The following is a 125090-nucleotide window of genomic DNA, read 5'->3' on the forward strand; positions in this document are numbered from 1 at the left end:
AGATGACTTCTTTAGACATCTTAGAAAAATCATTCATCAATTACAATTACTGAACAGTAATTGATCACTGCTTCTGCAAATTGAAATGACCATTCAGGTAGGCACAGGAACAAATGTTAAAACACAGCTGTGAGTGGTGACCTGATGCTGCCAAGGCTCTGTTGATCAGATTTTGCCCTCTTCTGCTATCTGTGGGCTGGCTTCACTTGCTTGAATCTGCAAATTTTGTAAAATGCTTTTAAATGCTTTAAAGCAAAGCTTCTTGGATTAGTTTTTAGATTACTTACTAAGTTAGTGACCACATTGAAAGAAGGACTTTATAAATAATAGAAAAAAAAATTGTCGATTTTAAAGAGTTTTGGGTACAAAAAGGTATATAGTTGATTACTTCATTATTTAAAACAAGAGAATAGGAATACTTATTTTATACAGGTGTTTTAAAAATCCTTTTCTGTTAAATGGCTGCAGAGACAAGCAGTGCTATTCAGAAATGTGTATCTGAAATTGTCAGTGGAAAAGTTGGTGTCTTAGGAGAAAAAAGAGAGAGTCCAAAATCTTCAGATACAGAGAAGATCTGGCAACACTGCCTTGGTACTGCTGTTATGGCAGACTTATCATGTCCATGATGAATCACTGGCTTCCTATATTTTCTTTCTAGAAAAGTTTCACAGTGTGTTTTTGAATCACATATACTGGAGTTTTTGGTGCTTTTTTAAACATACGTAATTTGGAGTTTGTTAAAAAATGTATTGAGCAGGTATGTATCAAAACTGTTTTGGTATGATTGTATACAATTCTAATGCTAAAAATAAAAGTAATTCAAGCTGATCAAATTGTAGAATTATTGTTACCATACTGTAAATGTCACTGTGACAGAGCAACAAATTTCAAAATTCTGAGCCATAGACATCTGTTAGTTTCTCAACTGCTACCATTATTTTGCTGCAGTGAATATGATTCTCCTTTTTCTGTACCATTTTTAGGTTGTTTTTGTGCCATATGGGCATCTTATGATATTTGGAAAAAACTTAAAATAGAGTTACTTTGATGCAAAGAACTTGATATTGAATGTATTCTTTGTTCTCTCTTTATTTCTAATTTGCATGGAGTGTGATCGATGCATGCAGAAGGAAGAGAGCAAATGGGCACTGCTTTGTCTATTCTATATAAAGCACTGGCTTCTGTTGTACCTTGTACTCTTATGAAATCATTTAGGATCTCCCTCCAATTGTTTGAAAACAGCAATTCCAAAAAATAAGAATCTCTGCCACTCTGGCAGTAGTGTGAGCAGGACTTTAGCCAAGCTGTACTGCCCTGAGGAGTGTTCCTCCTGCTCTTGGCATCTCCAGTGCCCAGCAGCACACCAGCACTGGTTTAAATATTACTTCTCTCATGCTGGGAAGTGACGAGTACAAAAAGCTCCTCTTCCCTGACTGATAGAAAACATCAGGGCAAGATGCTGTGAGCCAGATCCTGGGCTGGTGTTAGTAGGCACATATGCACCAGCTCAGTTCTTCCTTCTCGTCCTCATCAATTAGCTCTTCTTGCAGAAATATCCCACCATAAAGACAAATGGCTGCTTGACTCTCTGCTGAGAGAATGGGCTGAAGGACAGAAGGGTTTTGACCCCCAAGGTGTTCTCTGTGCACCTACTCAGTTCAGTGTCAGCCCATGTGAATGAAGAACATCAAATTTTGGGCACCCACTGGTCCCCCAGCTCTTTTACATGGATGCTGGGCATTTGTCCTGCCAGGGCTGGAGGGGAGGGGTAGATTCTTGCACACAGAGGTGCCTGGAATCTGCTCTGGCCTCACATTCTCTGGTCACAGCTTTCCTGCCTGCTCTGTTCCTGTCCCATGTCACACAGGTCAGCCTCGTGGCTGGGTTCTTGTGATTGGTGGGCCATGAGCCAAACCTTCTGATAACTGTTAAATTACAGAGTTTACTGTGTAAAAGAATGGTAACATTCAGAAGTGACTGAAATTTTTCCTCTCTTCTAAGGAGGTTTTGTTTTTCTTCTCCAGAAACACATTTTCTCCTATATTCTAAACCTAACTAGAGAGCGTTGGCTTATTTTTTCACACAGACTTGTGCTTATTAGAATACACTCAGTTCATCAATGTTTTCCAGTTCTCTGATTCATACGACGGAATCAAATTCCACTGGAGCAAGTGAACTGCAAAGCATAGTCCTTCTTCCTACAATGTGTATCTCCAGGCACTAGAAATGTCTTCATACTGAAACAAAAATATATGCAAGACCCTACTATGAACAGGGGAGAAGCCAAGCATGTTTTTGCTCAACTGACAAGCCTGGGAAGTCAAGAGACAACTTAATTGATTCATCGACTGGATGAAGTCTTAAGTTACATGGATGACAAAACCATCAATTATTTTTTTTAAAACACATGGTATTTCTTGTGGCAGAGGCAGCATGTAGTAATTAGGGGTTGGGTTTTCTTGCTTTCACAGCTCAAGAGCTCCAATTCCAACTGACACAGCATAAATGAAGTGTACTTTCTCATAATGTAACTTTAGAAATCCTTTGCATCTTACATGTCACTTTATATTTTTCATGGGTTATAAAAAATGGTTGATGAAGAATAGCTGTCTTACTTCAGACAAAAAAAAAAAAAAATCTTAGTCCTCTCCATCTCAGCTTTTTTTTCCTTAGAGTTGTTTTACTTTGCTTGGTTTTCTCTGTGGTTAACAGGCAGGATGCTGGTGAACAGACCAGGTAAGCTCCCAGCAGAGGAATCAGGCAGCAGCTGAAGCTTGGGAATGGGTTATTGCAGGAGTGATGCCTCCTGAGTTCCTGCATGCTGGGTTCCTAGGTGCTGCCTTGAAAAACAAGACTCCCAGGCTGCAGGAAAACCCGTGAAATGAGGGACTGGAAAAGAAGTGAGAGGGAAGATTGGAAGAGTGATGTCTCCTCTCAGTTCTGTAGCTGATCTTCTGAGCTCCTGGCAGTTGCGGCAGAGCTTTATCCCTCATGTAGGTTCACTTTTCTCTAGTGCTGCTTCTGACAGCTTGAGCAGTTCAACACCAGAGCTGAGTCTTCAGCAGAATGAAGTCCACAGGTTTCTCCCTATCTACCTCAAACCAATCTGCTCAGTGCTACCTCTAACTGTTCTAGGGGAGAATAGAAACCCTAGGCCTTTATTCTGCCTGTCTTCTGATTTATTCTGTAGAAGGGCCTGTAAGTAGGTCTATAGTATTTAGGTTTGTATCCCCTTGAAATTTCCCAATGTTGACTTCAGGCTCCATAGAGTAAACACTGCTGAAAATGAGCCTTTCAGACTGGCACCAGTCTTTGAGCTCTCTGTGGACAGCAAGTTAAAAAACCCACATATGCTCAGTGAGATCTTGGGCTTGGAAATGTTATGAGCCCTGTGGTAAAGGAAATTCCAACATTTTTCTCTTTAAATCTTGTCATAAATATGGGGAGAGCTGTCTCACCTCTCTGCAAACTCTGTATACTGGTGATAATATCTAAACAGAAGTATTTGCTAATTAATTTGCTAATGCATATAAGTGAGACAGATTAGGAAAGTATTTTTTTTGTGAACAGGAAAAGTCCTGAAATTTTGAGCAACACCTCCATCTACTTTCTGGCTGTATGCTCTTCTTAGTTTCAAATTTCACCAGTTGTAGTGGGTTGACTGTGGCTAGAGAGCGTGTGCCCACCACAGCCACCCTCACACTCCCCTCCTCAGCTGGGCAGAGGAGAGAAAACGCAAATGTCAAGATCAGGACAGGGAGACATCACTCACCAACAACTGAAATGGACAAAACACTCAACTAGTGGAAACGAATTTAATTTATTGCCAGTAAAATCAGAGTAGGAAACTGAGAATTAAACCCAATTCTTAAAACACCCTGACCCTGTCTTCACATGATTAACTTGTCTTACAAAACCTCTATACTCTCACCCCCAGTGTTGGAGGGGGACAGAGAATGGAGGTTACAGACACAATTCATCCCACCTTAAGGAGGACTCCTCATACTCTCCCTCTGCTACAATATGTTGTTCCTCCCAAAGGAGACAGTCCTCCACAAATTTCTGCAGCATGAGTCCTTCCCGTGTGGTGACAAGCCCCACTTGCAAAACTATTTCTGAGTCGACTGCTCTCTTCATGGGGCCACAGGTCCTTCCAGGAGCCTGCACCACAGTGGGCTTTCCACAGGGTAACAGCCTGCTCTCAGGCATCCACCTGCTCCAGGGTGGAATCTTTCATGGGCTGAAGGAGGATCTCTGCTCTACTGTGGTCCTCCATGGGCTGCAGGGGCACAGCTGCTTCACCATGGCCATCCCCACAGGCTGCAGGGTGCCTGGAGCACCCCCTGTCCCTCCTGCACTGCCCCTGGCGTCTGCAGAGCTGCAGCTCCTCTCATGTTCTCACTCCTCTCTTCTCCTGCTGCAAATGCCTCTGTGCAATAGCTTCTTCCTCACCTCCAGTTAGTAGCCCAGTGGTGCTCACACAGCTGCTGGTGGGCTCAGCCTTGGCTGGCAGCAGATCTGTCCTGGAGCCAGCTGGCCTTGGCTCTGTCAGATACCAGGAAAGCTTCTGGCAGCTTTTCACAGCAGCCATCCCTGTGGCTCCCCCCCTATCAAAACCTTGCCATGGAAACCCAACATACCAGTTACCATGGATTTGGGAAATTGATATGCAGACCAAAGAGAGCACCACAACTTTAGCAGTTTATTTTTAAGGAATTTGTGAGAATTGGGACGCAGAGATTATGTACACAAACAGTTTAAACAGTGAAGGCTAATGTTTCCTACTGGAACATCACGAGGATCTTAGTATACTCTTATATTTACAAGAAAATGGGGAGAATAACAGTGAAATTTTTTGCAAAAGATACAAAACCATCCAGAATATTCTAAAAGAATTGATTGTGAAGAGCCACAGTGAGATCTCCAGACCTCACAGCAACGTGTCAAGAAAGGCAAATGATATTCAGTGCTGACAAGGGCAAAACACGCACATGGGGAAAGGAAGTTCAATTATATCCATGCATCAAACTTGCGTACTCTACTAGAAAGAGATTTTTGGGAAGCTGCTGTGATCTTGCAGAATGTCAGCTTAAGACTCAGTGGTGATGCAAAAGATACAGAGATTATCAAGGCTCTTGGAAGCACTATCAAGAGACAGGTTTGTTTTCATTACTGTTATTGCTAAGCTGCAGAACTCTGTTTTATAGTGCTGGGGATGCAAGTAAAGTGCAGGACATTTGTGCATTCTGAAGTTTATGAGCTTTGAAGCGAGAAAACCAAAATAAAGTCCTTTGAAATGTTATTAGAAATCTGATTTTGTAAGCATATTGACTCTGAAATCTCCAGATTAAATACAAATTTAGTTCAATGCTTGGGGAAATTGTGTTACAGGAAATACTGTCTCTTTTTGGGATAAAGGGGTAGTGTCTGAACAGGATGATAATCATTCTCAAGACAGATTGCAGCCCTCTTTAAAAGAAAAAAAAAAAAAAAGGAAAATGGGGGATTTAAACACTTGAGCCCAGTTGTAAAAAAATTTTCATTTTTGCTGGTCTTACTGACATCTATGGGAGTTCTACTTCAGCCTCAAAGAATCAATAAACCAGTGAGATTAAGAAATAAATATAGTATTTGGCATTTTTAATTATTGGTAAGAAGTTATGAGAAATGAGTATAATGCATAAAGAAGCAAAAGCTGAACTCAGGTTATCCTCCTTGTTGTTTATGTCAGAGTTGGTCTGCCAGGAAAATATAAACTGAGACACTGTTTCCACATTTTTTAAAGAAACCTATTTAGTGTTCCTTAAGCTGATTAAACTGGTTTCCTTTTAGATGTAAAGCTTGTGAGCTGAAAGTCTGTCTTTACATTATAGAGTTGCCAGCCTTAGACATTAAAAATGCATAGATCAGAACATTGACATGATGGTATTTTGAAATAGACTGCAGTCCTGGTTCTCTTTTTCTTTCTGGATTTTGAGCTGAAAAATACCATACTTTCTGTCTTTTCTTTGTAACCGCAGGAGAGCAATGCCTTGTTTTTGTATTATTATTATTATTATATACATATATTTTAAGTAATGAGCAATTAAGAGGCTTCAGGAGTTAAGTCTCACTGCCTGGTCCTAGCAGATATGAACAAAATAGCTGTGAATATGAAGTATCCCAAGACTTGCAGTAGGAAAATGAGATCTGACAGCTGGATGGTTGACATATAGGTAGTGTAAAAAGAAAGCAGGAGTCCAAAGCCTGAGAACCTGATGTGGGGTTTGACAGCTGGACTTCTCCAGCCATCTCCAGGCAAGGCTCAGATCACTCCCAATGACAAGGTGTTCTTCCACAACCTTCTAAAAGTTCACATTTAACTCCAGAAAAATGTGCCTACAAGAGTAATTAAAGATGAGGCTTTGTATCCTCAAGTACCAATCCCTTCACTATCGTTACCAGTGACAGGGTTTAAGGAAAGGGCATGAAGCTGAGCTGGAGGAGGATTGGATATCAGGAAAAGGTTTTTCACCAGGGGATGTTTGAGCACTGGAACAGGCTCCTCAGGAAAGAGGTCAAGCACCAAGCCTGACAGGGTTCAATAAGTGTTTGGACAATGCTGTCAGGCACATAGTCTGACTCTTGAAGTGTCCTCCTGTGTGGGGCCTGGAGCTGGACTCCACGATCCTGATGGCTCTTTTCCAACTCAGTGATTTTGTGATTCTGTGATTCTAAATGCTGTAGTTTATTCAATTTTTGCAGTGAGTAGAAAACCATGGTTTACATTTCACTGTGGATGGACATTTTTAGAGATTAGGTGCATATAAATCAAACATGCATCCAGAGAATATTTCACTGCACCCAGAAAAACACGATTTGAATTCTTAGAATGAGATGCCTGATGGAGGATCTTCTCTCTTCTCCTTTGTGTCTGTGGAAGCACAACTGACACCTCACTTGGCATCAGCTGCATGGGGTGTGGTGTTGCAGGCAGTGACCAAACCTTAAGAAGCTAGGTACTGCTTTCCCCCCCTAATTCCTCATACTTTCCCCCAAGCCTAAAATCAAGCTGGTCCCTTCTCTTCTCCAGTTTTTGGGATTCAAAGATGAGCACATTGTACTATGTCTGGGAGACTGTGCCTTACGGAATTAGTTTGAAGAAAAGTTCCCATTCCAGTTAGGATCCAGAAAGCCAGTAATGTAGACCTCTGTAGGAAGCTGGCAGTGTGCACTGGGAAATCAATCTGACATTGATTTACTTTCCCAAAAAACATTCATTCTCTATTCTTTTTTGTTTGGTGGGTATTACCCTTGGGTTATTTGATGAGAGCTATGAAAATCCCGTTGTATGATCCTACAAGCCTCCACAGGAGCCAATGTCACTGAGCACTGAAGTGACCTGCAGCTCTGGTCACAGTGCTCTAAAGCAAGAGCATGTTCATATGCTGCCCAGCTCCAACTCAGAATGTTAATTTGGCTCAGCAACACAACTTCCAAAGCCTGGCAATACCAGGATTTTGATTCCTTGTGGATGTTTGGTGATTAACTTCTTGTCTCCCCAAGTGTGTTGTTGAACAAGGACTGCACCTTTTATTCCAGGACAGTTATAAAGAGATACATTCTTGGTCTTAGCTGAGGTAAAGTTAATTCTCTTCACAGTAGTTGGTATGGGGCTGTTCTAGATTTGTGCTGGAAACAGTGTTGATAACACAAGGATGTTTTTGTTATTGCTGAGCAGGGCTTACACAGAGCCAAGGCTTTTTCTGCTCCTCGCCCCATCCCACCAGCAAGGAGACTGGGGGTGCACAAGGAGCTGGGAGTGGGCACAGCCAGAACAGCTGACCCTAAAGGACCAAAGGGATATAGCATCATGCTCAGCATGTAGAGATGGGGGAAAAGGAAGGGAAGAGACATATTGGGAGCGATGGCATTTGTCTTCCCAAGTCACCATTATAAGTGGTGGAGCTCTGCTTTCCTGGAGGTGGCTGAACACCTGCCTGCCCGTGGGAAGACATAAATTAATTCCTTGTTTTTCTTTGCTTGTGCGAGGCTTTTGCTTTACCTATTAAACTGTCTTCATCTCAACCCACAAGATGTTTTCTACTTTTAATCTACTGATCCTCTCCCTGATCCCACTGGTGGGGGTGTGAACAAGTGGCAGTGCTAGGCTTAGTTGCTGGCTGGGGTTAAACAACAATGCCACATTTTAACAACATTTAAACACATTTAAACAATGTGCCATATTTTGTGGGAAGAGCATGCCTATGATTCAGGGGTACAAAAAGTCTCCCCACTGGGCATGAAGCAGTACCCAATTATGAGATGGATTTATTCAGATTTCTGCTTCTGTTTGTCTATCCCTTACACTTACCACTAAAATACACCCACTTCCAGAAAGTAATGCATCAACAGATTGAAAGCTCACAACATCCTACGTAACAATATTTGTCAGAAAGTACCAAATATCACATTAAGTGAAAACTTCTGCAAGAATAACACCACTGTTACGTACAGAAAAATTTTGGCTAACGTGTATTCTCCATTTTTGGGAGCAGCGTCATGAGATCTATATTGATGACAACTGCCAGACTTCAGCTTAGAGTGATTGAGATTTTTTATCTTCAGCATCTGTTCCCCTTTCTTCCTAAGAAAGTACTTCCTAAGCAGTACTTTCATTCAAAGTAAGACAGGCAGATCTGAAATATTTTATTAAGTAGCTTGATGTTTGCATTCTATAGGAGGAACATAGAAAGAAAATGTTCAGAAGTTGAACACCTTGGAGGAAAGTGAAATTGTCAGATCCCAAGCCCGGAATAAATCTAGATCAATGGTTTGCAAGATTTCTTTATCAGAGGCTCTGTCACAAGGTACAGAAGAGGTAGGACAAGTGACATTTTAATAAGAACCTCCTGCTCACTGGACCTGCTGAAAAGCATCATCGTATGACAGTTTTTCAACCCATCTTTAGCATGGACCTGCTTAAGAGTATGTATTTAAACAATTTTTCATCTCGGACAGGTCATGAGTATTCTGAAACTTATTCTGCTTTAGTGCTCATTCCGGTGAATTTAAAGCAATCTCATCTGAAATGTGTGAACATTAATGAGTTTAGACATTACAAACATTTTTTTTTTTTTCTCATGTGGACTTTCTGCACAGCTTGCCAAATGAAGTAGGGGAATTTGCATCCCTGGGGAGGTTTGGGATCAGGCTGAGCAGACTCCCTGGGAGCAGTGTAGGTGCTGCTGGTGCAGTGCGGTTGTAGCTGTGAGAAATGGGCATGAACCTCCTGAGCTTACTCCAAGAGATCCCTCACAAACTGATTTTCTGTGAGGCACCTGATGGCAGCACTTTGATGATCTTAGAGATAGTAGCTTTCAGCTGAACCTGTCCTGGGTTCCCAGCACTAATCTCCATGTTTGTAGGTGGGAGCTGAGGGTAAAGGCACCTGTGCTGGCTGGAAGTCTAATTATGTTCCATCCTAGAGTGATTTGCAGGAGAGCTCAAAGTACAAAACTCATAATTCTTTGTGACAATACCATCTGCCATGGGTGAACCACGTAATCAGGGAGAGTTCACTCAGGACCCAGTCATTTCTATGGCTAGAATTAAAAGTTTCTATTTTATTCATATAGCAGTTCTTTCATTTACTTCAGGCCAATACACATGGCTTCTAAAATAGTTAAATGTGTAGAGAGATTGTAGCTTCTGAGATGATACTGAAGAGCTTTCTAAATGATGTTCAGATTAATTAGCTGACAGTCATTTAGGAGATCAAATAGATGGTAACTTAAATGTAAATATATGCTTGATGAAATGGTCAAAATGATAAGAGTTTTTTCATTTCTCTGGTCTTAGGATGTCAATTACTGTCCCTACAATCAAGAGGAATGATTTTGTAAATCTTGCAGGGACTGAAAATGTATGCAGCTGTTGGAAAGTGGTTCTTTGCAATTCTGTTGGAAAGTGGTTCTTTGCAATTTTTGCTTTCATTACAAACAATTTGCTAAATATTATATTTAAAATGGGCTGATATCCTTTCTCTCTTCTACTAGCAGCATGAGTTATGTGCTTCCTTCCTACTGAATACATATGTGACACGGTTTTTGCATATCTCATTTTAAATTGTGTCAGAACCATTTAAGTCAGAGACACCAGAAAAGAGTCTGTACTTTAACACTTGTATAGTTGTTGGCAGGACTACTCAAACCTATTCAGGTATACTTAAAAATCCAAAATGTAGAACACATATTTGGTCTTAAAATGATAAACCTGGCCTTTTTTTTTTTTTTTTTTTTTTTTGAATGATAAACTTAGTCCAACTACTTACAGTGCTGTTATAGACTCTAAAGCTTTTATTGTTAATTTGAAGATCTCTTAGGATTCGCTTTTTATAGCTATATGCAGACTTGCTATGAGAAGAAGAGACCATGTCCAATCACATCATCCAGATCAGCTGATGATCCAATTTCTCATCTCAGTAATGGGGATGCCGCTTCTCTGAAGTCTTTAATAGCCTTGGGATGAAAAATTGGCTTAACAGAGATGCCTGTGGTTTGCTCATTTTCCTGAACAGTGCTACACTGTGGCTGACCCTCAGGATGCCTTGAAGTTAACAACCGAGTATCAATGAAGTTATGATAACTGAAATAGTTATTTAAATTCACTAGACAGCTAGTTTGCTGAATATATGCAAGCCAGAATGCAACCAGACAATGCTAATTTTTTTTTCCTTCCTACTGTAGCTGTCTTGATGCTGATGTAACTCTGTGAAGTGATGACTCTGAACAAGCAGAACCAATGAGCAGTGAAGTTACAGCTCCGGTATGGAAATTGTAAGGCCTGTAAAATTAATCCTGTAAGGCCTCAGCTGGAAGATAATCTTCATGTTCCTTCTACGTCCACAGAAGAGCTGAATTCAAATCTAACAAGTCCTCAAATGGAAGCAGAGTGTTTCTGAGCTGGATGTTTGTGGTACAGCACCCTCACGGGGAACACGGGAAGCTGCAGGCACGGCATCCACCAGGGATCTGGCCTGGGGTCTGGGATCCCTGGGATCCAGGGATGTGGGGCCGTCTGGCTCCAGCCAGGAGCTCCTGTAGGGTGTTGTGTGTATGCTAAGAATATTTTTTTCAGACAGATAAATCTAATGGCAAAAATACCATCCTGACTCCATTATTTCTAACAAGGGAAGCTGCGCTTCCAGATCCCTCAATGGGACCCCTGAGTGTAGTGATTTCAGGACACCAAAGGACTGGGATGCTAATTTCAATCTCTAATCTTTCCGGTAGAAGAACTTCTTGGGTTTGGGAACAATGGTGCCCATTTGCTTAGCTCACCAGATTTACACCCTGCCCTCTCCCTGTCTCAAAGCTCCATCTGTTTCCCTGATTTCCTGCTTGTGTGCTCTTCTGGGCTGGGCTTTAGGCCTGCCCCTGCCATCCCCACTGGGGACAGCTCCTTCAGATGTGTTTTCTCCAGTTCAGCCTTGCTTTGCAGTCTGGGGCTCTTTCCTGACAGCTGCCTTTCCTTCTTGATCTTGAGGCGTTTTTACAAGTAGGGTGGACTGGCAGTCCGGTAACAAAACCACAGATCCTTTGTTTTTCAACTGGAAAGCTGGTAGTAAAATTATTAAAGTAAATTTTCTAAGTTTAAAGTAAATTTAAATCTAAAGTAAAATTACACTGGAAAGAAAAAAAAATAATCTGCATCTCCTAATAGATGTTAAGTAAGTGATGACAACAAAGAAACATGCATTATTTACTTGTCAGCTCTATAAGTGAAGTATATACTGTACAAAATAAAAGCATTGAGTTGGTTCCCTCTTGCCCCATCCTAGAGAACTTGCCTCTACTACTGCTCTGCACATATGGCTGCTTAGCAGTGACAAACTTAGCCTCCAACAGTGACAAAATTGTCATTGAGGTCTCTCCCTTGTCAAATATAAAACCCCCTCAAGACTCTGTACCTGAAAATCCACTGTGTGTGTGCCGACTTAGCAAGCACCCAGGATTTGTTGCTAGTGTTTAATATTTTTTTTAAATTTTGGTGCTGGTTGTGAGAATGTAGCCTGTCATATTTCAAGGGAACTGCACCCTTTTATAAGTTACGCATTTTCCAGCAATCATTAGTTTGCATATGTATTTGTCCTGTTCAAATAAATATAAGTAACAATACTCCAAAAACATCAAAGGGAGTTAAAGTACAAAACATTGTGGATTTCTATATTTCAGTATTCATCCTTCTTTTTTTAAAATTTATTTTAAGGCACAAGGCAAAAAAATTACTGTTGTTTGGCTGGTTGGTAACAGCTGGTGATACTTTATCTCAGTCTTATCATTATTAACATAGCAGATAGTCACCATAATAACATTCATCAATAAATTCATTAAATGTTCCCATCTTATATGCTTCAACTGGAATTTCATTGTAATTTAGCACAACTGAAATGTTCATTTGAGACAAAGTACTGTTAATACCTGAGTTAAACAAAATAATTCTCTTTATGCCTGGGCTCTGGGATATTATTTGCACTATTGCTTTAAAGTGGCATGTCCTAAAGATTCAAAAATGCTGAAGAACTTCAAAGGGTTCATAATACTCAAGTAATCCAACAAGTATTAACAGTCTCTCCTCCCTAAAAAGAGAATAATTGCATAACTAATTAATTTGCCATAGTACATAATCTGCTGACATTTACAATAACCACCCCTATTGGAGGTTGAAGTAAATATTAAGTTGCACGTAAAACTATAAATAGCAAAAATTCTGATGCCAGGCAGTTTCAAAATACTGTGGAAAAGAGATGAGCTCTGGCTGGATGAAATAAACTCGATAATCTCAGCGCCAGACCATGGAAGCACACAGTCTGTGAATGGAACCATGGAGCAGACACCCCCAGTGCCCTCTGGCCATGCTGGCAGGGAGCTCTGCTCAGGATGTCCTATGAGTGACCAAAGTGAAGGGTCTGAAGTTTGGTTCTGATAGCTTTAGCTTGCCTCAGCTGGAGGATGTCTCAGCATGAAGTCTCCATTTAAAGGCTGAAGCACAGCTGTGTGTGAATGGGTCTCCCCTTTGAGTGCCATGGAGGGCAGGAACAACCTCTTGTAGGATGGAGGCAGAGGAGTTGTGGTGTGAAACCTTTTGGGCAGGGATTTCATGCAGTTTTGGTTTCTGTCCCAGCTGCTGACCTTAGCTGGCCTCTGACATTTAGCTGGAGCTGGCTAAAGCTGCGCATTGTGCCCCCTTCCCTCCATGGAGGTTATGGAACCCTTTGGTGCCATTACTTGGATGGGCCTGTTCAGTCACTGTGCTCTGAGTGCTGCAAGCAGAGGCCTCTTGGCTCAGCTTCAGGGCAGGTAACAGGGCTTACAAAGAGATTTAAAGTGCCAAGGACGGAAGCTGCAAGCAGAGACTGCTCCTGAGTGTGGGATATGCTGCACGAATTCCAGCGCTTTGAGGCTCAGTATTGCACCTTGAGTACCAATTACTGCAGGTCTGGCACAGGGCATGTAAAAGCTCACATCTCCCTCCTTTCAGTGAAGTGCAGGTCCCTTTGCAAATGCTTCTCAAATTTGTTAGCAGAAAGGCTTCAGTTTCTATGTCAAGGATGAACATTTCAAAATTTACCACAGTGTATGGGCTCCTCAGCACAAGAAAGACAAGGAGCTACTGGGGGGGTGGTTCAGCAGAGGCCAAAAGGAGGCTGGAGCATCTCTCTTATGACAAGAGACTGCAGGAGCTGGGCCTGCTTAGTCTGGAGAAGAGGAGCCTGAGAGGGGATCTCACCAATACATACCTCAGAAGCGGGTGAGAAGAGGATGCTGTCAGACTCTTTTCAGCGCTTCCCAGTAACAAGATGAGGAGCAATGGCCATAAACTACAACACAACAAATTCCACCTCAAGATGAGGGAGAACTTCTTTACATTGAGGGCAGCAGAGCACTGGAACAGGCTGCTCAGGGAGGTCATGGAGTTTCGCTGTCTGAAGACATTCAAAATGCACCTGGACATATTTCTGTGTCACCTGTTTTAGGTAACCCTGCCTTGGCAGAGGGGTTGGACTAGATGACCCCTAGAGATCCCTTCCAACCTTAAAAATTCTGTAATATACCCAGTCTTGGGTTCTGCAAAGATTCACTTAAATTTGGTGAATGTTTAGAAGCAGATTTATTAAGGATTTATTTTACAAAGGTGGTAAAAAGTTATATAAAAGATAGATTAACTCTATTTCATTGTTTATTCTTGATTGAGAAGAAGCTGAAGATTGTCCTGCAAATGTCCCTTCCTCCTGAAAAGATGTATTCTGATGTTCCTGTATTTGGATGAATGTTTAGTTATTCATTTGTAACAGTAACTCTATAATTAAGCAGATGTTAATTACATCCTTAATGCAATTAAATTAATGTAATAAACGATCATCTGTCTTTTTATTAGATTCCAAATAATTATTTATGTGCTTGTGATATTCTGATGTTGTTTACACGGTATAAATGCTTCTTAAATTTCCTATTCTTCCCAATGAAAACAGTAAATTGTCAGTGGGAGAAGGTAAATGACCCGATGTTTTGGTCTGCCTGAACTTTTCCAGTGGGTGGAAAAGTCATACAATTTGAAGTCATACAATCCTGACAAGATTCATGTACGTGAAGCCAAAGAGAAACAATGTGCAGCATCTCTCTGTCCTTAAACAAACAGTAAACAAACAGACATTTCAGTAAATATCAGAGATTTACTGCTGAGGCAGAGGGAGAAGAAGGAAAGCCTAAGGTTAAGACTACCAGCTGTAAATTTTAAATCACAATTTAGACCTCTGAATGGGCTGAATGGTGTGAATGTTCACTATCAAACCCTTCTGCTGCCTTTCTTCCGAGCTGTGACAGCACAGCACATTTTGCACCCATGTCCTGACTGAAATTTGCTTCTCAGTATTAAAAAAGGAAAATCAGTGTAAACTCTTACATAATCATTATTAAAATGTTATAAATTGGATTGCTGATTGCCCTTTGTTCTAAAGACCAAAGGACCAAATTTTGGGAATTGCTGAGGAACATGGAAAAACTCAGGTGAGACAGGCAGACCTTAGCACGTCAGGAGGAAATAGGTAGCTCATGCTTCTGGCCTGGCTTTCCTACTTGCATCACTCATCTAAAGTAGCCAGTCAAAATTCTTTCAAGACCAAGTCATTTTCCTTGTAAGAAAGCAAATCAGCTTATAAGAGCTCCTCTCCAGCTATACAGGAACTTTGTTAATTGCCACTAAATTTTCTACAGTTTATGAAAGATACAGATTAGTCACCACTACCACTGCATTAGTATATTAACTTTCTACCCTATGTGACTTGAGTAATGCAACAAAGGCAGGTTAAAATGGTCTCTCTACTGTAGATGTGCCAAGAGAAGCACCTGTGGCTTCCAGGAACAGTGTCTTCTTTAAGCCACACAGATTACTAAGGATTCAGATGTTGTTCTGGAGCAACATGTGACAGACTGCTCTATCAGATTTGATCTATGCTTGACTTCGATTACCTCTGCAGTGATAAGTATTAAAGTTAGTTGGAGTGGCATTTAAAAAAACCCCACCAAAACACAAAAGGGAAAATTAAGGGTGGCAGAGAGGAGGGCTTACCCTGTTCCTAGTTAAAGGAGGTCTATAAACAACAGTGGTAGCTCAGGTCTCCAAAATTCATTCACCTCTTTAATAAATTCTGGAAGAATTCTGGAAACAACAGAGTTATTTTCACATTTTCTTACCTTGATTTTTCCCAGATTTTTCTAGTGTCTCCACAGCGAGCATTCCAGATCCATTTCAGGTCTCCACTGCCGTTATTATTTTTGGAATAATATCTCATATGTAATCCTACTTTAGTTAAATATCTTAATAAGCTTAATATATATCTGTATATATATCCTAAAATATATCTGTAACCATCCTCTTGGAATATTTAATGCCCTCTGAAACAGGTTCCTGTTTAGTCCCTTGATACAACAGGGAGGTCTAGAAGAATAGGAAATAAAACACTGCCTGCAAACGCATGTCATGCCAGCTATTTAATGCCAAATGTTGTTCTCAAGCACCTGGCAAGTACAATTCATTCATTTTCCAAATGTCAGTGGCCAGCCAGCTCCTCAGGACATTCCCTCCCAACACAGGGACACTTGATAGGCACAATCTTGGCTGTCAGCCTTATTCCTGACTCACGTGCACCAACTGTAAGGACGGAAGCGCCTCTTGTTTCTGTTTTTGTCTTGCCAGTGGCAACTTTTTATGCTCTGCTTCCAATTTATTTTACTCTACCACCTGTATTTTCACAGTACTTCAACAGGGCTTTGACAGAGGTATATCTGGAATACTGAAAATACCCCATAGGTGCCTAGATGCAACAACTGTGGTTCCTGCTGGGACATTCAAACCATTAATGGCATGCTGCAAGCACTCAGCGCTGGGGGGCTGTAGGTGCCAGACCCGTGGGCAGGTCTCCTGTGGCACCATCATTCACCACTGCCCTCTCCAGGACACAGGGAGTGCTCCAGACCCACTGCTGGTGGGGCAAGTTGGGGTGTCAGAAGGCCTCTCCCTCAGCCCAGGGTGCTCCAGCTTTCCAGCCCTAGGTCACATCACCAGTCCTCTGCCCTAAAGCTCGTACCTACAGCTGGCTGGCAGCTGGAATGCCTTCCAAAGAGGGAACTGAAAGAAGCCTTGTGCCCTCACAGAGGGTGTCCTCAGTAGGGTGTTTGTGTGCAGCCCGTCTCGCCGGCCTTTGAGACACAGGCTTGGCCCCTGTGTACATAATACCACTGTGCACAAATGGGCTTTGAGCTTCTCTGACTCATAAATATGACCAAAAAGCACTTTTCATTTCCATCCAAAGTAAATTCAAGTGATGCTTCTTCCTATGCCTGAAAATACATTTTCTTCAGTGTTTTCAGTCTCTCTCATTTAGTGTGAAGAATGTGAGATGTGTGAACACAGGGTTTTGAAATGTCAGCCAATTAGCTACTAGTCATAAGGTGAATTGAAAATATTTTTCTTTCTGCTTTTTTTCTTCACAAGATGACATCTCACCTATCTGAACACTTAGCAGCCCCTATTTCTGGCAGCCAAAGCCTGTGACTGATGTTTTTTATGCCAATCACTAACCTGCATTTATGCAACGAAAGAAACTGCCTTGATGCTTAAAATAATTTAAAAAGAAGTTTGTACAAGTGGCCAGAAGCATTAATGATAGACTTTACAGCTGTCCACACGCTCTGTGCATCCTGTATTTTTACCTCTCTGGCAGCAATGGACTACAGAAGTGCTCAGTCTCCAGGGTAAAGGATGAAGTTCATATATCCACACTGAGTTTCTGAAACGTCTCTGCTGCCTTCAGGTTGCTTGATGGGGAGAAATGACTAATTACTGGCAGAAAACAGAAGAATTGCTGTTTCTTGTTGCCTGAGAAGGATGGACACCAGAAAACAAGTGCAGGCACGTCTGTGTATGCAAAAACCCAACAAACTCCAACCCTCTCCCACCTGACCCCACCTTCCACGAAAGAAGTGGGACTTGGATGAAGCCCTAAATCCTCAAAGGTATGGAGGTGCCCACACAGCCTTCTGAGGACCTGGCATAAACTGATTAGCCCTCAGGTAAATCAGAGAAGATGGAGTGAACTCTGGTCTACTAGAACAGCTCTGTGGCTAAAAGTTGTCCTTGATCCTACATTTGGTCACCTTTAGGGATTAGCCCATCTTTCCTCTCAGAGTGGCCAGACAGCAAACAGGCCAAAAGGTGTGTGGCCAGGAGGTAATGCTGATGTTATTTGTTTGGAAGGAGGGCTGCATCACTGATTGGGCCTTTCACTGGTTATGTTCACTGTTCCTGGTGACATTTGCATGTAGTAGGGAATAGCACTCTGGACACAACCAAACCCCAATGCAACTGCTAGGTGTGTCAAGGAGGATGGGATGGCAGCACCTGATTACCAGCACATATGGCCATTGGTGTCAATGGAGCATTACAGTTTACTCTCTCACTGAGTCATCTCCCCTTGAGGAAGTTGCATGAAAATAACATTTAACAAGGGTGATAAAGACTGTAGAGATAAAAGAGAATGAAGAATCTGTTAGCAATATTTCTGTAGCAAGCAGATGACTGAACTTATTTCCAAATGTTATGTAATTTGTGTGACTCACAATGCCACAGTCTACAGAGCATATGCAACATTTGGTACAGCAGCGAATCACTGTAAATACCAACAACATTTCTGTAATCTGAGATGTTCAGAGACACTAACCTCCAAATTTGCATTAAGGTTTTTTTAAAATATGGAGCTAGTATGATTATGTAGTGGTTAAATTTTTTTGTTTGGTTGGTTTATCACATCTTTATGAACAGCAGAAAACTCCCATTATACAAAGTATTCTTGGAGAAATTTTACACAAGGAGTTAATAAAATGCACTGTTACCATGTCTGCATAACTGACTCTTTTCAGTGGAACTCAAGGCAGCCTGCTGTAACAGCAAGCTGTTGTTTTTTGCAGATTTTGGACACAGATGTTCCCCTGAACATTTAATTATTAAAAGGAGACCTCCTGATAACTTCAATTATTCCCACAATTTAAAAATTGTATCAAAGCCCATTGAGTATCTTTCGCTGAGAAAATGACCAAGATGGACACCTGTGGTGTTGTTGAACACCTGATGCTTCATCTTGCTGTTGCTTTGTATTTTTGTCCCCTAAGCTGTCTCTGCTGTGCTTCAGTGCGCTGTTCTCACAGGACTGCATAAGGCTTCCCAGCCCACTTCTTACCCATATTCCTTCCTGCATTGCAACACTGCATTTGTGGGCTTTGCCCATTTATTCCCTTTCCTCTTGTCTGCCTTCTGTCAACCCCGACACTCTTCTTCCCTCTCTATGGCTCACGTTTTCTTCTTCCTCTCATCTGCCTTGTCCAAACATCCTCCTACTTCATTCCTGCAGTATACTCTCATCTCTCATTTAAGTTTCTTCTGTAAGTACAGAACTCATTCTCTTGTCCCCCAGCTCCTTCCAACCACAGCTCTGTCTAATTTTCACATTCCATAATAATTATCATAGAATCGCAGAAAATAGGCCATTAATGGACATTCAGCAATCTTTCAATCCGTAATCTTGTTCCGAGTAAACACTGAATATTCTCATTCCTGTGGTAATCTAATTCAAAAATATTCTTACAATTAGAGAATTTTTCTTTATGCCTAACTTGGATTGCAATTTTCATGCAATTTAAGTCCATCTGTTTTTTTCTTAATCCCCGTGGGCTTGGAAAGCAGCTTTCTGGAGCAGCTGTTTGAGTGCTGAGGGTGGTGACTTTTCAGTCTTCTATCCCATTCATATTCCTATCTAACAAATGCCACTTCCTTCTGGGTCCAGTATTATCCATTTCCTTAGTATTTTTCCCCTATATGCAATCTCTCCCCCTCCCTTTTAACACATATAGGTTCCTCATAGCTTCTCCTTTCCCCTTTCTTCCTTTCCCCCATGCTTTCCTCTTTCTTCTGCTTCAGATTTCAACATGTCTGTACCTCCTTGTCCCTAAAGATTCATTTCCAGTCTTTCTAACAATGCCTGCTCTGCTGTGTGTCATTGGTGCATGTGGAGGCTTGTTGCAGCCTATGCCAGGAATGTGTTGCCTTGGAATGGCAGGAATGCATGGAAGCCATCCACTGTGATGTAAATGTCTTTCAAATAACTTCTCTATGCAGAATGTCTTTTTTAGTCCTAGCCCTGTGAAATGCTGCTGGTGCTCTTCTGTCTTCACCGTTTCCATGGCAGCCGATCCCATCCTTTAGTGACTTTCTCATCAGTGGCCTAAACAAAATCTAGAACTGAGCTGTCATAATTAAATGGAAGACAGTTTACAGTATTTTTGAAGACTCGGTGGTATTACATGATAAAAGTACTTTGCAGCTAAAACTGGATAAGTAATTAAGCACCATTACCTTGAATGACGATACTTTCTGAGGTATTCTGTGGAACATGTCCTGAATATAGTAAAATTGCTATGTTAAATAAAGTTAATGACACTGTTCCAAAAGTACAGAGTGTAATGGCTTAATTAACCCAGAGTTACAGCAGCCTGATTTTAAGTAACTGCCTCTCCCTCCAGCCCCTTCCTTAACAGCACTCCTGGTTCAAGTATTTCACTTGTATGCCTTTGGAATCAGATACAAATTTGGATTCTGACTGAAATCCCAAAATCAGAGCCTGTAGCTCCAATGACTGATTCAAAACAGATCTAAATGCATTCAACTAAATGCATATTTTCTAGGCCAGATTTGACATTTTCATAGACTGCAGTTTTCAGTGTGGTATCTGACTTCCCCCTTGTCACCTTCCCAAAATATTAACCATGAATATTAACCATGGGATGCTCAGAAGTTGGGAAATTTAACTTAGATCACTAGGTGTAGATGAAGAAATATTAATATAGGCAGCCATTCTCAAAGCTCTTGGTCAGTAGCCCTGTTTCGTGGTCTAATACAGTGTCTCTGTCAAGCTGTGATCCAGTGAATCAGAATGTAAAGTTGAGAAAGACATCTCTTTCTCAAATTAATGTATGATCTCAAAGGAATTCAGGTACCATCATGGATTAACACACCTATTATTGTGAAAGACAACATCTGAAATTCTACTCCTTGACTGTATTCTGTATTTTCTTCCAGTTTGGAAAAATCAACATTAAAAAAGCAGAAGTCAAAGCCCATGGCTTAAAGCCTATGATTCACTTACCATTTGTTGCTCTTTACTTAATTAGTATTGAAGGCAATTATGAATGTAAAATTTAGTCCTTGTCTTAATGTATGTAACCCAACTTCTACAGAGCTGCCTGATTAATCAGCATAAGACATGGAGGAAGACATATGTAAGCTCAGGCAGGAGAACAGCACCAGATTTCCAACACAGGGTGCATTTTATTCTGGCTAACAATCCTAACAATCCACATGTATCTGTATCAGGTCCAGAAATATCTTACTGCACCATCCTAGTAAATCACAACCCTCAGACTCGTTGCCCTTCTGATTTGAGACTCAACTTCAGCTGCATGGCCAATCTTTTTCCCAATCTTAGTGCTGGAATTTGTAGAGGAGTTCCTAACCCAGCTGATACCAGATTTTTTCCTTAATAATGTTAGCAGTACCTTGGTTTCTATGAATTCCGAAGAGCCATCAGAAATCTCTGTGTATGGAATCACTTTCAGTATTTTTCTTTTCAGTTCCCACACACTGTATTTAAATCACTGTCCTGACACTGGAGACAATGAGTAGATTTGAAATTATAATACAGCTGCATAAATCAGCATTGTCAGTATGCAGAGAACGGACCCAATGAAACCTGTGATATGACATGTGCACTTTGCTGCGGGGCAAACTGCTGGGGAGACAGGTTCCACAGCCACAGAGAGCTGAAGACACTGAACAAGTGGCCCACAGAAAACACAAGCTTCTGGAGTGAGCTGCTGAAGTCTTGGGGCAATGTCCACACGCAGGGCAAAACTGATTAAGTTGAATTTGTCAGAACTGGGAGTTGGGTGGACAATGAAGGACAGAAGATAATTAGAAAAACAGTGATGGCACAGCAAAAGTACCATCAAACCCACTTTTGCTGGTGGTAAGGGAAATCTTGGGTTTTTTTCATTATTGAGAAAAATTCAAAACCCTCTTGAAGAAATGACATTCAATATGCTGTCAGTCTGCACCTAAAATCCCCTAGATAACCAGTCCCAAGGGATTGTGAAAAGCATTAGCTGAATCAAGCACATACTGACATGATGAAATTTAGATTATTTGGTTAAAAAAAGCCATTCCCTGTTCTCCCCACCATCCCCTCTTTGTAGCAAATAAAAGGAAGAAACATGAGAGATTGTTACCAAATTCTCCTACCAGCATTATTTTTGCTATTGGTTTTAGGTGGGTAAGGGATTTGTTCTGCTGTTACAGTTATGGTCAAAACAAACTGTTCAGACAGAGAAAGTGGCTTTCGTCCTTCTAGTTTATAGCCATAGATATTGTGGACTATTTTCTCAAAGATGTTGAGTATGGAAATTATATTTACCTCCTACAAGGGTGGGAAGTGTAATGCCTCTTAGTTTGCAGTTTCTCTGTGGAGTAAAAAAACGGAGACGGATAATGTAGATGGCTCAGCTATAGGATGCTGGCATACACAGCTTCTTGCTCAGACTAAATTTCTATTTTTGGCTGTTTCTGTGAATATTAAATGAGAGACTGAGAAGACTACTTCATTTGAAAGGCTTATTTAATCTCTCTCCTATTAATTTGCTTTGTTTACTGAATTACATTTCCATAGGAGAATGGCCTGTAGAACCATCTCCCCTGACTAAACAGTTCAAATGAGCTATGAGTAAAACCATTCAGATACAATTCACAACCATGTTTTATTAATAGCAACTAAGAATGTTCATGAGGCTCAGCATGTGCTGAATTCTCCAGGCTTTTATCCTTGCATCTATGTTATTGTCAGAATCTTTTCATACTGTGTGTCTTTACAGAGAATTTAATAAATACGTAATCACAGAACATCATTAAAAGTAATGTAAATATTTATTTCAATGTTTTTAATTTAACTCTCATAGAAAGGTGTTTACTTCTCTTAAAGTTAGCACTAGGCCATATTTATGATTTTTTTAACGTATGTCTGTACCTTATAGGCAAGTTGTAGCCATATGTCTCGAAATTTCTCCTTTCAAAGTGAACCTCTCCTTTCAGAAAGCAAATGACAACAGTTCCTCACTCTTTATGTTCCTTATTGCTTTTCTGGTGGAAAGGCAAATTAATATTTTTATATATATATATATATATATATATACATATATATATATATATATATATACATATATACATATACACACTAAGCAAAGAAAGGCCTTAAAAGCTATGACAAATTATTATCTTTTTTTTTTCCAGCTCATGGCACCTCACCCTTGTTCCCGTGCTGTCTGTGCACACTGTACATATGGTTTAACCGGATAAATGGAGCTGTCCAAGAAACCAGGCCTGAGATTCAAGGCCGAGAGAGCTCACTGCTTACTGGCACCTGTGGGCAAACACTCAACTGTGCCAGGAGAAACTACTGTGCCTGAGAAATAGCTTTCCTTGTGGGAAGTAGGATGAAATTTTTCATGCTGGAGAAGATCTTGAAGCGTCAGGTTGTACTGTGTGTCCGTGGGTTTTCCCTTTAGGCACAGCAGATGCATGGCCACGTAACACCATTTGTAATATAAACCACTGGTAAAGACATCTCAGATGGGAGACGACTTGAAAACGACGAGAACTTTTTTATTTTACTTCTGTGCACAGCTTGTTGCTGTTCCCATTTTTATATGTCTGAGTATATCATCCCATTCATACACCCTAAGAAATATTCCACGGACACTTTACTTTCATTTCTGAACATATACACTGTGGAACACAAATGCCAGAGAAGAATCATCTTGCTGAAATTGACCTTAAAATTTTTTCGCATTGAAGTTATTTCTGTTGATTTTTCTTGAGAATGCATTTTTCTCTCCTTAAAGAGCCAAAGATTTTCTGTAGGGAGCAGGTATTGTGCAAAAAATAAAAATTCTTAAAAGTAAGCTTCATGCTCATAGAATTATTTTAAAGAACAAGCCAGTAATGACTACTTCCTAAAAATATATTTCCATTAAATAGGAACTACTAATAAAAATTGCTCTCCTCTTCAACTTAACATTAGGATTTCAGTACAGCTGGCTACTAGTATGAACTGGAATAATGGAAAATGAATTTTCAGCTGATTGAGTAGTTCAGCAAATATGGTGGTTTTAAGACAGCCGTAATGGCAAATTTTCTCTGTTTAAATTTTCTCTGGGCTCACAAACGTAACATTAATTTTGAACTTTTGAAGACCCCAAGGAGCAGTGAAGCCCAAAAATTAATGCCCCTACAAGAGCAGCTGTAAATGGACCAGTCACTCACTAATAAAATCAAAATTGATCAAACCCTCTTGTACTGGGAGTGTAATTGAAGATACTAAATTTATAAAGACACAAAATCCTGTATCGGAAGATAAAAGAAGACACAAAGGGAAGCTTGACTTTTTTTTTTTTTTTTAATTTATTTTTAATTGTTTCCCAGAATCACTTTTGTTGAAAACAGTAACTCACAATTATTTCAAAGGGACTAGAATTCCACCCATTTTCCTGCTTCACTCCTGTTTATTTGATTGGTTAGAAAAAAAACTGCTTCCAAAGAGTGAACAAAGTAATTCATAAACAGGAAAAAGTAGTCTGAAACTCTATTAATAACCAACTTATTTTTATTAGAGCAAATACAGTTGTGAAAACTGTACATTGTACATTTTGGGTCAAGAATTATAAATAGAGAAACTCATAGATAAAGAGTTAATTCTTTGACAGCAAGAAACTTTAAATAGACAAATGACATTTTAAAGTACATTGGCAGGCTTAATTGTGCTGTCCAAAATGTAGTGTACAGTATAACAACCAATTATAAATAGCCTTTCATGTAAAATACAACTGTGCACATTTTAGAAAAATACCAACAATTTGTTTCAGCTTTGTTTTAAAAAAGCTTATAAATCATACATATTTATAAATGGTACTAACATGCTTACTTAAATTTATAAACATTTTTCATAAGCTTTGTTACCCATTATTTCCAGAGCATAAAGTATTTTAAATAAACATTTAATAGGAATTAAATATGTCAGTTACAAAATAATCTCTCCATGTAAGGAGACGGGGTGATTTAACAGTGGGATGGAACATTTCATCCATTAATTCAAGGCTTACACAGTAACTTTTAAAATTTTGTTCTTATTTAAAAATTATTTTCCTAAATTTAAAACACAACTTTTTTTTTTTTTTTTCCTTTTTAAAAATAAATATACAAGTTTTATTTTCATTTGCTCTCTTTCTGCTTTCTTCTTTATCCACACTGGTCAAAACACAGGATTCTCAACATACTTCTGTAAAAAACACCATGGTGTTACTGCCCTGCTCGGAGCTGCTTCGCTGCACAATATTCAGTCCATACCTACGGTACTTTACTATGCTGCACCAAAAAATAGCTAATGCATTTTGTAAGAATGTTGCCCATTAAACCATGCAAAAACTTAGGAAGTTTACAAACAGGTTCAAAAACTATACTGTATGAAAGGTTTTCTAATAGAGGTAAAACAAACCGTAATACAAGCCCTTTGCTTTTTGCAGCTTTAAATTAAAATGTTTGCTTACCAAATGATCACACCACATATCTTCAATAAATAAGCATGCATTTGATTAATAGAGGGTACAATAATTACAGTATAATGGCACATAGAAAGAAATGTGATCACATCGTTTGAACAAAGGGCTATGAAACTACTTAAGACAAACTTTCCAAATGAAAAATTCTGAGGCTTTTTTAATGCTGAGGTAAAATTATAAATGGACTTTAAAGACACTGAAGGCATTAAATCGATAAACAATCACTCAACATTTTTAAATGCTCTACCTGAATGTATTCAACACAAATCTAGCATTTTAAAGTTATGATTTATTATTAGCAATAGCTAGCTTTACTGTCATTGGCATTAATGTGCACCCAGACAAAACTTTATTTTTAACTGCTGTCAAAATACCTCAGTGTTAAACATAATAATTCAAATCACCAATTACCACAGCACCAGAATTAAGAGAAAAAGAAAAAAAAAGTCAACATGCAAACCCTGTATCTTATCTTTCTTGGCTTATTTTGATATTCTATCTCCTGTTTAAAATGTGCTTTTACTAATGTAAGATTCTTTTTATTTTTATTATGAAAAATTTTGCTTGGTATTGGCATAAGTATTTGAGCATTTTAAGGAAGATAGCAGTATCTTTAAGTTTTGCAGTAACGGTGCATTATTTACTGAACCTTAATGCAAAATGACTCCCCAGGTTTAAGAAAGTGAATTTAAGAATTTTATCCCTGGACTAGAAAATATATTTGCTTTTCTGCTTCTGCTGCTAGGCAGAACTGGTAGCTTTCTCCAGGTTGGACTAAACACTACTTATGGCTATACATCAAATTTCATAAACAACAAATGAACAGAATCATGCACAGGCAAATGAAATTCAATCTCCCAGAACACTGCAGGAGATGTTAAAAGCAGCAGGTAATGGAATAAGACTGGTGACTGATGTTGCTAACTATTTCTTCTAATGAGATAGGAGTGAACGCTGGAATCACTTCCACAGCAACAGAATCCTCTGACCACATTCCTCTGGCAGTCGTTTTCCCATCTCCCCACTAAAAACATCAGACGGTAAAATAGTAAGGCAGCTGTTAACTTCCATCAACAAAAAGTGCAGCTCCGTGCATTTCCAGTTTAGTTACACTCTGCTGGAACAGATGGAGAAGCCAACGCACTTCACTGGCGGGGCTGCTTCAGCAGATTATTTTGTTTGTTTTCCAACATGGCTGCTTGCTTCAGCTTTCAGAGGACCCCAAAGCCACGAGCCACCAGCAGAGAAACTGATCTGGGCCCCTGGCTGAATTTTCCAAGTTTCATCTCTCTTGCGTCCCATCCTAATTCCAAGCCTCCTTCCCTGTGTCTGAGTATGACAGGTGCCATTTAAAAGGCTGATGACACAACTGCAGAGAACTGTGGGCTAACACCACTAGTTGTCATGACTTCACTGAAGGGTCAAAACAGTTACAATATTAAATAACTATGTTGAATCACATTCAGGCATAGCTAAAATTAAAGTGGGGAACATTACAGGTATATGAATGAATTAAATCATTATCATTTAAGGTGGGGTGGATATGGTGATTTTATATGAAAGCTTTCTTACCTTTCCTAATTCCAATCAAGTTAGAAAATGGACAAAAAGAATGGCTAAACCAATATTCAACAGCATTACCAGCGCAATCATGACTGAGTTAGGGCCCTGAAAATAAAACAAAGATATCAGAATTAATACAACCCCCCCAACATATGCACAGCAATGAGTGAGACCTAATGAGACACAGTTTCTATAGGTTTTGACCTTGCTCTGAAGGAAACAGACCCTGCTGCTGAGACACAGCCACTACCCTTGACATTCAGGTGAGATCATCTGGGTGAAAACGAGCTGAATAAATACAGGTGAGAGTATATTACTCCACTGTTCTTAATCACACTGAGATTAAGCCACCTGACAAATACAACTGCATCAAAAAATGACAACAAACCCATCAACACAAAAACCATGTCAGCTTAAAATAAAGCAAAACAAAGAACGCAACCTAAACTACTTTAGGGAAGTCAGGGTGCTGCTCTTCATTCTTACAGAGGGTTCCTCTTCCAGCTCCAACTCATTTTAAAACAGACATAACAAAGATGCTTTACCGATAACTTTTTGATAATTTGATAACAAATAGAAAAGAAAATTTACTTGCCATTGCACTAACAAACCTGTTTTCATTACAGATTAAAATGCATTTTACAGCTGCAAAATTAAACTTGTTTTGATTTACTCACTTATTTTAAAGACCTATGCACTGAAGAAATGAAAAGCCAAAAATCTCCTTCCACTCCTAGCTAGAGCTAAAGTTGGTTAGAAAATTCAGCTCATTACACAATCTCAGTATTTCTGCATAGCCAGAGAAAATATTTTAATTCTTTTTAGCAATTTCAGGGTTTTTTTTAAATGGGTGCTTCCTAATGATCAACTTGAAAAAATGTCCAAAGAGATGAAAATTCTCAGTTCTCTTCTACTCTTAACATATTTGGTTTATGACAACATAATTTTACAAAGATTTTTATACTCTTTACAGTTGCACTGTAAGCAGAAACAGAGAAACTTTTCATTTAGACAACACTTTCCTAAAAGACAAATCACAAAGCCCACCAGAAAATCTGTGCAGAAAACTATCTTCTGAAGTACACAAGAACCACTGGCTTGCATAAGAAGTTATATATTGAGTGAGAAATGATACAGTGTTTTCACTTTGCACATGAGGCATGCCTTGGAGAAGTTCATTATGCTTCATGACAACACGGTGCTAACATCAGCTATATAATTTCTGGAATGCTAAGGTGTAAGAACTTGTCATTAGTAATTTGCTGGAACACTGTAACTGAGGAGCTGTGGAATAGTACTTGTATCATTATTATATTACATGCTCTCCTGAAACAGTCTCATTAAACACCTTCATCAGAACACACCTTTACCCAGTAGTTCAGATGGCAGGCAGATGTGGGCTGCTTAAGTTTTTGACTAAGTCACAAAATACGTTATGTTAGGTATTGCTTAAATCTCTGGTGAGTCTAAACCTCATCAGCACCTCTACCCGTAAGAGCCATCATGTTCCCTTTGCACTAACTCAGAGGTGTTCAGGTTCAAACAATGACTGAGGTTATCAGAATGACAATTAAATGATGCCACGGAGGTATTGGCAGTAGCACCCAGATTTTGCTTAATGGTGAAATGTCTAAAATATTCACTAAGAAATTGAAGACCATGTATAATGACATCTTAGTCAAAGTGATTTTGAATAACAAGCTCCCACTTACCAGTGGTATGTTTCAACCATCAGGTCACAGAACAGAAGTGGAACCATGCTCCTTCCTCCTTAGTGGAAGTGACTCACCATGTGCCAAAGCATACGAGACACTCAGGGACAGAGAACAGGCATAAAGGGAAAGCACAGCTCCAGATATGGTTACCACAGCACTGTGAGCAGCCTTGCTCTCTGCAGAAGTGTGATTTGATTACACTATTAACTTCCACTCAAATGTGGGTTCAACATCTTTCTTTCTGGTGTCAGGCACAGGAACAGGTTGCCTAGAGAAGCTGTGGATGCCCCGTGACTGAACAGTGTTGGATGGGGTTTTGAGCAACTTGGTCTAGTGGGAGGTGTCTCTAGCCATGGCACATGGGGTTGGAACCAGATGGTCTCTAAACATCCCTTCCAACCCAAACACTCCATAATCCTATGATTCTAACAGGGACTGCCCATTTGATTCAAATCAGGTCAATGGCTCCTTTATAGACTGGAATCCCACCTGAAAATTTTACAGTTATACTGCACTGTATATTTATACTGCACCAGGAATTTCAAGGAACAGTGAAGACCATTGCCAAGTACCAATAAAATTTTTTTGGGATTTGGCCACCTAGTACTTTGCATATTTGAAAAGAATATCTATGAAAATCACATTGATTTATTGCAACTGAAAAAAAAATTGGAACCTATGGTGTCTTCAGAGGAGCCAAGAACTTATTCATTACCTGAAATACATCACTGAACAGCATCCTGGTAGCTGCAAGACAGATTTTTGCTGATTGCCAGATTGGGACTGCATGTCTAATGGCAGCTTAGTACCACTGACACAGTGTCTCAGGTAATTAAGCTTGTTGGAGGGGAAGGGGACGTCTCTTTGGATGCATCTCTCAGTCAGGTTAGGTATAACAACCTCACCACAGTAACATTAGATAAAGTAGGCTAAAAAGCCCAGGGGATATGCTCTGAATCAAGAAGTCTCATCTACAAAGACAGAATCAAGTGACACCTTAAGAACTGGGCTGTTGAGTTTGCATGAAGATCACAGAACAATATGTTATCTCCTTATCATAATGAAATATCATATAGAAATCTCTTTATACAAAGAAGTAAAGCTCATATTCTTGTATTTGCTTATATAAGCTCATCTTTGGCCTGCTATGTGCATTGTGTTTTACCTTCTGATAACTATACCTTTCAGCCCAAAGCAGGAATTCCTGATACACTAAAAGATGATGAAACAACACTTACGGAGCACAGTTATTATGCAATGAACTACCACCTGTTTTGTAGACACCTCTGAAATAAGCATTTAATGCTTTAAGACAAACACCACAAGTAAGGCTTTAGTGTCCCGCAAAGGCTTAAAATAGCCAAAGCCAAAATTAGTTTGAACAGTCCTGGAGTGACTAGAACAGGTGCACTGAAGATGCTGTAGTAGAAAACCTTCAGTCCTGCTTAAATTTACCCTTTCGGCTTCTTGTAAATTAGACATTTATGTAATTCAAAATACAGCCATATAATTAGTTTCCATTTGGAGAGGAAAGAAAGTTATTTTCCTAAAATATTGTGCCAGGAAATAAAAGACAAGGCTTGTAATTCCATTGCATTAGGAATGTCCATTAAATTTATCCTAAAGTTCGTGCTCAGAGGTTTTTTGTTTTAGGACCCAGAAAATACTGATCTATTTTTCAAACATCATGGTATTTACAGCCCTTACTAAATGGATGTTAGGTGAACAAAGATGAGAATTGAACAAAAAGATGGGAGTAGAATCACTGTGTAACATTCAGGTAAAAACCAGGCTAAACCCTGTGTGTTTGGAAACTTTTACCTGCCAAGTGAAAAAAAATTACAATTTAGTAAAAACCACTCATGCCTGGGCTTGTTATCTTCTTAGGGCATCACATGGACACATATCAGGAATAAAAAAAATGTATATTCATGAATGTATATTACAATAGTGTTTTGTGAAAATCAATCCTATTTTTCACTCAAACCCAAAAGAATTTCCAATCAGCTCATATTCAAGGTGGGACAGAAGTGTGCAAGCTGAAACTGGGGCTAGAGACTTCTAACAACCAGTTAGAAACAACAGTACTGGTTTGTGTTCAAGTGGCTCTGTGAACACTTCACACAGTGGTAAATGTAAGGTAATGTGAAGGAGCCTCATTCTTAGTGAAAGAGGTGTGAATAATCTCTCGTAAATGACAGGTGACTTTGTCATTGTGCTTTATGCAGTATTTCACCTTGATAAAACTGACTCTTATGAGTACCGGAATGATTTCAAACTTTGATTTTTGAACATCAGGGAGTAAGTACACAGAGAAACACACTTGTATGTGTGGCATAAGAAGTATGTGCTGATATTTTTAAAGTATAATGCCAGAAATGAGGATATTTAGTGAATCAAGACTGTTCCTATAACTAACTTATTGCACAGATGATACTCAAAGATGTTCTTAAGAATGTAACAGTCACAGAAAATATGAAACATGAATATGATAACTGAAACAGCTGCTGGAAATTTTGCTGCAAATAAAGTAGTTTAAAATACTTAATCCAAATTAAAGCTGATTTTCATTCAGGTATGAGAAATGGCTTTGATTAAAACACATAGAAGGAAGAATTGAAAATCTTCCCTTCTGTGTCTATGTTCTTAATGCATTATCACTGGAAACCTGGAAAAAGCACTACAGTTTTATACAGCACTTTCAGACAATCTAACAAAAGTGCTCAATAAATGTTCATAGATTCCTTTTTCTGCACTGCAAAACCATGTTTTATCATTCTCTTTTCATGAGTGAGAGTTTTGTTCTCTTTATATTCCTTAACAAATATATTTTAGAACTTTTATGGAGGATCTAAGGCAGACTTACTTACAAAGCATTACAAAATCATTTGTCAGAATGACTAAAAAGCAATTGCAGTTTCTTACTGAAATAAAGTAATTCCCCAATGCAACTCCAGAATGATGAAGTCTCTTAACATTCAGAAGCATGTGGGATAAGGAGAAGCACATTAATTAGGAAAAGGGAGAATGGATTTAAAGTAGAAGAGATTAAGTTCAGATTAAATATTATATGAAGAAATTGTTTACTGTGATGGTGCTGAGGCACTGGCACAGGTTGCCCAGAGAAACCGTGGATGCCTCATCTCTGAAAATGTTCAGGACCAGGCTGGATGGGGCTCTGGGCAACCTGGTCTAGTGGATAGTGTCCCGGCCCATGGCAGGAGTGTAGAAACTAGACAATCTTTTAAGGTCCTTTCCAACCCAAACTATCCCACTATGATACTATGAATCTGGCTTCTCCTCAGTAACTGTGCTCTCTTTAGCTTAGTCACTGCTTAATTCCAATACACTGCTGAGCTCAGTCCAGGGGCACTGCAGAACAGGCTACTGTTTTTCTGAAGCTGAAAGGTGATCCTGAAAATTAAAAGTCTCCAGCAAAGTTAATAATCATTCTGTACTGTTTCTCCCTCAGACTGCTAGGCCAGTAGGCTACTCTTTTTTGCTTTAATTAGTTTAGCATTTTTTTCTCTCAGCACTTTGAAGAAATAAGCATGTAGGAAATTTAGTCTATAATGGCAAATTTACAGACACAAATAGAAGACTAGAATCTTTGAAAAACGCCCACATCCATCTACATACATCTTAAGATAATGTTACAGCAAAAATGAATTCCTAAAATCTACCTTCCTTCCTTCCATATTGGAATGCTGCTAATAAGACTGGAATGCTCCAAATGAAGTAGAGGGACCTAGAGTAGAGTTCCCAGGTATCACTGCATTATTAGTGAACAAACAGTAACTAATGCACGATAACTCAGCATTTATACACCCTTTGTGATAACAGACTGTAGGTTCATGGTCGTTATCCTGATTATTCTAGGTGGTCAATAAACTGCTGCTCGAGTACCCTACTTGTTAAGATGAAGCCTTCCTCAGATCCAAAATATTATTTGGAATGAAGGAAAAATAAGGACTATTTCTAAAGACTTATTTTCACTAGAGCTAAAAACCAATTCCAATTCAGCCTAAAATTTGTACATGCTCACTCAACATTTACAAGCCTGTCAGCTTTGTGTTACCCTACATAGGAGTAATATCTGTGAGATTTGAAAGGTTAAAGGGCTGATATCAGCTGTAATACAGATTTGCAGATTACAAAACCTCTGTGAACATCTACTTTGATCTGCACAAAACAGAATAAAAGCTTCCTGCAGTACCAAAGAACATCACTTTGGCAAAATGCTCATTATCAAACTACTCAGTGATGGCTCCAACACCCTGGCATTTGAAAACTGATAGCACATTTAATTAAGATCATTATAATCAACTTAAAACAAGGCTTTTATCTGAATCCTTCTAGCTGTTGGATCTTCTTACACATTTGCTTGTTAGCCTGGGAAACTGTTCTATAAAGCACACTTACAGAAAGTGATTTAGTACGTCAAGGGCTTAATACCTTGAATCTTTCATTGTAAGATACGTTTTAATTATTCTTGCAGCTCCTTGTGTGACTTCCCCTCAAGGTTTTTCTTTTTTTTTTTTCATTTCAAATCTCTGATTTACAGGCACTGTTTTATCCCAGAAATGGTTGCACCCGTGCCAAAAGCAGAGAGAACAGACTCCCATGTGCTCTTGCTTAATCTTTTCTGTTGATAAATCTAAGGATTATATTAACATCTCTGAACAACAGCAGCAGACTGGGAGCTCATGTTCAGTTGCCTCGCTTGCTCCTGATCCACCAGCCTTTTCCAGTTCTGATCCTGCATGGCCAGGCTCTATAAATTGTCTTTCATACACAGTATTATATTTTGCTGTGCTGCCATGGATAGTTATACTTTCAGCCTTCTTAGCAGTTGATTTGCAGGAGATTGCCTTTATTAGACCACTCTCCTGGTTTCTGTGTCTTCTATAAACTTCATGGACAATATTCTCATGTCCTCTTGTATGTCATTAACAAGAATGTGATTACAAATACAGAATTAATGCAAGAATGACCTCACCAGAATATTATCAAATAACTGATGGTTTTCTAACTACTTTTTGAGAACCGTCAGTCAGTTTAAAAAAAAATAAAATTAATGTGACATTTAGCCTTTGCATTACTCTGGTTTCCTTGTCAGAATACATGACCATGTAAAAGCAAATCAAGTGACCTTCTTGACTGAGATTATGATTCTTCTGTCACACCTGAAGATGTCAAACTTGTTTGTCAAGACCCCTTAGAATTCATGTTGGTTGGAAATTACTCCCCCTCTTTATTTCTAAATTCTTTATTAACGAAGTCAGGTGTCAATTACTTAAGTGCTTTGCCTGCAATCAGTATACGAGGCTATCTGGATCTCTTTAAATGGGTCATTCTGTTTATCCTATCAATAAAGACGTACAGTTTGTTTTGTAGAGTACCACCACAAATGACTCAAAGAAACAATGCTTATAAAAGAGAAACATTATGACAATTATCTAGAACTCTTCATTCACTAAAGGTTAACTTTAGGATGGAAAACTAATGCTTTCCTGAGTTTCTCTTGGCCCAAAAATCACAGAATCATCATCAGAGATTCTGAATTTCATAAGCTGGCTTTTTCTTCTAACATGAGATAGAAATGCTACTAGTCATCACTCCTTTTCTGCATAGCTATTGATTATTTTAATATTTTTAAATAATAATGAAATTAAGATTCACACTGATCTGAAAGGGTAGTTTTAAAACTCCTTTGCTCACTCCAGACTGGAATATTCCTTCCTCACTCCAGGTGTAGTGGGTTTTAGCTAGCAGACTGTATGCAGATGAAGATGTCACTGAAGTGAGCTTTGCCTGCTTTGCTCAGGTGGCAAAGCTCAGCACTCGGAGGCAAAACAGCAGTGAAAGTGAAAATGTTTTTTGCAGTACTTACCGAGCCATTTCCTACTTCTTTCTCCATTGCTGGATGTGACTCATTATTAACCGGGTTCTTTGGTGCAGCAAATTCTGGTTTCTTAATTTTTATGTCAGGCTTGTTTTCTTTGGCATCTGGCTTACCCCCAGATCTAGCAGGACTTGGCTTCTGAGAGGGTGGTATCCGTGCAAGTGCTGATGGTGAAGGGTTGGCATATTCATCTTCTTCCCTGAGCTCCTGTGAAAGCGCTGTTGGATTCATTTTTACATAATAGCCATGGTAGTGACCATGCAGCTCCCCATTCTCTGTGCTGCTGGGATTGTTCTGGGCTGAAAACTTTGGCTGGAGTTTCCCAGCTACTTCCTCCTTCACTGGTGCTTTTGAATATAAAGGCTTGTTAGTTGTGGGTGTTATATTCTCAGTGGCTAAAAGCTTTTTTTCTTGACTGAGTCTTGCCCCAGAAGTGGAGCTTTGCCTTTTCAGTTGTTTTGAAGGAGAAGTCTCAGTAGAAAGAGAAGGACTATTTCTTGGGCTTGCTTCTGGGGTTCGAGGGGGTGTAGTACCTTTTCGATAAAAGTGAGGTGACTCTTTTGGGGAGGGTGGTTTCTCCTGACCTTTTTCTTCAGATTTCTCTTTTGCATCCATTCCTTCTTGAAATTTTTGTTTGATATAATCAGGGCCTGAAAAACAGTGTATTAGAAATATTAAGATCAAAACAAAGTTCACAGTAAAACTATTGTATTGCGATGCCAGACTGCACTGCCTTGCTAAAACGGAGGCAGAATTACCAACAATTCATTGACATCCATACTGATTTACTCCAAATTGCTCAGGCAATGGAGTTACTGCACGTTTTTGATAATTGCTGGAACTATTTATTAACTTGGTTCAGTCACTCTACCCTTTCAGCTTTTCAAAGGGCCATGGTATGTAAATTGCTCTTGAGTGAAGTCTGAGTGACTGAAGATTGACTAACCTTACATCATCTATCATTCCTTTTCTGAGAGACATCTTTGAGGTACGTTTTGCTGGATTACCCTAACACATTTAACTTCCAATGATCAGAGTACCTGTTTGATATGTAGATAGTTAACCACGAGAATGAAATGTCTCTTCTGTTCTTATAAGCTACAGGAAAAAGGGCTTGAATCACATTTTTTCCCCTTTGGGTGAATGTCAGCTTGTCATATATACACATATATATGCCTTGAACTCTCACATGCTGGCTTTGTCTTCCAGAACCAATCACTCCCATTTGAAGACCCAGGTTAATCCATTCTAGTCACTAATACAATTCCTGCTTAGAAGGCAGCAATACAAATTCTCTTACATTCACCAGGAAAATACTTAAAGAACAGCAAGTGTAAAGACTACATCCTCTCCCCAAATTCTAGCTAAACACCCATGCGCACATTCACTACTAGGACTCACTTATCAAAGTGCATGTCAATACAGCTGTGAACATAAACAGAAACTGACAGACATGCTCTGCTACAAGTTTTGGTTCTCAGATTTAATTGTTTAATGGACTTGAGCAAACACTACGGAACAAAATGCCTGTAAATCTGTATGCATTGTAGGTAATATTTTCTGTTTTACTTCCTAGAGGTCACATCTCACATTACAAGATCAGTTTTCCTAAGAAGTCAGAAGTTGGGGAGCTCTGTGAACAAAGAACTGCCAACAGTCTTCCCGCATTTTCAAAAATGACTTCTGAAAGATACATTGCAACTGTTTCTCCACTTCTATCCTCGCTAGCACCACAACTTTCCTCTGAATTTTTTTACCCTTCTCTAAGTGAGGCTTATCTGTGCTTTAAGTCATAGAGAAATTCTGTGCCCAGAGAAGAATGTCTGCACACATTTTTCTGCTTTTGAGTTTAAAGGAGCCTCTAACTGTGCTAGGCAGATACAGTGTTTCTACAGATGCCAGAAGCATATGCATACCTACGCAGTGCGAAGATGAGAGGAAGGAAGAGCAGCATGAAGCTTTTGGAAGTTACTGAGTCATCTGGTAAGTAAGCATTGCTGAGAAGAAGAATTACTCGGCATGCAAGGTCTTTTGAGCAGGAAAATCACAACATTTTTGGCATCTCTGAAAACCAGGGGTGGAAATAGAGAGCTGTTAAGAAAAAAGGCTAGACACAGACAAGCCAGGATTTGTTCTCAAATGACACTGAGGAGGAAGTTTTGAGGAGTTAAGCCTGCACAGAGGGAGAGAACTAGAGGCTTGATTCACAGCTTTTTATAATCTTCCTGGTAAAAGGGAAAGGCAGTACAACGCAAATTAAGAGTTCCCATATATGAAGTTACAGGTGTGATCACCATTCAAAAAATTCTCTGTCATGTCAGGGATTTCCTTCCATCTTTGCTGAGATACATAAGGTAATGCTGAGGGGTTTAACATGCATGAACTTTCTTCTTCATATCTTTTCACATTAGATATAATTAGGGGTGTAAAGAGAAAACGATAGCTAAAAGAGCTCTGACTAATCTTTAAGCTCAAGCCACAAAGCTGTCAAATTGCAATGACTATTTATTATGGACAGATCCATATTCGCATTAGCTTGCTCTTTATGACTGCTGTGGTTAAAGCATCCAATTGGGATACTATCTCTTCAGTCTCACAGTGCAGCCTAAACTCTGAAAATTCACTTACTGTGACAGCTCTGCCTCATATATGTAAAGATTTGACTTTTACTAATATCTCACAGCACTTGACAAACTGAAGACACTTTCATAAGGAAAACATCAGAAAATGACCTCAGAAATGACCTCAGAAATGTCATCCCTCTCCACCCTTTCCTACTATCACCTAAAAGCCTCCCGAAGTTGGCCAGAGAAAATCCCTCTTATCAATAGACCTTGGAATTTCTGAAAATAGAAGGGAACCCACATTCTCAGCTGCTCATGTCTCCCAAAGAGACTGGTGGAGTGAAAAGTAAAAAAATATAATCTGGAGCTTCCTGAAGAAGTAAAGTTTCAACAGGCTAACAATACAACACTTTTACTGGGTACTTGGCAATATTTGATGCTATGGGACACTGAGCTCCACCAGAGAATGCTGCATCCAAGTAACACCTGAAGTTGTCTGACCAGACATTCAGCCATTGCCTTAGCACAGCAGCCTTCCCTCCCACCCCCACTACATCACATATGGGTATTAGAGATACATCCCTTGCCTCCAATCGTGTCAGGACAGTCTTTCCAACATTGAAATTCTTGGCCTAGTGCTGAAGTTAGCTTTGGAGATTGTTCAAATACTTTTTAAATGTCTGTTTACTGTATCCAATACAATTGGATTATGCACCTATCCAAACCACTGACTCCAGGCAGAAAAAACTCAGCTCCCACTCCCTTCTAAGGACTAGGAGCTGTCAGGATTTACCTCGTCCACTTTTTTAAAGACATGGTTAAGGGAGTCCTTCATAATAAGAGCAATCTACAGCACAAGTTTAAAGAAATGAGGGCCAAGGGAATTTGTAAAGAGAGCCATTAACATCCTTTCTCATAACATTGCTTAGTTGGCTGATCTTAATGAGGAAGAAGATAGAATTTGAGGGTGGGGAGAAGGTAAACTGGGATTATCTGACCAGGAAATAAACACAGCATTCTTGTTTTCATTTTGCGGTTCAAGCAAGCAGTAGATCTAGACATGATACATGTGAGTGCCTAAGGAGAACCTGGTCTGGAAAGCAGAACCAAGAAATGTTATCTAACCAAGTGAAGGTAAGAAGAACCTGCGTGTTTTCTTATGGTGACATACTGGCTGTACTACTGGATCAAGAGTGATGCATCTTTACTCGATAAAGGTCAGCCAAGGGGTGGTTTTGGCTCACAAACCTGTTGAGATGCCAGCAACTGGATGGCACCATTAAAGTGTGAGTTAGCCAGTATTCAGGGAGAATAGCCTTTAAAAGCCAAAGGACTGTGCAGATGTGTGCAAGGTATGAACCTAAGTCTCATACAGTCTGATGGTCAGCTTGAACAGCATTTCATTGATGGCTGTGGAGTGAGGGAAGCTTTTGATTTGGTTGAAGGCGCACTCATGGTTGGTCTAAATGGTTGGTCTAAATCTAGAATTTCTTGTGAAGTCCTTGTGTCCTTCCTGCTGGAAGGGCTCCAACGTGATGTGACAGCATGGCCAGCCCTGTGAATGAGAAGAGAAGGATGCCCTGGTTCTGCCATACCATTTTTAAAGAGGTAACAGCCACATGCTTTCCCCCACGGCCTAGTGAGGCACACATATTGGCAGCACAGGACTGTTGCAGGACTGCAGCTCAAGGAGCATCTGAAAATGTCATCTTGCAGGACACTGTAAATGCAGCCACTGTTTCCCAAGAAGGCAATGAAGAGATCTCGTGCCTCATCAGATCAGAATGAAATTTGAAGCTTGAGATGGATGGCAGAATACATCTAGGATAGTGAGGGAAAAGGCATGCATGCAATTTCTCCAGTGATTTTATAAACGTCTTATCATTCTTACAATTCAGGAAAAAAAAGTATTTCATATGACAAAAATTTTTGTCTACTGAAAGCAAAAAAAGATTGTAATGCCACTAATGCAGGCTCCAAAACATAATCTTTTAAGAATATTTAAAGTACTATTGATGCAGAGTGATGTGATTCAATTTCAAGGTATATTAGAAATACTTATTAGATAAACATATGCTCATTTCTGCTTTTTAAACTAAAGTACACGTTAGGATGTAACCTATCTTTAGTGCTTCATTGAGAGTTAAGAACATGACAGGGCTATAAAGAGGAACTCAAATAAGAAACAATATTATGATTTTATAATTATGAGAAAATTTATGTTGTGCTTATAGATAATTTCCAAATGTGAAGCACATACTTCACTTCCTAATTTTATTTACATGTATGAACTGTTAGCAGAAGGATGCTCCATTTTCACTGTAATGTTTAACAAGTGTCTGTAGGGTAATGGTGACACAATCAAAGTTTCTTGCTCAACCAGAACACTGTAGTCTATGTGTAAACCTTCCAAGATTAGAGGCCTCTTTTTACTGAACTACTCAAAACTTCTAGAAATAAATTAAAAAAAAAGAAAAAGAAGAAAAAAGGAGTATTCCTGATCTGAATAGTTCAGAATCTGTAAGTATAAAACTGAAGCTTATTTACCAATAGCCCATTTTAGTGATGGTGAAACTAACCCAAAAGAAAATAATGGTCCAAAGCACATGCTTCATCTGAATAACTTTTCTGAATTTAGTGCTCAGATGTGAATAATGTACCAACATGCTCAAAGCTTTGCTAAACCTTTGACAAACCTAAAGATGCAGAGAAAGACTTGGTCAAAACTAGGAATGGTGTGTAAGTCTCTTGAGTAATCAAAATTCCACACAGTACTTTGGCCATAAGTTTGTTGCCTGCCATAAATGTCTTCTTGCAAAAAAAGCCGAGAGCTGATCTACCAAATCTAAATTCAAAGAGAGAAGGAAATAGTAAATGATAAGTAAGTTTCTTAGTGTAGATTATACCCTAATACAAATCCAGAGCACAATATAGTTGAAGTACAAGCTTAAGACTTTTGTATTTAAATGAACTGTACTAAAAAAGGAAAATGTATACTTTAGTGTTGGTACTGCAGGTTGATATATACTGTTCATAAAATAAGCCAGTGAAAACAATTTGGTTTGTCTTCTAATGTTTTCAGTGGTTTTCTAATGTGTCACTGTTGGCAACAATATGTATGCTCTCACAATAAGATTGCTTTGCTATTCTGGTGAACCTAATAAAACCTTGAAAAGCCATGTGATTGATCAGAGAATCAGTTAATATAGGATCTTTCTTCCTTACATTAGGATTTTTTCAGGATAGAACACCCATTATAGAAGAATTCCTCAGGATGGTAACTGTAGGTGAAGAGATATAAATAATCAATTATCAATCCCTTAAAAGAAGTGATTCAGCGAGTCATTATGACAGTGCAAATAACTATATTCAGTAATTTCAGAAATATAGGATTTATTATTATTTCTTCATCGTGGAGATATGAAGGGAGGGGGAAGAACTATAATTAATATCCTTAGTACTTCCTCAGTTTTGTTCTTAATTTTCTGACAGTTATACTGGTAACAGGGAACGAAAAAAACCTCTTAAAGTGCTAGGCTGCTGGCTTGAATTCAGCCCAACTGAATGGAGGGCTGTGCAATGCCATGTGCAAAATGTGTTGAAGAACTCACTGGAGCAGAGATATGATTACGGTTTTAGTAACACTTGGCAGACTGAACTGGGACTGAATAGGTCTGGAAATTAAGGCTAAAGATCATTGCCATAGAGAAATTAAAGGATATAAAGCAAGGTGCTTAAAGAGCCATAGGGCTCTGAGAGAACACTTCTGCCTGATTTAGGTATGAGTAGGAGTAGTATGAACAGGACATTTCAGTCGGAAGGGACTTAGAACAATCGTCTTGTCCAAGTAACTGACTCATTCAGAGGTGAGTAGAAGTTAAAGCCTGTTATTAAGGGCATTGTCCTCTAGAACTGCCTCTAGAACACTGACAATCCTGAGGCATCAACCACCTCTCAAGAAAAGCCTGTTCCAGTGTTTGACCACCCTTCTGGTAGAGAATGACTTCCTAACAATTAAGTTAGTTTAAGATAACCTTAAGAGATTATCACCCCAGGCGTCTGCAGTACCTTTGTGATGGATGAAGTTTTCCATCAAGAGGGCATGGAATAGTGCAGCTCCTTCATGCTTGGGTCAATGTGCAGCAACATAAGAAATGTCTTACTCCTAGTGATGCACAGACAAGTTATTTAAGAATTCCTTAATTCAAAAACATCTATGTAGGCTGGGCTGCCCTGCATCCGAAATTGGTTATGCCACCTGGAATAATGACTTTCTTTAACTGCACTTGAGAATACTTTAGAGATTAAAACAACACATTAGCTAAGGCTTAAAAATAAAGCATGCCACAAAACAGAAAAAAAATTGAAATGGAAGGGATTGTTGACACTGCCTTGTGAGATGCAGAAGAAACCCAAGTCTGGATGGCTGATTTAACTTTTAGCCTCTGATAGGAACTGCATTTTGGTGAGATATGATCAGCATTTTAGATGCTATTAAGCAGCTTCCCTAGCTAAGGGCAAATAAAAAATCTTTTCTGGATCAATTTTAAAATTCCATTTGGCTATTTGGCTGCCTAAAATGCCTTTTTTTCCCCCCCCGGACTCAATACCACAATACCACCAGTGTGGAAGTACCACGCCTGCCTATGAAAGCATACTACAATGTAAACAAGAGAAAGAGGAGTCCTTTTTTTTTCTTTTTTTTTTTTTTCACAATCCCAAAAATACTCCAAAATATAATGTTTATTATTTAGAATATTTAGAATCCTTCTTAATTCACTCTTAATTGCAAATCCTCATTTCCTACTCCTCCCTCTTTGAATGTATCTTCCCTTTGCAGAAGTTTTCTCCAGCTTACACCTTCAGGGCTTCTCAATCTGTTGTTAGCACTGCTGCTTCCTTAAGCAGTATTCCTGGTAGTCTTCTTTCTCATGCTGGACTAGAGGCAAGACTGAAGCTAGCATGTGCTACTCACTAAATCCATGAGTGTTGTGGAGATTGATGCCTGCATGTGTTTCATTTATGGAACTGTTCTGATTTGATCTGGCAGCCTGTTGTCTTTGAAACCATGTACTACCAACAAGACCAAAAAATATAACAAGGAGATAGGACATAAGGTGATATTTTACTCCTTCCACAACCTGACAAAGCCACATAGTCATTCAGCAATGTAAAAGTCAGAATATAAAGATCTCCCCAAGGAGTTGTAGTCCATGTAGGACTAACTTTAAGAGGTAGCATCACTGAATACAAGCAGGCTTGAAAGGAATTTGAAATGCAACCTTCCCTTCTTGCCAAGTGAAGATAAGAACCTACAAAAGTATTCACTGGTAGAAATTCCTTATTAAGCGTCTTGCTCAGAAGAAACCCAAACATGCAAATTATAGCATATCAAGGTTGCTACTTTATATCTCTCAGGAAACAGTTTTGTGCAGTATCCTAAACAACTTCTGCATAGTTTTGGTAAAATATGTATCTACCATATTTCAAATATCTGTCGATGCTTTATTTTCCAGACCTTGACATCAATGAAAGCGACATAGCCTTCTCAAAACCCCCACCAAATGCTTTCTGACATGGACTTGACTGAGATCAAAAGCCTTGAGTTACTTATTTACTAACCCCACATACAGACACACACACACACACACACACACTTTGGCCAAATCCAAGGCTAGTTTTTATGCCTCCGTGTTTAATCTGCTGTGATATTTACACAACACAATACAGTTCATGGTGTGACCTCACTACTGCTAGTGTCTCTGCATTTTGCACAGGTATTTGTTGAAAAGCATATGACACTGTGTTATCTCACAACGCTTTTTGAAAATATCAAAATGTCTACTCAAGCACACTTGAGCTGCCAGCAACAGAAATGGCAACAGGAAAGGAAATGGACTTCAGCCAAAGAATTCACATCACAGGTAACATCAACTTGTGAGCCTAGCAGTAGGATGATGAACAGATTTTAATGCAATTTCTACTGGTACAAAAACCAGACTGTCTCTTCTCTCCCTGTCAGTTCCACCAAATCTGAAATTAATTTGAGTTACCCCACCATTAACACACCTGCATACAGAACCTAAACAATATTTTTGTAATTTGCATTTTTGTATTATCCAGCAACTAAAGAGTCATTAAGGATGAAAGAATCCCTAAAAATAAGATTTTTTTCCTGTAAAGGTTTATAAATGCATCATTAAAGTGCAGACATATGCACACTGAATGATCTGAAGTCAGGAAAGACTACACTAATGAATTTCAAAAACTGCCTTGGGTCAGAACCAAGAACAATGAATTTATTCTGATTATGAATCCAATCTCTGCTCCATTCCGGTAGCTGCTTTAGCAGGTGACTAAAGTAGCTGTGGTATTTCCAAAACAGGGCAACATTTCCTAACTTTATCTGCATAGCAGTGTGTAAGCCTTTATACTTCTGGATTCAATACCATCAGAAAAATCTAACAAATTTATCTTACCTGGTAGAGGGCACTATGAGTGCTGCACAACTATCTCTAACACCTCACTGGCATATCAGCTTATGGACATAGAAATTGCTTGTGACCAGCAGTCTTAATTATGGTTTGCTTTGCTTACCCTACCTTTCTGTTGATGAATACTGACAAAACTTCAAAAAAGTATCTGTCAAGATTACACGGTGATGCATATGACTCCTGTATCTAGGACAGGCTTCATTTTTCCAGGGTAGATAATGTACACACATTGTATTTAATGTGAATGATCCCAGCTAAATAACACATGCACTATAATCTACTTGAATGCTTCTAAGCCTGCAGGCTGCTTAACAGGCGATAACTGAGAAGGTGAATTTTTGGCTTTTTCACAGAAAACTTAGAGACTACTTTACTTCATCTGAACTGCACTGGGGCAGCTGTTAACTGCAAAGGCAGTGTTTTTTAAGCTCTTACAGGACAGGCAGAAGTGAAAGGCTGTAATCCTATTCTCATTGCAACTGCAATATTCTCTGAGAAGATGAATTTTAAATATAGAGAGAGACTGTTAATGTGGCATAATAGCTATCTTTACTCATTAGAATTCACACTCCTTCACATTTCTCCCAGCATGTCCAGATCTCTCTGACGTGATGATCCCCAAAGTTCTACAGAGTATTTCAGACTTAGTGTCACTGGGATCATGCAGAGAAGGGACCATTCTCCATGACGTGCTTCTGTATATACAGCCTGGAAGGGTATTAGCTACTTCTCTTACTTCTCTTATCACATTTCAAGTGCATGGCTATCATCCTGCTCCACAGGAGTTTGGCAACTGACCTCCACAGGAGCAGGTTCATATCTGCTCTCCAAGTGGCCAAGTCTGTCAGCCTGTCTTAAGAACTGTTTTTTAGTAAATTCGATAGCCAAGTGAACTTTTTGCTAAAGCCCTCCTAATTTTTGCCTCTTTTAAAATCCCTATTACATAAAGAGACAGTGCCTGTTTTTCTGAGAACACCCTTCTGCTCTTCCACTACAGAAAAAAGCAGAGCCCAGGATATGCACTCAGGGCTTGGGTTGTAGATGTCAGCACTTCTTATGCCTGTGGAATATGTTCCAAAAAGGCTCAAAACCAGGAAGACAGTAAATACATGTATGTCAGCAAACAACCAACATTACATATGAATATATGGGCATAGAAATAAATAGGCAAAATAACTAGACAGTTTCAGACTCCACTGATTCTACAGATCTAGAGATGCATTACTGCCTTTAATTTAAACTCCAGATATTTCTAATTTGATTCATGATTATGTGATATGTCAGACAATTTTTTAGACATCTCCTTTATCCCCTTGTGTTTATAGAAAATACTTGAAATTATGAACTTGAAATATGCAAAATCAGGAATAAAATAAAGAGACTTAAAATTTACTGCTGTTGAAATATATGGTTTTATGAATTTTCTCAGAAGCAATCCAGTATTCTTCAAAAACAGTATTCATTAAGCTGTACCATACTTCCAGCAAAATTAATTTATTGTATCTAGCATTGAAATTAATTATAAAGTGTAAGAGCCTGAAGTGACTGCTGCTCTACAAATTCCAGAACAGGAGAAATACAACAATCAATTTAATTCTGGTAAAACTACAGTATGTGAGCTACTTAGTCTTGCATCAAAGAGCATCAAAATCTGGCTTCTTTCCAATATCTTCTTGCTCTTTTGTATTTTAAGAGAAACCCCACTCACTGTGCCACTCACCATTCTTATCTCACAGCATCACTTCTTCTCTTTCACATAAGTGCTCTAAGTTTTCATTTCTAAAGTCGAAGCTCGCAATATCCATTTACTGCTCTTCTCCTCCAAATCTATCCCATACTCTTCAGTTTGGCAAGTGCCTCTGACAAAGTACTTTCTGCTCTTCATCTGACACTTTTTGAGGAGCCCCTGTGATTTTCTAAGTGATGTTTCAGTACTAGTACTCCTCTCTTACCCTCCTCTGACACAGGCAACCATTCTCCTCTTCTGGAACAAGTCTCGTCTGTTAACATCTATGATTTATCCTTTTGATTTACCTGTATTTTTCTTTCATTATTATACCATGCTTTCAAGGAAAATTAAATTTTCAATTTCGATAATCTCTGATTATTCCGTTCTTGGACTCTCCACCTTTTACAATCTTAGTCCTGTTTAATTTCACCATACAAGAACTACCAATTCCATGCTAGCTGTGTTTCAGTTCCAGGTTTTACTCCTGCTCAGAAAATGATGTAAATGAATAACTATTACTGAATTAATAGGCAGAAATCTTTATCTTCTCCAAATTCTCTACACAGTCTTCCACATCATACTGAACATAACTCTACATTACTCAGGTCTATAATATGAATTAGATTTTTATTTTTTGGGTATCTCTCTAGAGTCTCTCTAATTTTATCTAAGTCTTAAATTTTGCAAACTTTCTTGGAATAAAAAGTCATGTATATCAGCCATATATTTCTGTGACCTTGACAAACACAGAATGCAGCTGCAAAGATTACTTTTCTCTAATGGTCCACATCACATGTTGAAAGTGTAACAGGAGAAACCTAACCTTTTAAACATAATTTAAATCTCCACTACTATAATAAAATCCTTTCAAAATAGATCACCACACTCGACTGAAAATTAGCACTGTAAGGAAAGTTCTCAGTTCTTTGTTAGCTGAATTTCAACATGGAACAAATATTTATGATGTGGTTATAAATAGGATTTATAATGGAAATTTTGACACTGTGATAATACTCCCATGTGATAGACCCTACTTCATCTTGTCCTTGGCTGGACACCATGACAGACCAATATAGAAATTCACTGGAGCAGGCCAACACTGTCCTGGAAGGAATGGTTGTTTTTCAGAGCAAATGAATGGTTTTTAACAGGAGAAAGGAAGCACCGACCGCTTTCTCTCAGACTATACCTGTAATTAACACTTTCATAAGTGCCAGATTAGATATGTACATCTAGGCTAGAATTTGAAAAGGTACTTCAAGATAGCAAACACAGCTGAGATAGCACTGAAGTTAGTCCAGGCTTCTAACTACTTTTATGGTCAGATCCTACAGCCTGTACTAAGCAACCACAAATTTTGTCTGGATGCAAATTAACTACCTCACTACTTATGCAAGTCTGTGAAAATTACAGCGATTGCAACAGCTTTATCTCTCTGCAGGAAACTGGTTCTCTGTTATTAGTTTTAAAAGTTAATTTTCTCAAAACTAATTAGGCATATTTTTTCTTAAGCAAATAATTTGATTATGTGACTCAAAAGTATGTTGGAGAGATTGAGAAAGAATCCTGAAGAATTAAGGCTACGCCCTTGCAAACTCTCTTTGCTTTGCCTTCTCCTAAGCATGCTCTCCTGTCCCAGACACATTGCAGGAACACTGAGGAGTGAGTTGAGCCAGCAGGTGTGTTAGGCAGTGCAGCAGGATGGATGCAGACTCCCAGCAAGCTGGATGGCCCTCATACTGGGCAGGAGAAAAGATGTGGAAGGGTGGAGGCGTCTGTACCTAGGGCTTGGTGAGACTGGTGATATATTTGGAAGTCATGTTGTGAAGACTGGTATGATATGACTTATAAAAAGAAAGGAGAGAACAAGAATGAAGCTCGTAATGGGCACCTTTTCTTTTAATGTAGCTTCTTTCTTTGATTACTGGGTACAACAGAAGTGCATTAGGATACGTCTATAGGCTCTGGCTTCTCCAGAGTTCTGCAGAAAGAGGATAGAAGCAATAAACTGTAGAGAAAAAATGGCATAGCAAGAAACCCAATAACAGATCTGTGAGGATAATGAAGTCATATGTAGAATAAATTCAGAAAATGAACAGGCTCTTGTATGACTAAGAATAAGCAGCGAGCTTCCATATGCTTTAAGGCACAAACTGATGGCATGGCTGGTAACTTTAATCAGGCGAAATACTCATTGTAATTGGCTTTTTAAATAAAACTATCTGGTCTGGCCCACATGCATTTAGCCAGGACATTCCAGTTAATTAGCATCAACCAGAAATCTCTCTTTCCTGTCCATATGGAGATTGCATTTTGAGAACTCGAGGAGGTGGTGACGGCAGAGAAGAGGAAGATGGGAAGGATGGTTTTTTTCCTTAAGCTACAGACATCTACTAGTGGTCAAAAGAGAATGTAAACCACAGTTCTTCTTCAAGTCATTAGAGGCTATTCCAAATTGCCTTGTAAAAAACTTAAAATGCTTATTTCTGAAACTAGCAATGTTCAGCATGTTAATACTGAAGCTTTAATACTAACCAAATCTTACAATAAAAAATACTAGTAAACCCTGCCAAATTCTTATTCTTATCATTAGGAAGTCTTTGCTCATATATTTCACCTAAAGAAATTCTGTCCAACTCCAAACTAGAATAGCTTTAATTTATAAACTGCTCCTTGATTTCTCTCATGCCTTGTTTAGGTCAAAGGCTGGAAGAATTGTTTTGGTGATCCATAAATGTTCATCTGGCAGCTGGTTGGTCTGACAAATAATCTGCCAGAAAACAATTCAGATCTGAATTTACAGACCTTTACTGCTCTACGGTAAAGTGCCCAGACTGCTCTTACCCTGCAGCAATGTAGTTGTACTTTTTCATTTAATCAAATGTTATTCATTCAGACTGAATGAAAGAGCAGTATCCATTTGCTGCAGGATATATATGCACACAGACAATTATGGCTTAGCTGTCCAATCTGTACAAGTCCATACTTCAATTTACCTCCTGATAGCGTGTTTACATGATAACATCCTAAAGACGGTCTGTGAATTTAGAACGAATGTGTCAGCCTGAGCACTCACTAACCTTGTGCAAGACTAGAACAATACTCCTGCTTTTTACTGAGTGTAAAAAACCTTTCTTTTCTGATACACCTTTGATACAGTATTCCCATTAGTCATTTGTTCTTCTCTAGGTTTTAACAACAGACACAAAACAGCACTTATTTTTTTCTCTAAGCAAAGGCAAATATCAAACTGTCCCTGGATGACTCCCTTGAAGGAGGCTATGACTCAGGTTTCATTTGTTTCCTGTCCTGGTGTGCTCTCTTTTGACACATCCACAAGTTTAGTGATGCCTGGAGGAAACAAACAGGTCAGAGCTGGGATTTCTCAGAATTTGTTTCATTTGTTGATAAAAAGGCCAGTAAAGTATGGTCTCTATAAAGAGTACAACATTTGTTAAATCTACAAAATAGAGAGCCTTGTGGATAGGGCTCTGCAAAGACACACATCCTCATAATTATTAATCACAAGCCAAATACCTGCTACAGCAAAAGTAGAAGCAGGGTCTTGCCTGAGAACACCATGAACAAACTCGGGGAAAACAACTCTCTGCAACATTGTAAGTCCTTACACTATGGCTCTGACCTTTTCAATCATACTTGGCTTTCCTTATATGCAAATACTAAGGCAATCAATCACTGGGAGACCTGAATATCTAGATTTCTGTGGTATCTCATTATTATTCCTACCTGCTGGATGCTACTTTACTTCCTACTGCTTTGTTCTCCTTTTAGTCTCCTTTGAAACTGCATTACAAAGGCAGAACCTCTTGGCAGCTTCGATGAATGCCTTCATGAACATGAAGGTGAAACATGAGATTTGGGATATGAACTGCCATGGTACAGTGAATGATGAATATTCACTGTAATTGTAATTTGTGTGTAACACCAGGCTATATGGCTGAGAAAGTTGCTTTTTAGGAACCTGAAATTTAAGAGCTTTATAAAAATGTTTTTTAAATATTGAAATGGTTCTAGGCTACAAGTAATTCAGAGATCACTCATTAAGACAGAAGAGAATGGTTCTGTTACTTAGAGAAATGTATTTGTATTTCAGTTCTTTTTGTCTCTGTTTCAAGAGGCTTGTTGATATGCTACATACATTTACTGCTGCCAGCATGCTGGCCTACCATACTAAGCAGTTAAGGAAATAAGAGAAAAATTGCACTTTCTCATCATAACCTATTTTCAAGACAATTTAGTACAATGGAAAGCTTTCACTTAACTACAGTTTAGGAGAATGAGACACAACACCTACTGATACCTTTTAGCAGCACTTACAGATACTGTAAAAATAAAAAGCTCAAGCAACAGAAGAAAACCAAGAATTTGCTATTAGGAAGCAGTAACAGTTACCTTCTTTTCACTCAAATACATGAGAAAAGCTATCTGAAAAGCAGGTATTTACTGCTGTTTGTGTGAGTAAATGTAAATACTTAGAAATATTGATCTCTTTTATTACCATAAATGATAAACGCTAAGAGTAACACTGTCCAGTTCCTCTTGGCATGACTCTTGGGAAATGCTTGAACAAACAAATAGGTGTACAAGTGAGTAGGTAAACTGATACCACACAAAAAAATGTATCTGAAAAAGGCACCATGTACACCAAGCCCGGAAAAGATCTTAGACATGACAGTACTTGAAATCATCAAAATTATTTGTGTACCTGGTGGTTTGCAGGAGTGTATTTGGGATAACTGAGATTTAGTGAACATCTTGGCATTTAGAAGTTGTTTACATAATGGGAATAGATTTATATTTTCAAATGTATACAAATATGCTGTATTTGACTATCTTGAAAACAATTAGAGAATTCAAAATTTAGAATCCAGAACAGGTATTTATCTTTTGCTAGGAGCTAGCTAATAGAGAACAGAATAAGCAAACTTTGAGAAATGCTTTGCTGTGTCATTTCACACATATCCAGCTGCACTTGGGCAAGAGATACAAACTCTCCTCTTCTGTAATTAGAAGAAAAGTTTCAAATGAGAGGACAATAAGATTCCACCCTTTCTGTCCCATGTTTCAGCTGATTTGTCAGCAGTGCTACCTCAATTCCTGTGGCAGGGAGCAAAAAGACACCTGAGAAATTCTTGATCTGGGTGATTTCTTGGTGTCAAAAGTCACACTATCAGATGCTGGCATTTTCACTCGAGTTCCCTAGCAATTTCTTTATCTGAAGGGTTTGGCAGCTTTCAAATAGTTTCTTTCCAAATGCTGTAATTCTTTGCATGGCTAAGGTTATCACCTGTTCATTTATGAATGACAAGATGGCCTGCTGCTGTAAACTGGGATTTCTTCAGCTAGTGGAGAATGAAATAATGAAAAGTGAAAAAGACTTGAGTATGATAGCAGTAAGTATGGACCAATAAAATAAATCCACAGGACAGACTGTACTGAGTAAAAAGCTAGTACAGTCTTACTACTGGAAGTAGTTCTGTTGAGTTTTACCAACAGTTCTGGATTGCCATGTTCAAAAAGGATGAATTTATATCAGGATGTGTACCAAGAAAGTCTGCAAGACTGGTAAAGGGAATGAAAATTCCAATCAGGTGAACAGTCCTTGACTTAGGCACTAAATGAATATAAAATGAGGTCACCAACTTCCTTAACCCCAAAACACGTTCTCCCTCTACAACCAAATACTTAGGAATAAAGAAAAAAAACAAGCATTCTATAAGGTAACTGACAGTAAAGCTTTAGTAACAAGTTATATACAGTGACCACTTGAACTAAATATTGAAGTAAATAATTGTTTTTAGAAAATGTTGCAGAATGTTGTTCTTTGCTTTTGTGGGTCATTATAGCCTGGATGCATTTAAATAAGCAAGTTTGTGTCTGAAACAAGGATGAGAAGAAAAGGACAGTAATTCAAATGAATCTCAGAGCTATAATCTGTATTAGCATGCGAGTACAGGCAGATCCTTGAAAAAAGTAATAACAAGATATGACTCAACTCAATTTGACAGGTGAAAGAAAGGGCAGACATGAAAAGACATTACTGGCAAATGGAGATCCACTTTCCCTATCCAATTTTAAGGTAAAGAACAGTACACAGAAATATGAACCTCATGGAAGGACAGCAGAAAAACAAAGCAAAACCAACTTTGCTTCTTCCTATAGCAACTTTACAAACTCTGTGACAGATGAAAATGGGCTGCAATGCTGATGTAAGTGAGACAGACTTAATTCTATGCCACCGTGAATATGGGACCAATGTTCTACAGAGGAAGGTTCCTTTAGAGGTTATGTATGCCTAATGGTAAAGTATTGTCCAAAATTCAGGCCTTACCTAACCAAGACTGTCAGGAATTCCACTGGACAGTAGAAAAGCTATGATTCTTCCCACTAATAAACACATTATAGAACTAATCCAAATTTCTGTTGATTTATGACTGCTGAAGTCTTTGATACTGTCCTGAATAAAATATTAATCTGAGGCAAAGTTATATGCTTGATACTGAATTCTCAACACTCAACTGTTTTCATACAAAGAAATAGTCACCAAATGATAAAAAATGGAAAATGAAATCTCCTTGAGCAATGTACACTCCTCATGACATACACACAACTTACCTCTGTATAAAAGACAACATTCAAGATGGAATCAATGCTTTAACATGAAATCTTTTCACTGCAATAAAACAAGCAGCCACATAAAACTCCAATCTACAATTACCTGGTTGGTAGAAATTTGGTGAAAGTTCTCTGGCAACTGCTCTTGCAATATCACATTCCTGGCGAGCAGCCTGAGCAGCCTGATCCGCAGCATCAGCTTTAGCTCTTGCATGTGCGGTTCTGTACAAAGCAGAAAACAGTTTATATGCAGAGGAGTCTTTTATCAGTTGCATCAAGCATGTGAGAGCAAAGGACCTCAGCTATCATAACACTATCCTGTACAGTGCACTCTTAGGATAAATTATGAGGAACTGCAAATCAGTGAAGTATTTCAGGATGAAATCACTATTCCTTCTCAGCTCTTCAGTCCTGTTCATCCTTGGATCACGTTCACTTGCAGGAACACAATTTCCAGGCCAAGCTTGTAATTAAAATTTCTAAATAGAAGGAAAATTTTATCTGACAGAAACATGGGATTAGGATTTATTTACATGTTACTAGAATGTGTACAGAAGTGTACAGAAGGTCAGATTGGGCCATCACACTGACTCCTAAACAGAGTTCTGGGATTTCAAAACACATGGTGTTCAAAGGGACTGAAGAATGCTTGTAACTTAACCACATTTCAAAGTTAATGCTGGGTCAGTGCTGGGTGCTATGTAAAAATTTATGACAGGCAAAATTCAAGTATATTGGCCCAAAAAATAGGAAATGTCTTCCACAATCAGATCACGTTGGTAAGGAAAACCCTGGAAAATGTGTTTAACACTTGATTAGGCATTTGTAGAAATGAGGCTTAACTGTCCTAAATTCTTGTAACTCACTGAATTTCAAATCCAAAAAAAATCTGAAAAGGCAACTTTTCTGAAGTCAAGACAAAAATACTTTGGTAAAGTAATCTGCACTCTGCTTCCGCTTTTTTCATCTTGCTATATCTCAAAAACCACCAAGAACAGCTTGTGCAAAGGCCTCTGATTCCAGATTGCAAACTGATAGTTGTGTTACTGCAGGTTTGCATCACTGCTTGTCCCATCTTCCCTCACCGCTTCATTTTCCAAACAGTCATCTGTTTGAAAATTCCTGAGGGCAGTGATCTCTCTGTGCCTCTACAGCATTAGCACATAGCCTATAGCTATAAAATGGCTCATTAGAACAGAGGGGAAGTTAAACATGGAAAACCAGCAAAGTATTTTGAGACTCTAAAGATATTACTAACATTCCTAAACCAAAACCATTAAATTTTGTGATCTCATCACTTTTCTCATAACATTCTAGTGGAAAACTGACACAGAAGTAAGAAAAGAAGTAGTTAACAAGACAACAATAGCACCAAATTTTATGCCATGTGCCTGGTAATAGCAACTAAATAAATAAAAATTTCTAACAACTTCACTGTAAAAATTCAGTTTTATTTTCAAGACATAAAGAAAGGTTCTATGTGTTTTAGACAAAACAAGAATTAAATGTTAGCATTAACCAGAATGAGCATCAAGAGATTAACAGTATGGCAGACTTTGCATTTCTAAAAGGATGTTTAATCCCGTAGGGTACTAGTATAAACACAGACATAAAAAAACCCACATAGACAGTTTCATCTGTGGTGCCTGGAGAAGATTTATTTAAGTTACATCCTCCCTAAAATGTGTGTGGGGATAAATGCTGAATGTTCTTTCAAAACTTAGCTTGTTGTAATTTACTGGATAAATATTAGCTTATGCTGTCTTCCTGCAGGTCCCCCCAGGTCTGTGAGAAAAAGGATAATGAGCAAATGAGTTGTAACACCTTCACTCAGGATGGGGGATGGAAACTGTTAATAAAAACAAATACACCATATAATCCCATATGTATTCTGTGGAGTTCATGAATGGGTGTATGATGTGTGCTTGCTTAGTAACAGTAATCAAACCCGTTCTTTCTCTAGAATCATTATTTTCAATTAGATGAGCTATTCTTAGCTCCTGCATAATTATGTCTATGTAGCATAAACCTAATGAAGCAATCCTAGCACTGGGACATTGTTTTGTGAGACAATAATGTAGTCTGCTCATAGATAAACTAGACACTGGTCATCTTTTTGTGATGAAAAAACAACCAGACTACTCCCATATAAAAAAGATTCTAATACTATTGCTACTGCTAAGACAGACACTTTAAAAGCTAATATACTAAATAACCAGCACCAGGAAAACATACTGCCAGGATAATACATTTATTTATTGATGCCTATGAATTTTCTATATTATTAAATACAGGAAGCAAAACAGACGTTCTGTTGGAAAGTACACTATCAATTAGTTAAGGAATTAAACGGTGACATGACTTAAAAGCCAGTGTAACTTTGTCATACGAAGCTGGGCAGAGCAGGTCACAACAGGAAGAAGTCAAAGGAACAGAAGGTAAATGAGCACAGCTTTCCTTAGCTGCCTTATCTCACACCTCTTTTTCCAACTCACACTTCCTGCTATTCTGTCCCTTTTGTACTCTCAGTGAGGAGTTCCAGCAGACCAAGAACAGGAGCGAGCCCTGCCAAGGCATGTCCTAGCAGTGACACAGGAGCGGAGCCTCTGCGCTGAGAGGCGATGGATGCAGCCAGAGGAGCTAACCAGCCCCGGAGGGCCAGGCACAAGAACATGTTTATGCTCCTGAGCAGGCCTTCCACAGCCAGACCGAGGCGTGTGCACATGCCTGTGCTGAGACACTTTCCTGACAGCCTCCTCACCGCTGATGAGCAGTGACAAAAGTGACAAGAAAGGGAGAAAGTGGCAGAGCTGATCCTTCTGTACAGAACAGCAGCTCTGTGCTCTGCCTGGGAACACAGGCTCTCCACAATGTGCAATTGTTGGCTATTTATCACCCTGGCATTTGGATGCTTCACTGGCTAACTTCAGCAACGTGTATTTTATCATCTCCATTTGCAACTGCATACCTAGATTTTTTTTAACTTCTTGCGCACTTAATTTTAAGTGTTAGAATAAAATAATTTTTCTGTTGCTATTTATTTTCCTGGTTTTTTTTTTTTTTTTTATTCTGACTTCGACATTTGATCTGCCTGTATGTTTTCCAGATGACTTGCTTACAATTACTGCTGCTTGATACTACATTTTGTCTGTACTTGTTTTATTCTGCCTTGAACTGACCCACACACTATCAGATCGGTATTATCAGAAACTATGGAGAAATATTTTAGTTTTGAATGACAATGTTTGTAAAGGAGAACTATCCAAGCAGAAATAGAATCCATTTGCTCCATTTATGCTTCACACGGTTTTGGAAAGCTTTCTTTACCTTTCATTTCAGGGGTAAATTTGTCACTGTAATGTCTCCAAGTTTTGTTTGCTATCAGCAAGTGTACATAGAAATTTAATGATGATCTATGTGATGATGATCTATGTGATGATCTATGATACATCACATAAAAATGACCCACATCTGAATGACCACCATCTACTTAAGAGCTGGTTTTTTTCTCCAGGGAACTTTACGTCCTTTGCTATGACAAGAGATCTTTATGAGAACTCTTGAAAGCAAACCTCAAAAAAAAAACCAACAAAAAAACAACAAAACAATTCCTCCTTTCCTCTCCCCAGCCAAGAAAAAGACTGCAATAGGTTTTTTTCCAGGAAAGATTCATCTCATGTTTCAGTGGCAAATAGAAATTATACAGGAAAGAAACCAATCCACAGATTGCAAAACAGTACAGAACAATAAGTGACTTGCTTTGCAATGTTTCATTCAGGTTCTAAGCCATAGCAAAGGACTTTAACGACTTTTTTATTTTAAGTGAATACGTGATTCTTTGTAAAAATTATTTCTGAGCAACTATAATACCTAATGCGCACCAGTAACTTCTGAATTACTGTGTGGTTATATATGTATTTCTCCTGGAAAGTGTCAGGACTATCATTAATATTCCACGTGATGTATCAAACATACCCTTGAAAGCTTTCAGATGAATGTAAGAATGAAAGTATTTACTAAAATTAATTCATATTTAGAGGGACAATCTACCACTTCACTAATGAATGCACAGAGGTGGTAAATTCAATGAAGACAGGGGCTTCAGATTAAGTTGTATCTGTGGCAGGAATCAAACTGTACTTATATTAAAAAGGAATTTGTAGCTATAGCTCATGGGGAGTCCCTATAGATACCTGGTAGATATCAGTCCTTGGGAGTCTCTGACCAGGGAGCAAGGGCTGGGGGAACAATGCCTGACTGAAAACCTGAGAAACTGCATACCAGGGTCTAATTTTCAGAGCAGTCTAAGTTTTCTAGACTGGTATCACTACTGATATCTTTCTGTTCTGTGTTTCACTGGGTAGGTAAACAGGATCATATCAACCACACAGAAATTATAAGCACAGAGCCAGAGGCTTCTTACAAGCAGCTCCTCCTTCTTTCAGCAATATTATGGTCAGATTTCTATCTATTTATGTATGAAAAATAACTTGAAGGAGGAGTGCTGAGGCTTGAAGAGCTTAAACAATATTATCTCCCTTTCTGCAGCAACAATGCTTATATATAATGCCATGTGCCTGGAATGCATTATGTAACATTTATCTAAATTTAAAACCCATTTAGAACTATCCATTACCCTCCAGATTATTTTTTATTTCCATGGCATCCTTCAACACACTTGTAATGCTGCCTCACTCAGAGTCAACTAAAAATGTAAGCAGCGTATGTTTACTTTGTTTCATTTTTCAGGTTTTATTAAACACAGTGAATTCAGCATAAAGCTTTCCAGGAGCTTGTGTTCTATTTCTTAAAATTATAAAAATAGTTTTGTTTTCTATTTGCCAGATATATGACACAGAATTATGCTCCTATCACATTATCCTAAACGAATAATATTTACAATGTTAAATTAACAGATTTCTGTATTGTAAGAACAAAAATATCAGTAATGGCCAAACCTACATGAAGTTCTCAAAAGATACTTTTTATCAATGACAGCTATCAGGTCTATCTGTGTAACAATTACATATTGTGTATGTAATGTTACCCATTGATATCCTTCTTGAAACTGGAATTCTCTAACAACAGACCTTCCTTCCTAAATTCTAAAATGCAGCGATTGTTCTAGGAAGCAGACAGTATTGTGTTGAGGGTTTTTTTCCCAGGTATAAAACTTTCCCAAATTTTTACATTTGCTCCTATCTTTCAGAGAAAAATTTTGCAATCTGCAAAACCAAGTTCTGCTAAAATTGGTACAGAGACCCGTAGCATTTTCAGGTAAAATGAGCTGGACAGAAAGACTTCAAGGGAAGTTCTTTGGTAGACAATTTTTTTCCTTATCCCCATTTTACTCCTATATTCTCCTGATATTATATATCAGTAATAAAATCTTAATATATATAGAACATCCATGCATTTTTTAACACTGCAAGTGACAGACTGGAATTTATCAAGTGTGGTAGTAATTCTTCTCAGCTTCTTTCAGTGGTAATACTGGGTGAAAACCAATATTCTGCTGTGGTAGAATTAAGAATAAATACTTGCATGACTGTGTACAGCCACCTAAGAACTCTTGGCTTCATCTCTCAGCAACTCATTGCTGTAATAGCAACAAAAACAGAAGTGAGGGTAGGTCACTGAAAATCTGCAAGAAATGGGGGTCTCTGAGAGAAACAGAAAGAGGAAAAAGACTGACTAACAGATAATGCAATACAAGAGCTTCACGTCAGTAAGAAACTTAAAGCGATCCTAAACTCCAGTTTGAATAAACAAAATGAGACATATGCCCTCAGCTAAACTTTACTTCATCAAACTCCTTTGTGCTTTACTAAATTTTAATCTGAACCAGCCACTCCTTCTTTAAGAACTGACTTCACTCAGTAACTGGACTAGTTTGGTAATAGCAGTGAAGTCTGATGTAGCAAAGCATGAGCAGGTCTATTATGCAAACACTGCTGGCAATCTGTATCATCTTAACTAATGGGTTTTGCTTCTGAAAGCTTCTCCTTCCCAGCCTAAATTAATTTATCATATTTTTCAGTCCTTACTCATATTAGAGGAACTTAAAAAATACTAACCTTTAGTTAATAATGCCTGAGAAACTGTGGAAATTCCTTACGCTTGGCAAACAGCCAATCTGATTTTGGTACTTGAAAAGATAACCTGGGGCTAATGACTGGTAAACCAGATGTCAGTTTTAGGCATAAATAACAGCGTAAATAAATTGGGTCTACATCCACAGAGATTTATAGGCTAACAGTGTATTGTGTCAGACACCGTACTGTAACAAAGTATTTTGCCAAACACTTCACACACATGTAAAGATTATGGGTCCTGTACCTTATCTTGTTTGCCTTGATTTAACATACTTGGACCATTCTTTTAAGGTTTCTGATTTTGTAGCCTACAGCAATATATTTAAAGAATGGCATAAATTACATGGAATTAATAAAGTACATAAAAATGGATTAAAAGCTAACTGTGACATACTTCAAAGCATAATGCACAAGACATCAAAGAAAACGGTTGACGAGCATTTTACCTTAGGAGTTAGCTTTTTATTATAGAGTTGTCTAATATTTCACTTTTAGAATGTCTCAATACAAGCTAAAACATACTGTGGTAGAGCTGGCAAGTTAAACAACTTCTGAATTCTCAAAAACCCCAAGGACAATTTACTGTACCTAAAGCTGCTGTAATCTACAGTTTACTGCAACATGAAGTTCAACCATAGCAACTCCAAACACCACTGAGTTTAAGTGTACCAAAACAAAACACTGGGAAACGAAAATCCAGTCAGTACTGGAGACAGGCATGGAAAGCAGCACAAAGGCAGATGACACCTTGCTGGCTAGTCCCACATGCCACTGCAAAAGGAAGGGTTATTAATATGCTCTTGATATACTTAGAGACAAAAATCCAGAATAAACTGAGGAATTTGTTTTTGCTGTACTACATAATCCAGCATCCACAGAACCACTAAGAGAACAACACCCAAAGGTGGATAATAAGTTCACATCCCAAGAAGGATAAAGTAATTACTTTTCCCACAATTACATTATTCCACATAATAACTGTGGATCTAAAAAGGCAAGTTTTTTGACTTGTACTTCTTGAGCCTTCTATTTACTCGTTATTGAAAAAACCCACTGAGAAGCCACTTATCAAGGTGTACACCCAGCTATCTGACCGTGGAATACGGGGAAGACATAAAAGGGGAAAAGAAATGTTTCAGATAAACACAACCGCTCCAATGATTAGAAGCTGTACATTGGCACAGTCAACCTTGAAATCTTATGGGTGTATTTTAGAGAGAAAAAGATGGATATTTCTAAGCCTTTGCAATGATATTAGGCACTGTAATAAAAGTGCTCTTTAATCCATTTTCTGAGAAAAAAAATACATAGTCTTTTGTTTGAAGGAAACGAGATTGGTTGATTTTGGGACTGTTTACATTAGGTATTTCAGACAGATAACTTCAGGGCTCTGATCATCTCATTGGAGACACCCATCTCACTCCACTTGAAGATGAAACTTTTTTCAGTTTGGAGCTCTGAACCGTACAAATGTCAGAATCCTGCAGTGGTCAGCATGAACGTGCCCTGCTGTGCCTACAAATATGGCAAACACCAATCTATGTGCTTGCTGAAGGATCAGCTGCCTTCTTATGCTGAGATTTAGAACATGTTTGTCCTCTCCTTTAGACCCCTAGGGTCCATATCAATAAACCCAGAACAGCTCAGAAACTCAGGAGTTCCAAGGTACTCAGTTCTGTAATACACAGCAGTTCAGAAAGATTTTAGGTGAATGAAGGACAGCATCCTCAAAATATTATGTTTCTGGAAATCCACTTTTAACGATTGACATAAATTCAATCTTCCTAGTCTGTCTTTCAGGCCCTCACTCTTGCTCACCTGTTTGGAAAAAGACTCACATGCAGATATCTGAATTTACAAAGTGTTTTTGAATTGCTGTTAGCTTCACTAGAGAGGCTGCTTTACATGGCACTCTCCTTAACTTTAGGTGTCCCACTAGCCTAGCATTACTTCTATGCATGCCAGATGCTCTACCCCTGTATAAAGGAGCTGGCCTTTCATGTGATGGTACTCAGTTTTAACTACCACTCTGTCAGTAGTCTGAATGAATGAGTTTTGCTTTTGTATTGATTTACTTGACCATAGCACTGGCACAGAAATCATAGAATCATTTAGGCTGGAAAAAGCATTAAGATCACCAACTCCAACCATTGACCAAGGACTTCCAAGTCTGCCACTAAACCACATCTCTGAGTGCTACACATCCACAAGTCTTTTAAATGCTACCAGGGATGGAGACTCAACCACTTCCCTGAGCAGCCTGCTCCAATGATTGGCATCCTTTAGGTGAGGGAATTTTTCATAATATCCAATCTAAACCTCCCCTGTCACATCCTGAGGTTATTCCCTCTTGTCTTACTGTTTATTACCTGTAGGAAAAGATCAACACCCACCTCACTATATGTTAAAGATAGCACCGTCTTCAATTTCATCAAGATCAGCACCATCACTTCAAGCATAATGCAAGTTTTCCTGTGGGAAAATTTACACTTTGGATAAAATACACTTTTTTTTTAATGCTCATTGGGGGTTTCCCCCCATTTTTGCCAATGGTGAGTCACTGACAGTATTTTTTCTGTCACATAAATATTGATGTGTATTTCTCTATCCTACTTTATAGGACAGATTGTAGTCTATTCTATTTTATTATGAAGCCTCTATAGTGAGCAGAATTTTCTTCCAGTTCCCTGACCCCATAATATTAATTCCTGCAGACAGGAAGGGACTTTTTTTTGAAAGGGATAAGGGAATAGCTGCAAACAATTTGTTGTTTCCCATCACTAAAGCAAATTATACTGTTTGGCTGAAGAAAGCTTCTCAGTCTAGCTGGAAGCGTGAAAAAAGATACACACTTGAGCTTCAGCTGCTCCTGATGATATAGTTAAGTGAAGAAAAACAAAAAGGAGATAAATACGTTTCTCCTCCCTTCATCATGGCATACAAGCTTCATGAAAAGAAGAACTTATTGTAATAATGATTCTGCACAGTGAAGGCAATCCTACTCAAGGAAATAGGAATGCATAGACCACTGTGATCATTTGCTTAGATAATTTTTAAGGTGTGTTTAGTGCATTGCACTTCCCCCCACCACAGACTTTTTTGAAAAACTGTTCTCCATCTGAGACAAATAAAATGGTAGGTATGATGACTGCTATCATCAGCACCAATATCTGGAAGCTATTCTACACCCATAAGTATAAGAAAGCCACAACATTGCTCCAGGGATACAACTAGATGAAAAATAAAAAAAAGCTTACAATAAGAGATGAGGAATATTTTCTTTGCAACCAAACGGACTGTTTATTCCATTCAAAACATTATCTTTTTCAGTCTTCTACTGATTTTTACCACTTTAAAAATAACAGAAAATATTATATCAAATGTCATTATTTAGATTTTTTTTTTTTTTGGTTAGAATAGTCCTAGTTAGAAAACTTTTGGAAGCTCTATAAATCAGTAAACTTATTCAGAAAAACTATGTCAAATGTCATTCATGACAATGCCTATATTCCTTAATGTCTCCCTTACACAGATTTGATGTGTTTTTTTAAACATTTTTTTTTAAATTTCAAGGAGAAGAAGTCCACAGAGTTAGAGATATTTTAACAAAGAATACCAAAGCTTTTCAAGAGTAATATGTGTAATATAAGATCAGCATCTGATCTCTCTGAACATTAAAACATATGTAACTCACAACACACTTGTTGCAAGAAAACTACATTCTCAGAAACGAGAAGGAAAATGTGAAAAATTAGTGAAAATTCTGTGGGTTTTACTGGTTTCAAAAAGTGCAAGATACATTCCCCGGTCATGAGTACTTCCAGGAGAACGCTTCATGCTTTTGTTGATTTTAGCAGTCAGTACTTACTATATTGCAGTTTTAGTACATGCTTAGTATCTTGGTTCTTATTTTGTTTTCTCTGTTACAAAAGCTTTAGCAGACACATTTGCTTACATTTTCTCAAAATAAAGTAGTATTATGAAATTAAAAAATTCATAATGAATGACAACAGAAAGGATACACTGACCACAGAATAAACATCGAAGAGCTTTGTGCATTGCTCAAAATTGTCTAGAAAACAATACAAAATGAAAATAATGCCTAGAACATAGTGATGAACAAAATAAATTTTTATGAGCTATAATAGTGGCATTTATGCACTTGTAAAAAAAAAAAAAGGTGTAATTAAACTATTTAAATGACAAACATATTGCCCTGAACTCAAATAATCTGTGGTGATGTTGCAGGGTTTTTTAAACAGCCTTTTAAAATCTTTGGGCATTAAAATCTAGTGCAATACTCTCAGCCTTTTAAAGGCATTAACTGTGTTTAAATTTACTTTTTGTGTCCTTAGCAATTGAAGAGCCAAAACTAAATTGGGCTTATCTTTCTTTGCATGGTTCATTTCTGTTCCCTGATTAGGTGCCAGATGTCCAGAAAAAAAGTATTGATAGAAAAATGTCTAGCAAACCACACTGGAATAAGTTCTGCCTTTTTTGGTTATTTAAAGATAACTGTTACAAAATTCACAGGAATATGTGAATAACAGAAAACGCTCATATATTAGAATTGAGCAACTTAATTAAAAAGGGCCTAAGCTCCCCATGAAAGACAAGTATTCAAGTGTAGGAATGGTTGTAAGTAATTTGCCTCTTCTCCAGGCTGACAGATAGGAATCAGACTGTTCATATTATATATTAAACATCAAGAAACCAAACAGGTTAAACAAGCAGAGGAAAGACTTTGATGATCCTTCCATTTGTAAACATGTAATTCCTCTTAACTAAAGAGCACTGCAGATTGAAAATAACACCCGATCATTTCAGATATAGGGCAGCTGACAGCTATTTCACAGGTTTTGCTATCTCCAGCATGAAGGAAATGCAAAACCTGAGTTTATGACAAATGAAGTTAACAGCTTTAAAATAACCTTCTCATATACATACCTCCCTCCAATAAACACCTATGCATATGTTGACCCTCTGTAGTCATGCTGCCAATATAGCTTTGAATAAACATCCACCATGTCCTATCAGCTACCAGAAAAAATTAAAACCCAGGAATGTTGCTCTGTTCTGGTTCACACAGGACTGATGATCTTGCCTAGATACCCAGAAGGCTTTTGTGGCATCCAGAGACTGCTGAGAGAGTTCACAGCAGTTTATTTGTTCCTGCTTAGAGCAGTCCTTGACTGCTTTGTTCAGCTGAAGTCATGCAGATCTGCACAGTAAAGTTGAGGATTTGTTCTTGTATGACATATTTAGCAGTAACCATTCATGAGAACAACAACTTACCGCAGACTCATGAAAGTCTACTGTTTTGGACCCTCTGAACATAGCTGGTCACGGTCTATTTGCCTTTTTTTTTTTTTTTTTTTTTTTTTTTTTAATTACTACAGGCCTTGTCTGGAGCCCTGACATTCTCTCCCGGTCTCCTCTAAAAAGCAAGTGCTTTCTTTTCTGAGTCACTGATAGCAGAATTTTAGTGTAAACACTACTGCATGCCATGAAAAAGAAAGCAAATCCCCAAACAATCAGTCCTAATGTCTCCTTGCCCTCTCTCCACACAAAGAGGGATTTATCAGACCTTCGAAGACTATCTAACAGTTGATGGGTTTTACTGACACTACTGTGAAACTAGGAACAGCTGGTAAGACAAGAATCTTCTATTAGGTGATAGCATGCGCTCCCTCTCCCACCAAAAAGCTGTTCCTTCTGAGGCCCAGTATTGAGATCAGGATTGGCAAGTAATTCCTGAGCCTCAAAAATTAGTCTCCTAGTAAAGATACTTTCTAAACTGCAGGTATTTGAGCTTTTAAGAGTATCAGAGAAGGGCCACATGTTGCCCCTTTTTGCATAGCAAGGTTACCAACGCTTGCCAGAAGCACTGGATCTGCTCTATCTGCACTGAATAATGGTGCTGCACGCACACAGGAGTGTTTTCCAGAAGTGCTGGGCATGACTACACACCCATCTAAGCCCTGCACTTCTCGTGGCTCCAATAAATAACACTACAGGAATAAGTGCTGCTGCTACAGCAATTCATGTTGCTGACAGCCAGTGGTAACTGCAAGGGTCTGAACACCAGGGAGTGACAGGAAAATATCTGCACCTGCTACTTTTCTTGAGGACATTAAAGGAGCCTCACCACGTCAAGGGCATGCATCTTGGCAGGGAAAGGGCTGATAAATCCTGGGAAATCAGTGTCCTGGAATAACCCTGTGGGCTGGATGAACTATCCTGTGATCACAGAATCATAGAGTTTGGAAGAGATCTTAAAAACCATCCAGCTACAACCCCCTGCCATGGCCAGGGTCACTTTCTGCCAGACCAGGTTGCTCAAAGCCCTATCCAGCCTGGCCTTGGACACTTCCAGGGATGGGGCATCTATAACTTCTCTGAGCCACCTGTTCCATCATGTGACCACCCTTACAGTAAAGAATTTCTTTTTAATACGCAATCCAAATCTACCCTAAAAATACCCTCCATCAATCTTCGGTTTGAAACCCTCTGCCTTATCATATATTCACTGATAAAAGAGCTCTTCCCCACACTGCCTCTAGGCCCCTTCTGGGTACTGGAAAGCTGCTTTAAGATTTTCCTGGACCCTTGTTTTTCCTGGGCTAAATCACCTAAACAACATTTATCTGTCAGGTTTTATACCAAGATGGTCCTTCCTAGAGTCTGTACTGATCCACTTTCACCTGAATATGTACCTTATTTTATGAATTGCATGGGGAAATATGAAGGTCATCAACTGAAGAAGACTTCAGTCATGCCTCAGTTCCTCTGCTGAAGCCTGCATTGCTGAGGCCTTAAAGGAGGAATGGAGGACATACTTGAAGAGCCACTGGAAGGGCAGGGAAAATGAACACATGCATTCTTGAAGAATTTGATAATTCAATATGATCAGTGCAAAGATTAACCCATTTTATGTAATTAGCAAAATATTAACAGTAATAAAAATCTCTCCCTCAACAAATGACAGAATTCCAGCTAGATCTATCGATGCAGTGCATGTGTACCGAACTGGAATACGACCTCATATTATACTTAGCTGACACTACTTAACAAAATGCGAGGGTCTGCTCCACGTAGCAGTCTTGCTGCTCTGGCATGAGTGTGCTCCAGTAGCAATTGGGTGCACATGGAATGTGATTTCTCACTGGAAAGGTGAAATAATTTTCTAACAAGTAGAGACTTATTCTGCAATCCTATCAAATAACATTTTCACTCTCTGTGAGATAGATGTGCAGTAGAAGTCCTCCTGAAATGAACCAAACTTTTTTTAGAAACTCCAGTGCTTAGAAAACTTCCTGAACTACTGCGATGGGTTAGTTTGCCAGCAATTACGAAGACATCCTTTAGCAGAGGTTGAAATTTACTTTTGACAGTTTCTCTTTCTATCTCCTATGCAAGCGAGTCCAGCTACAAAATCCTGCAAACTACTTTTGCTTTAATGATTGACCTGTTTAGTAGCAAAGCCCTGTTTTGAGTACTCAAATACTGAGAAAATAAGATACAAGTGACGTCTTTTTGAAGGGTCAGCATGGGAGCTGGATTTCTACCTGACAATCAAGCTTGGCATTCCACAGAATGGGCAGACATATGAAGAAAACTTTTAGGAATTCTTAGGTGTCGGATCTTCATGTACTTTGATCAGAATTTGTATGTGCAGAAACTCAACCTCTCTGCAAGTTTGTTGGGAAAGCCCTCAGTGCAGAAAAAAACCCCAGTATCTTTTATTCATGTTGAATAGATTTGAATAACAATTCCAATGGCAATGCTGTTCAACTCTGTACTATCTGGACAGAAAGCATATTGGTCACATTTTATCATGTATCACTGCATATATTTCTTTCTTATCACCTAGCTGACTGGGCAAAACCAGATGTGAGTTCCTTATTTTAAACACATTTATAGAGAGTGAGAATATCATGAAAAAGTTTCAGATGCAGCATCCTTTATCGATAATTTCAGATACATCCTGCACTATCTCTGTAAAAACACCAGAAACAATGCATGCATTTTACACTGTAAACATGGTATGATAAAATTAAGTATTACCAGCCTACAAGTGAGATAGCATGGGGAGAACTTCAGGGTGGGTTTTTTTTGGAGAGGAAAGAAATTGCCTTTCCTATCTACCTTGGGAAAAAAACATGGATTCCAGTGCCAAGAAAGCAGGACCCTCATGTAAAGATCTGATATGAAACAAGAGGGTCAATATTGTTTGAAAAAACTTCACAGAGAAAAAAAAAAAAGTCTTTGGAGAAGGAAAATAAATGAAACTGTCTTTGGCATGGAAAATTGAAACTGAATGGACTAGTCAGGAAAAATGGCATTTAAAGACCCAGCCATCTGAGATCCCAACAATTAGTCTTGAGAGAACAAGGCAAGAAGGGATCTGGGTCTGAGAGACTGTATTTTCTAGTGCTGGTTAAAGAGTTACCTAATTTTTTATTAAATCTATCAGGTTACCCCAAAAACAAGAACAATGCCAAGGAAGGATGACTCCCACAGGAGCAATGCAGAAACATTTCTAATAAGACTCTGTTTGCAATGGTGGGACAATTGTTTTGGTAATTATACAGTCTGTTAGGGAGCATGTGTGTTGCCCTCCCACCACCCAGGGTAAGAGATCTCAGTTCTTTTAGTGAGTCTGTGTTACCAAATCTCCATGCTCTAAAAAGGTCCCACTTCCTCCAGAGCACCTGAAGCTACACAGTTGTATGATAAACAGTCAGGATATCCAATGTGTCCATTTCTTCCTGCAAAGCTACTTGGCTAATGCTGGACCCTTTTGTTCCACCAAAACTGAGCTCTTTGCTGTCATGTGAACAAGGTGTCTTCTCACCCTACATGAAATGATTTCTTGCCTGCAAGACTTAGCAGTCAGCCAAAGAGCAAAGCTGAACTACAGTTTCTACACAGAAAGGTCATGTTATTTGGGGTCCTTGTCCTTAGATGCTTCTGCTTGTCAGAATGCCTCCAACACTGGAGGCTCCACTGGAGTCACTTTAAAAATACTCGAGCTTTTTTTTTTTTATTGCCTTGTTCTACAAATCTCATCTCTTTGGCTCATGCTTACTACACTATTTTTGCTGAACTTTGCAGTCACCCATTACTATGGAAGATAACCCTGCATGAACAGAAACTGATATGACTTCCCTGATGTTAACCACCATGTGTGCCTCAGACTTCTGAATCTCCACACTCATTAATGATGTCTCATGAGACCCAATTCTTCTACACACATATTCCTCAGTGGTAAAGCCCTCAGATGATAACAAGGTAAGACTATTGTTTCTCATTGGTGCAGACCAATTCTCAAAAGACAGTGCCTGAAAAAAGTGAAACAGCAGTTGACAGCTGAATTGCCCACTTTCAATCAATCCTGAGAAACACTCACAAGACACTCTCATAAGAGACCAAATAAGCTGGGGTTGGGTAGAAAACTCAGCACAGGGAAACAGCTCCCTGTTCAGTGGGGAGGGCAAAGACCAGAGAACCAAACCTCTTCCAGAAACATTGTATAGATATACATATATTATATCTATATCTTTATCTATAGATATAAAGTGCAGTTGGTACTACAATTTTTATTTGGGCTAGCTGCTATCTCAAACTCAGTGATGGACCAGATTAAGTGGATCTATGTCTCTTTAACTGGGCTCAATGATGAGACACATGCTGCAGTAACTATGGCTACTGATGTCCATGTTGGGAGCATCAGTGGTGCTGTCATTCTGAAATTTTTATACCTCAGCAGGGTGTAAGAGCATCAGTATGTTGCTAACTCTTTATTATTCTGTGACATTTTGCTCTAGCAGTTGGGTATTAGTCTTCTCAGTGGTGTACTTAATGGACAGTAATTGCTTGCAATCGAAATGCTGGAGCTTGCTTAAGGTTTGATGAGGCCATGAACTGCTGCACAAGACAGTTTCAGTCATCAACCTCACATTCTGTGAATTACAGCAGATAAGGGCATACATACAGAACATTGGAACATGCAGTTTCCCCAGCAGAAGAACTGTTGACTTTTTTATCTTATGCAGGAAGTGTATGTTAATTGACAGGTGGACTAAATTTAAAGTTTATGATTATCTAGCTGAGGGCATCTGAACCAGGGATCAGGGCAGAGTCATGATTCGCTATGTTCTGGAAGGTTTTGGGATAGTTTGGGTTGATAACAAGTATTTTCAATATCCAACACATTCTCTCACAGTGAGAGAGAAATAAGGTCCCTTCTATGCTACCCTTCTACTTGGAAGCCTTACACATCTTGTACTTTGCTATTCTACAAGAATGTATAAAAGGGCTAAGCTGGGTGTAGGTCCAGAAAATGTGCTGCTATTAAACACAAACTGAACAGCTCCAATTGTCTAACCTGTCTGAGGTGCACAGTTGCCTACAGTGACACACACCTGAAGAAGAAGTGCCATCTGGTGAGACTGGAGCATGATGTACTGCAGTGCTGCTGCTGTGTGAATGAGATTTTTGCCAGCGTATGTCAGAGCTGAATTTAGCCCTGTTGGAGATGAGATAATTAAGCAAAGAAGAGTCCACCTCCAGTTAATTCTTTTCCTCCTACAATATATCTGAATTAAAGAGTATGAATTACATATGAATTACATATAACACCAGCTTTAGAAACTTTGACAAAATGAACTTTGGAATCCATAAACTTAAATATCCTTACTTCTTAATTTTTAAAAGAGATATTTGGTATCCATCTGTCCTTGAATTAAACTGAAGTAAAAAGGTATGTTATTTGGGTCACTTACCATGGCATAATGCCTAATAATGAGTACTAATGCTATCCTTCTATTCTCTTCAGTGGTCTTCTTTCCTACATCTGAAAATTATTTCAGAACAGGGTTTGTTTTCATTGTAAAATGCAACGATTCGTTTGAGTAAATCATGAAGCCAACTGCATCAAGCATTGTCTCTGCATCAAGCACTTTCAAAACACACTAGGAAAAAGCACGGTTATTCTGAAAGTGCATGAATAAACTATACATAGTTAATCTAGTCTATTCTATATACAGGAGATTTTACACAGCTTAAAAATAATTTAGCTAAGGAAAAGAATCTCGGCATTGGTGCTGTCTGTTGATTTACCTACTCCAAATCACATTTTTTTTAAAACCCTTTTTCTTCTTTCCCTTATTGTAATGCTTTTTAATGGAGAAAATCATGTTTATCTCTTACATTTTGCTGTGATAAAAGGCAGTGGAACACAGAAGTAGTACCATTCATTTCAGACAAAAAATATTTATGAAAGATCTGACAAGTTTTCTCTCTGTTATCCTTCAGATGACATTTTTTAGAGCGCTTAAAAGGAACAAAGCATATGTTGTTTAAGCAAGTTCCCTGAACAATAGTATTGCCCCTTAACAGTGTCAGGCTTGTGTCAGAGATCAGAAATGTTAAAAGGCAAGAAGACAAACAGGTTTGTAAGGAAACAGAACATGTTCAGCACCAATTAAACTGTGAAAGCTGCCAACTGCTACTCATGGGGACAAACAGCAGAAATTAAAGTATTTGAGAGTTAAACTGAGTCAACACAAAGCAAATAAAAACTTTAAATCAGAAAAATGAAGCCTTTAGATAAATTTTACCAAGAAAACTAAAAAATAAATAATAGTTAGACAATTCCTTGGTACCCAAATGATCTTTGATATGGGCCATTTTTGTCTTTATCCTTGTGAATTATGGAGGCAAGAAAAGCTTTAATGACAGTCTCTGAATTCTGGAGTTGAGCTACATCCACTCAAACAGAACACTGCATCCTTGATACTTAGGGCAAAAGAAAACATTCAATTCCTGACAAGGCTCCAGAGGGAAAGAGGTTTTTGGGGTATATGTTTGGGGTTTTTTTAAGTGGTAGTGGTGGTTGTTTTTGTATTTGTGTTTGCCTTTTTTTCTTTTTATTTGTGTTTGCCTTTTTTTCTTTTTAAACACCAAAATTTCTAGCTTAAGCTGTTTGAAGCCATACATTTCAACCTATAGAAACAGACTTCTCTGTCAAGTATCAACAGCTTCTCTGTTTTAGTTACGTGAGTGGCAATGAGAGAACACTGCCCTTGCAAGCACATTTATCCTAAAGATGATCAAGTTGGTAATTTTTAAAATTTGTATTTTTTTTACATAGATACTAAATTAATATATGGATTATATATATTATATGATTATATGGACAATAAATTAATTTGGAACTTATTTACTATTGTAGCTGTATTCTCTAATCAATCTATTTCAATACTGTCAAGAAAAGGGTTAGAAATCATCTTTACACATCACAGCCACAAAGTCTATTTACCACTATAAACTAAATTTTATTTGTCTTTTATTGAACTAATCTTACACTATAAAAACCTGTACATGGTTTCAGAAACAACAGCAGCTGAAGCTTTAAAACACTCCCTGCTATTACTTTAAAGGGAAATAATATAGAAAGAAATACTAAGTCCCATGTGCACGGTCCTACTGTTCAGAGGATTCTCTTCTCTTGCTGGCATTTTGCCTGAATACATTTTTTCCAGGTCATCAAATTCCAGATTACACTCATACAACAAAGGAACACACTAGATCCCTTTAAGAGACTGTGTAGGAAAAAATATTGGGTAAAACAAAGCTATAGTTTGCATGTGTGCTTAAATCTAAGGAAAAGCACAGCTGAAAGGAACCATCTTCTCATCCCCCCGTGTCAGACAGCCACTCCTGAACTTGGATCAGTCTGCATCTCATGTTTGCAGCTGATTCCTTGTACTGATTCCTGGTACTGCAGGCTAAAACACACTTGAAACCACAGGCTTCAAGAAAGAAATATGGAAGTGAGAAGCTTAAGCAAATAAAAAGGCTTGGTATAAAGAACACTCAGTTATTTTTTCAACTCTGGGGGGCACTGAGTCTTGGGTCATGAAGCTTCTGTTCAGAAAAGTATTATTTCTGGTTTTAGAATGGAAACACTATCCCAGAAAATCCAACAACAAAATATAAAGCAGCTGCTTCTCTTTCACCAGCTTTTGCTCCAAATGCTGGATTTGTTTGTACTTCTCTGTCAACAACAACAACAAAAAAAGGATCAGTACATGACAACAAAGTCTTTCTCTGGTCGATCTGTGTGATTGTGAAATATGTGAAAGGACTTTGTACCTCACAGTGTATATTCTTTTGCAGGTGTTCAGCTTCTACTATTATACAGATTTGGAGGGGGAAAATAAAGGAATGAAGTAGCTCATGAAACGACAATGAGCAGATTCACAAACTAAAATATGATACTACTTAATAAAATCAGGCAAAGCAAAACAGTAACTGCAAGAACCCTGTAATGGCTGTTTTGGCTCAGGCAACTGTATACTTTCTCAGTAACTTACTTCTCATCCTCTGCAGCTGGAAGGAAACATGGCATTCCTCACTTCCATGGCACACTTTGTCTCAGGCTACTTAGTGAACTGTGTTTTGGCCAAAAGGATTAATACTTTGGGAGTCATGCAGTAAATAATTCCAAAAGTGCTATGCAATTCAAGACACTGTCCTCTAGACTTAGAGTGCGCACAGATACCCTACTTACTTGGAATATTAACACAGCTCCTAGTTTGCCTTCACAGGTAGTGCATTTATGTTTATACTGAAACTCTCACCACATCCTTTAAGAGACCCATCTAATAAGAGATGATCTTTGACATTCTTTAGCAAAACATTCCTCACTGCAAATATAGGTCGGGAACATGTAATAGAAGTTTGCCTATGGCAGCAAAATATTTTGAGACGTGAAACACACTCTTTCCTACTGAGAACCCAAAAAGACCACTAGGAGAGAAACCAAGATTCTACTTGCATTTTCATATAAGATAAATAAGAATCATTTAACATGATATTACGTACTCAAATACTTCTCTGTTCTTGTTCAGGGTCTCTTGTGGACCTCAAACTAAGTTACATTGTATGGTACATTTGGTACATGTATGGTACACATGGTATATATGGTAAATGTATGGTTACATTTTTAAGAGCTTGACATCTTAGAAAAAAAGAAAGACTGACTGTAATGAACAATAAATGAATAAGTTTAGACAAACAGTCTTTCAAAAGTATTAACTTAAGTTCAGAGAGGTTATTCTAAGATAAATTCATATTTATCATTCTATACACGCTATACACATAGTGCCCTACTTACGGCTTCAAAGCTTGGCATAACATAAAGCTTGCCCATTTCCCGAAAATACTAGTGACAAGGGAAGGGACATCTGGCTTCAAGGCAGTATTGTGACGGCCCACATGCTCATTCTGTCCTTTCTCTTGACACAAATCTGTTGTGTATATGCACAGGACCCCAGACAGACCATATTAATTCATTTTTACCTTTGGTGACTCTGCAACAGGTCACCTGGCTTACTCTCACCAGAGTGCAGGCATCTCTCTGAATTTAACTCATATGTACCAATTCTCACTGCAAGAAAATAAAACTGGTCTGTGAAATTTTACTACAACTATGCTGTTTCCATCACCTTAGATAACAAACAACTTACTGCTTAACTGAGACATTATCCAGAGATTAAACAAATTTTCCACATATTTACTACAGAAGCCTATAAATTCTGAAATAATGAAAGGAAAATAATCAAGTGTACACATCAAAAATAAGCTTCCTTTAAGAAATCTACTTAAAAGTTCTTGGCAGCTACATGAAGATTGTTTTAATGAGTACGCAGATTTATATACAACAAAATTAGAACTATCTTGCATTCATGGCATCTTGATGTTGACTATAAGTCCCAAGACAATAACTATGTAGCAAAACAATATTAACTGATATATATAAAAAAATAAAGATCATGCGTTGCTTGAAGCTATTCAGTTGATGTGGAAAACCAGGTTATAGCTGATGAGATGGAAAGAATGATCACCATAGCAACAATTTACCACTTAACAATGAAGGGGGAAGGGTGCATCATTTCTTCCTATTTGCACATGTAAACAGGATTTGTTCAAAATTCTCAAGTTCAGTGACTTATTCTGTTCTTTCAGTAAAATTGCAGTGAAAATTGTATTATATGGTACTACAGCATTACATTCAACATCATATATCAGTCCCATTGGCAAAGACAAGGAATTCAGTACCAGTAAAAAATATAATGATGATTTTAATTAAAAATTCTCCTTAGTAACATAGGCTGTCATGGAAAAGCTTGTCTCACTGAGGAATAAAACATTCCAGTGAAGCAGCGAATCAAAAATATAAATTGCTTGGTTTTAGCAATATCATTCATGTATTAAAAGAAAACCTGAATTACATTAACTTGTTCTAAAATAAATCTTTTGGGTAAAAGAAATACAGAATGCATATGTACCAACACAGCATTATCTATTACTGCTCTGGATAATTTAAAAAACATGATTTAAATATGCTTTCCTACCCTTATTTGGAGTTATCTGTCATGTGATATAGAAAGAATGTGTATAAATGAAATATCCTTTAACTGTTTTTCCTGTGTCTGCTCCACAACTCCTCTCCACGCACACAAGAAACCCTCAACGCCTGCAACTTTCATCACCTTGAAGTTTACCTCAGTCATCTTCAGTATTGACCACATTGTTCAGATATATTAAGATAAAAACAGCACAGCGAGGAATGAACTTTTCAGCAGCCACTGAAGCAAACTGAATGACACTGGAGCCTTCATTAGCTGTGTTGGGTACTCAGCCTTTGAGGCAGGCACTAAATTCATTCAGCCAACTCATTATTTCAACTGGGCATTTTACCCCGTCTCTGCAGCATGCACACTCATTTTATCCTCAAAGTGCCTTGGTAAAACGGATATTTCAGCTGCTCTCATTTTGCACTGCACAGAGATAAGAAGCAAAGCATTACGAAGCTCAACAATGCTGTGTTTAGATACGAGGAGTAAAAATCCTAATGCTTAGAAATAATACTTATATCCTCTCACAGTGAATGGAGGAGAATCCGACGTACAGATTAGGTACTGGGCAGCACTTTAAACACTAGGAAAATTCAACTTGCCTAAAGGAAATTCTCAGAGATGTTTTCAAAATACATTCTCTCATCTGCACTTATGCAGCTCTGTGAGAATGAGTTTAAGGCCATAAAAATTTTCAAGAATTTAAGCCCTAAATTCATGCATTTAAATACAGATGAGTGGCTTATGGTCAGCATTCAGAAAACATTGCCAAAGGCAGAGTTTGTAGTCACCACATCCTTTGTGTCTCTGCTGATAATTAGGACACCAACTCAGGAAGTGTAAAACATTAATTGTGGGTGCCTGCTTCCGGTTCGAATCTGCACTACCTACATACCAGAGGGTGTGTGCAGAACAGTGGAGCTTTTGACAGAAAAAGCTTTACCTAGAAATGATCCAAAAGTGGAAAAACAAGTCTTAAAACTTTACCTACAACATACAGGATGTAAAAGTCTAAATTCAGTTACAGCAGAATGAAAATCTGTGCAGAGTCAATTAATTACTATGAAGACAGCTCAGAGGAGTCAGGAATGACGCAGCCAAGAACAGCAAAAATTGTAAAGGATTTCTTAAAACACTCTTCCTACAAGAAGGAGGTGCCAGACTAGTCCTGATGATCAAAGTGCCTTCAGTGAAAGCAGAAAAAAAAAGCCAGCTACCAGTACTATGTCAGAAACATAAAGGAGGTATTAATGTACAAAGAGTTTAATCACTTTCAAAAGCTAAAGAAAACACTACAAAAAATTCTACATAAAAGAGCCAACATAGAGCACTCATGAGTGTCAGTAGCATGGCTGCATAAAAGCACCCCCAGGGAAAAGTGGTAACGGTGCTCACACTGTCACACAAAAACTGCATCCAAATAATAATTATCTGCCCCAGCACTCAAATATTCAGAACTGTAGATAGAGATATGGCTGCAGCATAATAGCTGAGATCTTCCAGAATAAATACAGCCACATTACTTATACCTGAAGCCCATTCTTGGTTTTGGATAGATTAGCACAGGCGCAGTTCAGGCATGATATGGCACTGGCCTAAGGACACAGCAGGGCTTCCTCTGAGTGTGCAGATGCAAGCTCCCTCCTGCCTGGCAACAACCTGCTGCCCCCACCACTTAATACTCAGGAAATCAGAGAATGGAAAAGAGGAGAAAAATGCTTTCCCTGCTCTCCTATTGCTGCTAAATAACTGTATCTGCCATGGACTAACAGCATGCCCCACTGTGGCAGGGCAGGGACCATGTCACCAAGGCACCTTGCAGTAGTGGTTCCTCACTTCACTACACTGCTAGATAGACAGAGCTAGTCACTGCAAAATGCATATATCATCCAGTCTGATGTTTCCCATCCACATTATTTCCACCCAGTAAATCCCTACCCACTCTCAGCTGTGTTTGAGAACCCTTGGAAGTCAGGAGTGGGCTGCTATCAGCAAGACGATCCCTTCAGCCTACTCCTAAGCCCTCTCGTTCAAGGACACTGAGGAGGCAGCTGCAGACAGGCTGAATGGTCACCCCCACTCCCAAGTATATTCTTAACAACTTTGAGCTTTTGCATCGCCAAGACTTCGGCACATGATCTTACAGCGACAAAGGTAAAAACTTGAAAGTGAAATACAACACTGAAAGAGAAATTCCTTCGGCAGATCTTCTTTCCCTGACCCTTTCTCACCCTGCCTTTTCAAGAAAGGACAAGATGCAAAAGAGGAGAAAGATTTAGAGGAACAGGTGCACATTGCAGTACCCATCTTACCAAGGTCTACAAATAAGCTAACAGAAATAGTGACAGAAACATAGAATGACAATGCAACGAATCCCTGAAAATTAAAAAATTTAGGAACACACAAGTGAGCATCTCCCCAGTTACCCTGGTTATGTAAAACCTCTACAACTGAGACAGCTTGCAAAATAGCCATCCATCGGACACCAAGACTGGAAAGGGACTACAAAAGACAGGCAAGGCATTAAGGCTCCATAAAGGAAAGGCTATTCTCAAACTTGTTATATTATAGAAAAAACATTGGATTAAAATGACGGTAAAGAAATAATTATAAATAAACTTCTGCGTTTGTGGGAAATGCCAGGGCAGAGAAGCAAAAAATCTCACAATAATTTGTTATATGATTAGCCAAAACTCATCAGCAACTAACACAGCCACAAGTGACTTGGTCTGTTCAGCCTGGTGAAGAGGAGAATGAGGGGAGACCTCACTGCAGTCTACAAGTTCCTTGTAAGGGGAAGAGTAGGGAAAGACACTGATCTCTTCTTTAAAGTGACCAGTGACAGCTCCCGAGTGAATGGCCTGAAGCTGTGTAAGGAAAGTTTTAGGCTGGATGTTAGGAAAAATGTTCTCACCCCAGAAGGGGACTGGGCACTGGAACAGGCTCCCCAGGAAGTGGTCAAGCACTGAGCTCGACAGAGTTCAAGAAGTGTTTGCAAAATGCTGTCAGGACTCTTCAGGGGCTGTTCAGTGCAGGGCCAGGAACTGGACTCGATGATCCTCCTGGGTCCCTTCCAACCCAAGTGTGTTCTGTGCTTCTGTAAAGCCTAACAGTGAGATGGTGCTGTGGCAATTTAAGTGCTGAAAAAAAAATTCCCAGAGACACAGGAAAAGAATTACAGACAAGGAGCAGATTATGAATATCGGTGTCTATAATTACAGTTTATTTGTTGTAAGTGAAAGCAAAGAGCTAATGTATGGTGTTAGGATACAATGAGGCCACTAAGGTGGTATTTGTGAGAGAGGCAGGAAACAAGTAAGCTTCCTAGTTACCCAGGATGTGCAGTTGCTGACATTGCACAGCCTCTGAAAGGTCTGTTAATAAATATTTGCTTAGCATATTGTAACTTGAGCATAGGAAAAAAAAAAAAGTTCATATTAGCACACTACAGACAACCCTTACAAACCTCATATACTTTTCATAGTGAAGGAGAAGATTGCTCTTTCTCTTAAGAGGAATGGGTTCTTCACAGAGATCACCTCTCCCACATACATTTCAAACCACTGCCCAAGTTTCTTAATAATCTTCCTTTGAAGTCCTTACAGAAAATACTGGAATGTCCACTCCTCAGTATAAACTATACTAAGGAAAACAAATAATTATAGAAGTTTGATATTTTTATCACAGAAGCAAAGGGATTTCTTCTGGTAATTTCAGCTTTAGCAGAAACAGCCAAAATATTTCAAATTAAGCCAATTTGTAGGAGAAAATAATAACAAGTCACCATACATTCGGAGTAATTTCGTATTTAGAAAAGTACATATTTACACAGAAAAAACCAGACCTCAACCTCCTTATTACACAGACTATACACTCAGGACCTGTCCCTCTCCTTTACTATAGCTTTCAATACATGCAGCTGGACACGTCAGGTCCCAGGTCTAGTTAGACAAAGTAGCACTTGGGCACCTATGAGAAATCCTCTGGTGCTCCAAACCAGAATTTGTGTGTATAACCCGAAAACTGCATCCCTCAAAAACGTAGAAGTTTTATTAGAGACAATAATGCTCCACCAAGACCATCAGAGGGCCGGAGCATCTTTCCTACAAAGACAGGCTGAGTGAGCTGTGGCTGTTCAGTCTGGAGAAAGTTTTGAGGAGGCATCATTGTGGCCTCCCAGTATCTTTAAGGAGGCTTATAAAAAGGAGGAAGAGAAACTTTATATACTCGCAGATAGTGATAGGACAAGGAGGAATGGCTTTAAATTGAAAGAGGGCAGATTTAGATCAGATATCAAGAAATTCTCTACTCAGAGAATTCAGTGCTCAGTGAATTCAGTGCTCAGTGAAGCATCAGAACAGGTTGCCCAGGGAAGCTGTGGATGCCCCATCCCTGGAAGTGTTCAAGGCCAGGCTGAAGTGAGCTCTGAGCAACCTGGTCTAGTGGAAGGTATCCCTGACCACAGCAGGTGGGCTGGAACTACATGGTCTTTAAGGTCCATTCCAACTCAAACCACTCTATGATTCTAATACTGTCCATGAGCAGCTGATAAAGTGTATTGAAAGAGATTTATTTCCCATAAAACTTCTTTATTTGTTCTATCCAAAACCATAAAGGAATGTGAACTAATGTTTCAAAAGTATAAATCAATTTTTAAAAATAGATTTCAGAAGGAAAGCTTTAAAAACACTCATTTTAAGAAGATGAAGTTACATCTATATATCACAGACTCTCTGCTTCTGGAATTGCAGGACAAGCAGTAAACACTGCAATGTAACATAGAAAATTCTGAAGAGATTATCTATTACACATGTAGGACTTCACTTTGTTAATGTATAATGTGATCCAAAAGATAAATCAGTTAATGAACAATAAAGTTAGAAGCTCCTAAAAAAAGCTGAAATTTATAGCTCACTCGAAGTTACAGTTATACAGTAACCATGTAAAAGTAGACAATAAACTTTAATGAGATGCTGAAAATACAGTCTCATCATAGCAAAGTTTGATGTTTCATCTCAGCATAAAAATGTCTTTCCACAGTTAAAAACTGTAATTTTATGGGCATCCTTCTCTGCTGCTAATTTTCAAATTCTAAGGCCTGAAAGTTGAGGGTTTTTTGGGTTCTTTTGGTTGATTTTTTTAAGATTAAATAATTAATGGCTATTTTCCAATATATGCATTTGGCTTTTCAGTGAAAATATTTAAATTTAAACCTGAAGTAATTATTACAAAGAAAATATGGTAGTGTGGATGGGGCCTGGTTGACCATCTCTGATGACTAAACTCCCTTCTCAGGGGCACTTAGTTTTTGAGTTACTGTTCAGCATAAAACTAGAGAGAATACATCTCTAAAATAGACTAAATTTAATCTCTTTATGAAGAGTTCTTGATGTATGCCAAACCCACCTACCGTGAAATGGAAATTGACAGAGGCTAAAAATCTGTAATGAGCCCTTTAGCCCAAGTTGATGCATTTCTTAACTTCAGCATAGACATTAACTGAACTTCTACGAAGGCGGATCATGTTGTCTCATTTAGCAATTTAAAAGACTGCCATTAAATGAGTTATTCCTTAGAAGTTCAAGTTCATTATTTATCAGCATATATTTTCCTCAATAATGTATAATTAATAATAAATAATATAGTAGTATAGCTTGCCAAACACTTGCTGTTACATATTCAGGTGCTACAAGGCCCGTTTTGTAGAGCCCTGGACTGCTTCAAGCTTTTTTTAACTGATACATACTTCATTAAATTCGTGTGCTATGAAAACATAATAAAATATTTATAAAGAGCAGGGTATGTTTAAAAGAACTAGAAAACATGAAATTTTAAGTCTACATAATCAGTATGATTATAACAATTAAAATGCATTTCCAGAAATTAAAAAGATGAAAGTAATTAATAAAATTACTCAAAATGAAGTAGCCCTGAATGACTAAAGAATTTTAATAACTTTATTATGCTTGTCTGCATAGTCACGGCACTTAAATTCAGGGCTGTACAGCTTCTCTGTTTCTCTGGACACATCTTACTTCTTTCCATACAGATCACACAGTGTATGATAGACACACTCCAGAAAATTAATGGAGTATTTTGGGCACAGCAGGGAAGTGTCAAAAAGGCAGCCTGAAAGTGTCCTTACTTGCACTGTAGAAGTACTCTTATTTTGGAAGGGAGCTATTACACACACAGCAAACAGTCCATTACACTGTGCATCTCCTCTGAACCCTCCCAACGTGCTCTAATGGCAAACATCCCAGTGAACTGCTTATTCTCTCAGGACCATTATCAGAGATGGACTCAGAGCACAGAATGGCATCTCTGATACATACACTGCACACAACAGTGATGTGTGAACCCACATTAGGGCATTTAAGCCAGCTTACTGAACTGAGGAAGATGGATCTCAGCTAAAATTGCAGGGTTTGGTTTTTTAAAACATTGCATTGGGCAAGAAGAAAAGACACTTTGAAAACAACCAACTTTGGAAGAGGGCTCACTGTGCCAATAGGATTTACCAGCACAGCTCCCGATTAGGAAATGGCATATTGTATTTTTGTGACACTAAGTGGTGTGCAAGAAATGAATACTTCGAGCACATACCCTGCTAGAGAGTACAAAGGTAAGCATTCTCCCCACGGCAGAGTTGCAAGTCCTTTCTTTGTCCTGACTGGAAAGTAAATTTTGAAGGAAAGAAACCTGATTCTTCAAGCTTAGGGAAGAGATAGCAGGAAGAACAAATCAAAACAAAAAGCCTCACTGTCTTTCTTTTCACATTTATCTGTTACTCTTTCCCAGGACTGTTACCAGAAAACTCTTCCCTAAACTGCTATGGGAATTTTAGTCTTTCTCTTATCATTTTGCATACAATATGTTGAACACTTAAACAAAATATGAGGTTCCCACGAAGCAAACCTGGAACCTTCAGAATGCTCTCAGAATGATGCAAAGCACTTTCCATTCCTCAGCAAGCTTCATGTACAGAGGACAAGGAGGGGGTGAATACTGATGATGCTGTTGTGAAAACAGGAAAACAGTAATGGAGGAATATGGAAAAACAAATAAGCAGGATATTGAGTTGCCAAAGTAGAATACTGGGTGGCAGAAAGTCCATCCAAATATATGGTAAAGAAAGGAGAAGTACACTGGATCTGATTTTATATGGAGAAATTTATAAATCCTGTTTTGCATTTACAGTAAAATCAGAGTAACTATAATTTATCAAGACTACTTTTAGCTGAATGTGCAAAAAGCAATTTAGGGTATACATTTGATAGGCAGGTGTAAAAGAACTAATGTGAAAAGACTCAAATCAGTGCCACAAATAAAGATGATAGTCATTTTGTCTATCCATCCATCCCTTTTTACCTTTTTGCTTGAGAAGATAGAACAGAATGATGGTCAGTAGGAACACAAAATTAAAAGTATTCTATAGTGAAATCAAGAGGGTTTTTCACTATTGTCTTAAATTCATGCTTGATAAAAAAGGTATTGATCAACTCTTTAACAGAAACTTTTGCCAGAAATTCAACAGCTTTGGCCTTGCAGTTTAATGACTTGGATTTCCAAGAAAAGGAGGAACTCTCAAATCATTGACCTGTCTTCATAGTAAGGAATAAGAATTTAATGTCTGATATTTTTCAGGAATCCTTTAGAAAAAGGCCACACGTGCAAACACATTTACATCTACTCCCAGTATCAAAACACATTTGCAGGTCACCAGTTTTACTGTTCTGGGGCATTCTGTAGCAGGCCAGGTGCTAACAAATCTTAAAATGTATTTATTTGCCTAGTAACTTTATGGATAAAATTGCCAGATCCCAAACTCTTGCACAACACAGGGACGAAGTCTGACAACCAAGCTCAGCACAACAGAAAAAATGATACTGAAACAGTCTTAAGGGTATTTTACTCTGGATATTTCTTCATATGAACCTATGAACACTATGAACATTCAAGGTGCAATACTATTCCTGGAAAGATCACTGGGAGCTTAGACACTCATCTGAGCAGCAAAAGACTCTCAGAGTGAAGAACACACCATCAGGCAGGACTTGCTTTCATCATGTCATGGATACAATCATTGCTTAGCACACAGTAGTACCATAAGGACACAAAAATGTATGAAGTTTCCTATTTTTTATTTATACTATCAAACAATATTCACAATTCACTATCTGGTGGGAGAAAAAGCAGAAGGCACAGTGTACTTCTGAAGTTTGAAAGCTGATAACTTCATGTATTTTTTTTTTGTAAACAAATAATAATAAAAAAAGGCTTTCTAAGGGTTTCATCTCACTTACTTTGAGCATACATTAAAAAGAAAAGGTGGAGGGCTGTTTTGAGTGCTATCAGCAACCGAGCAGATGATAAATGTACCTCTGGGTGCCATGTAGAAAGACGATGATAGCACAGAAAAGATGGGCTACTGTATCAGCTGTTAGTGGACTATATTCCTGTCAAACACTGATAAGCTCTACTCATGCATTGCCTTATTTAGTCAGACTTCTTTGCTGACACACCAATGCACAGTAACAAGTGCATATGATGATTCCAGTACAGACCTCAGCTCCTTCTTTTACTGAGAGCATAACAAGTATTAAATTGGTTAGTGTCATTTTCTAAGGCATGCTGGAAAAGTCTTATTTTCTCATTTGAGAATACACACCAGTAACAAAACTGCATTCTTAATAGCACTTAATGCGGAACATGATGTAGACTGTAAGAGAATGGTCAGAAAAAATTGCAGACTTTTTCACAGTGGAGATAATTACTTTTTATTTTCAAGACTAAGAAATCTACTGAACATTTGTGATGTTCCATGAGCCTGTCGTTTGGGAATTACTATTTTAAGAATGAGCATAGGCTAGCATAGGCTTAGGTCTCTAGAATTCAACCCGAACTTTTTATTTACATATTTAACCGGATACTATTACTGTGATAGCATAACTCTTTTCCCAAGTAACTCTAGCTACATTTATTCTAAATGACATGACATATATGTGGAGAGAACGTTTTTATTAATATTAAAAGCCAACATCTGTTACTTTCAGAACTATTTCAGTGGCCTCACACTCACAGAACTAGTAGATTAGTCATGTTTCACTGAAACTCTTTAATAATAGGCTGCTGTACTACAGTGTCATTTCAGGAAATCATCACTGCTTTAACTAATAGTACTACTGTCCATTAACTCATCTATTACAAATGTATTTACAGCATAACTGCTACTATTGAGGTAAATTAGCAGAGCACATACTGTTAAAGTGTGCATCCCTGAAGTTTTGTCATCAAGTTTCACTTACTTGCTAAGTTGTAAAATCAAGTAATCTGTGATGGGTCTTTTAAGTCATTAGCGTGAATTAACAAGATTCTGCTGTATATTATTTCACTGCTACTGCCAAAAGGTCAGCTCTTGAATACAGGAGATCCAGTCAAAGTCACATATTTAACTTCCTTTGGAACAACAACAATATATTCTATTAAAACTCACTCTGCATTGTACAATGCCATTAATTGTGTTGGCTAAAGCACTCAGTTAATATCCTGCTTTTTTTAGAGAAGGCAATATGGCTTTCAATGCTGTGGAGAACACCAGTCTTCATCAGATTTCATCCTCAGAGCAGGTCATCTAGACTAGGCTGCACTTTTCATGGTACACACAGAGAGCTGGTGTACAGGCTTGACATACAACAAAAACCTATGCTTATACACTCACCACATCCCTCTGGCTTCTCTTCGTACAAGCCTAAGGGAGTACTTGTTCCCAGGTCAGGTATTTCTAACATGGCCCCCCACTGTAACTCTTGCTGAAAGGTCACACTAGAGTTTATGTCTCGCTTGGAAAGCAAACCCACACAAACCAAATTCTGTAGTGCATCAGATCCACTGGATGAACACCCTGCCTGTGGCCTGGGAGCGTATGCAGCTCACTAAGCCAATTCACCAAACTCAGGGCTGGCTTTTGACTGGACAAACACCTGAGGAGAAGCAACACACACGTATTGCCAACCAAATTACTCTGGAAGTAACAGCAGCCTACTCCTGATCATTTCCCTTCCCAGAGCTGCTGCCTCTACCACAAGGCTGTCTGGCTGCCTCTACCAGAATTTCACAGCACATTCCACACCCGCTTCTAAAGATCCTTTGGGGAAAAGCACAGCCGGGAGCCAGCTGTCTGAATGGCTTCAACACCCTTTTCTCCTTGGAAGCCTCCGATGTACTGCAAATGCAATCAGCCACCTTGCTTTCCCTGTCATTAGGTGAATGACCCGTACATCTAGCCAGGGAAGTTTGGCACCACTGCCTCAATGACAATCCACAAAAGGGGCTGAACAAGTAAAGCAGAGGAAAACAAGTCATGATTAAAACTGTTAAAACTCACTCACATAAGATGTTTTTACCTGGTTAGCTAGCACACTGAGGATCTCTGCAACACACAAGAAGCCGTACTGCAAGAAGAATGGAGAAGCAGTAACCTCTATAATCAGCTACTTCCACGGCAAACCATGTAATCTGTTAGCAGTATTTCTTACATGTATGCAAATCAGATTCATTAGTGAGCAATAAAGCACAAAGCTATATTCCCAGTTACTGTATTCCCAGTTTTCAGAGCAAACCCTTACCAGATTTCCAAAAATATGGATTTCCTCAGCAAGTGAGCTGACATGTCTTTCTAGAATAAATTCTGTCACCCCTATTCATATTGAGCTCTGCCATACGCTAATCTCAGGTTTTGAGGACAGTATGCAGAACAGCACAACATCCAGCATGAGTAACAGCAGACAGAATGTGTGTGACATATGGATTCATTACAGAAGGTTCATTATTTGGAAAGGGAAAAGACTGAATCTCAGAAAGTACCATTAGTTACTCTAGAATCAATAAAAGAATTGAATTTTAGTTTTTCTGGAAATTAGAAGTGGAGAGCATACTGAGAACCTAAAAATTTCCTTCAGCGGTAACTGAACTATCTCTATGTTTGATTATCCCTTCCTGATCCAGCTGGGAACTTCTAGTATCTTGACTTAGGCCTTTCAACTGCCTGTGACTCCCACAAAACCTGCAGCTCACAAAGAGAACTGTTCCATCCGTGATATCTGGCTATCACATAGAACCAGCGGGAGTTCTGCTGTGGATGTCGGCATGGCCAACCTTCATTATTTCACCAGCAGCCTAGGTAAAGGTTAAATTAAAAGCCATGATCAGCTCACACTTTTATCCTCCAAAGCCACAGCGATAACTAACAGGAGTAAGTAAAGTCCAAAGCAAATGGACTATAAGCCATTTGTCTGCACTCTGACTAGAAAGGGATGTTTTCCCTGCTCCTAAAGAAAGTAACATCACAGGAAGTATTTTAGTAGTAAGGTGAATGTTTTCAAGTCTTGACCAATTTTCTCCCTCTATCTGCTGAGCAGCAAGCCACACACTCCCTTCCAGCTTCATTTCAGAATCTGCCAAGGAACAGCTATGAGGAGTTGCTGATCAGAGCATGAAATGTCACCACATTCCTTCAGAATGACAGGCACAATAAAAAACAAACACCTTACATTACTACTACAGTCTCGCTAGAATTTTATTTCATAACTACCCTCTAAGATTAATAAAGTGCACTTTAAAGTATCCTTCAGGGTCATGAAACGGTAGGTGAATTCAAATTACATTATGAAAGCATATTCTATTTAAATTATATTATATTTAATATTTTCATATTAAAATCCCACAATAATATGGTCCTTCTGGTTGTCTATTTCAGATCAATTTAATAAGAAAACTATTTTCTCATATTAATGTTATGAATTGACTCCTATGCTTGCAAGGATCCCCCTCTTAAAACCCTCCTGTGCTTTCATTCAGAAATACTATAATCTGAATCATGTCAGTCTTTCCGTATTTGTACTACCAAAGAATGTAGGACTTTCACTGTAATATGGTCACTCTTGAAGTCTCTGCTTTATTCACCAGATTCAACATAATGCACTCACCTAAATTTGGGAGGTTTTGTTATAAAATTTGTGCCTATTTTCTTTGGCATAAATATTAAGCTATATTTCAACAGCAGAAAGACAGAAGAGACCAAAACAATGCCTCCATACCACTCTCTCTAGTGGCTAGAAGCAATTGCATACATCACAACATCCATGGGCAATGGCTAATTATTTCCTTTTGAGAAGAAACTAGAGACCTGAAGACTAGAAATTTGTAACTTCTTTCCTGGTAAGTCGTGGGGAAAAGTGGGAGAAAAAAATCACCAACAAACTTGTTTACTTTTACCAGCACTCTGCTTATAAAGACAGTATTAGTGAAGTAAAACCGAACAACAGTGTTCCAAAAAACCTCTACAGGAAATCATCTTTTCATTGCTCCTCTTATTATTAGTGAATACATTTTGCTAATAATTGCATGATCACAAGTAGACTAAGTTCCACCATTTCAGTCATTTAAAACATGTATGATGAAAAGACCCTACAGTCTATGCAACTTAAAGGATGAGATGGACCATGTGGAGACAAATTGGAATATTTGTCTCCAGAATGGACAGAATGGACTAAAAACGAATAGAAGAGCAATATGAAGTTTTCCATCAGAAACAACTGGTATAATTTTCAGGTCTTTAGTCATCCTCTGCAAGAAAAATTACTGCAGGTATGAATCCATTCAGAGAAGTCATACATTTCTCCTACTCACTCGTAAAGAATATGAGTGAGAGCACAAAAAACAGGTCATGAAAAAGTTTGACCCCGTTGTGTACACACTCTTCCAGAAGCAGTACAGTACCGGCTTTAAGATGATGCTGTATACTGTGATAACTGCAGCTTTGGGCACTGAACAAAGGCCCAGCAACGTGCCTCTGTCTAAAGGCATTGTTTCTGAGCAATGCTGAACAAATTAATGGGATATATGAGAGTATTTGAACAAAAAGGCACCCAATTACCTTTCAGGATGTTCTCATGCCCTTTAGCCAGCTGATTATATGTGGAGTCTTTTCCCTTACATCCAAAGTGATTGCTCTGATGGCATCATTTCCTTTTTTCATGCATTCAAGTTTTTTTTCTTTTCAATTAAAGCTACACAATAGAAAAACAAACAGCAAGAAAGGATGTAACTGCAGACCAACGTGACACTTTGTTGACCTTAGGATACAAGCGGACTTGTCTTGTCACATTCACAAGGAAGAAAACCTTTCAGCCCTTTTGCAGGGAACCCGACCACAGGCAATAACCCCACTGCAATACAACATGATCTTTTGGACAGAGAGAAATAAAATACTGCCATCAAACAAAGTTATCTCACCACCAACATTTATGATGAGCATTTCAGTCAGCAATCTACATGCTTAAATTGAGCCTCTTTTTTCCTTCATTCATTGCTGCAAACTGAGTTACAGCATCAACTTACTGCTAGCCCTACTTGTACAGTCAACTATGCAATAGAAAACTAGAAGATAAATCACTTTACATCTTCAAATTTAGAGGAAAATACTGGATATATAACAAAAAATTAGATCATGTAAGGGAAGATAAATAATTTCAGTCTTGTTCTCTCCTTACAGGGGTCTCTGGGATAGATTAGCTCTGGAAAACCTTTTATTACACATGAAACAGCAAGTGCAGAACAAGGTGACATTTAGTTTTAAACTGGGTCATGGTGATCAAATCTTCTCTCGCATATATAAAGAACTTTCTAGAAAAGCTGCTCATCCTATTTCAGAGTACCATGGCCCTCAGCAGGGCATCTGATCTAAATTACTATTCATTTAAAAATACCCCTCTGCCAAAACAAGCAACAGACACAAAGCAAATATCAGACATACCACCCTAGAGTGATCAAAAAATAGAAGAAATATATGGTATAAAAGTAGCATCATTGTCAAATTTTGAAGTGAGCAGAGTTACCAAAAGCTTTCAATAAACTCTACTTTTAACCTTTTTAATAAGGAATGATGTCTAAAAAGGAGATATATTTGATAGTCTGAAAGAAGATGTGATGTTAATCAAAAACTTTTTTCACTTGATGTAGGTTGTAAAATGCAGATTTCTAAACTGTACCACAGCATGAGACCAGCAGACAACAGAAATCGGATGGTTATATAATTTGGTGGTTAAGCAAAGATATTTTTAGTGCTTTGCTAATCCATCTAATGCATTTCTTTCTGAGACAAGAAAATGCATTACACTGATAGCAATAACAGGGTCAAAACATGAGGATATTGACTAGAATTTATATCTTTGAGAAAACAAAAAATCATCTCAAATTATTTTTAATAGGATCCATTCCTAAGGAAGATTTATCAGGGATTAGGAATGGGTGACACTTATACTTAAGTAATTGAAGAGAAGAACCAAAACAAAGAAGGAAAACTTTCACAGAAACACTTCAAATAAGAATATCATAATGCAAAACAAGCTGGTGACACCTCAAGAGAATCAAACAAATAGAAAATTAGGTGTTTGGCAATTTCTGAGCGGCACATACTTTATGCTATGTAGGAAGCCTAAAGCAACTTCTACTTTTTATGAAAGAGCATTTTTTTCAAAAATGACAGTAAAGAAACCATTTCCCCTTACATTCTCTTTCATGTTAATCTTGAGAGGAACAAAGCATATATAAGCTGAAAGTATGGGAATAGGACCAACAAATGACAACAAAAGTATTTTTATGAACAGTAAACATTCTTAAAAAAAAGACGAGTTAAACCACTCCTTAGTGTAATCTGAAACAAACTACAGCAGCCTTAATGTTAAAAGGTCTCAATCTACTTTAAAATTTCATTTATTAATAGATGGAAGTGTCAATGCTGTGCACAAAATGTTTCCTCAGCTGACTTGCACCTCAGCAGGCTCAAATTTGGCCTGCCTTGAAACTTCTACTTGCAAAATGAACCAACTCAGTGTCAAAGAAAGAGAAAAAGATTCAAAGGTGTGAATTAGTTTTACTAATGAAAAGACAATAAATGGTTTCAGAGTCAGACAGAGAGGAAATAATTTTATGTTTAACAGTGAGCACATAAAAGCAGAAAATCTAAGAGGAAACTGTCACCCTAATTCTGCAAAGTGAATTTCTATGCAAAACCAGAACTATTTTCTTGAATAGATTAAGCAGTGCTAGGTTATACATCTGCCCAAAACCACATTTTCATGTACCAGCAGATTCCAGGGAAATTAGTAATCTTTTTAAAGAAAAGTATCTTTTAAAGTATCACATTAGATACACTAAAAGCAGAACAGCCTTTCTTCAATTTTGAGGGACCTTGAACAAGCAGGGTTTCTGAAGACAGTTCAAGCTGAGTTTTCTCAGACTGACCTATGAAGTCACAGTCAGTATGTTTTTTGAACCATCAACCAAAAATGCCTTCATTATTACACTATTATTACAAAGAGCTGATTAAATATGTTGTGAAATAGCAAATAAACAGGAGAACTTTTGCTATGAGGAAATGAGCTCACACATTTCACAGACCCAAGTCTTGTGCAACACCTGCTAAAATACCAGGGCACACAATTCAACATTTCTGAAGACTTTTAATAAAGGTCCAAAATGTAACAGTATTCTGTATTGAAAGATTTCAGTCTGGCTTCATCTTTGTTGGAAACAGCAAAAACCTAGGTGCGCAAACAAGTGTGTGAGACCTCTGATGGTCTATCTGTACTGTATGGAGACCTTCCTGAGAGAGACACCAATTCCTTCATATAGCTCACTCACCATGAAGGTCCACAGCCAAAGTTCATCATATTATATATGCAGCATGTCATCTCTCAGCAGGTAACTCACAACTTAATTGCTATACAGACTTCATGATCACTACACTTTTATAATGATCTAACCACAAGTGTAAGGAGCAAGTGAAGTCAAATCAAATATGTTAATATGTTACATTACAAAGACAGAACTAACAAGTGAACTGTTAAAAGCCACCTAAAGCATACCCTGATCAACTAAAATTTGAAGAAAACATCAAATCAGATTTAGTCCAAATTCCTTGGCAAATTTATTCAGAAATATAATTTTGACTAATTGCTCTCTGCATTTATTGTTTACCAACCCAGCAAAGCTAAAAGCTAAATCCTATGTACTTTAATTCTTCTGCTAAAAAAGGTTCACCCTCAGAGCTCCATCAACAATTTTTCCATCAGAAATGCATCGTATCTGTGCATGTCACAGACACAGACTGTGAGGTGAAAACGTTTCGTGTCTTTTCCTGATAACAAGTACTTGTACAAAGCTCAACTATGAGCAAGTAATACAACTACATCTCTTGCAGGTCTAAATTTCAAGCATACAAAATACACACTAATTTTTATCTGTCTCAAAATCAATTTCTGGAACAGGTATAAACTCTGCATTATGAAATAAAACTACACTCTTCATCGATATGGCATATACTACTGAACAGTGCTTTGGATTGTAACACATAATTATGATTTTTTTCCTCATATTTCATTATCCCCTGAGAATATAAAACAATATTTATACTTTACATTGCACGTTTAAGAAATTGTGAATGCTGGGTAAAATTAGACCTCCCAAGATGAATTAAGCTTTGCACAAGGAATCTAGTCACCACTGGAGGAAAGAGAAAGCCTCTCCACCAGAAACCACTGACTAACACTTCAACAGATGTGTGCAAATTAAACATTTCTTAATATCGCAATAAGTCACCAGCTTATCTGTTCCGTTGATTTTTATGAAAATTATAAATGCCATTCCCACCTTTATTGCTAATCTGCGATTTCCAAAATGGAACTCTTCTCTGAAGCAGAAAATGATGTTATGAATGGTAATAAATTTAGAAACATTCAAAATATGAAAAATCATTAGATTTTCAGTAAAACTGAAAATAAGCCCTTCATCATGATAGATGAAGGTAAAGGCAGGACTGCCTACATAGACATATGGAAAAGACACTTCTATGCTTAATGTGTTTCACCACTGCATCTTCACAAAGCATTCTGACAACTGGCACCTGTCCTGTTACAGTCTTTACTTTTTCTTACAGAACCACAGAATTTTTTTAGGTGGCAAAAGACCTTTAAGATCATCAATTCCAACAGCTAATCCATCCCTGCCAAGTACACCACTAAACGAAGTCCCTAAGTACCACATCTACACGTCTTTTAAGCACCTCCAGGGATGGTTCCCTTATTTTTCCTGAAATACATTTTGTATCTTAGTGCTTGGCAGGATATTATCTGTTTTTAGGATATTCCTAAGATGCTTATACAACTGACATCACAAATTCCTGCAAGTGAAAGAGCTTAAAAAGGGAACTTGGACTGAACACACACACATGCGTGCACACACACACAGAACCAGATCTTATGAAATCACTTCAGTTCAGTCATCACCAAGATTTCTTGGTCTTCTTTTCTTTCCCTATGGAAGTCAAGTTTTTTACCAGCAACAGGTATGAAATCCTAGCTCCAGATAAGAACATGCTAGGGTTGTGATGCATGCCTACATCTGTCCACAGGCCACCTCAACAGTGAGACTTTTGAATCATGCTTGTTTCCACATTTGAATTTTAAGTTCCTTTTTGCAAAACTAGGAGTGACATGATCTGATACCTTTATTTATTAAGTAGTCTAAAAATTCAGAGAAGAAGTATCTTTGAAATTATTCACCCCAAAGCCAGAAAGGAAAGCTAAAGCAGCAGCAAAATGACCTCTCCCTCTTCTTATATATGCCAGTAACATCTGAGACAAGCACAAAGTGGAAATGCTGCATTATAGCAGTAAGGTAACTAAACAAATCTTACCCACCTGATTCAGGCTGGTAAGAGAAAAGAGATGTCTTCTTAACCTTCTAGAACAGAAGACCTGAAAATTCACATTCAACTGATTGCACTTTAGCCAGATACTAGAAGGAAATGTCTGGCTTTTAAATGCAAAACAGTAATACCATCACTTCTCATCAATCCCTACTTTTAATGTAGTAGGACCAAAATATAGCATTCGTCACTGAAAAGTCTGGAAATAAAGAATTAAAACAAAAAAGAGAAAGAAGAAGTGCTAAAGTGAATAAAAAATTAATTCAGAAACAGAACATAATGGGACAGACAAAATGACTGGTTCTCCCAGTTGTGGTTTAAGCTAGATACTCACAGGGCTCAGGGCTGAGAAGCCATGCCATTGTTAAATGCCAAGGAAAGGCCTGAACAGCTAAGTGACTGAATTCATGAAGGGCACCGTCAGAGAAGTCTGAGGCAGAACTACAATGAAGGACTGCACAAAACTCACTGATAACTCTTAATGGCAAATTAAGTTCAATTTAAGTGTAAGAGTGATGCGTAAAGCAGAGCAACCCTAACTTTACTTATAAGTGACTTTAAGGTGACCTTGCGAATGAGCTCTTGGGAGACTACCTCTATTCAGCAGATCTGGGAATACCACATCTTGAAGGACAACAGGAACCATCAATAGGTTGTTTCAGATGTCAAACACTTACATGGGGCTTGAAGGAGGCAAATTTTTATGGAGAAATTTGTTCCTGGACACTAGCCACAAAGAGATTGTGCCTCTATCTCCACAGACAATGAGAGCAAAGAACTGCAGAAGAATGAAAAAGCAGATAACAAAGCGCAAATAGAGGAGTACTGAAAGAGGAAGATCATAGTGAGATAGGCAAAAGAATGGAGGTCAGTGTATGCAAGTATGCATCAAAATCTGTTAAATACATAAAGCAGAAAAATTAATTATTATTTTAAAATAAAAAATTATTAATCAACAGAAACATGAGAAGAAGTCATAATACATACATATTCAAACAGAACTACTCATTGAATTACACCTGTTTTGAGAAAATGAATAAATTATTATTTGAGAAATATAGAATTAGATCAACATAGGGGGCATGAATTAATTTTAATGGATATTTTTCTGCTGTAGTTGTTCAGCGAGAAACATCTTACTCTACAGAATACTGACTGACAACGTTACAGTTAGATGACAGAAAGTTTTCTTATCTCTGAAGAAATAAGCTGGGAATGTCCTATATGAGTTGATTTAGTTTTTGAGAAAAAAAAAAAAAAGAGTAAATTAGTCAAGTTTCAGCTACTACTACTGGACAAATGCATGCAGTTGTACTAGATACAGCAGAAATAGATAATCTCCTTTTGGTTTTGAGAGTATTTTTACAGCGATCAATAACATAAATCTAATGACTTAACTCTACAGTTCATACATGACTAACCAGTACAAACGATCCAGATTTTGTTTTTTAAATAGGTATTTATTTCCATCACAGAAACTCTCCTCCAAGTCAGTAGAGACAGATGCTATTTGCAGCTTAGCTTTTGAACAATTGTTGTAACACAGATCAAAACTGACATGCTGTGTAAAAATCTAAGAGGGGAATCTGCATAACAGCTCATCTTCTGAGGTGACAAAAAAATATTACTCTCTTTGTGTATCTCAGTATCATTAAAAAAAAAAAAAGCCTTCAAGTTGTCACATACATCTGCTGGGTCACTACTGCAAAATTCCTCTCTGCTTCTGTATTAAGTGTTCTGGAAATTACGGGAAAAATCCTTATCATCTGAATAAGGAAATATTTCAAGGATGTACAGTAGAAAAAGGCATTCTTAGAAGGTTATTTCAGAAGCAGTGGTGCAGCATTGTTTCATTTATACTCTGAAAGCACTAAATATTTCCCCTCTTGTCCTAGCAATCTCCTGATTTTAAACTATTTAGAAAAGCAACTCTCAAGTCACAATTCTGTGTCTAATACAAACACATGGTAAGACTGGATTCACACCAGAATTGCTTTAAAAAACCCAAATTCCCTATCAAGCTTATGGCTGTAGGTAGGCATATTTGGATATAGGTAATATGATAATTAAATACTTGAGGCTTTTTAAAATTTCAAGCTGAGGGAAGGCATAGGACTAATTTTGCATATTTTCAGCCATATAATCTTGATGCATTAAAAACTAAGAAAGTAAAAATATCTGTGTAGTGATGTTTATATGACTTGTGTATTTTCAAACATGTGTATTATTCATTCCCCAGCAAAAAACTGAGGAAGACTGTATTTTTTTACCAACGAGTTGTTTGTGAAATCTGAGGGAATATGTGCCCCAACTCCCATAGGATTCAAAGAACACATGGTTTTCTATAAAGAATGCAGAATTAACTTCAAAATTACTCTATAAAGAATGCAGAATTAACTTCAAAATTACTATCTATAGTAGCTCAAGACCTATTTTAAGTTTTACCACAGCATTTAATTTGTTATCTTCAAACAAACTATGTAGCAAAATTATTAAAAGTGATTTCATTTTGAACCTCAGGCAGCTTTCTGTACTGAAGCAAGAAGTCTTAGATAAATACTTTTGGTATTTGTTGGATCCTATTCCTATATATGAACACAATGTTCATATATCAGCTATAATAAGTAAAGCATCTCCAAGGCGTGTGAGGCACCAGGCTTGCAAGTGTCCAGTTTAGTTTCTTGAGTAAAGTGAGAGTGATAGAGTCAGCTAAATCCATCATGGAAAGCTGTGTGTGGCACAAATAATTCAATGCTGTATGGAATGACTGGCAGCTGCCTTCTAGTGTGGACACAAACTGTACTATCACATGCATGTAACTTCAGCTCTCCCTAGAAATAAGTTTGTTCAGGTCAGGCTGAGCACTCTCGTTGCACAAGGCAATGAACACAACAAAGGAGCTGCCTAATAAACCATCTAGTACTGCTTCCCAGGACTTCCACATGCTTCATATGACCCCATCATGCAGCACAGCATATACTGAAGCTTACCCTGAACCAAGGTTATAAAAGATACAAGCAGTGGGTTCTTAAGTAACTGCTTTACTGTGGACATGGTTGCTCTGGGGTGGGCAACTGAGCTAGAGCTGCTGCACAACAATGTGAAGCCAATGCCAAGTGCCCAAGTCCAGGCTGGGGCAGCACCAGGCCAGGACTCAGGGTAAACTGGAGTTCTCTGACTCACCCTCAGCACTGAGCATTATACAAATCAGCTACTGGCACCAGGCCACGATGACTCCAAGGGAGAACAGGGACCCAAGAAAGTCCATGTTGTGAAGGTGGATTCACTTGCAAACAAAACTGTTATTCTGGGTCTCCACTACCAAGTCAGTCCTGCTGCACCATCCTCCTCCTATATCCACTTCTAACCCAACACTCCTTTAGAGCCACGCAGAACAAAGCAGCCTGCTTGTGAGACAGGATCACAACCAGAGTTTCAGTAATTTCTATTAAAAAATAAAAGCTGAAATTAAGCTCTAGCATCTGTGGACTTGGACACAAGCATGTTAAAAATAAAATAGAGCTGTCTAAAAAAGCTGCTCTGAAAAAGAAATCACTGCAGAAGATGCCAGTTAATCCCCCTTCAGTACTCCACTTAAAAGGTCTTCCTGACTGAAGGCTTGCTAGTCACTGCTGTCTGAGCACAGACAGCTAATTAACAAGGAGGAACTGCTCCATATTATTAGTAGCAAGATATTGATTTTACTGTTATCTTGTTCTCCGATCCAGTCTTTTGCCAGTTTCTTTTCATCTGCTGGGCACTGCCATTTTCCCAGACTGCAAGGTCTCCAGACAGCATAATTTGTTTGTGCAGTGCCTAACACAAAGGAACCACTATGCTTCACCAAATCTCAGGTGATCATGTAATGAGAGCCCATTACAAAATTGCTTTTAAGGTGGTCACAAGTTCTCATGGCATGTTACGACTACACATATACTTCACTTAAAACTCACTCAAAACTTTTATGTAATTAAAAGTATTTATCATCTGTGAAAAAGAAAATAAAAAAGAAGTTTAAATTCTTTAATCTGCTTATTTTATGATCTGAAAGACCAATGTAATGTTAGGAAAGTGTCAACAACGAGATATTTCTCTTTTGATTTCTTTTCTCCCTTTTCCTTCATACACTGTCTTCTGGTTCATATTTCTTACCCTTATTGTATTTTTATCATGTCCCTCTGTGTCCTTGCAAAGTTCGTTTTTCCTCAGAGAGTCAACACTTAAAGGAGAAGACCTTTTTACAGGGAGAATTAGCTAGAAATATTTGAAGGGAGAAAAAACCCAAAAAGGCCTGGCTCTGAACGCTCAATTCTGAACACATAAAATTTACTTTTCTGAAAGAATATGGACATGAAGGGCTGCTAGTAAACAAACATCACTCCTTCTGCTTCCACTGCTTCATGTTTACTTACAGGACTGATGTATTTTAAACACCCAGTGACATGAGTGTTATAAGGTAAGTTTATGTTGAAACTCTGAAAATGAATTCCAGAAACATTACAGTTTTATACTGTAATAAGTATCGATGAAGGCAAAGTTAATATAATAATGAGAACTTAAGTGATTTTCATACAAGGAAAGAAGTGCTCTAATGTAATTCCAGTTTATATTGAACTGCAGAGGGATATCTCCTTTGAATGAGACATATGACAGTGATGAAAAAGAAGTTCGAAATCCCTACAGTGAGAATTATGTGATATCCTCAAAAATGAGTTTCCACTTGACTCTTGGCTGAGTCAACACTTGGGGCTTTTTAATAACTCCCTAAAGTACATCTTCCAGCATTTAAAACACTTCACATATATAGAAAAGAATCAAACATTTCTGGAAAGTAGCTTCTCCTTTCAGACAGGAGGACCCCAAGTAAGGCATATAAACCTGACTGCTTTTAGCACAATGCATTAAAGATGAATTTGAATTAATTACTCCCAATAATAATGGTATTTTGAATAAGGCACCTTATAAAGTTATGAAAAGGAAAGTATTGAACATATTTTTGAAGTTTCTCAAATTCCGGGATTTTTATATTTATGCCAAAATATTTTTCCTTAAATACAGCTAGTAAAACTTTACTACACAATCAAATTTATTAAGCTGCACTGTAATTTTAAAAGAATTTTTATTCACTGCTAATTTCTAATCTGTTTTGAATATACATCTGTGTAGCAGAAGCTAGTAATTACTTCCCTGATACAGCAGCTTTTTATACATCACACAATGTTGCAATCTGCTATCTTTTGAGAAATTCTGCTGTCATTTTCCAAACACCTTAGTACAAATGCCTCAAAACCACAAAAGCTAAGTCAGGAGAGCCAATGTAGATTCAGGTTCAGAGAAGCACTATTTATCCTATTTTTTATATTTTTCTGTGTCTACAAAACCGCCACTTTGAACAAAGGAAGATTACACAGATTACTAAAGAGGACTTTTAGGCATAAGAAGACATCAGGAATATAAAGCAAAACAGTGGTTGGTCGCATTGAAGACTGCTTGGACATCTGTCACAGGTCAAACTACCAGCCAAACCTGTCATGACCAGCAGGGAGCTATGATGAGGAGTATGGTCTGTTTTCATTTGGCTGAACAAACATTTTGGGAATAAACAATGCAGGAAGAATAGCATACAACTACCAGCTGCATTGAAAAGGAAGGTATCTGGAAGAGAATAAGGATTTCTAGCTCTTTGCTTCAATGGTTTTTCAGGTGAGAAAAGGTCTGTCTAGTGAGTTCTTCAACTAATGGAATGGAAATCTACAGCAAGCACACAGCGCTGGTGACATCTGTCCAGTCTGAAACACAGAAGGCCACTGTGCAGTGAGGTTATGCCATATGGGCACAACCACCTTTGTATTAAACATTAGAGAAATTCTAGAAGGCACTGCTCCTAGACTTTTTTATGCACTAGTAATTGTTGGGAAACAAACAAAACCACCACCTTCATAATCATCTACAAAGACATTGCAAGAATGCTACTGTCTAAAGAATTATTGTATTATCAATATATCAGTTTGGTAAAAAATACAGTCACAAAGCAGTACTGGTCATCAGGCCTCAGTGAGACATAGTACTTCGATCTTGAAGCCATAACCAATCTGGCCAGCCTAGATTTTAACAACTATTCAACACGGAAGTTTTTTTACTCAGTGCTGCTCTAGAATCTATTCCAGATGATATGGCTACTGACCCTGCCAGTAGGACAGTTCCTTAGTTCACCAGTGACCATTGCCTTGCTACTGCTGGTTGATAATCAAAACAACCCTGAAAACTTGAGAGATAGGAAAAGTCTTGCCATTCTTACTAGGGGAGTCCAATATGCCCTCAGAAGCGAAGTTAATATTATCTTCATGCCCGATGTTGCCCAGCTTGGTGTCAGGTCTCTTGGCCTTTGAATCAGTGCCAGTACAGTTGGTGCAGTGGCTACTAAAAAGAGAGAAGACCTGAATCTGCATTCCTGCTGTCTATCCTGGTAGCCATGGGAATGTTTCAGAGGGATTTTTTTGCTGAGAAATCAAAGGGAGAGATTGCCCCTGGTCACAGCTGCACTATAACTGAGTCCTTCTGCTGCACTTTCAAAACCGTATTTTCAAGAAATAAACATTGTTTTGATGAATTGTTCCAAAAGAAGCAAATTGAACTCTGTCCTCCACGTAAAAATGCAAGGGAAGGAAAAGCAAACAAAACACTTCAGACACTTCTTGAAGAGGAAGTCCCTACACCATGCCTTGGAACATAATCGTTTCAGACAACAGCTTTTTAATAGCTTTATATAGACTCAAAGTGGTGACTCTCCCTTTCCATACATCCCACAGCCCCATTTTAAAAAAAAAACTGGGGCTTATTATGTACTGACAGAACATGAATGGGATCCAGTACTTTCTCTTAAAGTTAGGTATTACTGATCTGCTTTACTAATATGGTATGCTGTCATACAATGCCTTACATGTATTTATAGAAGTAACCAAGTATATGCTACCCTTTAGTTACTTACGTGACCAGTTCTCAGAAAGGTGCTTTAACAGTATGCTACATTCTTCATCTTAGTGTCTCAACTACTTCTTGCTATGAGCATTTTATATATTCAAGCTCTCCCACTTATGCAGTTTTTGGTATTTTCTATATTTCTTAGGACTGTCAGGAAAAGGGCAGTCGCTGGGGACACATTAGTGACCACACTATATTAGGAATCAGTTGTTCAGCTCTAAGAGCAATGTGACATCCTCTTTCTAAAATAGCATGAAGATTTTCTTTCATGTACATTCTGGACTCTTATTTTTATTCAAAGCTTATTTCAAGAAAAGGCTGCCTGAGGAAACAAACTAAAGCCATCAATAGAGAAACCGCCACACCACAGAAACTTATTGGAAGGCAATAAAAATTAAGTAGCTTTTCAAAGAGCTCTAAAACTTAAAATAAAACCAGTTAAAACTGTCTATACTGATTTAATTTGTAACAATTCCATTTCAAGAAACTTGGCTTGGTTATTGGTTAGGAGTTCAAAGTGAAAATGACGCTTTTCTCCAACACCCACATGCTTCTCCCATCTCAAACACTTGGCAGAGGCACAGGGAGAAGCTGACCACCACTATTTGATGTGGTGGCTCTATGATCAGATGAGTTGAGGAGAAGCATGCTCCAAAATGGAAGAGTTCTCACACAGAACTCTTTTGGCAGATACTGTGCTGGCAACCAAATCAACAGCCTCCAAGCACAACATCCTGGATCAGTATTCTTATGCTCTTCATACCACAGAGATGCCTCTTGAGATGTCTATTGTCAAATGGGCACGTTCAGTGAGTTTCAGATGCTACCAAAAAAATCACCAATAAAATAAGCATAACTGGAGCATGCTTATGGGAAAATATTCAAACTTTTTACCTCATATCCCCCAAATCATTCTCTTCTTTCCTCACCATTTGTTTTTTTTTTTTTCCAAAGAGGTTTAAAGGCATAATGCAGCAGCTCTTGAGAGAAAGCAGAAATGTATCAAGAATGAAAATGTACTTTTACAGTATACTATGGAAAAAACACAAACTCTTTACTCAAATGAGTTGAAGTTCTAAGTTTCACATATAAAATGCCACTAAAGTCAATGGAGCTACAACACATGAAACTGAAAGGTGAGCAAGTGCTCACTAACACAAAGGTTTACAGCCTTCCATTTGACAACTTACCTTGAGGTTGCAATTTCCACTTTGGTTCTTGCCATGGCAGCTGCTCGCTGTGCACCCTCTATTGCTCTATCCACCTTTTCTCTAGTTTTTGTGTTTCGTATTGGTATAAGTTGCTTTCTTATTCCACGGACCAAAATGTTATTTTTGTACTTTCCCTCTTCTTTGGTGCCATCTGGAAACATGGTACATCCATAGCCATGCCTCCTGTTATTCAGCCACTCTCCTTCATATTTCATACCATTTGAACGCTCACTGATACCAAAACCGCTGCGCTTGTCATTCTTCCATTCACCCATGTAGGCTTCTGTAGTGGTAGCATCAACATGGTCTTCCAGAGGGCTATAATCACAGTCACCATCTCCAAAACTAATCGTAGAGTTGGCGTCACTAGAACTAATTCTGCTCATAGCAGCATCGCTCCTGACAGAGCTCCGTTTGCTAGATATCGATGACCTAGATTCCGATTTTCTAAGTTTTATACTACCAAGAAGGGATCCTCTTCTGAATAAGCCTCCTTTTTTCTTAATGCCCATGGCTTCTGCATCGCTGTGAAAATTGAGCACAAATCCTCCTCTTGTTCCAGCTGGGCTGTCTGAAGTGACATCATGCAGAACAGTGCCATTGCTCTGCTCACTTCGAAGTGACGCCAGAGATGTTCGGAGAGGTGAACGGATCACAGTGGCCATGCCGTAGGGTACACTCTGACGTACACCATATCCATGTCTCATCCCTCCTGTCCACTGCCCCTGGTAGGTTCCTTTTAAAGTAATAAGAAATTAAATTTAGGAAGCTGTAGAAGACCTAGCTCTCTCCATCCAATATGCTACAGGCAACACTACACTATCAGCTCTGATTTTGGTGAGATGCATGTGACACAGAGAGATAAACTACTTTTGTTACTTTTTTTTTTTTTTTTTTAATAAATTATTTCTCGACTTAGCAAATATTTCACTTTCATAGCTGATTCATTTTGGCTACTAAGACACAGTAACTATAATCACATAAACATTATTTCAATGGATCTGTTCAGGGAAAAAAAAAAAAACTTCTAGAGAAATTTCTAAAGCAGGACTCTCTCATTATTTTTAAGGTGGACTGATAGGAAGGTGGCCAGGAGAAACAGACACACATTATATGCAGTCAGCTGAGGAGGGAGAGAGGGCTGGAGAGAAGGGAGAGAGCAGGACATTTACAGCTCTTGTGCCCAGCTGCTCACAGAAAGAGCAAGTAGGAGAAGTAACCATTCTGTTACTGTGGGTTTAAGGTGACTATAGACATCCCCTTGTCAGGAATTATTTGACAATGCACTAGATTTCTTTCAGATGGGCTTCTGGATCCACTGTCGTAAACCTCTATTGTAAAATTAAATCTTTTACATTTTTTGTGCGGATTTGAATAAAAGAACAAAACCTTAGGACTCCTCTCTCTCCACAAACTCTTCACGTCAACACTTTCTGATAGCTCCGGTACATAAACATGCACTGCATTCTGCTGCAACAGAGGGATCAAAAGCATGACTTCTTTAGCCCTTTTTTTGCCTTTCTTTTGTTCTGCAGTACAGAACAGAAAGGCAAGGCAGTTACGCAATATTGCACAACATTCTGGCAAATATTTAATCATTACTACTCTTGTAAAAATTTTTAAGCAGTAATGTAAGGAGGAGTATCGTATATGATATGAAATGTCACAGATGCCCATGGAAAGCTGCACTGGAGCCAAATCTCACCTTTATCAGATTACTACAGCAATTTTTTTTCTTATATTCTCAAAAGGCATTTTCAGTTCGACACTTGCCAGCGCCTGCTTTCTGAAGGCCACTTCCACCCCAGGCTCCAAAGGAAGGTGGCATGAATGCCATAACTAGCAAATAGAAGATACACTGTTTCCTGATGTAACTTCACTCTAATTCCCATTAAACTACTTTAAGCTCCTCAAAATGTAGTCGCTAACCCACTAAGTACAGTTTTGGTTTTTTTTTTTTTCCTTAAAGCTACTTTGAATGTTTTCACAGAGGGATGAATAAACAATCTTTAAATTTTGAACTACTTCAACTGGAACACCTATTAACTATTCAGAGAACTAAGCATCAAATGTCAAATCTAGTGATTGATAAATTTTTGGTGAAAATATTTGTGAAGTATCTGCGGTTGAAGATGTAGCTCCAAGATTCATTTGCTTTGAGATTCAATCTCTTCCATATATACATGCTGTTTTGATTGTGTACGTGTCCACCATCTACCAGGTATTGCTTTACTCTTTACCTCTTCTGCTAACTTACATTTCAGTGTTAACACACAATTAAATTTGCTAAGTCTGTTTTCTTTATTATATAATACTAGATAAGTTCCAAAACGTAACTGTTTTGTGTTGGTAGAAATTCTACCAAGTGGAAGGTTTTAACAGATGGCTGCTGACACAAACAAACAACTTTCTTAGTTTCTTTCTCATTCTCTGTATCCTGGATACCTACTGCTGTACTGGTTGTAAGGGTGCTGAATCTAGGAACATGATTATTTTAAAAAACTCAGCATATGGAGAAGAACAAATAGAAGCATGAGCACAGAGCAGTGGCATGACATGTTCTGTAAATACTGCAAATACACAGCCACATTCTAATTTTTTTTTCTTTTATTAAACAGAAAATTCCCAGAAATACATTAATATTTTATGAGCATAAATTACTTCATTTTGTCCCTAATTATTTCTGGGATCTATAATGATATGCTGGAACTAAGAATCTGGCTACATACACTTACTGCTACCTATTATAACCCCTTTAATGTTCTCCACTAGTTAACTTAATTTTGAAATAATAAATCTGAGTCTAATTTTGATTATACCACAATATCACATTAAAGCAGCATCTAATAATTATGGCTCTGCATGCTGCTTACAATGTCAGACTTTAAGCACAATTCAACCTATTTCAGTACGGAATTTTAAAGACGTCTAAAAGGTCAGCCTGTTTTTCTTACTAATACTTCAATTAATAATAATGGAAAGCTCAAAAATACTTAATTAATTTAGGACTTGTATTTTTCACTACTCTAGAAAGAAGGGAAGTGGTTGCTGCTGCCTGTAAGGGCACTAAAACAAGAACAATTATTGTGCTGCTATCCACATGTCCAATTTTCCTTTCTATTGGGGAAAAAAAAATCAATGCCAGCTTCTTCTAAAGAAAAAACAGTAAAAAAGAAAATGGAAGATTCATATTTATTTCATCCTTAAAAAGTATGAGATATTTAGGTAGAATTTTATGCAGAGTAGCAGGTAACTATTATAATTTCTATAATTACAAATCCATCAATGGAAAGGTTCCTGATACTAATGCTAAAAAGCCAACTCATTTTCCTAGGTTTTTCAACTCACATTTCAAAGGAAATGTTAATGACATTTTAATGACATATGGAGAGCAGTGTCCAGAATGTAGATACAAGAACCTTGTACAGTAATTTGACTGACTATATCACACTTTAACTGCATCACTGTATTCAATAAATTTTAGAAATCTTTAAATAAGCAAGACAAGGTATGTCTTTTATTTGTCTCTAATATTGCACTATAATTAAATACAACAATGTATACGACATGATGAAAAAGCTTTTCCCATATATTTACCTATCTCTCTAGATAGAGATAAATATGAATGATATATCAACAAACACATCATATTCTGTTTCACCTTACACCACAGTTGACTGTCCAAAGCAGTTCTGTTACAGGTCAATTATTAAAACTTGAATTATCACTGTAATCATCAATATAATTTAAGATTGTATTTGATCATAAAATAATAACATTGTTAAGCACTAATTCTTCAAAAGCTAGGCTTGCTATCCTTGGTACCTGAAGAAACATTCAGACCTAACTCCTGATCATCCATCTGGTGTTCAATTTGTTCTTTTGAAAAGATGTTCATATTCTGAGAGATATTACGAAGTATAATTTTTTCCTTTTCTTTTTGTTGGCAAGTTGCTATAAGATATAATTTCATAATCTGTTTCCTTAGTTACAGCATGCCATCCCTTCTAAAACACCCTTGGTGCATCTTACAGCTGCAAATGCCATTGCCCACTTGCAGCTAAAATTTAAAACTACTGTGGAAAAAAAATGGAGAGGCCAAGGACCCATTTAGCTACTCCACTTGCTCTTATCCTTTATTCTATGGTTTAAAAATTTTGTTGTTACATCAAGGTTTTTGCATGCTTTTCTGACTCAAATGTTAATTTATGTTAAATAATGTCAAATGTTAAATAAGCGTAGACCTAGAAAGAAGACCTCTCAGAAATCAATGAACATATGTGACCTTTGCCCAGGCTGCTTTTGCCCCGATCTCCCTCTGTGGAATGACAACGTGCAATTGGTTTTTGCTGTTCTTGGAAGGGCCATAAATAACAAATTTAGACATACTGAAGTTTCAAATTAGGCCACAGTCCCTCCTCCGGTAGGTTTTGCATCTTCACACAGATTAACAAAACCTAGAGAGTTTAAAGGACACAAAAATCCAGATTGCTGCAGGGGACAGATAGATAGGCCACTTGAAGGCCCATTGTAATCACATGCAATGTATGAAGTACCATGGTTTGTAACTCACAGTGTTTTCCTCAGAGATTTGAGTGAGTGACAATTTTAAGCATTTAAACGCAGTATGACATATATTACTCATATCACAAAAAGTTTTGTGTGCAGAAAGTGACGAATACTGTCAATGCTTATTTTCCTTTTCTCTTCTTCAGTGATATCTCATAATATCACCAACACACTTTAAAGCAACGTACTGGGGATAGACTAAAAAAAAAACAAACCAAAAAGCTAGCAGCAAAGAGGCTTTGATTACAGTGAGTTTGAAAATAAACTAGCAATTGGCATAGTCTAAAGCGTTATTTCTCCACACTGGTACTCTCTGGTATTCATGAAGAGAGAGCTTTCCTGCAACTGTTTTAAATTATGTTAAAGATACATGTGTAAATCTGGTTTCCTTATAAACCCATTTCAGCTGTGTTCTGGTGTGCAAATATATCTATTGTTCCCAGAGCATGAAAACAAAAACACATCTGCAAACATCTATGACGTACTGCTCTGCTTCATTCATGAGTACTTTCATTAAAATCAATGGGACTTCACACCCTCTGCTCATATGAACTGCAACATGTAGAAGACTGGAGTCATGACAACGGATTTCAGCTGTGTGAACTGGATATGTTGTTCCAAGTCAAAATATTGAGAGAATTTACCTCCAATGAGCAATACTACATTAAGATTCTTTTTAAAAGCCACAAAAAGCATAAAGAAAAAAAGGACAAAAACAACTTTGAGAAAATAATTTCTAGAACATTTACTGGAATCTGGAATGACAATTTACTTTCCCGGAAGGGGAGGATGGGTAAAAAAAAAAAAAAAACAAAAAAAAAAAAAAAAAGGCCACTCCTTATAATCAGCCAAAACAAATACCATAAAAATTGAAAAGCACATTGTGGGGTGAAAGTGAAATTGAAATTCTGTTCTCTTTCACCACTTTTTGTGGTGTTTTCTTATATATATATATATTTTTTTTTTTTTTAATCCACAAACACATAGCTGCCTTTGCGTATCAGAACTTTCTACACCAGGAAACAATTTTTGGACAGCTAGAAATAGCTTTAAACAGGGGGACAGAAAGGTACAAAACCCACTGCACATTTCACTGTGTGAAGGAACTGAATCTTAGCAACTTGCTACGTTTTGCATTTTGGAAAAGAAAAAATAGGAGCTCAAATGCAAGTATCTCATCTTCTACCTAACACAAAAATACCCATTCTCCTAAAAGTTTGACCAGAGCTGATCTGACAAAATTCCTGGAAGAAACCAGGAAAAGTATCAGTTGAGAGCTGATACATTGGTTAGCCCTGCGGTCACATCACGTGAACAGTACCTCTGATTTCGGTAAATTCTATTACTGCCTGTTAACTGAACACGTTGCTGATCGCTGAAGCAAGCAGCGCTTCTGTAAAAAAAATCCCAGCACCTCTCTAATCCTAAAACTGAGACCCGTTTTTCCTCCTGTTACAACAGCACAAACCTGTTCCCTCGCTCCTCGCTGAAGAGAAACTCTACACAAGTTGCAGGTGGCATTTCCACCGAGGCCAAGGACATTACAGCAGCCAAGGCTGAATTAAAGAGTAGCCAAGGCTTATTTATCGTGCGGAGCATGAAGTGACAGAGGTACAAGAACTGTAAGTGAGCACTCAAGTAAGCTCCGGTCCTCGGTGACCTCACCGAACCCTGACTTCTTGACCGCCCCGGCCTCAGCAGAGGGCGGAGGCCGCGGCCCCTCCGCACGCCCACCGCCAGCTCAGCCCTGGCACCTGGGCGCCGTGCCGGGAAGGCTGTCAGAGACAGGTCTGTGCGACTGCACCGTGTTCTGAGCAGGATGCTTGAAACTGTCCCGAATTTTAGTAAAACCTGGAGTTACGTGAGGGCGGACCCAAGTTTCATTGATTTTACAGCGCAAGCTGCGTCCCCACTCCATTAGCTCCAGCCTCCTGTTTACAAGCGGAGCGCATCGAGCGCACAGAGCCATCCCTGCCCGCACATCAGCGCGACACAAGGGCTCTATCACAAGTTCTTGCCGTTCCCGCACGAACGCGGCGCTCGGGGGGTGAGGGGCCGGGGCGCGCCCGCCCCGCTCGCTCCCCGAGCCAGGAGCGGCCACCCGGCCATCGCTACCTCGGGCAGGGAGCCCATGAGCCGCCTCGGCGGAGAGAAAGGAAAGCCGTCTGCGGCCGGCCGTAATGCGGATTTCTACCAGCTGGCCGGGAGAAAGCGCTGAGCCCGGACGGCTCAGCGCGCCCGGAGCGCAGCCGGGGCCAGGCGGCTCCTCGCAGAGCGGGGCGGGGCGGGCGCCAGGCACCTGTGGAGCTCCCCGGCCGCCAGCGGGGCCTCGGGGGCGCCGAGCGAAGGGGGCCGGGAAAGGCGCACGGCCGCGGGCAGGGGAAGGAGCCGACCCCCGGTGCGCGGGCGGCGGTGAGGGCGCGGGGGCGGAAGGAGGGGCCCTTCCCCGGCGCGCCCACGCAGGCGCGCGCCCCCCCGCCCCCACTCCCGCCCGCCCCCCGGCGCCGCCGCGCGCGGGGCGCCCCCCGCCGGCGCCCACCTCCGTCCCCGTAGGTCTCCACGCCGTATCCGTCCTGCAGCCCGTTGCTCCAGGTGCCCTCGTAGCGGGCCGGCGTGCTGAGGCTCTGCCGCACCCCGTAGCGCCCCTTGAAACCGTGGGACCACTCGCCGCGGTACATCCACCTGCCCTTCGTCTCCACGCCCAGCCCGTGGCGCTTGCCCTGCGCCCAGTAGCCCAGGTAGGTGTTGCCGCTGGGCCAGGTGTAGCCGCCCGCCACCTCGAAGCCGTGGGACCAGGAGCCGGCATACTCGCCCTGCCCCTTGGGCCCGGTGCAAATGCCGTGCCCGTGGGCTTTCCCGTCCTCCCAGCCGCCGCAGTAGGTGCCGCCATCGTCGAAGTCGAACCGGCCGCCCGTCATCCAGGGCAGCGGGGCGAGCGCGGCGCCGCCGCCGCCTCCCGCCCGCCTTCCGCTCCCTTCCCTGCTCCGCCTGCCTTGCCTTCCCTTCCCGCCCGCCGCCCGACCGACAGCCCCGGCGCTCCCCGCGACTGCGAGCGCTCCGCCGGCCGGCAGCCCGCGCCCAGCCCAGCCGCAGCCCCGCGGCGGCGAGCGGTGCCCGCCCCCCGCTCCTCCCCGCCCGCCCCTCCGCTCCCGCCCGGGCCCGCCCCCGGTGTGGCCGCGCCGCTGCCGCGGGGCAGGTGCGCGCCCCTGGGCCGGGCCGGCGCTGCCCCTCGGCCGCCGCGCCTGGGCGGGCTCGTCCCCCGGGAGCGGCCGCCTCCGCCAGCTGCCTGCCGGGGAGGTCTCCGTGTGCCTTTTGCTCCCGGGAAAAGGAGCCCCCCGCTGGTCGGGGGCGCGCCCGGCCCGGGGCGGGGCGAGCCGGGAGCGCGCAGGCCGGGCCGGGGCCCCGCGGTGCCCGGGGGGCGGTGGGCGCTCCGTGCCCGGCCCTGCCTCGGCGCTGCCGGGCCCTCGGCTCCGGGACAGGTTGCTGCTACACCTGCTAGCACCTGCAACAAGTAGGCAAAAAGAGAGGGCTTCCGAGTGCTACTTGTGGTTCTTAGTTTTGGTTTTGTTTTTGTGGTTTGGCTTTTTTTTTATTTTTTTTTTTTTCCCTGAGCTAGAAGACGAGGTTTAAGCCGAAATGATGCATGAAGAGCACAGCCGAGTTGTGTTATGTACCTTTTCCAAATCGTGTGGAGCTCGCCAAGTTCCACGAGTGGAGAAATACGAGGCAAGAAGTGAGTGGTGTCGAGGTTTTTCAGGGACAGCACTGCGGGAACTTTATTAGAAGCATCTCATTATGTCATGAGCTCCGCGGTCATCAGGCGACTGAAGAGCTCTAAATCCTGCAAAGTACTTCTTTGCCAGATATTTGATAATCAGATAAAAAATTGTAAGGGCAAATGACAGGAGAAATATGTAAGCATAGAAACTGCAGAGAGAATAGCAAGGAAGGCAATGAAATCTGCTGTCACGGTATCCTAGCTTTTTGTTCTTTCACAGTTACAGACCAGGACTGGAAAAAAATATGAAAGAAAATGTTTCTCTTCAATGGGGATTTTGTTAGAAGCGTGAATCATATTTGTTAATCATGGTTTGTGGTACTATCTGGACACAGAGGATTTGGAATACTGGAGAAATAATGATGGCTATGTTAGTATTGATGAATAGAAGCAGAAATATAATTGCAAGTGGAAGATTTGAATTCAAAACATTAGAAATTGAAACAGTTAGGCTTCAGAAATCTGTCAAATTCAGCCCAAACGTAAGCAGTTTTGACTTAAACCTGAATGAAATTAAAGTATTGCACATCCTAAACATACCCATGTAACTTGAATAAATTTTCAAACTTTGTGCTTCACGACACACTCTTATGTATAAATTTTTTTGCCACATTTATACAGTTTAGTGCTAAAGTATTTCTGCTCTTTCTTGGGGAGAGCTGGGCACCATAACTGATACTGTTGTCTCCTGTCATCATAAGAAATGTGAGCTTCAAAGCCTTCTTTCTGTGCCAGTAAGAGGATTTCTAGTTCTGCTTGAACATGTGGAGATGGAAGACAGCACACACATTTGGACACCCATGCAAAAAGAAAAAGACAAAAAAAGACACAGTCAAACTTGTGCCTTTTCATGAGAAGACAGAGAAGCTTTCAATGCCTCTTTGAATCCAGTAAATTTTGTTCCATAGTTTTGGAGTGTAGGAAACCAATGTTTCTACAACATTGTTGTAGAAATGTTGATTCTGTAGCACAGACATGCAGTCTTTCATGTATCATTGGACAAGGCTACGAAGTGTGCTGAAGTTAAAGGACTGAGACCTTCACTGCAATATGGTGTTTTTGGAAAGCTGTTACTGAGAATGGAGGGGAAGTCTGAAAATTTGCAGTGGGTTAGATTGCTGAAGAAGAATACTGCTGAAGTGCAATAATCTCTGAGTATTGCTTGAGTTTACTGGGTTTTATGCATTACATGTCTTGCATTTCTTCATCAAGAAAAAGATCAAGATCTTCATCAAGGAAACAATCGTGGTGGCAACACATGCTTTGAGGAGTTTACTATTTTCACTCTATTAAAATTTTTTCATGTTTTTTTCTTCTGACAGAAGAAAAAGCTCTGCCATGTTTGAACAGAGTTACAGAAGATTGAAACACTTCATACGTTTAAGGGCAACTACCTCTTAGATGACATGCATAATAGCTGATACTGGTGTACAATTAACTGGTCATTGACGTTGCCTGTTGATAAGGTTACATTAGCAGACTTTTTTAAAGTTGTCAGGATTGAACTGGGGCTGCTGAGCATTGGGTGTGTCTGTTACAGGGCTACTGCTGCTTTGCACTGTGTTTCTGGGTGCTCTGTGCAGAAGTGAAGTGTAAAGCGAGAATTGCCTTGGACAGCACTTCTGTGCCCCGTGCACAGCCAGGACACAAGCAGCACGGAGGGGAGCAGAGGTGGGATGTGAAAACAGGTTAGCAAATCCAGACACTGCTGCTGCGACTCAGCAGAGGAAGAGGTGGGTCTGAGGAGGGAATGGGAGATTCACTCAGCTCCTCTGTAGATCTGAGCTGTTTCTTTGAAGGACCAGCTGTGTCTCTCTGCCCGATGGCCTAGCCCATTATCGTGGTTGTGCAAGTCCTTTGCCAAGCTGGGTATCACTTTTGGCTCAGTATTGATAACTGGATTTACTGGTGTAAAGACTTGGGTGATTGCACCCCTTATGTGTTACGGTACTGTCACTTAGCAATGAATTGTTTATCCCTAAAGCTGTTGTTGTACTGTCTCTTAGGGTATCCCAAACCTATAGCTCATTGGGGCTGCCTCAAGTTCTTACATCTGTACAGTAGATGATGTTGTAACATTGCAAAAATTAAATAGGCATCTGCCTATTAGTCCTGTGTTTTACTCCCTTGATTTAAATTTTCCAAGTTTTAATACTTGATTAGCTGAACCAATAAGGTCAGGTGGGCCAGAGACGAACAGTGAAAATTTCAGGAAGGCATTATCTTATTTTTCTTTTGTTACCACATATGTGTCAGTGGGTCCTTTTTTAGTGACCTGCAAATGATGCTAAAATCAGTGTAATTTTGCATGTGGTTGATATTTCCAGGTGTACTCATTTAAATGAGGAAATCAATTTAAATTTACTTGATGCTTTATGACAAGATGAATTCATCACTGCCAGCCTTCTCTTATTATATTTTCAGCAGGGGATAAATTTTAATAGATGTGAGAATAGAAGTGCTTTGCAAAGAACTCAGCATCACTTAGCCAGGTCTTGATGTAAGAAGCCACAGGTGTCTTGTTCTGATGAGGTTGTAGATTTATTATATGGATTTTTGGTTGTGCTTTCTTTTTTTCTGAAAGATTGACGAGTCTCAACTTTAGTTCACCACATCATGTTTGCTTCTGACCATGGTATAAGTAATACTCATATTTAACCTTTAGCATGTATGTGTTAAATACCTTAGATACACAGAATTTTTTCCTTTTGTTCTTTCCACAGTTAAGTTAAAAATTATTCTACATCTCCACAGATGCAGGAAGTAAGCAGTTACAGGTATATCAATGAGTTTCTCTTTTGTTCAAAGCAAATGGAACTACTTCCACTACTTTTTTAATATACATTACAAGAGTCCTTTTCTGAAATCTTTCATGCATGTGACACTCAAAAAATACGAGGGCCAGGTGCAATTTATTATTTACAAAAAAGTCATGACAGCACTAGGTCTGATGACACTATATGTATGCAAAACATGAGTGCCTGATGACATGGTATGTATGCAAAAACTGTGCTGCAGGGTTATATTTAAAAAGGTTTTTGCTATAGGGATGGTAGATGCAGCAGGTGAAGATACACTAACTCCAGACATTTAATATTAACTGGATAAAAACCTGCTGAGTTTAAACTATTAGTCTATAGATATCTGATGCATGAATAAAAATTAGGCACATTTATTCTTACTCTTAAAAGCCTGATTCAGCAGGGAATTACTTTAAGTACTTTAGTAATCCCATTTACTACAGTGGGACTACACATGAGCTTTAAATTAAACATCTGCAAGATATCTGTGCTCAAATACAGCAAAGCTCCGAAGACTGTTCTCAAGTGTTTTGCAGAATGGAGGCAGGATGTTTCACTGATGAGCTCCACGCCTCACACGTTGTATTGGAGGAGCTCACACACAGGACTGCTGTGTGGGAGGCAGAAATACAGAAGTAAAGGTAGTACAAAACACACACTGTAGAAATTTCAAAGGCAAGTAGATCTTTTCTGGCTCCATAGGAACAGCCACAACTTTTATGCCAATTTTTGTGTCTAGAGTCTATGTTAAAGTTTTTAAACGTAGTTGTATATAACTCTAACACAAATAATTTTGTCTGACTTCTAGAACAGGAACATAACATTTTTTCCTGATATACTGTAAATCCATGTAATTTAGTGTAGATACTGAAGCAGTAATTCTAGAGGACTTTTTATTTTTTCCAAAAAATCTGCTATAATATTTGAGCAATATTATGTTATGAATCTCCTCTCCTAGGTGTTTCAGTGTCAGTTCTACCTTGCAGTTGAAGCTGGGACCTAGCCAATAAGACAGTATATTTAATTCCAGAGATATTGTGCTTACTCAGTGAATACCGTTATTATTTTCTTTGCGAAAGTGCTGATAAAGCTTATAAAAAACAAAAATACAGAACCTCTTCTAACTTGAAAACAGGATGAGTATGTTCTGTACCCAGACTTCTATTTTCAGCAGTGTTCCAAGCAACTGAATTAGATTTGAAATAAAAATGCAGTTTATTTTTTTTAAGGAAATGCAGTATTTATGTTGAACACCTTTGTCTGTGAAGTGATTTTAACACTAAAAGAACTGTCTATACAAATGATTTGTGTATTTGTATATATCCAGTATGTTGGAATGATTTTTTAAAATGTATAAAGATACTACAGTATTTTATAATAGTGGAAAAATATGATAAATTGTTCCTGGATGTTGCCAACATTTGGAGTTATGTCACTGGTTATTTGATGTTTTTTTAATATATATCTACAGAACAAAACTGAGTGGATCACTATACCTTAATCCATTTACAAAGAAAAAAGAATTAACTCCAAATGTGTTTTGTTTTATAACACTTAATTTGAATAAAAGTGATAAAGTGATCAGTGATACCCTAAATTAGCATTCACATTACATAGGTGGACGATATCTAGAAAATCAGATTTATCCCTAGTAAATTTTTCCTAAATGGTGACGGGAATTGTGCAGTTGCTGTAGTTCAAGTCTTGTTTCCTTGGGGAAGATGGGAAAGGTTTATGATTTCCTCTTTGGAGCAAATACCCACTTCTGAAGATGGCTTGTGTAGTTTTGCTTGAGCATTTTTCTTTAGCTTAAGGAGGCTTTGCAATGCATTGTTTTCTTGTAGACCTCATGATTGTCACAGTTGCTGTTGTCTGGACTTTATCTAATTATGTTATGTTACTGGTTGCTGAAGTCTGATTTCAAATACAAACCACACTATTTGGCTAATATTGTGTCATATTAAAGTAGCATAATTCTGTGTGACTCCCAAATGACATTATGCTTTTTACACTGGTGCCAGGAATCAGAAGTATGGTGATTCTGTTCTCCTCCACACAACAGGATGATGTGTAAAAACTCATCTTCTGTTTGTGATTTGCTGTTGTTTGCTTTCCCATAGAATACTGTTTAGATAGTTGCTTCCCACCTTGTTTTAGTAAAGCTGAGTTTCCCTTAACAGGCTTTCACTAGCACACTTTTTTCCCCCTGCTTGGGATTACACTCCCAAGTTAAGTTAATTTTCAGTTTTAATTCCACATTGGAGTTCCTCACAGGTTTTTAACAGTTTCCACATATGCATGTGCAATAACTGAACTCTTCGAAGATCAAAGTAATTCATGAAGGTGTTGAATACTGAAGCATTTGGTACAGATTAAGCATTTCATACATCCTTCAGGCTTGGGATTTAATAATTAATAACCATTATTTAATAACTATACACAATGTGTAGTCTTTTACAGCTTTACTTAGATCACATTTAACAAACATCAGGGGCTTTGCTGTAGTCAAAATGCATAATATCTCTTTTAGGCTGAAGGCTGAAACAGAAAAGCTTTTAGCACTTTGGTTTATCTCACTGGTGCGGCTGAAAGCTTTTTCTCCCCACTGAGCAGCGGCACAGCCCTTCCCTTTGCCATCCTCCTCCACCTCTAAGGCTGGCTCACTTTTCTTTTCTGTTCCTAACTAAGACTCATTCTGTGATTCAGCCTTTCTGATTTTGCCCCTACATACTCGCACTCTTCCCTAAAATTCATCCTTTAGTAATCTGACCTACTTTTTACTTGCGTATGCTTCCTTCTAGTGTTTCAGGATCCTTGAAGAGCTCCCAATTTAGTCGAGTTTATCTCATGATACTCATCTTCCCTTTTCATCGAGGTAGTTCATTTATGCCCTTCACACTATTTTCGCATTATATTCACAGATTTCTCTTTGGACTTTATAATAAAATAAAACCTAGTGGAGAGCAAATCTTAAGTTTGTGGTTTTTACAGGGCAGTCTTGGCAGACACTGGCTTGAGATATTCTCATGCCCCCAACTCTCTGTGCTGCCAGCACAACTGTTTCTTCAGTGAGCTGTGATTTGGATCAGGAAACCAATCCAGCTTAAAAATAATCCAGCGAAAAGATTTATTTTTATTTTGCTCTTAAAGCTGAATCCTTTGCTCTGTTTGCAGAACATCTATGTAAACAATTACCCTAATGCAATTGAAAGCATACAGGAAAGCTGTCAGCTTTACTGTTCACCTTGCTTGTTTGTAATTCCATTTTCTTTTTCTAGGAATTGCAAATAACATTTTCCCCATAATCTTTCACCCAAGTTGCCCTCAGTCTTGCACTTTCAGTCAATTTGCCCACAGTTGATTAGAAAAGAAGAGATATTCCAGATTTGATGTAGTCACTTATCTGCTCACTAACAAAACTTTTCTCTGTACAACAGCCTTCCAGTACCTGAGGGAAGACTCTTACATAAAAGAGTATGTAGTCACAGGACAAGGCAAATGGCTTCAAACTGAAAAAAGTAGGTTTAGATTAGATGTAGGAAGAGATTCTTTACTGTGAGGTTGGTGAGGACTGGAACAGGTTGGCCAGAGGAGCTCTGGACTCCCCATCCTGAGAAGTGTTCAAGGCCAGACTGGGAGTAGCTCTGAGAACCTGGTCTAGTGGAAGGTGTACCTGCCCATGGCAGGGAGGTGAGAACTGGATGGTCTTTTAAGGACCCTTCCAACCCAAGCCATTCTATGATTCTGTACTGTAATGATACCTTCCCAACAAGTCCCTTGGTTGTTGAAGTCCCCCATGTTTACTCTGTTCTGTGCTTTGAAGAACTAACAGCAGCACCCAAAGCTCTTGAGTCCTGCACTGCCATGTCTTACAGATTTTTCCAGGTGTCTGGGGAGGACCAATACCTGATTAAAGCTTTTCTAATTGTTTGGAGGATTCATATTAACTCTCACATCAGGTAAGAATTTGGGTTGTTTAATATTTATTTGTTAGTGGTGTACAAAGCATCTCTCTTCTGCCTGGATGTGTACTTTTTGGCTTTGCTTTATTTAAGTAGTAGAAATAACATTCTTTTGAGATCTTAATTTCTATGGTAATTTTCATGTAAATTAGCTATTGGATGAAATAATTTTCATACATGCTGCTTTAATACTGTAGGAAAAAAAAGTTCAGTGGCCTTCCTGCTCACCATGGTGCTATTTTTCAGAATACCTCTATTGAGAGTTATATACCAATTATATCTTCCCAGAAATCTAGGCTTTTTGCCATGCTTTAGGCCACTTAGTAATTAAAAATTCTCCTTTATTAGTTGGCATTTTCATCACCAGTGATTACAGACCTTCACAGAGCTCTGGTAAAGAGAATTCCTTTATCAGACAGACAGCTCTGCAGTGTTTCTGTCTCATGTGACTCCAGTGAAGGAGACCAGAGCTCTGCAGGTCACACCTGGAGACCATGGTGAGTGCACCTCAAAGAAGGAACTCATCCCAACTTCCGTAGGGATTGCAGTTCTTCAGCTACTCCCTTGAGTTTGCAGTTCCTTATGATCTGCCTTGCTTTTATCAGGCAGATTTTATCAGACATAAGGATAGGGCCATATGTCTATCTGCATTCATACCTAGTTTTGTCTTAACATTTGTCTTAACACATATTTTGTGTGTTTCTTTGGGTTTTTACTTATAAAAATGGAAGTGTCTTTATTTTTTTTTTTTAATTGAATGGTGATAAGTTGATGTTAAAGTAGCAGTTAGATATGATATTTCTAGTTTTAAAATACATTTTGAGGGCCTTGGCTGATGTCACACTTCAATATCACTTATGTTTTGCTCTATTAGATCAGAACAAACAACTGTTGCATTTTACCAATGAATTAGTGTTGGTAAAACACTATTATTACGCCTCAGATAATTGGTTTTTCTGAGTGAATCCATTTGTGAAATTTTTTTGTGGTTTAGTTTATTTTTTTTAATGTATGATGGAGAAAACAAGGCAAATGCTACCAGAGATACAAAAGCTGAGGGTTTTGCTGTTTGAAACTGAATGTAATATGCATATTTTATGCACAGTATAGTCACTTTTGAGATATGTTTCCATTAACAAAGTCTGCAATAGGGGAATTGAGCTTTAGAGGACATTACCATAGGGCTAAGCAGGCTGTGCTGCAAAGACCATTAATAGAAAGCCACTCCCTCAATCTGCTTAAACTTTGGTGAGGATAATGCGGCTTACTCTAACTGATTTTTGATAAAACAGTAAAAGACAAACAGATGCTTGTTATGCCTGAGTTGAGAAGTGAACCCTTATGATAAGTTTCTTCTGCTTCTTTGGGAATATTTGTCCTAGGGAAGAAAATTTTTCTCACACAGCTAACATGCAAGTCTAACACCTTAATGTATTTTGATATTTAAGTTTATATAAAAGAATATAGCAAGGGTAGTGAATCATAATCAGCCTAACCAATGAATTAAACCCCCCAGCTGGTATGAGCTTTCATTTATTCTTCATTTGCTTCTCTTCAGTTGGCTTTTTCAATGCTCATAACATAATGTCATGATGGTTTTTTATAATGAAAAAACCCATTCACTATGTGGATTACTGTATCGGCCCCCTCTGCATCTTGAAAACTGGCTTTCTTAGCAAATGCACTTACTGTAATACCACATTGCTGCAAAATGATTTTCTATTTGTTCACTGGAATTTCACTTAAAGATTAGATTCTGCTCTTTGGAAGACGCAACCAACAATGCAGAATTTTGAATGTCTGTCTCTGTGTTGTGCAGGTGCAGAACAGTTTTTTATGCTCTTATTTTGGTGAATTCACATGAATTCGTCTTCACAGCTCTGCATGTGAATAAGTTATGTACATTTATGTCAAGTGTTTCTGGCAAGTACAAGATAGACATTGGATAAATTAGTATTTCCAGTTTTTTTTTCCTAAAAACAAACTGTGTAATTTGGAGAGTTTTAAGCCTTTTGTTTAAAAGTAATCTTTTTTCTTTTTTTTTTTCCTCTAGGTGTAAGTCTAAATCATGTTTTGTAGTGCCTTTTATCAAAGTATCATCCTCTAGAAACTGCTGTTGTCATAGGAAATAAAATCCTTTTATGTAGAAGTTTATGATCTTGTACAAAAGATCCTTTATGAAAAATTATCCATTATTTGAGTTTTTCTAAACCAGTTATACTTCATGTATTAAGTATGTATTTCTGCAGAATATAAAAATACCTCTTATTTGACAGTTATTCATTATTTCTCTAATCATGGAATGTATATCTTCCTAATAACACAGTGTGTTTGAAAAACAATTATATTATATTTTCTTATGTCTGAATGCATAATAAATGTAATTGACTCACAGAATTATATTTTGTGTTCAGTTTGGCATGTATTCTTCACTAAATAGTTAACTTGTAGGTTTTGCATAAAATCACCTGTGCTATTAAGTCCATTGTGGAGATCACCTTAGTTTCTGTTTTAGGTTGTCAATTTTAAAATTTGTCATTAACCTGCATGGTATTTGGTTATGTTAGGTACAAAGTTTCTTTTTCCAACTGTTTTGAGAAGTAAAATTGATTTTGAAATTCTCTTATTTCATGTGATAACATTGCAAACATTTTGTTAATTCACCCACAGTTATGTGTCTGCTGTTCTTGCTTTTGAGAAGTTCTGCCATGAAAACAAAAATTTGATAGAGCTGGAGGACTGTTTCTGTGATACAACATGCTAAAGTTAGATGCTGGAGGTTGCAGTTTTGCCTTCGCATATAAAGGGATATAGTTTTGGTTTTATGTAAGTTTGAGACTGCAGTTTTTGTGTAAAGAAAATTTAAATAATGTTTTATTTTTACCGGCTGGTTGCATATTTGCAAAGTTGAGTCAAATGAAATATTTTTAAAAAGTCAGCTGATTTTGAAAATTTATGATGTCAGGATGTTCCTGCCTTAAATTTCAGTATCCAGAAAGGGAATGCATCTGGCATTATGCAACTTTGTGATTCTCCAGTTCTAGTGCTGAAAATTATTTGTATAGGCTTAAGAGAAAAAAAAAAAATCTTTTCTATGCTATTTGGTGTCAGTGGCAGATTTCTAGATAAAAAAAAAAAAAAAATGGCAAAATTATAACCCCTGAAGCGTGACAAATGTGCATGTTGTTTTAATCTGAATTTTTGTTGGGTTTTTAATTTGTTGGGGTTTTTTAATTTTTTTCCTCCTTTCTCTTACAAAGTCTAGCACAGATCTTGTGCTAGGTTGGGTTTAGTCAATGACTGGAAGTGCCTGGCTCATTCTGCTGGCTATTGAATGAGTTTCAGTTTGTAAACTACTTGCCTAGTTTTGGAAGAGGTGATCCTACGTGCACAATTGCTTTATAAATTCGGTATTTCTTCCCCCACTTTCACAGTTTTTTGGGAGACACAGCTGCCGTCCACATTTGGAAGTGTTGTGCAGAGCTGGAGCTACTTTTTTGCCGCCACCCTGAGTTAAGAGTTCATTTACGGGGACAAATAAACTTGTGCCCCCATTATAATTTGGATTATTTTATGAGGTAATACTTCATCTCATGGTCTTATTTTTTAAATGGAACTTAAAATCATATCTACCTAGAGTACAAAGCGTTTAACGTGATTATTGAAATGAGACTATATGTGTGTGCATGAACTTGTTAGAATGGAAGTGTTCAATATGCAAGTACGCTTGCTACCAGTAAATTTTGTTTTATTTCATCCTGTCATGCTGGGAGTGAGTGTTGAAAGATGAACGGGCAAGTGTTGCTCAGCCAGAGGGGAGAAGCACGTCATCCAGTCCCCAGAATAGCATCAGCAGTAAATACGGTCATGCTGTTCCTCCCCGAGATAGACCCAGATCACATTCGTAGCACCCACTGGGTCTGCTGCTTACCAGACGTTGAGGCCTTTGATGAAACATTTACAAATGCAGCTGCAGTTCAGAGGGATCTTCTGCCAGCACTGAAGTAGCTGACATCAAGAAAATGGGAGGAAACGGGATCACAAGCCACGGAGTTCAAACAAAACGCAGTTTAGGGGGAATACAAATTTAATCACAGTATTAAAACTTGCTCCAAGATAAGAACCCTGTACTTGTTAGACTCCTGTTTGATGTTGGCCTGTGTCTTCCAGTGACTTAGAACTGCTAAAGCATGAAACTTCTGTAAAGGAGGAAAGGTGAACTGAAAAATAGTTCTTTGTTCAACTGTCTTGGGTCACACACAATGTCAAAACTGGAATTAAAATATACTGTAAAGTGAAATCAGGGAGAAGCTGAGATTTTAATTTTTTTCCAGTTTCAGTTATTTCTCACCTTATGCAATATATTGAAATGAAGTAAGATAGCCCTGAAGGTCTGTGGCAGTGGCCTATCCAGCACGTTAGAGGGGAAATTTTAATTCTTCAAAGCCAAGAATTAACCCTGTCAATTTCTTCATCTTGAAAAGGTAGATTATCCCTTGGGCCAAAAGAATATTCTTACTTCCTTGTCCCAAAACTCTGTTCATATAATGTTTCTATTTTGCTCTGAGACCTGTAACATACAGGTCAACTTCTGCCTTTGGGTTCTGCCCGATGGACTTGACAGGATACTACAGAAATTAAGCCAAGGCACCACATCTTCCTCCTCCCCGCCACCAGTTTGCACGTCTCTGTAAAGTTTGAAAAGCTCATTTCAGCTTCTGCAGCTTCTCTCCTCTGGCTTTGCCCCCGCACCGGTGCATTAGCTGGGGTGTTAGTGGAGAGGGTTTGTTATTTCAGACACATACCATCGCCTGCTGCCCTCACTTCTCCCCTGAGCTCGCACAGGGCACAGAGACAACTTCATACTTTCATTTGTATCAGTTACACACACAGGATTTAAATTCATCCCTCTCTCTGTATAGTGCCTTTCTTTTTTTTTCCCCTCTGTACGGATAATTCAGTAAATGCTAAATAGCAAATATTCCTGGCTTCAGCTGGCACTAATATCCTACCTCTGTTTTTCTTAGGAAAATCTCATTGGGATTTCTTTAAATGTGATAGGGGAAGTGTGTTTTCAGAGTAGTAGCTCTGGTATTTGTTCTCTATTTGTGAGTGACGTTATGCAGTTGAGAAAAAATCATGCCAGCATGTTTCAGTCAGTGCCAAAAGAACATAGACAGTGATTCAGTGCCCAGATCTATTGCTGCCCAGAACTGTATCTGGTCCTATTTTTACTTTCACAAATGAGGGTCTTATTGAGAGGAGCTAGGTGAATGTTATGTTTGCATGCTATCTGATAGTGAATTTAATCAGCTGTTTTACAGTCTGCTGTTTTTTTTATTTCAAGCAATGAGAATTAATTAGTTTTCAGAATTCAGTAAATATACAGTAAATTGATGTATCATAATTGACCACTTCAATTTCCTTGTTGTTTCTGCTGTACTATAATTTGAAAAGACAATGCAATAGTGATGCATAAATTATGTGATTTAGATTGGGGGAGAAAAAGCCTTAGCAAGAGAACGTATTCTACTTATGGCTCCTACCCTGCCATGAGCACTTGTGAGCTGCATTACCTGGACAGCAACCATGATTTTCCTGTGGTGGTGTGGAGCCCACAGTGGCCCAGGACAGAACAGCCTCCATCCCTGCTCCTGTGCTGGTGCAGGGTGCTCTGGGACAGAGGATGACTGTAGCTTTTCAAAACACGTTTTTGTTTTTTTTTTTACTTCTGTCAACACAGATGTCTGACACTCTCATGAAATGAGATTTCACTGAGTCAAATTGAAATATTTTGCCTGTTACTGTTTTAGTCCAGCTTGCACAAATGAAATAAGCAAGCCACAAGAAGTAATGCTGAAGAAACAAGAATTTCATTATTAAATCAGAGCTGTATTTCTATGTTGTCCAGTGATTAATGCTGTTACAAGATACGGATCTTCCTTAGTGGCCTCTATTTTTTTACTTGTCCCTAACAAGGTGTGGAAGTAATGACTATGCTTTGAAGCATCTAAAAGCTGTTTTTCTGAGCAGTTTGCTAGAAAAAGATAAAATGTCTAAATTTATTTACAAATTAACTTACCAAAGTGTTCATGTTTCCAGTAGAGAGTGTAATAAAATTTTTAGAAATTTTTGAAAATTATTAAACTTTGAGTTTGTTTCAGGGATGGAAAGATTCTGATTTCTATAATTTTTCAGGAAAGATTTTTAAAACTCTTTTTCAGTCAAAAAAAAACCCAAATGAGGCTTCAAAGGACATTTTACAAATTTATATTTACCTCTTTAGATTTTCTTAAGTCATTCTGTGTTTGGGTGCCATCCAGTTACTGGATATTTATGTTTTGCGTTGTGATTGTAATAAAATTTGAACTGGCCTAAGAGCTGGTACAGGACCCACTGAAGTCAGTACAATTCAACCCTCTAACTTCTGTGGACTCTGTTTCAGCTTCTGTCTAATCTATTTTACAAGGTCAAAGTTGTGCACTCTGGTTTTGGCCGCAGGCAATAGCTGGAAGGTACTATTTCTTAAGGTTCATTGTTTGTGTTGTGATCATACGTGGGTTTTAGTGGGCAGCCAAAAGCCAGTGTGCCGGACAGTGCTGTGCAAACAAAATGTCATCGCTGCTAGATTAAAACCAGCATAAAAATCAACATCTGAATGCTATGCACAGAGGTACAATGTTTTCACTCTTGTGGCTTACTCGTCTAAGTTAATGTGAGGGAAGATGAAGCATGTAAAGTGATGATACAGAACTGTTCCTAAAAACTTGGTAATGATCCAAGTTTGTGAGCCGGCATGTTACACGTGCACAGAGACAACAAACACGGGCAAGTATAAAACCAGTTTTAAATCTTTTGAATTTGGCTCATAAATTAGATTTTATAGTAAAAAGATGCTGTTTACATAAAAGCTTGAGGAGGGATAGACTTGATAACACTTTAATGTTAGTACCTAGATTTTAACATTTACAGCTAAGAAACTGCACTTTTTCCACCGTATGAAAATATATTAAATCTTTCTGTGTGTGCGTTAAAAGCCTAATATTTCAGGAAAATTCATTCCAAACATCAAAACTGTTGAGATTTATATATCATTAGAACAACTAATATTTTTGTTACATCAAAATTACTAATAACTATTTTGAAATAGGCCTACTATAAAACTTCTACGAATTTTATATAAGAATTAATTATTAAGCAGTATTGCTGAAGTATTTATATATGAAACTCCTGCATGGAACAGGAATACTATAGTATTTAGGGAAAATTTGGCAGAATTTTGTGGTGGAATCCCTAAAGAAAACCTAGTATGATATGTTAAGTAACTTTGAAAGTGACTAAATAAATTCTATTATTAGTTGATTTTGTTGGATGTAAAATGGTAACTGAATAATTATATTTCCTGAGAACATGAATCAGCTATCTAGAATTGCCATCGCTCCATGGTTTTATATGCAGTTAAATTGGGTCACAGATAGTCTCAGCTGTGACCCTCAAGACATAACTCTACTTTTACTCTTTTTATATAGTTGCATATCTAATTTTTCAGTCATGTTAAAGTTCTTGTGAGTTCTTGTGCCAGTATTAAGTCTCAGCTGTGTACCTGAGTTCAATGCTAGGTTGTTTTGACTCATATCATCACCAGTAAAACAGCATCTGCCAGTGGTATTCAGTCAATAACCATTGATGACAGAAGGTCCAGAACAGAACCTGTCTTACTTTCCCGAGTATTAACCCCTGCAGCATGATCAATTGGGCCAGTTCTGCACTTGGAATTGAACCAATGCATCTGTTAATGATTCATACACAGAATACAGCCAATTTTCAGCTATAATGGCTCTGGCTGCATAGAAAAAAAAGGAAAAAGACTTTTTTTTGCCCCTGTAGTCTAATAAATTTAGATTTCAATGTGCACAATGGGTTTCAATGGGGACAATGAATTGATCTCATAAAAAATAGTTCTTTTTTTAACTTGCATCAATTACTCTAATGACACATCTCACCTCTGTGTTTCTTGTTAATAACATGGAGTGAAATGTGAACTAAAAAAGAAAAGTGATTATCAGAATACTGATTTCCAGATCTTTGACCCAATTTATATAACTGTTTATCAAAATGGTTTTTATTTTTAGCATTAGCTGTAAATGCTGTTTTCTTTCCATGATGTAAAAATATGTGCATTAAAAAAACACTTGTAGAGGGGTGTGCATATATATATATATATATATATTTGTAAACATATATAGGATGCTAAAAGAGGCGCAAGAGAAGCCATGTAGAAAAACAGGGCAAGAACATCAGTATTGTAAGAAAAATTATTTATCACACAGAGCTAGGGGTCTGTTTGAAAATGACAAGATGCCAATCAGATTTGCTTTTGTGCTGCTTATGTATTCATGACACTTACACATTAAACATGCCTTTGAAGAGACTTTTATTTCGGTTGTGTAAATGCTTGTGGAACAAGGTGTTCCAGGATGTGGTGAGCTTTTTCATAATCTGGCCCTTTTGCTTGCTTTTCTGTGGGTATGAGAAGGAATAGGACAAACATAGGATGGATGGATTCCTTTTTCTCTGAAGAGAAATGTATCGTTCCTTTTTCAACGTATCTGGACGAAGGAAGGTCTTATGCACCGTATTTTGGAAAAGGGAGTCCTCGTGTGGCCAGGCGTGGGAACAGCTGGAGGGATCCCAGCCGCCGGGACTCCCTCCTTCAGCTCAGCCAGGACTATAAACATGGACAGCGGGGTAGTATTTATCACAGAATCATAGAATGGCCTAGGGTGGAAGGGACCTTAAAGACCACCCACTTCCAACACCCCTGCCTTGGGCACGGACATCTTCCACTAGACCAGGTTGCTCAGAGCCACTTCGAATCTGGCCTTGAACATTTCTTGGGATGGGGAATCTGCAGCTCCTCTGGGCAAGCTGTTCCAGTGCCTCACCAACCTCACAGTAAAAAATCTCTTCCTAATATCTAATCTAAACCTACTCTCTTTCAGTCTGAAGCCATTCCCTCTTGTTCTGTCATTATATGCTCTTGTAAAAAGTCCCTCTTAGTCTTTCCTGTAGGCTCCCTTCAGGTACTGAAGGCCACAATTTGGTAACCTGTAAGCCTTCTTTTTTCCAGGGTGAACAATCCAAATCCTCCTAGCCTTTCCTCATAGAATTCCATCTCCCTAATCATCTGGTCCTCTGGACCCGCTCCAACAAGTCACTGTCCTTTCTGTATTCCACAGCAATGTGGATGACTAGGTTAGGAAGAAGAAACAGCTGTATATGACTGCAGCTGGTCTGTCTGAACAAGTCTGAAATGCTGTTCTCACTGGTCCTTCTTTCTTTGTTGTGTTATAAGATAGATACATTTCCCTGCCTTTCCAGACATCTAAACCAAGTAACAAAATATAACACAAACATTATGGTATTAAATCAATTAACTGTACCAAGAGACATAGAATAGTGGTCTATGTGGTAATTAATGAAATGATGGCATTTTGATTTAAAGACAAAATTAAGGAAAAAACGCCAAATGGAAACCTGAAAGAGTGCCTAGTTCATGTAAATTAAAAAGAACAGTTCCCAGTTCTTTCCCTTGAGTTACTGTGAGACCTAGCTGTGAGGAACAGTTGTACAGCAGCCTAGGCAGGGACATGTGAGAATATCTATGCATTGGTGAGTCACAGGTTAAAGCCCTTGTGCATGAGAGGATATTCCAGCACTCTTTCCTTAGACATGTGTCATAAAGAGAAGTAAATCCAGCTATAATGCCATCAACTACTTTCTTGGTGTCAATTTTAAGCACATTCTTCAACTTTTTGAAGAATAACAAATTTCCTCAAATGTGGGATTTACCATCAGCTGATTTACCAACACTGATCAGCTGGAATTTGTGAGAAGCCTCTCATCCAGCATGACCTTCTGAAGAGATTATTTTGACTTGTGACTCTAGCAGGGAGTGGTCTCTGAGGAAGGCATGGGGCTGTCCTTGTGCCCACTCCCATGACCAGTACAGGGCTAGAAGCTGGCTTTTTGTTTCTTACCTTTTTATTTCTGAGGTTTGTTCATTACCTTATCTCAGTGACTTAAATCCATTCCCTTGCTTAACATTTGTCAAAATTTCTCTTAAATGTTCTTGTTATTGAGATACAGCTCTCAACATACTAGGTTCAGATCTTTCAGATACTGATTGTGGGGTTCATCTATTACATAAAAATGGCACGTAGGACTGAGTTATCAGGCTTACCTGAAGTAGTAGCCTTTTCTGGGAACTGAGCAGTCAGAATGAAGAGTGCAATACTCTGGGTTTAGGAATCTCTCTGTGTTTTTTTTAGTTTGCTAAAATCTGCACACTGTTGCTGAGAGGGTCTAATGTACCCTCTAATCAGCAAACATATCTTCTAAATTATCTCCAGTGTAAGATGCAGAGGAGGCATTTCCTGATGATGTAGGCCATTGTTTGTTATCGGATGCTTTTCAGCAAGGACCTTGCTTCACATAAGGAAAAAGAAAAAAGCCCTGCAAAACTGTTAGATTTTCTAATTTTGCCTAGAAAAAAATTATAAGTAAGAAACTTTCTTGAGATTGCAAGAACACATTTGGAGGCAAAAGAAGTTATTTGAAAGCTTTGTTCTTTCTT

At 38.6% G+C, this 125090-nt stretch overlaps 1 protein-coding gene across 5 annotated transcripts; it reads right to left on the bottom strand.

Moving 5' to 3' along the window:
- Nucleotides 1-24279: 24279 nt before the first annotated feature.
- JPH1 (junctophilin 1) lies at nt 24280-106931 on the bottom strand. 5 transcript variants are annotated; one of them, XM_066332451.1, is made up of 6 exons: nt 106453-106928; nt 99324-100080; nt 51963-52081; nt 34425-35086; nt 26826-26921; nt 24280-24973 (listed from the first exon to the last, which is right to left on the bottom strand). In XM_066332451.1, exons 1-5 carry the CDS (start codon nt 106829-106831, stop codon nt 26841-26843), a joined length of 1998 nt encoding a protein of 665 aa, XP_066188548.1. In that variant the 5' UTR covers nt 106832-106928; the 3' UTR covers nt 24280-24973; nt 26826-26840. The 5 variants fall into 5 exon arrangements, with proteins under 5 accessions (XP_066188548.1, XP_066188543.1, XP_066188531.1 ...); XM_066332446.1 differs by having other exon boundaries at nt 24280-26277; XM_066332434.1 differs by having other exon boundaries at nt 24280-26666.
- Between the last annotated feature and the right edge of the window lie 18159 nt (nt 106932-125090).

Source organism: Sylvia atricapilla, chromosome 1 (assembly GCF_009819655.1).
Source record: "Sylvia atricapilla isolate bSylAtr1 chromosome 1, bSylAtr1.pri, whole genome shotgun sequence".
NCBI lineage: Eukaryota > Metazoa > Chordata > Aves > Passeriformes > Sylviidae > Sylvia > Sylvia atricapilla.

What these genes read in the sequence shown, in the direction of transcription:
- JPH1 (XM_066332451.1), bottom strand. Translation starts at nt 106,831, where the DNA reads ATGACGGGCGGCCGGTTCGACTTCGACGATGGCGGCACCTACTGCGGC. An exon ending in GGAGACCTACGGGGACGGAG is followed by an intron (nt 100,081 to 106,452) that starts GTGGGCGCCGGC and finishes TTACTTTAAAAG; the next exon opens with GAACCTACCAGGGGCAGTGG. An exon ending in AAGAAGTAGGAAATGGCTCG is followed by an intron (nt 26,922 to 34,424) that starts GTAAGTACTGCA and finishes TTTTATTTTCAG; the next exon opens with GGCCCTAACTCAGTCATGAT.